Source organism: Saccopteryx leptura, chromosome X, assembly GCF_036850995.1.
Source record: "Saccopteryx leptura isolate mSacLep1 chromosome X, mSacLep1_pri_phased_curated, whole genome shotgun sequence".
NCBI lineage: Eukaryota > Metazoa > Chordata > Mammalia > Chiroptera > Emballonuridae > Saccopteryx > Saccopteryx leptura.
The window spans coordinates 46,953,890-47,098,068 of NC_089516.1; the positions used below are offsets into that span (position 1 = coordinate 46,953,890).

Genomic DNA, 144,179 nt, shown 5'->3' on the forward strand with positions numbered 1-144,179 from the left:
GAGTACTTTTGCACTCCATCGTCCTTTGCTACTGTTAATCTCCATCTTCTCCCCCTCTTTCTTCTTGTTGTTGTCACAGTTTAAATTTGGTTTTACTGTGTTCTTCTTGGAGCTTTTATTTGTGGCTCTGTTTTTTTTTTTTTGTTCTTTGTATCTGATTGGAGAACCACCTTTAGTAATTCCTGGAGTGGGGGTTTTCTGATGATAAATTCCCTCATCTTCTCTGTATCTGTGAATGTTTTTATTTCTCCTTCATATTTGAAGGATAGCTTTGATGGGTATAGTATTCGTGGCTGAAAGTTCCTCTCTTTCAGGACTTTAAATATTGGGGTCCACTCTCTTCTAGCTTGTAGAGTTTCTGTTGAGAAATCTGATGATAATCTAATGGGCCTTCCTTTATATGTTGTATTCTTCTTTTCCCTGGCTGCCTTGAGAATTTTTTCTTTGCTGTTGGTTTGTGTCAATTTCATTATGATATGCCTTGGAGTAGGTTTGTTGGGGTTAAGAAAACTCGGAGTTCTGTTTGCTTCTTGAACTTGAAGCTTTAGTTCTTTCCACAGGCTTGGGAAGTTCTCATCTATTATTTGTTTGAGTATGTTCTCCATTCCATTTTCTCTCTCTTCTCCCTCTGATATATCTATTATTCTTATGTTATTCTTTTTGATGGAGTCAGATAATTCTTGTAGGGCTATCTCATTTTTTTTAATTTTTGAGTCTCTTTCTTCTTCTCTCTGTTGTTCCTGAAGGTGCTTGTCTTCTATTTCACTAATCCTCTCTTCTATCTGACCTGTTCTATTAGCTAAGCTTGTTACTTCGTTTTTCAGCTCGTGAATTGAGTTTTTCATCTCTGTTTGATTTGTTTTTAAAGTTTCAATTTCCTTGGACATATATTCTTTGTGTTCATTGAGTTGTTTTCTGAGCTCCCTAAATTGCTTTTCTGTGTTTCCTTGTATATCTCGGAGGATTTTTAGGATTTCTATCTTGAATTCTCTGTCATTTAGCTCCAAGGTTTCCAATATATTAAATTTTTTCTCCATAGATTTTTCCTCATCTAGCTGTGTTACCTCTCTTTCTTTTGTATCCATGATATTCGATTTTCTCTTCCTTAATGGCATCTGAGGGTGGTTTTGTTGATAGTATTAATGAGATTTAATAAAGAATAAAAAGTTAAAAAATAATAAAAAAATAATAAAAAAATAAAAAATCGAAAAGAGTTTTTTTAAAAAAAATTAATAATGAAATAAAGAAAAATAAAATAAAATAAAAATTTTAAAAAAAGGAAATTATTCCCCCCCTCCTTTTTTCCTCTCCTCTCCTCTCCCCTCTTTCTTGAGAAAATCTTGTGGTGAACTGTGAATTATAACAAACAATGCCTGTGATGGAGGGCCTGAATTGAGGAAAAGTAATAAAGGGGCAAAAAAAAGGAAAAAAAAAGGGCGGCATGGACCCACAAAAAGCAAATAAGGAAAAAATTTGGGTCAAGAATAAAATGATTTGCGTTTAGGTGTTGGTTGTCTAAGAGTTATGATGAGAGGAATAAGAGGAAAACAGAAAAATGGGGGGACAACTTAAAAAATTACTATTGTATTTAGTGGAACAAGAACTAGATAAAATGGAGAGCCAGGGATGGGAGCACTGCTAGTGAGTTAAAAAGGAGAAGAAAAAAAAACCCCGAAATGCCACAAACATAAGTTTGAGTCCCAGATAAGATAATTTGTTTGTAATTGAGGTTTGAATGAGAGGAGATGTAAAGGAGAAAGGAAGAAACTAATATAGAGGGAGAAAAGAAAGAGAGAGAGAGAGAAAAAAGAGGGAACCACTAAAAGAAGAAAAAAGAAAGGAGAGAGAGAGAGAGAGAGAGTTAAAGATTTTGGAGTGCAACCCTCATAGAGAGAAAGGAAGAGGAGAGAAAAGATAATGGGAGATGTAACACTTATGGGTAGTGTAGTTCAAGGAGAGGAGAGAGTAAGACCAGCAGAGAGTTAATCGGCCAAATTGGAGGAGGAAAAAAAGTATCAAGAATGAAGATAAGAGAAACAGACGAACAAATATAATAAAATGGGATAGGTTATAAAGTCTGCAGATTATTCTTGATTTTGAGAGGTTATCTTCTTGCTTTTTCTTTTCTCTCCTTCTTCCTGGTCAGTGACTCTGTACCCCGGGTTCTGCCCCTTTGGCACGCTCAGGTAGAGGTTTGCAGTTGATAAGTCTCTATGGCAATGTCATGTATTGTGCTTTAGTCTCGTCGGCAGTCGAGGCTCATTAGTATTTATAGGCTCCGACAGTGAGAGAGTCCGTGTTCCTGGAGCCTTTCTCCTAGTCTTTCCTTCCTCAATTAGTAGCCTGATAATCCAGCTATGGGTTGCTGCTGCCTCTGCCTGGATAGTAAGAGGCTCAAAGAGCTAGCAACTCCCCACTCTATTTCCACTCAGCACAGGGCTCTGGGTAAGGCTCAGTCAGTCAGAGCTGCTAGCATAATCAGGCGGGCTTTCCACCCACTCAAAGACCTCTGGCTCTGCCACTCTGTCCGGTAACTCAGGCGGGCGCCCACTTCCGGGGTGCTTGGAGGAAACTCTCATTCAGTATCTGTGTGCGCAAACCAGGATATCCAGCCAGCAGTCTCACGCTCTGAGTGAAACCCCCAACGGCATGGAAAAGTTGCAGCATTGGAATTGGCTTTCGCTCCGTCCCCATGCGCGGCTTTTGCAAGGTGCTGGGGCGGCCCGAGATTCCGCTTTGGCCCACACAAAGGCCCCTGACTCTGCCCCTCTGTGCAATAATACGGGCGCACACTGCCGCGGCACTCGGAGGAATCTCTCATTCACTATCTGCGTGCGCAAACCAGGATATGAGGCCGGCCGCATTTCACTCTGAGTGAAACCCCCACCAGCACGGAAAATTTCCACCGTTGGAATTAGTTCTCGCTCCCTCCCATGCATGGCTTTCCCAGGGCGCTGGGGCTTCCCAGAGATTCTGCTTTCGGCCCACAGAAAGGCCCCTGACTCTGCCTCTCTGTGGGGTAACACGGGCACCACTCCCGGGGCTTAGGAAGAAATCTCTCACCCAGTAGCTGCGAGCACCGACCAGGAGACCGGGTAAAATGGCTGCCCTGCTTGTCTTTCTTTGTTTGGGTTTGGTGCAAGTGTTAGCTTGTATTGCCCGGGTTGCCACAGGATCAGTTTTTCCTCGGCTTCGATCTCCGTGCCACAGCCTGGTTCGGCTGTTTGTGCCGCAGCCTGGATCTATTCACCCCCTTTGCCCTCCTCAGTTTCTATATTCACAGTTACCAGAGAAAGCTGCCCTGTTTAGGTTAGTGAGGAAGGCGGAGCATTTCTTACTCCCTAATTCCTTCGGGGTTTGGTTATATATTTAGCCAATTTTTCACTCGACCATACCTTCGGGTGTATTGCAAAGCATCTGGAGGCTCCAAGTATAGGTTTTTCTGTTTCTGGTTGAAGATCTTGTTGAGTTTTGGGGGAGATTTATCGGTATTGCTTCTTACCCCACTATTACTCTGATGTCATCTCCAGTGCTATGCAATTTAATAAACTCAAAAAACTAATTAATGAACAAAATGAGTACTTTACTAGGGAGATTGAAACTTTAATAAAGAACCAAACAGAGATAAAGAGTGTCATATATGAATTAAAAACTGAGGTAGCAAGCTTAGCCAATAGAAATGGCCAGATAGAGGAAAGAATCAGTGGCATCAAAGACAGGCAGCTAGAAATGCTACAGAGAGAAGAAGGGAGAGATTCCAAAATAAAAAAAGTGATAGAGCCCCATAAGAATTGTCTTGTGCAGGTAATAGCAAATGTTGGAGAGGCTGTGGAGAAAAAGAAAAAGGAACCCTCATACACTGTTGGTGGGAATGTAAAGCAGTACAAACATTATGGAAGAAAGTATGGTGGTTCCTCAAAAAACTGAAAATAGAACTACCTTATGACCCAGCAATCCCTCTACTGGGTATATACCCCCAAAACTCAGAAACATTGATACGTAAAGACACATGCAGCCCCATGTTCATTGCAGCATTGTTCACAGTAGCCAGGACATGGAAACAACCAAAAAGCCCATCAATAGATGACTGGATAAAGAAGATGTGGCACATATACACTATAGAATACTACTCAGCCATAAGAAATGATGACATCGGATCATTTACAGCAAAATGGTGGGATCTTGATAACATTATACGAAGTGAAATAAGTAAATCAGAAAAAACCAGGAACTGCATTATTCCATACGTAGGTGGGACATAAAAGTGAGACTAAGAGACATTGATAAGAGTGTGGTGGTTACGGGGGGAGGGGGGAGAGGGAGAGGCAAAGGGAGGGGGAGGGGCACAAAGAAAACTAGATAGAAGGTGACAGAGGACAATCTGACTTTGGGTGTTGGGTATGCAACATAATTGAATGACAAGATAACCTGGACATGTTATCTTTGAATATTTGTATCCTGATTTATTGATGTCGCACCATTAAAAAAATAAAAAATAAATAAATAAAAAGACTTGTCTTGTAGACAATAGACATATGAAAAAATGTTCAACATCACTAATCATTAGAGAAATGCAAATTAAAACCACAATGAGATATCACCTCACACCTGTCAGAATGACGCTTATCAACATAACAACACATAATAAGTGCTGGCAAGGATGTGGAGAAAAGGTAACCTTCCTGCACTGCTGGTGGGAATGCAGACTGGTGCAACCACTGTGGAAAACATTATGGAGATTCCTTAAAAAATTGAAAATGGAACTGCCCTTTGACTCAACTACCCCACTCTTGGAAATATATCTTATGAATACCAAATCACTGATTCAAAAGAAGAAATGCACCCCCATGTTTACTGCAGCATTGTTTACAATAACCAATATCTGGAAACAGCCCAAGTGTCTGTCAGAGGACGAGTGGATTAAAAAAGCTGTGGTACATATACACAATGGAATACTATGCAGCCATGAGGAATAAGGAAACCTTGGGGGGTGTCAGGAGGAACATCTGTGTGGCCGTGATTGGAGAAAGTTCGTGGATGAGGTCCTGTAAGGATTTAAAAAAAAGAGAGGAGTAATAGGGGAATTTTCAGGGTCCAGCCTTTTGGTGAGCTGGAGATGGATGGAGTCCAGTGGTTCCAACTGCTAGTGGTCCTATAAGGAGGCAAGCTTGAGGCAGAACTGCATGTCAGGAGTGGCGTAAAAAGGGGAAAGGAAGAGGGTCCCATCCATTCCCATAACCGAAACCTGTGAGGGAACTAGAGGTCCAGACTATAAAGGCAAAAACAGAGAAGGCAGCTCCCATGTCCACAAGAAATGAGATGGACTGACTTACCCACTTGTTGCAGAACCCTGGGTTCTCCAAGTCCAGGCTGTGTCCTAGGAGTTCGAGTGATGAACCCACCTGGCTGGATTGGCCTTCCATTTTGGCGGCTTGTCCTCCATGTAGAGGCACTGAGGAAAAAACCTGTTGCCCAAAGGGGCAATCACTCCGCCAGTGACCGGGCTGCTTGCAGTCAGGGCAGGGCTCAGTGGGCAGCCACCGGCAGGGGCCCTGCCAGGACCAGTGGTCCTGCTTGCCACACTTAAAGCAAGCTGCTGGTGGCTCTTCTGGTCTCAGGGTTGCCACAAGAGTCGGAGTTTGGAGCGTTACATTCTGCTGCATACGGGGCCGGGTGGAACAGCCTTGGCCTGTATTAGTTGGGATCATTAAAAACTTTAAATGCCATGTTCACAGGTTCTGGATAGGGGTTTGGGGGATTGGGAATAAGAGGAGGGGGGCTCGTGCAGAGCCTAGCACCCAGATCCCGCAGGAAAAATGCTGGAGCCAAAGGCAGGACAGGGCAGGAACTTCCTGTAAGAAAATTGGGGTTGGACGTCCTGAAAACTGGTGTAAGAGCCAATGCCAGGCTGAGAAAGGCCTGACGGAGGCGGGACTAGAGAACACAGTGAAGGGAGGGGCCCCTGGCCAGCAGGGGAGGAGAAAGAGATGGTAGTAGATGGCGAATAAGGAACAGGTTTTTGCAAAGGGAGGGGAGAGAGAGTTTGGAGTCCGTGGAGAAGGAAAGATTAGAAGTGGAGGTTTTAGGTGAGGTTTCTCTGGCCAGAAAAAGGCCTGTGTGGTGGAACAGGCAGCACAGAGATTAAGGACAGGTGCACGAATAATTAGGAGCCGTGTATGTAAGAGATCTCCAATCAGTTCCCAGCTTTTTTGGCGATAGTTAAATTGGTGAGGGTGTTAAAACCAAAAGTCCCTTTTGGAGGCTAATTGAGTGGGTTCTGTGGCCTGGCCACAGCGGAAAAGAAGAACAGTTTCTTCTTCCTTAGGGAGGGAAATTCCTGTGCCCTCACAGCCACGCTCAGTTCTCGGAGTGGTCAGACTTGAGTATTAGCGTCCTAAGAACTCAATGTCCAGCCACGGATGAAAGTGGATGTGCTTGGGGAGGTCTCCACAAGCACACGCTCACTCGGACGGAAAAGAGTTCCCTGATGTAGCTACGGTTTCGGACAGGGAGTCTCGGAGGAAAGAACTGAGAGGAAAGCTGGAGGCAGGGGACTTACCGCACCGTGCGCCGAAGTGGGTTGGAGATCGGAGATCCTGGTTCTTTCTCGGAGGGGAAAGGAAAGGAGCGGTCCTTGCAGACTTCTAACTCCTTCCAGGTTCTCAGCACCAAAATGTAAGGTATTTTTCCCCACCGAGAAGGAAGGAATGGGGCCAGAGCCGCAAAGTGTGGAATAATAAATGGCTTTATTGAGTACAGAGCGCATATCCCGCCCGGCAAGGTTCCCTGGCCCCGAGGAAAGAAAGATGGAGGAGATGGAGGCTAGGGAAATTGCACGGATTAAACCGCGTGGGAGATATTTAAAGGGTCCCTCTAGGGAAGTGGAGCTACTATGACGTGGTGAAATTTCACTGGCTGGCAGACGATCGCTTCTTTCCAAATGGTTCCTGGGAAGCTTCCTTTGGTGGGCTTGATTGTGGGCGGGCCTAGCCAAAGTGGGCGGGCCTAGCCAAAGTTCTTGGACCTGGGTTCCCACGTGACCATACCCCTATCCACCGACCTTACACTAAACAAAATCATATTCTACAACAGCATCAATTATACCATGTCTCACAGGGAAAGAAAAAAGCCCAAGCCTCAATTCCCCATCCAGAGCTTTCCCTATCACAAGATGAGTCAGGCAACCTAAGACATTCACAGGAAGACTAGTTAGAGGCCATATTAACATTTCCAAGGGGGGTGTGAGGAACACTAACATTTGAAGGTTTCTGCTAGAAAGTGTTCCTTCCTCTAAAAACTTTAGGAAATATTGTATACTGTTTCCTTCTCTTACAAGTTCACAAAACATTTTGACATTTCAAGAGGTCTAAAAAGCCTGGTAGTTAAACACAGCAGCAACAAAAACCACACTTATGCAATCATAGAAACTTTTATAGCATAATATAAAATCTATGTGCATTCTTGCAAATTTGTTTTTCCATAAAACTCACTTCAAGAAACACTGAAACACATTTGCATGTATCTTCCATCTCAGCAGCGCCGTACTCGATGCTGTGTCCATTCAGAGGACATTCTCAGAAGAACAAGATAACCCCAAGCCCCTTCATTTGAGCCTAGTGTTGACAGCAGCCCCAGTGCATAACAGTGACAGTCCATCTCGTGGGAGAAGCAGGATGGTTTCAGGCAGTGATCACTACACTGCGCCCAGAGACCTGGGTTCAAGTCTAGGTCAGAAACTTGAGAAGAAGCCCAAAGTGCTAAAAACATTATATGTCCACCTGTATAGACTATAATTCAAAATAAACCCAACTCAAATTGTAAAATAAATATAAGGAAGCTTAACAGAATTCTAAATGGTTCCATAATGACAACTAATGACAATTTCAATACTTAAAATATCAAATTCTTGCCAAAAAATGGACACTTCTCCTTTACCAGTGCCCTAAACATGTATTTAGTCTGTGTTAGGTTCCTAGTCCTGCCAGCACTCCCATCCCATGATCCGCCATTCATTGACTCCACGCTCATCAATTCACCTCTTTTGGCTTCAGTTAAAATGACATAGGAGGTGAAACTAGTCTAGATAATTGCTAAGGTTACTTCCAGCTCTATAGATCTGTGATTTCTTCTGCTGTATTAACTAGTCATGGTCTTAAGCCTGACACTGGAGGATGAAAAGCTTTCATCAGTTCCCTAGGTGCCTACTATAGTACACACTATTGGCTTTTCACCTTAGTAGACACTGGGATGCCAAGCCCACTTGCCTTTGGAACTTTTTTCATTCCTATACTTGCCTCCATATTGATGGCTTTCAACTTCAAACACTGCAATGTTTTTCTGAGGCCTCAGAACTGACCCAGCCTGTGTGAAGCAGGCTGGAATGACCACAGAGTTAATACAGTAGTGCACCCTTATCCACAGAGGATGGCTTCCATGACTCCTGGAGGATGCCTTAATCTGTGAGTAGTACTGAATCTTATACATACTATGTTATTTTTCCTATAAATACATATGATTTCACTTAAAGGAAGCATTTTACAGTTTCTCTTTGACATATTTGAATTGCTAGCATCACTACTCTTGTTCTTTAAGTAAAATAAGGGTTACTTGAACACAAGCACTGCAATACTGTGACAGTCAATCTGATGACCTAGTTGGCTACTAAGTGACTAATGGACAAGTAATGCATACAGTATGGACACATTGGGCAAAAGAATGATGCCTGTCTCTGGTGGGATGGAATGGGCAGTGCAGGCTTCCATCATAATACTCAAAGGGCACAAAATTTTAAACATGTTGTTTATTTCTGGAATTTTCTTTTTCTTTAAATTTTAATTTATTGTGTTAACATGATTTCAAGTTACCCTTAACCTCTGCACTGTGCCCCCCATGCACCATGCAGTCTCTTTCCATGTCCATTACACCTCCTTTGCCTCTTTATCTCCCTATTTCCATCCCCGCTTTCCTTCTGGGACTTGCTGCCCTGCTATCTGTACCTATGTGTTATGTATATATAATTTGGCTAATCCCTTCACCTTCTTTGATCCCATTCCCTCATCCCCCTTCCTCTGACAGCTGATGTATGGCCAGTAGCCACAACCATCATGGCCATGCACATGCAGGTTCCCATTGGATTCAGACAGATGGTAAAGAAACAGTAGAGCCGAAACATCGTGGGCCATTCCTTTATTAAAGTTGCACACTGGCTGATGAGCAAACACACAGGGCTCCCAAACCCACTGACACATTCTCTGGTTCCACAACCAGGAGAATCGTCTCCGGTTTCTCCTAGAATCAAAGGCTCCACCAGTCTTAGTGGAACTCGCAAAGTCCCTCACCTCTGGTTCCCCATCTGTACACCTTCTCCTCTCTGCACAAACTTGCTTCTTCTTCAGCACTCTGCATTCTCTCTGCTCTCCCTCTGCAAACATGGCTTCCTTTTCCCTTTTCTCCTCTCTCCTTTCAAAACTTTTCTGGTGCAAAAACTTCCCCTCCAGCACACATTAGCAGAACAATGGCCCTTCCCAAGCAGGAAGGTAATTTGCGATTTCACAGACCCATATATACCTGGCGCTGCCCAACTCCCAATGCAAACTACAAGTGAGCAAACATAAAAATCATATTTTACACTTATTTGACCAACAGCTGTCTTTCTGTTCTTTGTGAACCTGCCTCTGTTTCTATTTTGTTCCTCAGTTTATTGTGTTCATTATATTCCACATATAAGTGAAATCATACGATATTTGTCTTTCTTCGCCTGATTAATTTCACTTAGCATAATAATCTCCAGGTCCGTCCATGCCATCACAAAAGGTAAGATTTCCTTCTTTTCCACATTCATGTAGTATACCATTGTGTAAATGTACCACAACTTTTTAATCCATTAGTCCACTGATGGACACTTGGGCTGCTTCCAGAATTTGACCACTGTAACCAATGCTGCAATAAACATGGGGGTGCATATCTTTTTTGAATTAGTGTTTTGGGGTTCTTAGGATATATTCCTAAAAGTGGAACAGCTAGATTATAAGACAGTAACATTTTCAATTTTTTCAGGAAATGCCATACTGTTTTTCACAATGTCTGCACAATGCAGGAGGTTTCCCTTTTCTCCACACTCTCACCAGCACTTGTAGTTTGTTGATTTGTTAATGAAAGCCATTCAGACAGGTGTGAGGTGGTATCTCATTGTGGTTTTAATTTGCATTTCTCTAATGATGAGTGATGTTGAGCATTTTTTCATATACCTATTGGCCATCTGTATCTTCTCTTTGGAGAAGTGTTCATTCAAGCCTTTTGTCCATTTTTAGTAGGATTGTTTGCCTTCTTGGTGTTGAATTTTAGTTCTTTATAAATTTTGGTTATTAGCTCCTAATACCAGTGAATATGTTCTCCCATTGAGTGGATTGTCTTTTTATTTTGTTAATGGCGTCTTTTGCTGTGCAAAAGCTTTTTAGTTTGATATAGTCCCTTTACTTGTTTTCACTTGCTCACATAGATATATTAGCGAAAAATATTGCTCTGAGAAATATCGGAGAGTTTACTACCTATGCTTTCCTCCAATATTTTTATATTTTTATGATTTAGATTTAAGTCTTTTATCCATTGTAAGTTTATTATTGTGAATGGTGTAAGTTAGTAGTCTCGTTTCATATTTTTTGCATATACCATACCTGTCCAATGTTCCCAATACCATTTATTAAAGAGACTGTCTTTACTCCATTGTATACTCTTGCCACCTTTGGCAAATATTAATAGACCATAAAGGTGTGGGTTTATTTGTAGGTTCTCTGTTCTGTTCTACTGTTCTGTATGCCTGTCCTTACACCAGTACCAAGCTGTTTTATTTACAATAGCCTTGTAGTTTAACTTGATATTAGAAAGTGTGATATCTCCCACTTTGTTTTTTATTTTCAAGACTGTTGAGGCTATTCAAGTTCTTTTTTTTTTTTTTTTTTGGTTCCATATAAATTTTTGAAATATTTGTTCTAGATATGTAAAGTATGCCATTGGCATTTTAATTGAAATTGCATTGAATCTATAGATTGCTTTGCGTAGTATGGGCATTTTAATGATGTTAATTCTTCTATCCATAAACACAGTATCTGCTTCCACTTTCTGTATCTTCCTCAATTTCTTTTTTTAATGCCGTATAACTTTCTGAGTACAAGTCTTTTACTCCTTAGTTATTTTTTGTTGTTATTGAAATAGCAATTGAAATTGTTTTCTTAATTTCTCTTTATGATAATTTATTGTTGGTGTATAAAAATGCCACTGATTTCTGAATATTAATTTTATATCCTGCTACATTGCTGAATTCATTAATCAGGTCTAGTAGTTTTTTAATTGAGACTTTAGGGTTTTCTGTGCATAGTATCATGTCTTCAGCAAATAATAACAGTTTTACTTCTTCTTTTCCAGTTTGGATGCCTTTTATTTCCTCTTCTTCTCTGATTGCTCTGGGTAAAACTTCCAGAACTATGTTGAATAACAGTGGTGAAAGGGGGCACTCCTGCCTTGTTCCTGATCTTAAGAAGATTGCTTTTAATTTTTGTCCATTGAGTATGATGTTGGCTGTTGGTTTGTCATAGATGAACTTTATTATGTTAAAGTATGTTACCTATATTCCCACTTTGCTGAGAGTTTTGATCATAAATGGGTGCTGGATTTTATCAAATGCTTTTTCTGCATCTATTGATATAATCGTGTGATTTTTATCCTTCCTTTTGATTATGTGATTGATCACATTGATTGATTTGCAAATATTGTACCAGCCTTGCCTCCCAGAATGGATCCCAATTGATCGTGATGTAGAATCTTTTTGATGTATTGCTGGATCCAGTTTGCCAATATTTTGTTGAGAATTTTAGCATCTATATTCATCAAGGATCTTTCTTTGTGATGTTTTTATGTGGTTCTGGATTTAGAATAGTGCATGCCTCGTAAAATGAGCTTAGAAGTTTTCCCTCTTGTTAAATATTTGGAATAGCCTGAGAAAGATTGGTTTTAGTTCTTCTTTGATTGTTTGCTAAAATTCATCTTTGAATACATCTGCTCTAGGACTTTTTTTTTTGCTGGGAGTTTTATGAATACTGTTTCAATTTCATTTGTTGTAATCAGTCTGCTCAGGTTTTCTGATTCTTCCAGGTTCAGTTTTGGAATATTTTGTTTCCAAGAATTTATTCATTTCACCAAATTGTCCAATTTTTTGGCATATAAATCTTCATAGTATTTTCTTACAGTGCTTTGTATTTCTGTGATGTAAGTCTTTACTTCTCTTTCATTTCTAATTTTATTTATTTGGGTCCTCTCCCACTTTTTCTTGAAGAGTCTGGTTAAAGGTTTGTCAATCTTGTTTACTTTTTCAAGGAACCAGCTCTCTTGATTTCACTGATCTTTTCTATTATTTTTTATTTAGCCTGTATGTCATTTATTTCCACTCTGGTCTTTATTATTTTCTTTCTTCTACTTTCTCTGGGCTTGTTTGTTGTTCTTTTTCTAGTTCCTTTAGGTGTTAAATTGTTTATTTGAGCTTTTTCTTGCTTTTTAAGGTATGCCTGTAATGCTATAAATTTCCTGGTCAGGACTGCTTTTACTGTGTCCCATTAATTTTGGATTGTTGTATGTTCATTTTCATTTGTTTCAAGAGAATTTTTTATTTTTTCCTTGATCTCATTGTTAACCCATTAATTATTTAATAAAGTGCCATTTAGCTTCCAAGTCATTGAGTGTTTATTAGTTTTTCTACTGTAGTTGACGTCTAGCTTCATGCCATTGTGATCAGAGAAGATGCTTGATATTATTTCAGTCTTCTTAAACTATTGAGACTTGTTTTGTCTCCTAACATGTGGAATATCATAGAAAATGTACCACAAGCACTTGAAATGTTTTGAAGATATCAACGAAGTCCGGTTGATCATTTAAGGCTGCTGTTTCTTTGTTAATTTACTTTTGATAGAATCAATCTTTTGATGTTAGTGGGGTATTAAAAATCCTTTACCATTAAAGTATTGCGCCTGATCTGTGGTGGCACAGTAGATAAAGTGTCGACTTGGAACACTGCGTTCGCTGGTTCAAAACCCTGCACTTGTCTGGTCAAGGCATATATGGGAGTTGATGCTTCCTTATCCTCCCCCCTTTCTTTCTCTCTCTCTTTCTCTTTCCCTCTCTCTCCCTCTCATTCTCCTCTCTAAAATGAATAAATAAAAAAATTTTTAAGTATTGTTATTAAGCTCACCCTTTATTGCCATCAAAATTTGCTTTATATGTTTAGGTGCAATTATGTTGAATGCATAAACATTTATAATGGTTACATCCTCTTGTTAGATTGCTCCTTTTTTTGTTATGTGGTGACCTTGTTAGTCCTTTAATATAGTCTTTGTTTTAAAGGATATTTTTTCAGATATTAGTATTGCCACCCCAGCCTTTTTTTATTCCATTTGCATAAAATATTTTTCCATCCCTTCATTTTCAGTCTATGTATATCTTTTGTTCTCAGATGGGTCTCTTGTAGACAGCATGTATACAGGTCTTGTCTTCTTATTCATGCAGTTACCCTATGTGTTATTTTTTAATTTTTATTAATTTTAATCTATTGTGTTATCATGGGTTCAAGTGTCCTACTCAATATAACTCCCTCACCCCCACCCCTATATCGCCCATTATACCTCCTTTGCCTTCCTCTCCCTAACTCCTTCTCGCCTTCCCTCTGAGATTTGCTATCCTGTTATCTGTATTTATGTGTTATGTATATATAATTTCACTAATCCCTTCACCTTCTCTGATCCCATCCCTTCATCCCTCTTCCCTCTGACATCTGTCCCTCTGCTTCTTGTGAACTTGCCTCTGCCTCTATTCCATTCCTCGGTTCACTTTGTTCATTAGATTTCACATATAAGTGAGATCATACGATATTTGTCTTTCTCTGCCTGGCTTATTTCATTTATCATAATAACCTCCAAGTCCATCTATGCCATTGCAAAAGGTAAGATTTCTTTCTTTTTCATGGTTGTATAGTATTCCATTGTTTATACATAACACAGCTTTTTAATCGACTCATCCACTGATGGAAACTAGGGCTGTTTCCAGATCTTGGCTATTGTAAACAAACCTGCAATAAACATTGTGTTGTAATTGGAGTATTTAATCCATTTACATTTAAGGTTATTATTGATATGTACTTATTTATTGTGATTCTATTCTTTAAACCTATAATCTACTTTCTCTTTGTTTCTTTCTTTCTTTTTTTCTTCTTTTCTCTTCTTATATCAGGCTCTTGAACATTTCTTGTAGATTTGGTGATAATGAACTCTTTGGGTGTTGTTTTGTCTGGGAAGCCCTTTATTTATCCTTCAATTTTAAATGATAGCTTTGCTGGATAAAGTAGTCTTGGTTGTAGGTTCTTATTTTTTATCATTTTGAATATTTCTTGCCAATCCCTTCTGATCTCAAGTGTTTCTGTTCAGAAGTTAGATGTCAGCCTTATGGGGGCTACTTTGTAGATAATTAATTGCTTTTCTCTTGCAGCATTTAGTATTCTTTCTTTGTCTCTTAAAGTTGGCATTTCAATTATGATGTGTCTTGGTGTAAGCCTCCTTGGATACCTCTTTATTTATTTATTTATTTATTTACTTATTTTGCATTTTTCTGAAGCTGGAAACAGGGAGAGACAGACAGACCGCCCGACCAGGATCCACCCGGCATGCCCACCAGGGGGCGACGCTCTGCTCACCAGGGGGCGATGCTCTGCCCATCCTGGGTGTCACCATGTTGCGACCAGAGCCACTCTAGCGCCTGAGGCAGAGGCCACTGAGCCATCCCCAGCGCCCGGGCCATCTTTGCTCCAATGGAGCTTTGGCTGTGGGAGGGGAAGAGAGAGACAGAGAGGAAGGTGCGGCGGAGGGGTGGAGAAGCAAATATGCGCTTCTTCTGTGTTCCCTGGCCGGGAATCGAACCCGGGTCCTCCGCACGCTAAGCCGACGCTCTACCGCTGAGCCAACCGGCCAGGGCTTGGATACCTCTTTAATGGGACTCTCTGGGCTTCTTAAACTTCTATAACTTTTACATTTATCAAATTAAGAGAAATTTTGTCTATGATTTCATCAAACAACTTTTCTTTTTATATATATATTTTTAATTTTTTATTAATTTTAATGGAGTGACATTGATAAATCAGGATACATATGTTCAGAGAAAACATCTCCAGGTTATTTTGGCATTTGATTATGTTGCATACCCCTCACCCAAAGTCAAATTGTCTTCTGTCACCTTCTAGCTGGTTTTCTTTGTACTCCTCCCTTACCCCCCATAACCATCACACTCTTGTCCATGTCTCTGAGTCTCATTTTTATATCCCATCTATGTATAGAATCATATAGTTCTTAGTTTTTTCTGATTTACTTATTTCACTCAGTATAATGTTATTAAGGCCCATCCATTTTGTTATAAATAATCTAATGTCATCATTTCTTATTGCTGAGTAGTATTCCATAGTATATATGTATCAAAGCTTTTTAATCCACTCGCCCATTCACAAACACTTGGGCTGTTTCCAAATCTTCATTATTGTGAACAATACTGCCATAAACATGGGGGTGCATTTCTCCTTTTGGAACAGTGCTGTGGTGTTCTTAGGGTATATTTCTAAAAGAATATACCGGGGTCAAAAGGCAGTTTGATTTTTAATTTTTTGAGGAATCTCCATACTGTTTTCCACAGAGGCTACACCAGTCTGCATTCCCACCAGCAGTGCAGGAGGGTTCCCTTTTCTCCACATCCTTGCCAGCACTTATTCTGTGTTGTTTTGTTGATGAGTGCCATTCTGACTGGTGTGAGGTGATATCTCATTGTGGTTTTAACTTCCATTTCTCTAATGATTAGTGATGTTGAGCATTTTTTCATATGCCTATTGGCCATCTGTATGTCCTCTTTGGAGAAGTGTCTATTTATTTCTTTTGCCATTTTTTGATTTAATTCTTTGTCTTCCTGGTGTGGAGTTTTACAAGTTCTTTATAAATTTTGGTTATTAACACCATATCAGATGTATTGTCGAATATGTTCTCCCAGTGTGTAGTTTGTCTTTTTATTCTGTTTATTATTGTCCTTAGCTGTGCAAAAGCTTTTAGTTTGATATAGTCCCATTTGTTTATCCTGTCTTTTATTTCACTTGCCTGTGGAGATAAATCAGCAAATATATTGCTGTGAGAGATGTCGGAGAGCTTACTGCCTATGTTTTCTTCTAAGATGCTTATGGTTTCACGGCTTACATTTAAGTCTTTTATCCATTTTGAGTTTATTTTTGTGAATGGTGTAAGTTGGTGATCTAGTTTCATTTTTTTGTAGGTAGATGTCCAATTTTCCTAACACCATTTATTAGAGAGGCTGTCTTTGCTCTATTGTATGCTCTTACTTCCTTTTTCAAATATCAATTGTCCATAAAGCTGTGAGTTTCTTTCTGGGTTCTCTGTTCCGTTCCATTGATCTATATACCTGTTCTTATGCCAGTACCAAGCTGTTTTGAGTACCATGGTCTTGTAGTATAACTAGATATCAGGAAATGTGATACCTCCCACTTTATACTTCTTTTTCAAGATCACTGAGGCTATTCTTGTTCTTTTTTGGTTCCATATAAATTTTTGGAATATTTGTTCTATATCTTTGAAGTATGTCATTGGTATTTTAATTGGTATTGCATTGAATTTATAATTGGCTTTGGGTAATATAGACATTTTTTTTTCTGAAGCTGGAAACGGGGAGAGACAGTCAGACAGACTCCCGCATGCGCCCAACCGGGATCCACCCGGCACGCCCACCAGGGGCGACGCTCTGCCCACCAGGGGGCGATGCTCTGCCCCTCTGGGGCGTCGCTCTGTGGCGACCAGAGCCACTCTAGTGCCTGGGGCAGAGGCCAAGGAGCCATCCCCAGCGCCCGGGCCATCCTTGCTCCAATGGAGCCTTGGCTGGGGGAGGGGGAGAGAGAGACAGAGAGGAAGGAGGGGGTGGGGGTGGAGAAGCAAATGGGCGCTTCTCCTATGTGCCCTGGCCGGGAATCGAACCCGGGTCCCCCGCACGCCAGGCCGACGCTCTACCGCTGAGCCAACCGGCCAGGGCCATAATATAGACATTTTAATAATGTTTATTCTTCCTAACCATGAACACGATATATACTTCCACTTGTTTGTTGTTGATTTCTTTTATCAATGTTTTATAATTTTCCGAGTCCAAGTCTTTAACCTCCTTGGTTAAATTTATTTCTAGGTACTTTATTTTTTTGGTCGCAATAGTGAAGGGGATTGTTTCCTTAATTTCTCTTTCTGATATTTCATTGTTTGTGTATAAAATGCCTCTGATTTCTGTGTATTAATTTTATATCCTGCCACCTTGCTGAATGCATTTACCAGGTCTGGTAGTTTTTTGACTGAGACTTTAGGGTTTTTTATATACAGTACCATATCATCTGCAAATAATGATAGTTTTACATCTTCTTTTCCAGTTTGGATGCCTCTAATTTCTTCTTCTTCTGTGATTGCTGTAGCTAGGACTTCCAGTACTATGTTGAATAAGAGTGGTGAAAGGGAGCACCCCTGCCTTGTTCCTGATTTTAGGGGGATTGCTTTTCATTTTTGTCCATAAATTATGATGTTGACTTTGGGTATGTCATAGATGGTCTTTATCATGTTGAGGTATTTTCCTTCTATTCCCACTTTGCTAAGAGTTTTGATTATAAATGGGTGCTGGAATTTAACAAATGCTTTTTCTGCATCTATTGAAATTATCATGTGGTTTTTCTCCTTCCTCTTGTTTATGTGGTGAATCGCATTGATTGATTTAAGAATGTTGTACCATTCTTGCCTTCCCAGAATAAATCCCACTTGATCATGATGTATGTTTTTTTTTTCATGTATTGCTGGATCCGGTTTGCTAATATTTTATTGAGGATTTTAGTATCTAAATTCATCAGGGATATTGGCTTATTATTTTCTTTCTTTGTGTTGTCTTTGCCTGGTTTTGGAAATAGAGTTATGCTTGCCTCATGAAAGAACCTTGGTAGTGTTCCTCTTGAATTTTTTGAATTAGCTTGAGAAGGATACGAGTTAGTTCTTCTTTAAATATTTGGTAGAATTCACCAGTGAAGCCATCAGGCTCAGAGCTTTTAATTTTGGGGAGTTTTTTGATAACTGTTTTGATCTCACTTGTTGTAATTGGTCTGTTTAGGTTTACTGATTCTTCCAGATTGATTTTTGGAAGATATATATTTCAAGGAATTTGTTCATTTCACCTAGATTGTTTAATGTTTTGGCATACAGTTCTTCATAATATTTTTTACAATATTTTGTATTTCTGTTGTGTCAGGTTTTATTTCTCCACTCTCACTTCTAATTTTATTTATTTGACTCCTCTCTCTTCTTTTCTTGGTGAGTCTCGTTAAAGGTTCATCAATCTTGTTTACCCTTTCAAAGAACCAGCTCTTGGTTTCATTGATACTCTCTATTGTTTCTTTAGCCATTATGTCATTTATTTCCACTCTGATCTTTATTACTTCCTTCCTTCTACTACCTCTGGGTTTTACGTGCTGTTCTTTTTCTAGTTCTTTTAGATGCAGGGTTCAATTTTTATTTGAGCTCTTTCAAGCTTCTTAAGAAATGCCTGTAATGCTATGAACTTCCCTCCCTCTCAGGACTGCTTTTGCTGTGTCTCATAAATTTTGAGAAGTATGTTCATTATCATTTGTTTCTAGAAATTTTTTTTATTTCTATTTGATTTCATTGTGAACCTATTCATTATTTAATAACATGCTATTTATTTTTCCATGTTTTTCAGTATTTTTCAGTTTTTCTGTTGTGGTTGATTTCTAGTTTCTTGCCATTGTGACCAGAGAAAATGCTTGATATGATTTCAATCTTCTTAAATTTGTTGAGAACGTTTTTGTGTCCTAACATGTAGTCTATCCTAGAGAATGTACCATGAGCACTTGAAAAGAATGTATATTGTGCTGCTTTATGGTGAAAGGTTCTAAAGATATCTATTAAATTGAGTTGATCTAGTGTGTCCTTTAAGTCTGCTGTGTCTTTGTTAATTTTCTTTCTTGAGGATTTATCTATTGATGTTAGTGGGATATTGAAATCTCCTACTATTATAGTATTGCTGTTGATCTCACCCTTTATATCCATCAAAGTCTGCTTTATATATTTAGGTGCTCCTATTTTAGGTGTGTAAATATTTATGATGGTTATATCTTCCTGTTGGATTGCTCCCTTTATCATTATGTACTGACCTTCTTTATCTCTTACTATAGCCTTTGTTTTAAAGTCTTTTTTGTCTGATATAAGTATTGCTACCCCAGCTTTTTTTCATTTCCATTTGCATAATATAATTTTTCCATCCTTTTACCTTCAGTCTATGTGTGTCTTCTGTTTTGATGTGTGTCTCTTGTAGACAGCATATGTATGGGTCCTGTTTTCTTATCCATGCAGCTACTCTATGTCTTGATTGGGTCATTTAATCCACTTACACTTAAGGTTATTATTGATATGTAGTTGTTTATTGCCATTTTGTTCTTTAAAGCTATATTCCTCTTTTGCTGTATTATTCCCCCCCCCCTTTTCCTGTTTACAACAGGCCTCTTAACATTTCTTGGAGCCTTGGTTTGGTTGTAATAAATTCCTCGAGTTGTTTTTTTTATTTTTTTTATTGTGAAGCTTTTTATTTCTTCTTCGATTTTAAACAATAGCCTTGCTGGATAAAGTAGTTTTGGTTGTAGGTTCTTGTTCTGCATTACTTTGAATATTTCTTGCCATTCCCTTCAGGCCTCAAGTGTTTCTGTTGAGAAGTCCAATGTCATCGATATGGGGGCTCCTTTGTAGGTGATAGCTTTTTTTTTCTCTAGCAGCTTTTAATATTTTCTCATTATCACTTAGCTTTGCTATTTTAATTATGATGTGTCTTGGTGTAGATTTCTTAGTGTTTCTCTTTAATGGAGTTCTCTGAGCTTCTTGAACTTGTGTGACTTTTTCCTGTGTCAATTTAGGGAAGATTTTGGCTATGATTTTTTTTAGCAAGGTTTCTAACCCTTGTTCTTTCCCTTCTTCTTCAGGAACACCTATGATTCGGATGTTGTTTCTCTTTAGATTGTCACAGAGCTTTCTTAGAGTTTCCTCAGATTTTTTCATTCTCTTTTCTTTTTGCTGCTCTGCTTCTGTGTTTTTATTTATCTTGTCTTCTAAATCGCTAATTTGATCCTCTGCTTCATTCAGTTTTCTATTAATTGCTTCTTGTGTAGTCTTCATTTCAGATATTGTATTTGTCATTTCTGACTGGTTCTTCTTTATTATTTCAATGTCCTTTTTGATGCTTGTTATTTCTTTATTTATGTGCTCACTCTGACCATCCATTGTTGTTCTAAGATCTTTCAGCATTCTAGTAATCATTATTCTAAACTCTGTCTCTGGTAGTTTCCTTATATCCATCTCACTCACCTCTTTTTCTGATGGTTTCTCTTGTTGAGTCATTTGGATTGCACTTCTCTGTCTTCCCATTTTGTCTGTGTTGCCCTGGACTTCCCTCGTTGGGGCCTGAGGCAGGTCAAGGAGGGTTACTGCCTGTTACTGGTTCTTATCTACTTTTTGGGAGCTACCGGTTATCCAGATCTTGTGGCTGCCTCTACTGGGTCCAGGTGCCATTATAAATATCAACTGCACTCCTAGGCTTGCTTTTATCTACTCTTGGCCTGGGAGAAGTTACTTTAAAAGTTCAAGTTCCCCTAAAATCTGCTTTCTGTTGTCTTTTATTGCTAGCTACTTGTTGGGCTCAGTACTGAAATTCAGTGATTAGGTACGGTATTAGATGTGGCCTAATTCTTAGCCTCAGATATCTTTCTATCTAGACTTTTTAGCTCTCGTTGTGTGGTCTGTCTACCAGACCACTGCTGCTGTTGCTGCCTGGGGCTTTTGGGCTTGGGTGCTGCTGGCTCCAACCCACCTCTGCAAACACTGCCACCCTGGTTGGGCTCACACATGCTCACACACCTGTTTGGACTGCTTCTGGGATTGCCTCGATTGGCTCAGATCTCAGCGGCCACCTCGGGGGTCACACACAACCTCTCAGATCTCCGCCATGGTTGCCCATGTTGATGTTACTGCTGAGGGCGTGTCCGCACCTTGAGCAGGTTTGCACGCTGCTAGGGTTCCTGCAGTAGTTGGTGGGACTTTGCCATCGCTGGCGGACTTGCAAGCATGCTTTACTTCCCCACTCGGTAGCCACTGGAGCTCCACCTCCACTTAGATCACTGCTAAGAGTGCATCCAGCTTCGGGCCGGTGTGTGCCTGCCCAGCTCCCTGTGGCTGCCAGGTGGCTTTTGCCTTCACTGGTGGGCTTGCGCATGCCCATGCGTTACCCCTCTATTGATTCTCGGGCCTCCATGTCTGCCTAGGGTGGATCACTTGGGAAGCAAGGGTAGGTGTGAGCTCAGGCTCTCCCAGCAGCAACAGCAGTCCCAGGCTCCACGGGCTGGTTTGCGCATGCTCACTTGAACCTCTGCAGCCATGCCTTGCCACCTCTGGCCTGTCTTCTCTGGGCAAGCACTCAGCAGTGCTGAGGGTGGTGTAGCTTAGACCTCTGCATTCCTTATTTGTGTCCCTAACATGGCGCTACCTTTGTTATAGCTAGTGTAGGGGAGCCTCCGGTGGATGGGGCACTTTCCTTTGCTGATGATGCTGGTTCACTTTATTTTTTTTTATAATTTTATTTTTTTAATGGGGTGACATCAATAAATCTGGGTACATATATTCAAAGAAAACATGTCCAGGTTATCTTGTCATTCAATTATGTTGCATATCCATCACCCAAAGTCAGATTGTCCTCTGTCACCTTCTATCTAGTTTTCTTTGTGCCCCTCCCCCTCCCCCTTTCTCTCTCCCTCTCCCCCACCCCCTGTAACCACCACACTCTTATCAATGTCTCTTAGTCTCACTTTTATATCCCACCTACATATGGAATAATGCAGTTCCTGGTTTTTTCTGATTTACTTATTTCATTTCATATAATGTTATCAAGATCCCACCATTTTGCTGTAAATGATCTGATGTCATCATTTCTTATGGCTGAGTAGTATTCCATAGTGTATATGTGCCACATCTTCTTTATCCAGTCATCTATTGATGGGCTTTTTGGTTGTTTCCATGTCCTGGCCACTGTGAACAATGCTGCAATGAACATGGGGCTGCATGTGTCTTTACGTATCAATGTTTCTGAGTTTTGGGGGTATATACCCAGTAGAGGGATTGCTGGGTCATAAGGTAGTTCTATTTTCAGTTTTTTGAGGAACCTCCATACTTTCTTCCATAATGGTTGTACTACTTTACATTCCCACCAACAGTGAATGAGGGTTCCTTTTTCTCCACAGCCTCTCCAACATTTGTTATTAACTGTCTTGTTAATAATAGCTAATCTAACAGGTGTGAGGTGGTATCTCATTGCAGTTTTGATTTGCATTTCTCTAATAACTAAAGAAGATGAGCATCTTTTCATACATCTGTTGGCCATTTGTATTTCTTCCTGGGAGAAGTGTCTGTTCATGTCCTCTTCCCATTTTTTTATTGGATTGTTTTTTTGTTTTGAGTTTTATGAGCTTTTTGTATATTTTGGATAATAGGCCCTTATCTGAGCTGTTGTTTGAAAATATCATTTCCCATTTAGTTGGCTGTCTGTTTATTTTGTGATGCTGGTTCACTTTAAATCTGGGGAGTGACTCAGCCCAGGGGTTAAAGTGTCCTCCTGGAGCCCTGGGAAAGTGGCTGTGAGCGAGGTTCTCTGTGCAGTTCCTTTAATACAGAGCCTGGGTCTGAGAGTCTTGCCTCATTCTCTCAAACCATGTCTAGGCTTTTTTCTCAGACAAATATAGTTCGACAGCCCCTTCCTGGCTCTAGGGCTCTAGGTTGGGATTCCAGTTTGGGAGATAAGGACCTGCAACTTGCTGGACAACCCTCCCCTTGGTGAAAATTCCTCCCAGGCACCACTCCCTGGTCCCTGCTCCCCAGTACCAGGAGCGGGGTAGCCTTCTCCACATCTCCACCTCTCGTACTGAAATCAGTGTGGGTTCTTTGGTGGTCCTTGGTTGTAGAATCTTCCTAGTTCAGTCCAAAATTTGTCTTTCACGATGAGTGTTCTCAGATTTAAGTTGTAATCTACCTTGGTCCTAGGAAGTGGCAGTTGGTGCATCTGCCTACTTTGTGGCCATCTTAGCTCCCTCTGATACCTCGTGTCTCTCTCCTTTTCTCTCTCTAACATCTCTGGTTGCCTGTCTTTGATGTCACTGATACTTTCTTCTCTCTGGCTTGTTATTAGCTAAACTTGCTACCTCAGTCTTCAATTTATATATTGAGTTCTTCATCTCTGTTTTTAATGTTTCACTCTCCTTGTTGAACTAATTATGTTGCCTATTGGCGTTTTCTTGAATTTTATTGTGCATTTTCAGAACTTCAATTTTGAATTCTGTATCATTTAACTCCAAGATTTCCATGTGAAAACTATAAAAGAAACTAAAAAAATACAAAATTAAAATTAAAATATACAAAAAAATGTGTAAAATTTTTTAAATACTGACAAATAAATTAGTAAAACCACAGAAAACAATAATCAAAACCAAAGAAAAATCAATAACAAAACACCCACAAGAAAATAAGAACAAAAAGTATAAAATTTAAAGATAATAAAATTCAGAAGAGATAATGGGAAAAAAGAAAAGGAAAATTGAAAATAAAAGTAAAAGTAGACTTTGATTTTGAGAGGTTACTGTTTTCTTCCAGTAGGTATCACTGTATTACAAGTTTTAGCTCTGTGTACTTCCTGGGCTTTTGTCCACTAAGATGTTGCTTTCACAATAAAGTAGGAGAGGCTGCCATCAGGTTGGTGAATGAGGCATATTGTGAGGGCTATATTGCTTTGGCTTTCAAGTTGATGGCTCTAACAATAACAGTTTCAAGGTTCCAGGTGCTTCTCCCCACATCTCAACAGACCAGAGTATCAGACACAGAGTACCTCAGCCTCTCAGGGGAGAAAGTGGCTCCAGAGAGTCAGCTGTGAAGAGTCTGTTACTGCCACCTTTTGTGTTTCACATGGAAGGATGTGAGATCTGAGAGGCTGGGGGGTCATACTTTGGTCTTCTCCAACACTGTGCAGAGTGTGGGCCATGGGTAGAGCATGGGCTGTACACTGTGGGTTGAGCACAATTGAGCACTGAGGCCAAGTGCTGGTGGGCTGAGCACACTCAAGAACTACATAGGCCAAACTCCATGGGCTAAGCATGTACTGATTGAGCAAGCATTGCAGGCTGTGTGCATACCAGGTGCCAGCTTATTGCAAGCCAAACAACTCGGGCAGACCATAGGAACCCAAGTCATGACCCTGCAATCTGTTGCACCCTCCTTAGTGCAGCTTCTTTCTCGCTGTCCCTCAATCTCTACACCTCGCCTGGTTCAAAACAAAACCCAAGCTGAATGAGCCTCCCTCCCTCAGTCCAGCTAAGAAAAAAGATAAAACCTAAGCCTCTGGCTTCTTTCCTTTCCAAAGTCCACCTCAGAAGTACTTTATCTTCTGCTTCCCTTTACAAAATTTTCCACCTTCAGTCCCTTCAGTGCGTGGATCTTTCAGGTGTGGATGCAAGCCTAGCTTGGGTTTCTTTGCTGTGTTATAGTTGCTCAAAAGGAGAGATCAGGAGTATCTCTCACACTGCCATTTCTTTGATGTCATTTTTCTGGTTGAATTTTAAAATAAGCTTTTTAACTTCTAGTGACATATAATTCACTAGAGAAAAAATGAAACTATGGTTCTAACCAAATAGAGCATGTAGACAAACACTGATATGCTTTTTGTGGCAGGAAAATAAAAAAACACTTGAAGACAGTACCTTGTGCTTTGTTACCCTTTGTATTTTCCTTTCTTCTCCCCCCCCCCCACCAATTCAAAGTATTGGTCTATTTTTCATTTCCTCAGGGGAAGAGTTTGGAAAGTTAGAAAATACATATAGCCTAAGAAATAGGGTTTGTAGACCTCACTTCTTTACTATTCTAGAAACACAGGAAGAAGGAATCAGCAAAACATCACAAAGGAAATTGCTCTCAGGGTACATATAACATCATGGAGGATACTTTTGCAAGCTGAAGCAGGTGTCCAAAGTGAACCTTATAAGAGTTTGAGAAGCAACAGAAACTGGACATGACAGGTCACATGGAAGGAGAACAGAAGCACCAAACATCCTCCTTCAGTGGCCAGATGTTGAGTAAATTCTTCAAATCCACAATGTAATCCCAGGATAGAACTCAAGAAAGAGCCATGTTAGTATATCCCACAAATCCAAGATAAAAGTCTCAAAATAGAAATAAAGTAATAAAATGTAAAGTTGTATGTCTTACACATCTGAAATTATAAACTGAAAGTCTTTTCTGCTATATTTGCCATGTTATAAAAATAAAGGTGCATCATGAACATTATGAAAAGCAGCAAGTTACCTGAAATGCTTGAAGAGAAAAGAAATTCAGGAAAATATTAAGACTCTGAGTATAAAAAATTTGAAAATCTGGTCATATTCCAAAGAGGAAAATAGTCTATATTTTAAAGTATAGGGATAAATTTATGCCCTATTACTTTTTAAAATTAAATTTATTACAGTGACAGTAGTTAACATAATCATACAGGTTTCAGGTTCCCAATTTCACAAATCTCTGTACACTTTTTAATGGATACTTCATGTAGTGTTTCTGATATTTTTCCTTTAAAAAGGCTGCTATTTAGAATCATACACTTAAAACCTATATAATTTTATTAACTTATGTCACCCCAATGAATTTAATAAAAATTGAAAATAAAAAAGCTACTGCTTAAAGTGATGGTGTTCTTGGGAACAATAATCTTAAAAAACCAACTTTGAACTAAACTAAGAATAATCTATAGCCAAACATCACCAAAGAAGTCACATTGAGACAGGTAGAAAGGGCTGAGATGCAGATATGGCTCCCAGGAGAGAGAGGTGGCCTGGAGGGTCTCTCGTGGCAGGGAGGGTTGCCCAGAGCATTGTGGGTCCTCAGCCCTAGGGCAGGAACCACAGCCTGGAGCCCCAGAGACAAGAGGAGGTGTATGGATAGTATTTAGCTAAAAAAGGAGCCGGATTACTGTTTGTGAGAGGGAGACAGAACTCTCAGACCCAGGCTCCCTCTTAAAGGGACCACACAGAAAACTTTGTTCACAGCCACTTACCTGGGACTCTGGGATCAAAGACCACAGAGAAGACTGGAGTAGTGAGAGGAGAGTGTAGTCTCGGGGTCACAGGGAGAGACTGTGAGGGTCAGCCACCCTAACCCATGTACTAGGTCACACCCTAAACCTAAAGTAACCATTTTTCCAAGGAGAACTAAGCCAGCGAAGGGAAGCAACTACCCTGCCCACCAGAGGCTCTCCTGCTCCAGTCAGTGAAAAAAGATGCTTAGAAGCAGGGACCACATCGGGGACACAGGTTTTGAGTGCTGAGGCCTGGGCTACACTGCCCCCCCACACTGCTGAGTACCCATCAAAGGGCAGGAGGGCCCAGCGGTGGCTGTGGCTCTTGGCCCGTGTGGTAGCAGGGAAGTGGAGCCCAGCAAGGCAGCCCGTGTGATGGTGGGGGGCGGAGTCTGACAGACTATGCAGCAGTATCAAGGGGTGGAACCTGGAGAGACCACCCTCACTCCCACTGGGGGCAGAGCCCAGAGAGACAAAAAGTCTCCCACACCCACAGCGAAGATTGAGCTGTTGCCTGCAAGCCCACATGCCTCGCTGAGCCAGTGCCTGAGTGCCTGATGAGGCAGCAGCAGTGGGGGTCGGGGAAAGACCACACCTTGGTAATAGAGAGGCCACACAAAATGGCCAAAAGTAGATAAAAGTCAGCCTAGAGTGCAGCTGATATTTACAAGGGCATCAGGACCCAGCAAAGTCATCCAGAAATTCTGCATCACCTGTAGCTCCAAGAAGGTTGCTTAGGGTCAGTCATAAGCAGTGACCCCAATGATCTGCACCAGGATACAGCCAGGGAGTTCCAAGGTTGGTACACCCAGTGGCCAGTAATGGAGAATATCAGCTCAGGACCTAACAACCCTAGTTAGAATGGTATCATAAGGAAAGTCTCCTCACACCTGACCCAGCTAAGGCATAGAAAATGCTGACACAAATAGCAAAAAGAGCAGTAGCATTAGACAAGTAGCCCACAGTGGTTTACAAACAAAAGCTGAAGCCAACCCAAAAAGATCTAAAAACAACATAACTGAAAGCTAGAGGCAAACAACACCAACCCTATACTCAGCTAGCTACACAAACAACACATCCAAAAAAGCAGTCTATACAGAGACAAAAATGGAGAGACAGAGAAATGCAATTCAAGTGAATCAACAAGAGAAATCCCCAGAAAAAACTGAATGAGATGGAAATAACCAAGAAACTGGATGCAGAATTTAGAATAATGAATTTTAAGATGCTCAAGGATCTTAGAGCAACAATAGATGGACATAATGAGCACCTAAACAAAGAGATAACAAGCATCAAAAAGGACATTGAAATCATAAAATGAATCAGACAGAAATGACAAACACAATATCATAAATAAAGACTACACTAGAAGGAATTAAAAGCAGGCTGGATGAAGGAGAGGATCAAATCAGTGATTTAGAGGACAAGATAAGTGAAAGCACAGAAGCAGAACATCAAAAAGAAGAGAGGGTCAAAAAGTTCAAGGAAACTCTAAGAGAGTTCTGTGACAACATGAAGAGAAACAATATTCACATAATAAGGGTTCCTGAAGGTGAAGGGAAAGAACAAGGGATAGAGAACCAGACTGAAGTAATCATAGCTAAAAATTTCCCTAAATTGATGAAGGAAAAAGTCACTCAAGTTCAAGAAACACAGAGAATCTCATTAAAAAGGAAACCAAAGAGACCAACACCAACACACATCATAATTAAAATACCAAAGTTAAAAGATAATGAAAGAATATTAAAAGCAGTCAATCACCTACAAATGAGCCTCCATAAGGATGACATTTGACTTTTCAACAGAAACGCTTGAGGACAGAAGGAAATGGCAAGAAATATTCAAAGTAATGCAAAACAAGAGCCTACAACCAACACTTCTTTATCCAGCAATGCTATCATTTAAAATTGAAGGAGAAATAAAAAGTTTCCCAGACAAAAACAAAAACAAAAACTCAAGAAATTAATTACAACCAAACCAATGCTGCAAGAAATGTTAAGGGGCCTGTTGTAAACAGAACAAAGAAAAAAAAACTAGTAAAAGAGGAATATAGATTTAAAGAATATAATGGCAATAACCAGCTACATATCAATAATAATCTTAAATGTAAATGGATTAAATGCTTCAATCAAAAGACACAGGGTAGCTGTGTAGATAAGAAAACAGGATTCATACATAGGCTGTCTACAAGAGACTCACCTCCAAACAAAATTTACACACAGACTGAAAGAAAAGAGTGAAAAAAATATTTCATGCAAATAGAAATGAAAAAAAAAATCTGGGGTAGCAATAATTTTATCTGACAAAATAGACTTTAAAACAAAGGCTATTGTAAAGAATAAAAAAGGTCACTACATAATGGTAAAGGGAGTAATCCAACAGGAATAGATTACCATTATAAATATCTATGCACCTAATGTAGGAGCACCTAAATATATAAAGCCAATTTTGATGGACATGAAGTGCGAGATCAACAGTAATCCCATAATAGTAAGGGATTTCAATACCCCACTAACATCACTGGATAGATCCTCAAAAAGGAAAATTAACAGCCTTACCAAGTGGTGGGGCAGTGTATAGAGTGTCAGACTGGGATGCAGAGCACCCAGGTTCAAGATTACAAGATCGCCAGCTTGAGCACGAGCTCAACTGGTTTGAGCAAAGCTCATCAGCTAGGACCCAAGGTCGCTGGCTTGAGCAAAGGTTACTCAGTCTGCTGTAGCCCCACGGTCAAGGCACCTATGAGAAAGCAATCAATGAACAGCTAAGTGCCACAACATAAAACTGATGATTGATGCTTCTCATCTCTGTGCATTCCTGTCTATGTCCCTATCTATCCCTCTCTCTGACTCTTGCTCTGTCTCTGGAAAGAAAGAAGAAAGAAAGAAAGAAAGAAAGAAAGAAAGAAAGAAAGAAAGAAAGAAAGAAAGAAAGAAAGAAAGAAAGAAGGAAGGAAGGAAGGAAGGAAGGAAGGAAGGAAGGAAGGAAGGAAGGAAGGAAAGAAAGAAAGAAAGAAAGAAAGAAAGAAAGAAAGAAAGAAAGAAAGAAAGAAAGAAAGAAAGAAAGAAAATTAACAAAGAAACAGTAGCCTTAAAGAACACACTAGATCAACTAAATTTAATGTATATCTTCAGAACCTTTCACCCCAAAGCAGCAGAATATACATTCTTTTCAAGTGCTCATGGTACATTCTCTCGATAGACCACATGTTAGGACACAAAATGAGTATCAATAACTTAAGAAGATTGAAATCATCAAGCATCTTCTCTGATTAAAATGGCATAAAACTAGAAATCAACTACAATAGAAAAACTGAAAAACATTCAAACATTTGGAAACAAAATAGCATGTTATTAAATACTGAATCAGTTAAAAATGATATCAAGGAAGAAATAAAAAAAATTCCTTCAAACAAATGAAAATGAACGTACAACTCAAAATTTATGAAACATAGCAAAAGCAGTCCTGAGCAGGAATTTCATAGCATTACAGGCATACCTTAAGAAGCAAGAAAAAGCTCAAATAAACAACTTAACCCTGCATCTAAATTTTTTTAAAATAATTTTATTTTTAAAAGAACTAGAAAAAGAACAGCAAGTAAAGTCCAGAGGAAGTAGGAAGAAAAAAATAATAAAGATCAAAGCGGAAATAAATGACATAGAGGCTAAAAAAACAATACAGAGAGGATCAATGAAACCAAGAGCTGGTTCCTTGAAAGGGTAAACAAGATTGATGAACCTTTAACCAGACTCACCAAGAAAAAAAGAGAGAAAACTCAAATCAATAAAATTAGAAATGAGAGTGAAGTAATTACTGACACTGAAGAAATACAAAGAATTTTAAGAAAATATTATGAAGAACTTTATGCCCAAAAATTAGACAACCTAGGTGAAATGGACAAATTTCTTGAAACACACAATCTTTCAAAAACCAATCTGGAAGAATCATAAAACCTAAACAGACCAATTACAACAAATGAGATGGAAACAGTTATAAAAAAAACTCCCAACAAACAAAAGCCCTGGGCCAGATGGCTTCACAGGCAAATTCTACCAAATATTCAAAGAAGAACTAACTCTTATTCTTTTCAAGCTAATAAAAAATTCAAGAGGAGGGAAGACTTCCAAGCTCATTTTATGAGGCGAGCATAATTCTCATTCCAAAACCAGGCAAAAACACTATAAAGAAAATCAATTATAGGCCAATATCCCTGATGAACTTAGATGCTAAAATTCTCAAGAAAATATTTGCATACCGGATCCAGCAATACATGAAAAAAATACATCTTGATCAAGTGAGATTTATTCTGAGGAGGCAAAACTGGTACAATATTCGTGAATCTATCAATATGATTCATCATATAAACAAAAGGAAGGAGAAAAATCACATAATAATATCAATAGATGCAGAAAAAGCATGTGATAAAATCCAGCACCGATTCATGATCAAAACTCTCAGCAAAGTGGGAATACAGGGAACATACCTCAACATGATAAAGGCCATCTATGACAAACCCACAGCCAACAACATACTTAATGGGCAAAAATTAAAAGCAATCCCCTTAAGATCAGGAACAAGGCAGTGGTGTCCCCTTTCACCAGTCTTATTCAACATGGTTCTGGAAATCTTAGCCACAGCAATTAAACAAAAAGAAGAAATAAAAGGCATCCAAATTGGAAAAGAACAAGTAAAACTGTCATTATTTGCTGATGATATGATACTGTACATAGAAAACTCTAAAGTCTCAGTCAAAAAACTACTGGACCTAATAAATGAATTCAGTAAGGTGGCAGGATATAAAATTCATATTCAGAAATCAGAAGAATTTTATACACCAACAATGAACTCTGTAAAAGAAAAATTAAGAAAACAATCCCATTTACTATTGCAAGAACAACAACAACAAAAATAAAGTAACTAAGAGTAAATTTAACCAAGGAAGTTAAAGACTTGTATTTGGAAAATTATTAAATATTTATAAAAGAAATCAAGGAAGATACAAACAAGTGGAAGCATATACTGTGTTTAAGGGTAGGAAGAATAAACATCATTAAAATATCTATATTACCCAAAGCAATTTAAAAATTCAATGCAATTCCTATTAAAATACCAATAACATACTTTAAAGATATAGAACAAATATTCCAAAAATTTATATGGAACCAAAAAAGAACACGAATAGCCTCAGCAATCTTGAAAAAGAAGAATAAAGTGGGTGGTATCACACTTCCTGATATCAAGTTATACTACAAGACCATTGTACTCAAAACAGCTTGGTACTGGCATAAGAACAGGCATATAGATTAATGGAACAAAACAGAGAACCCAGAAATAAGTCCACATCTTTATGGACATTTGATATTTGACAAAGGAGGTAAGAGCATACAATGGAGTAAAGACAGACTCTTTAACAAATGGTGTTGGGAAAATTGAACAGCTACCAGCAAAAAAAAATGAAACTAGACCACCAACTTATACTATTAACAAAAATAAACTCAAAATGGATAAAATACTTAAATGTAAGTCATAAAATCATAATCATCTTAGAGGAAGACAGGCAGTAAGCTCACCTACCTCTCGCAGCAATATATTTGCTGATTTATCTCCACAGGCAAGTGAAATAAAAGACAGGATGAACAAATGGGATGACATCAAACTGAAAAGCTTTTGCACAGCTAAAGGCAATATGAACAAAATAAAAAGACAAACCACACAATGGGAGAACATATTTGCCAATACATCTGATAAGGGGTTAAAAACCAAAATTTATAAAGAACTTGTAAAACTCAACACCAAAAAGATAAACAATTTAATCAAAAAATGGGCACAAGAAATGAATAGACACTTCTCCATAGAGGACATACAGATGGCCAAAAGGCAGATGAAAAAATGTTGAACATCACTAATCATTAGAGAAATGAAAATGAAAACAACAATGAGATATCACTGCACACCTGTCAGAATGGCGCTTATCAACAAAACAACACAGAATAAGTGCTGGCAAGGGTGTGGAGAAAAGGGAACACTCCTGCACTGCTGGTGGGAATGCAGACTGGTGCAGCCACTGTGGAAAACAGTATGGAGATTCCTCAAAAAATTAAAAATTGAACTGCCTTTTGACCCAGCTATCCAATTTTTAGGAATATATTCTAAGAGTACCAAATCACTGATTCAAAGGAAGAAATGCACCCCCATGTTTATTGCAGCATTGTTTACAATAGCCAAGATATGGAAACATCCCAAGTGTTCGTCAGTGGACAAGTGGATTAAAAAGCTGTGGTACATATAAACAATGGAATACTATGCAGTCATGATAAAGAAGGAAATCTTACCTTTTGCAACAACATGGATGGACCTGGACACTATTATACTAAGTCAAATAAGCCAGGAAGAGAAAGAAAAATATCATATGACCTCAATCATTTGAGGAATCCAATGAACAATGTGAACTAAGGAACAGAATAGAGGCAGAGGTGGGATCAAAGGGACCAGAGAGAAAGCAGACAGAAGGAAAGGGAATGTGAGTATGGGTTGTGAGAAGGGAAAGAGATTGGTAAAATTATATATACATAACACAGCTTTATAGAGAGCAGAATAGCAAATCCTGGAGGGAAGGTGAGAGGGTGTTGGGTGAGGGTGGCAAGGCAGATGTTGAAGGGACCATGGGGGTGGGAGAGATGTATTTGGTGGTACACTTACATAATTTATCTATGTAAACATAATAAATTAAAATCAATAAAAAAGTAGAAAACGAAAAATAAATAAATAAAGTGATGGTGTTCTTAAAATTCATGGAATTCTGGAAGTGAGAAAGAATGTTTTTCATGGCCTGACCTGTGGTGGTGCAGTGGATAAAGCATCGACCTGGAAATGCTGAGGTCGCCGGTTCGAAACCCTGGGCTTGCCTGGTCAAGGCACATATGGGAGTTGATGCTTCCAGTTCCTCCCCCCTGTCTCTCTCTCCTCTCTGTCTCTCTCTGTCTCCTCTCTAAAATGAATAAATTAAAAAAATAAAAGAATGTTTTTCACTATTTTCAGGTTTTATATCTGTCAAAATTCTACTCATCAGCAACCAAAATGCCAACAGCAGATATGTTACATAAACCATGCTACCTCTATATAATAATGTAATGCATTACTTACAAATGGACTCATAGAAGTATATTAAAGCCTGACCTCTGGTGGCGCAGTGGGTAAAAGCATCAACCTGGAACACTGAGGTCGCCGGTTCAAAACCCCGGGCTTTCTTGGTCAAGGCACATATGGGAGTTGATGCTTTCTACTCCTCCCTCCCTTCTCTCTCTCTCTCTCTCTCTCTCTCTCTCTCCTCTCTCTAAAATGAATAAATAAAATCTAAAAATAAATAAATAAAAATAATTTTAAAAAAGAAGTATATTAAATGATATAAGAAAATATTAAAGTTAACTAAGTTAAAAAAAATAAAATCTCTGAACGTGTGCGTGTGCGCGTGCGCATATATGATATGTATGGGTCTGCCTCCAAGGTGTTTCCAAACCCTCTAACCTCAAAAGTTGTCCTTTAATCTAATAGCCAAATAAATAGAATGCCCAAGATTTTATCTTAAACACTTCATATGAAATGTCTAACTAAGTGATCAACTGATTTTTTTTTAAGATTAAGGGGTTGCCTTTGATTCAGGAAATTCAGGACTAAACCAGAATCTGTCCCAGAGCTCTGTACTTGGATCTGTATCTTGTTCAGTGTTTCTGTACTTTTTATCAATGCATGAGATAAATATATGTTTATAAAAGTTGCATATGACAGAAGTTATAATTAATACTCTCAAATTTTAAATATCTCACAGGATGAAACTAAAGCCAAACCCAAGATGCAATGAGTGCTGTCAATATCATGACTGAATAAGGCATCCCTCATTAATGTTGTCCTTCTCAAAAACTATTTGGCATCCACCTACAAACAAAAGTGCCTTTGTTTGACCTGTGGGAGCCAGCATCCTACACCAAGGCAGAAGTCTTACCCACCCACGTATCCAATAATGGGTATACAAACCTTAGTCCTAGCTGTGGACCCTTCAGTGGCCCATGAACTCTCGGCCACATTCCAGGATTCCCTGGAAAACAATCTTAGGGCAAGTACCTGCAGACCAGAGAGCCTTTGTGGAAATCCAGGTTACTAGCAGAGAAATTCCAGCACCCCACTGGAGCAAAATAATAATAATAATAATAATAATAATAATAATAATAATAGAAATCTGGACACATTGAAGAAGGTAAGTAGAGAAGTTCGACTTGACTCACATCATCCCTCTCCCAAAGTGGCACAGCTTAGGGCCAAGAGAGTTCTCGACTTACGATTTTTCCCACAGAAGAAAGTATGTGAGTGAGCATCTGGAGTCCCTACCTGTACCAAGAGACTCAGCCAAAGAGGCTCTTTTCTCTCTTGTGCAATTCAGAGTACTGAATCACTGCAGAACTGGGGGATTGGAAGAAGCAGGGAAAGCAGCACATAGAGCTTTTAAAAGACACTAAAGTGATGTGGATCCTACTAACTGCATTACAGAATGCACCAAGAAGCCTTTCCATGAGCCACCGGAGATGCCTCACCTGCAAATCTCTCCCAAAGACACCCCAACACTCCTTGGGCTTCACCACACATAATATGGCTGGCTCCCTGTGCACCCTCCCAATGATGGCAGCAACAGCGAGATTTGGCATGTGAGCAGAAAGTTGGTCAAAATATGTGGGCAAGAGAGAGACCACAAAACTTAAGTTTTAGTGAAGTCTTGGAAAAACGGAGGGAACGCTAGGTTGTCAGCACTTGGCTTGGTATGTTTCAATATTCGAGAGAAGATATACAAGCTTAAAATCTCTGCCACAAGAGGAAACAAGAAGCATGGAGCAAGTGTAACCATAGAAGGTCTGAGAAACCTTCAGAATCTCTTGCAGGAATAATGGAAGGTATTTCCCACCTGAAGGCAGTTAGTAAAGACTGAAGGAGGAATTGCTACTTTAAATGTAATGACAATAACACAAACTTCAAAGAAAAAAATCAAGAATGTGTGACACCACTAAAGTATCATGATAATAATCCAGTTACCATCCAAAGATATGGGGATCTGCAATTTACCCAATAAATAACTCAGAATACTTCTTTTAGGGAATCTCAATGAGCTACAAGACAACACAGAATGACAATTTAGAGAAAGCAGAAAACAATACATGAACAAAACAAAAATTTTAACAGAGACAGAAATCTTAAAAAAGAATCAAGCAGAAAGTCTCAGAGCATAGAATACAATGAGCATAGAATACTCTCTGCAAGAGAGAGCAGAAAACGGCAAAATGGATCAAACAGAAGAAATAGTCTGAATTAGAATACAAGAACATCCCCCTGCACAAAAATTAATTCAAAATGGATCAAACACTTAAATGTAAGATCTGAAACAATAAATTACATAGAAGAAAACATAGGTACTAAACTCATGGACCTTCGCCATAGAGAACAATTTATGAATTTGACCCCAAAGGCAAGGGAAGTTAAGGCAAAACTGAATGAATGGGACTATGTCAAACTAAAAAGCTTCTGCACATCAAAAGAAACTGACAGCAAAACAAATAGCCAACTAAATGGGAGATGATATTTGCAAACAACTGTTCTGACAAATGGTTAATATACAAAACATACAAAGAACTCACAAAGCTCAGCAACAAACAAGCAAACAATCCAAATAAAAAATAGGGAGAGTACTTGAACAGATAATTCTACAAAGAGACACAAATGGCCTACTGATATATGAAAATATACTTATCTTCACTAGCTATTCTAGAAATAAAAATCAAAACTACAATGAGATACCACTTCACACCTGTTAGATTAGCTATTATCAACAAGACAGGCAATGACAAATGTTGCAGAGGCTGTGGAGAAAAAGGAATCTTTATTCACTCCTGGTCGAAATGTAAACTGGCCATTATGGAAGAAAGTATGATGGTATATCAACAAATTAAGAACTACCATAATACCCAGACATCCTTCTACTGGGTATCTACACCAAAAAAATTGAAAACATTATTACATAAAGACACATGCACCCCTATGTTCATTGCAGCATTATTCACAATGGCCAAGACATAGAAACAACCAAAGTATCCCTCAATAGAGAACCAGATAAAGAAGTTATGGTACATATATACAATGGAATACTACTCAAGCATAAGAAATGATGACGTGGTGACATTTCCAACAACATGGATTGACCTTGACAACATTATACTGAGTGAAATAAGTAAATCAGAAAAAGATAAGAACTATATGATTTCATACATAGGTGGAATATAAAACTGAGACTCATGGACATAGATAAAAGTGAAGTGGTTACCAGGGGGAGAGGGATTTAGGAGTGGGGATGGGGAGAAGGGTTTAAAGAGGGACAAATATATGATGACAGAAAATGATTTGTCTTTGGGTGATGGGTATACAACGAAATCAACAGTTCGAATGCTATAGATGTGTTTACCTGAAACCTATGCACTCATTAATCAATGTCACCCTGTTAAATTTAATTTTCTAAATAAAATCGAAAAAAAAAGGAGACAAGAACCCTGGAATTGCCCAGCTAGAGAAGAAAAGAGAGAGAGAGAAAAGAAAGATTAAATGGGATACCAACCAAAAAAAAATGAATTTGCAAATTATTGATGTCCAGAGGAAAAAAGAGACAGAATGCTTATTTAAAGAAATAATGACTGAAAACTTCCCAAATCTGGGTAGAGATTTGAATATCCACGTTCACAAAGCTCAGAGACAACCAAAGAATCTCAAAAAGATCTTCTCCAAAACACAATATAGTAAAATTGTCAAAAAGAAAAGAAAAGAAATCTTAAAACCATCAAGAGAATGTAAGCTTGTAACTTAAAAAGAAAATCCCATAAGGCTATTAGTGGATTTCTCAGCTATGAAAATGTACAATATACTGATAAAAGTAAGTATACAGTCAAATACAGAAAACTTCAATATTGTAAAATGGTGATTTGTTATCCACTTCAGTTTAGTATAAAGGTTAAAGGACAAGTGTATGAAAACATAACTATAGCTATCATAATTGTTAATGAATACACAACATAAAACTGATGAACTGTGACTTGAAAAGCATTAAAAGCGAGAACAAAAGAGTAGTTTTTGGTGCAATTGAAGTTCAGTACTATCACCAAAAACTAGACTGTTAAATCTATGAGATGTTTTATATAGACCTCATGGTTAACACAAAGCAGAAAGCCTATACAGATTACAAATGATAAAAGAAAGAGAATCAAAGCATATCACAATGCAAAATCATCAGTTCAGAAAAGAAGTGCAAGAGAAGGAAGAAAGGAACAAGGGAACTATAGACATCCAGAAAACAATTAATAAGATAGCATTGGTAAGTCCATACCTATTAATAATTACTCAAAATGTAGATGGATTTAATTCTTCAATCAAAAGACATAGAGTAGCTGGATGAAAAAAAAATGAAGCAAATATATGTTGCCTATAACAGGCTGACTTCAGCTTTAAAGACACACATAAGCTCAAAGTGAAGAGATAGAAAAAAAATTCCATGCATGTAAAAACCAAATAGCAAGGGTAGCTGTACTTATATTGGACAAAACAGACTTTAAGCCAAAAATGGTGACAGGAGACAAAAAAAAAAAGTCATTATGTAATGTTAAAGAGGTCAACACATTAAGAAGATATTATAAATATACATGTACCCATTATCATAACACATAACTATGTTAATAATAACAGATCTGAAGGGAATAATAAACAATAATACAGTAATACCATAAAATTACATACCTCACTTTCAACAACAGACAGATAATTTAGACAGAAAATCAACAAGGAAACATTGGACTTGAACCATACACTAAACCAAATGGACCTAACAAACATTTACAGAATATTTTATTGAACAGCACCAGAATATACACTCGTTTCAAACACATGCAGAAAATTGTCCAAGATAGATCATATAATAGGACACAAAACAAATATCAGCAAATTTAAAAAGATTGGCATCATGTCAAGTACCTTCTTTGGCCACAATGATAGGAAACTAGAAATCAATAACAAGAAAACTTGAAAAATCACAAATGTATGGGAATGAAATAACAACTCCTGAATAACCAATAGGTCAAAGAAAAAAATAAAAGAGGAAATTGAAAAATATTTTGAAACAAATAAAAATGGAAGCACAACATATCAATAATTATGAGATACAGCAAAAACAATTCTGAAAGAAAAGTTTATAGCAATAAATGCCTACATTAACAAAAAAGAAACCTGGCCAGTTGGCTCAGCGGTAGAGCGTCGGCCTGGCGTGCGGGGGACCCGGGTTCGATTCCCGGCCAGGGCACATAGGAGAAGTGCCCATTTGCTTCTCCACCCCCCACCCCCCTCCTTCCTCTCTGTCTCTCTCTTCTCCTCCTGCAGCCAAGGCTCCATTGGAGCAAAGATGGCCCGGGCGCTGGGGATGGCTCCTTGGCCTCTGCCCCAGGCGCTAGAGTGGCTCTGGTCGGGGCAGAGCATCGCCCCCTGGTGGGCAGAGCGTCGCCCCTGGTGGGCAGAGCGTCACCCCTGGTGGGCGTGCCGGGTGGATCCCGGTCCGGGAGTCTGTCTGACTGTCTCTCCCTGTTTCCAGCTTCAGAAAGGAAAAAAAAAAAAAGAAAAAAGAAAGTTTTCAAATAAATGACCTAACTTTATAACTAAAAGAAGTTCAAAAGGAAGAACAAACTAAGCCCAAAATAAGCAGAAGGAAAGGAAATAAAGACTAGAAATAAAGACTAGAGTAGAAATAAATGAAGTAGAGACCAGAAAAACCATAGGAAAGATCAACAAAACTCAGAGCTGGCTTTTGAAAAGATAAATAAAACTGACAAATTTTTAGCTAGGCTAAGAAAAAAGAAGACCCAAATAAATAAAATCAGAAATGAAAGAGACATTAAACACAAAGGATCATAAGAGACTACTTTGAACAATTATATACCAACAAATTGACAACCTGGAAGAAATAGATAAATTCTTAGACACGTACAACCTACCAATTCTGAATCATGAAGAAATAGAAAAGCTAAGCAGATCAATAATGAGTAAAGAGATTAAATCAGTAGTCAAACCTTCACAAAAAAAAGCCCAGGACCAGATGTTTCCCTGATGAATTCTACTAAACATTTAAAGAACTAATGCCAATCCTATTTAAAGTTTTTCCAAAAATTGAAAAGGAGGCAACACTTTCAAATTTATTTCATGAAGCTACCAAAATCAGTAAGAATACTTTGAGAAAAGTATACTACAGGCCAATATCCTTGATAAATATATTATAGATGCAAAAATTCTCAGTAAAATATTAGCAAATTGAATTCGACAATACATTAACATGATCATATGCCATCATCAAGTAATATTTATCCCTGTGATACAAGAATGACTCAACATAAGGAAATCAATAAATGTGGAAGATAAAAATGCAGAAAAGCATTTGATAAAGTACAGCAAACTTTCATGATAAAAAAAAAGTCTCAACAAATTGGAATGGAAGAAATAACTCTCAATTCAATACAGACTATATATAACAACGCTATAGCTAACATTATACTCAACAGTACAAGTTGAAAAGCTTTTTCTCTAAGGTTAGGACCAAGACAAGGATGCCCACTCTCACTGCTCCTATTCAACATAGGACTACTGGAAGTCCTAACCAGAGCAGTCAGGCAAGAAAAAGAAATAAAAGGCATTATAATCAGAAAAGAAGTAAAATTGTCTTTATTTGCAGACTGTATGAGTTCATGTATAGAAAATCCTAAAGACTCCGCCAAAAAACTGTTATAACTAATTGACAAATTTATTAGAGTTTCAGGATACAAAATCAACACACAAAAATCAGTTGCATTTCTATACATTAACAACAAAATACCCAGGAAAAAAGAATCCCACTCACAAAATCATCAAAAACAATAACATACTTAAGAATAAATTTAACCAAATTGATATACAAACTTAATTCCATTCTTATGAAAATTGAGCAAGATTTTTATATAAAAACAGCAAGTGTATTCTAAAATTTTTATGGAGAGCCAAATGAACTAGAATCACTAAAATAATTTTGAAAAAGAAGAAAGTAGGAGAAATCAATCTATCCAGTTTCAAGACATTCCACAGCTATAATAATCAAGACTGTGTGTTATTGACAGGGATATGCACATAAATCAATGAAACAGAATAGAGAACCATATAATCACATGCAAATACAGAAAACTGTTGTTGACAAAGGTGTAAAACCAATTCAATAGAAGGATAGTCTTTTCAACAAATAGTGCTAAAACAATTGGACTTCAATCAGCAAAAATATGAACCTTGACTTAACAACATTTCATACAAAAATTCAAAATGGATCATGGACTCAAATGTAAAATATAAAACTATAAAATGTTTACAGCATAAGAAACCATAAGAGAAAGCCTTTGAGACTTATAGAGTCAGGCAAGGAGTTCTTACACTTGATACTAAAAACATGAACCATAAAAGGAAAAACTGACAAATTGGAGTTTGTCAAAATAACTTTTTTTTTTTTCATTTTTCCAAAGCTGGAAACGGGGAGGCAGTCAGACAGACATGCGCCCAACCGGGATCCACCCGGCATGCCCACCAGGGGGCCATGCTCTGCCCCTCTGGGGCGTTGCTCTGTTGCATCCAGAGCCATTCTAGCGCCTGAGGCAGAGGCCACAGAGCCATCCCCAGCGCCCGGGCCATCTTTGCTCCAATGGAGCCTCGGCTGTGGGAGGGGAAAAGAGAGACAGAGAGGAAGGAGAGGGGGAGGGGTGGAGAAGCAGATGGGCGATTCTCCTGTGTGCCCTGGCCGGGAATCGAACCCAGGACTCCTGCACGCCAGGCCGATGCTCTACTGCTGAGCCAACCGGCCAGGGCAAAATAAAAAACTTTTACTCTGAAAAAAACAATGGTAAGAAGATGAAAGACAAGTTACTGCTTAGGAGAAAATATTTGTAAGCCAAATATCCAACAAAAGACTAGTATCTAAAATGTACAGAGAATTTTCACAATTCAGCAATAAAAAACAAATGCCACCAGACATTTGAATGAGGAAGATATATATACCACTGGCTAATAAGCATATGCTTAACCATCATTGAACTTCCATTATCCTGCTTTTTCCACTAATCTTTAGCAAAACTCCCCAATTCTCCTGAGACCATGCCTGGCCCTTTCTTATCTCCATTTTCTCCTTCTCTAGGTCTAAATCTGCCTTCCCAGATTTGGTCCTCATAGGCTTTCTCTATTTCTCAATTAACACTCCTGTCTACTCCATGCTGTGGACCTTATCTAAGTGTTAGGAGGAAAGCAATCCTGGACCAAATCCGGCCAGCCATTAGGGAGTGAGGCAAGGTGGTAAAGGGAAGAGGGACTTTCAGACATGGGGGTGAGGGGCAAGGGTTGAACACAGCTGGGTTCAAGAGGAGGGATCTTTTTAGTGTTCCTCTCATCAAACCAGAGGTCATCAAGTTCTTTTCCCTCTTCTTTTCAGATCAATAAGAGGAACTGAAGCATGAACTAACTTGAGGTTTTCTATTCCCTAAATAGCAAAGCCTTCTGGTTATTTCACATCCAAAATATGGTCAAATTGAAAGAGGAATGTCTGATTAAGGAGCAAGTCTAATTATTCACTGCGGAGCAGGGGGATATTGGTGTGTGTGTGTGAGAAAGAGGGGTGGGGGAGAGAGAGATCCATTAGGAAAGAGACTCAGAGTTAAAACAGTGGAGGGTGGAGGCCCTCAGGATCCTTTGAAACTCCCAGGTGGAACCCAGGTCGGACGTACATCCTACATGGACTTTTCCTGCCAAGCCAGGATATCCTGTGTTTGTCAAAAGGACTGCACAGGGAAGCCCTGACCATTGTCCTTCCCCAAATCTGTCAGTTAGCCCCTCCCAGCCTGTGGCAACCACCACAGGCAGAGGAAGAGTAACTCTGGAAACGGTGTTATCAGCATCCTCCATGGACTTCCGTACCTCCTTCCCAGCCTCATTAGCCCAAGCTCCTTAGCATCCTCAAACAGAAATCTGGGAGGTTGGAATGGGGTCAACACCCTTAAGCCAACCCCCTTTCTTTTGCCAAGGCCTGCCTCTGCACAGCCCTGAGTGGACAGCTGAAGGCTGCAGCTGAAGTCCTGGGTCCCGATGGAACCTCGACTGGGGATTGAAGTTGCTGCCCTCCTCCCAGGCTGGCTGTCCCTGCTGCTTTGGTTCTCAGCCCTGAGTTGTTCTGTCTCCTCACCAGCTTCTCTTTCTCCTTCTCTAGTTCCCCAAGTCAGAACCAGCAACAATTTTGGAAGGGCTTTCCTCAGCCTTGATAAATGCAATGCCTGCATTGGAACATCTATTTGCAAGAAGTTTTTTAAAGAAGAAATAAGGTAAAATTCTGTTCCTTTAATGTAGAATGTCCAGGAATTTGTTGAAAATGAGACAGGATGTAATTTATGAGTGGTAGCTGAAACAAAGCCATTTAATCATAGCAGTGATTGGTTGAAATTGGGGTGGAGAGAGGGTAAAGTGTGAAGCCAAATTCCAGCCCTAAATGCTAAATCCAAAGGATCCTTTTGAAGTCAGAGTTTAAAGTTTTCTTTTCTATGAATGGAGTAGCCCGGGATTATGACATTAATCAACTCCATTTCTCATAGAAGAAGGAAAATAAAATTTATAGAAAACCTACTATGTGACAGACATTTTCCCGCTATTTTTATTTACTCTTCACAACCAGACTGGGAGTTAGTATTTTTCACTCATTCAGATAGTGAACTGAGACATATCAAGATTAAGTGACTTGACAAGGTGAACATCCAATAGGTCAAGTCTGGGATTCAGGTTTGCTCCAAAGTTTCTGAATCAGTTTTCTGTTTGTGAGATGTTGCCTTGACCAGAGCAAAACCCAAGTTTAGTAAATTGTGATGCAAATGGCTCTCACCAAAGAATGGGATCACACTTTGGAATTCAAACCTGTCAACACACAGTCAATGAGCTTTTACTATAGCCAAGGCCCAGCAGATGCTGTCATAACATTGCTATAACTTTGATCATTGCCCTCTTGGAGTTTAGGAGGAGGGAGCTATGTTACAAGTAGCATAAGACTTGGTGTGATGCAGGCCAGAAGTGAAGTGTAAAGGACCTCTGGGAGTTCGAGGAAGGGGATATTAATTCCACTTGGGATCTGGGGAAAGGCTTCTCCAGGGGAAAGCATTCTGAGCAAGGCCTTAAAGGATGAGCTGAAATTTACTGGGAAGGGAAAGGCTTAGGTAAAAGGATCAGCTTAAACAAAGACCCAGAAGTGTGGGAAGAGGTGAAAAGCATTTAGTGACTGGAGCATGAGGTGTATGTGAAGATGTGGCAGAAGGAGAAGGTTTAAAAGAGTCAGATGGTGCAAGGAGCCTTGATTGTTGTGCCCACAAATTGGGACTTTAACTTGTGGACCAGTGGTTCCCATACTTCAATACCAAAGATCCTTTGTAATAGGCCACTTCTCCTCTGCCCAACTATGAGAACCTATCTCAATGTGTAAGATTTGGTGGCTAAACAAAAGATATTCGTTTAATTTTATTTCCAATCTGTATTAACCAAAGCATATTTGATTATTCAACTAGCTACTAAATAGAAAGAACAAGTAAAAAAAATCAATAAAAAGTGTTGAATTTCTTTTGCAAGATGGTAGATGTTGTATAGAGTGCATGTGGACTTTTCTTATTAGGTTTTTTTTAAAGACATTTAAAAAGTTTAACTCAACCCCCCTCACACACACACACACACACACACACACACACACACACACAAAACACAATTGGGGAAGCTTTATTGCAGGCAATGGTGAGGGAGTTAAGTGTGGTAGAAACAAGATGACACCTTCGTTTCAAAAAGACCTTTTGGAAAGAAGTATACAGGGTAGACTAGTGATGCTCGCAGGGGCTGTCAGACCAGTTCCCTTAGTGCAGAAGAAAGGTTATTGATAGCAAAGCAAGACAGGAAAAGATGTTAGTAGGTTCAGCTAGAGAGTCATTTTATTGACCAACTCTATCAATGTGAGGGGAAGTAAAGGTGGAGATGTCAAAAGTGCTCAAGATTTTCCACCTAAGAAATCATATGGAGAAGATCAAGAGCACAAGTAAAGTGGGGCTGATTCTTTGGAGAAAAGAAGCAGTGAGAATATGGACCAATTTTAATATGGGAGGGAAGGAAATTGAGGAATTCAGGTAAGGAAGAGCTTCAGGTTCACACCCTCCTCCTGATAAGTAAACAAAGGGTATATGAATCCTACAGTTGACTCTTCACAAAATGGTAATAAATGAAGTTTTTCTCATCAGTCAGGTATTAGACGAATTCAAGGAAACATTTCCTAAAATAGATTTGTGTGCCATTCAAGTTCAGGATATTACTTAAGCTCCCTCAGAACTTATTTTCCATGTGTGCCTGAAAGTGGAGTGTGCAAATGCAAGCAGGAAACCACCAGTGAGGCAGGTTGAGGTTTAGAGCTTTCTGTGTTGAAAATGCACATTCCTCATCACAGAAAAAGCAGAGAGACACAGTGAGTGGGTTTGAGGATGTGAACTTTTTTATAGTCCTTTTATCTACATTGCAAATAATTTTTCCTTATTTTCAAAGTAATATCTGTTTATTTTAGAAGTTTTATGTCCTGGATGGCTGTGGAAGTCCCAGGTTTGATTCCCGGTCAAAGCACAAAGGAGAAGCACCCATCTGCTTCTTCACCCCTTCTCTTTCTCTATCTCTCTCTCTTCCCCAACTCCATCCGTGGCTTGAATGGTTCGAACAAGTTGGCCCTAGATACTGAGGATGGCTCCATGGCCTCAATTCAAGTGCTAAAATAGCTCAGTTGCCGAGCAATGTAGCAGCAGCCCCAGATGGGCACAGCATCACCAGGTAGGGTGAATCGCAGTTAGAGTGCATGCAGGAGTCTGTCTCTCTGCCCCCCACCTCTCACTTAATAATAATAAAAAAATAGAATTATCAGGAAATACTGATTAAAGAAAACACAAAATAAAAATCGCATTTAATTCCTCTACCAAGAGATCACCCATTTTTTAAGATTTTGGTGTATATCCTTGCCACCTTTTCTTAAGTATAGGTTAAAATTTTTTTTTTTCTGTATTTTTCTGAAGCCGGAAACAGGGAGAGACAGTCAGACAGACTCCCGCATGCTCCCGACCGGGATCCACCCGGCACGCCCACCAGGAGGCGATGCTCTGCCCCTCCGGGGGTCGCTCTGTTGCAACCAGAGCCACTCTAGCGCCTGGGGCAGAGGCCGAGGAGCCATCCTCAGTGCCTGGGCCATCTTTGCTCCAGTGGAGCCTCGGCTGCGGCTGCGGGAGGGGAAGAGAGAAACAGAGAGGAAGGAGAGGGGGAGGGGTGGAGGGGTGGAGAAGCAGATGGGCGCTTCTCCTGTGTGCCCTGGCCGGGAATCGAACCCGAAACTTCTGCACGCCAGGCCGATGCTCTACCACTGAGCAAACCGGCCAGGGCTAGGTTAAATTTTTTTCAACAAAAGTGATTATATTATGTATACTCTTTTGTGAAACTTTATTAAACAATATATTAAGAACATTTTTGCACATTATTAATTATTCTTCACAATTTAATTTTTAGTGGTTTCATAAAATTCAATTGCATCAATCAAAATTTATTAAACTAATCCACTATTCTAAGACCAGTTTTTTTCTCACTTTTATAAGCAGTGCTATGTTGACCATCCTTGTGGCTAGACTTCTGTACATATCAATAATTAATTCCTATTGCAAACTCCTAAAAGTGGAATTTCAGTGTCAAAAATATAGGATTTTTTGGATTTCTATGTATAGACTGATTATATATAGAAATCTAAAATAAACTGTATTTTTGACCCAGATGATAGATAAATATCCAAATGTAAACCTCTACCTACAGAGCTTACTTTTTGCACAATCACAAATATTTAATATTACTCCTGTTTCAATATGTATTTCTTCAAGGTTGAGAACTCTTTTTCCCCAGGTTTATTGGCCATTTGTATTTCTTCTTTGCTAAATTGTCTACAAGTTCTAATCCTTTGCTTCTAATGGTTCATCTTGTTCTTATTTATCTCCAAACTTTTATCCACTTTGAAAAATGACTATGATGACACCTTGGGAGAAAGCCCATCAAAAACTCTCAGGCATTTGGCTGAAATGTTATAGTCAGGTAAGCATGAATGCCTCATGCTTAGTATTCACTAAGGATTACTTGTGGTTCAGCAACAAATGAATAATGAACTTTCCAGGCTAGCTGGATAGGCTGAAAACACATAATTGGCAAATGAATGTCACCTTTTCTTCTTTCCCTTATCTTTTCCTTGTTGAGAATGTTAATAATGAATCTGATGTTTCCTATTCTCACCCATTGAACTTTGAACATTTGAATGTTTTCAGTATCAATTTTCCCATGCATTCCATATTGACTTTCAAATCTTGAACAAAAAGTTAAGGAAAACTAGAAAAATGAATAAAATTGATTGACATATTTTTCCCACTGAAAGTATACCTATATGTGAAATCTTAAGTGATCACATCAACTGGCAAGATCTATCAGAATCTGATTGATCAGTATTTATATACATGCAGGTAAAAGATGGAAGCAGGAGGGGAAGAGAACCTAGTGGCAGTATTTCTGGTCAGAATCACTCCTAGGAATTCCTGGGCTCTTACTAGGAGGAATACCTTGCTTTACCTTCACTATTGTACCCACGTGGTCTTATATCTCCAACCCCACTGTGAAATTCCTAAAAAAAAAAAAAGTCTAAATACTTCTGAGTAGTAGAAGGCTCAAATTAAAATAGTAAATCATTAGGCTTAATTTTGCCTTCCTTTCTCCTTTGCCCTTGCCTATCTCCTTTATCTCAGAAGATGATAGTAGTTATTTTTCTAATTCACTTTCTCAAATCAATTCAAGGTATTGGGAGCTACAAAGCCCAGAGCTTATGGCAAAATAATCCATCCATCCATGCACCCATCCAGCCACTCACCCAGACATCTTTCCATGCATTCTTTCCCTAACCATAACTCTGTGCATCCTATCCATTTAGCCCTCCATGTATTCCTCTACTCACTTATCTATGTATACATTTAAATACCCATCCATCCATCCACCCAACTAAAATGTATTTGGCACTAACTTAGTGTCAAGCACTCTACAAGGCACTGAGGAGTTTAATTTCTATTGGAAAGACAGAGACATAAACCAGTGGTAATGTGTGAAAATTATAGAAATGGAATATTATTCAGCCATAAAAAGAAAGGAAATTTTACTTTTTTGAGACAGCATGGATGGACTTGAAGAGAATTATGCTAAGTGAAATAAGCCAGTCAGAAAAAGACAGGTACCATATTATTTCACTTATACATAAAATCTAATAAACAAAATAAACCAAAAAAATAGACTCATAGATACGAAAAACAGACTGACAGTTGTCAGCAAGGATGTTGGTTGATAGACTAGGTGAAAAAGGTGAAGAGATTAAGCAGGAAAAAAGTTTCATAAACGCAGACAACAGTGTGGGGGTTGCAAGAGGGAAAGAGGGTGGGTGAGGTAGAAAAGGGCTAAGGTGGATAAATGATGATGGAAGGAGACTTGACTTGTGGTGAACACATGATGCAATTCACAGATAATGTATTATAGAATTTCACACCTGAAACTTATATAATTTTATTAACCAATGTCACTTATAATAAATTTAATTGATTTTTTTAATAGAAAAAAATACACAGGATGTCATGAGAGCATATAAGAGGAAACTTTTATCTCATCTCAGAAATGAGGGAATGAATCAGAAGAGATGATACCTGTCTGGTCTTTAAAGGGTTAGTTACAAATTATCCAGGCAAGAAAGAGGAAGAAAGCGTCTTAGACAAAAGGATCAGAACATAATAAGGTCAGTGGACACTCAGAGGCCCAAACTGATGTAGCTTAGCTAAGATGGTCAGTGGCTTGGTGAGACCAAAGCAAGCCTGTTGGGGAATAGCGAAAGATGGGCCTAGAAAGAGCATTATGAACTGCTCTAAGAAGTATGAACTGTGTCCTGAGAGCTTTGGGAAGATGCTGATGTTTTAAGGGTTCTGTGCAGAGCTGAAAAATGAAGAAGAGAAAAAAGAAGCAAGAAATATTTAGGAACGCTGTCTACAGACTTAGTGTTTGACTGGATGCAAGCATAAGAAGTATACAAGAGAAAAGGGCATTTTATTCTCATTCAGGGCTGTCACTCTCCCACACACACTCACCCTGTCCTCCATCTTGAGAGGTTTAGGTGAGGAGGGTAGTGACTGGACCATACACCCTTTATGCTTCCTTTCAGCTCTGTGAAACTATGATCCTGCTTGTCCGGATTTCAACCCAATGAGGACTTGGCCCGTCTCACTTAAAATATGTCCATGATCTCAGTTCAAAGGAAAGATTAGGATGCTGCCTCTGTTTTGTGATTTTCCAAATTGCAGGATATTAACATATCTTGGAATGAAATAAAAATAGATAAAAGTACATAAATTAATAAAATAATAAAAGTGAATATAGTTCAGTTAATAAAAAGCAGGGTCCATTTTCTCACTGACATTCTTCTAATCATTAAAGTAGGTAAGCAAAGTTTTATTTTTCCATTCAATGCCATAAACTTATTACCATTTTGAATGAGGGAGAAATGTGGCTTGTAAACCTATCTGTCTTCAATTGGTCCTTATGGGACACCTTGAGCCATGGCTAAACATGCACCAGGCATCCATTACACGTCACCTACTAAGGCAGGGCTGTTCTCTCATCAAAGCCTCCTCAGAAGGTAGAAACAGAAGAAAGGACAAGGAGCCCTGAGATCAGCCTCCCTCTGCCACTAATGTCAGTGATTCCTCAGACAAGTAGACTTAAGTTTTCTTATCCTCAAAATGATAGAAAAGGGGGCAAGATCAAAATAATCTTTAAGGACCTGCTGGTTGTAATCCCCAATAGTGTCACCAATCTGTTCCCAAGAGCTAATTCATAAAATGGATGATAGAAGACTAAGTAATAGCAAAATGGTTACAATTGCAAGCTCTGGAGGCTTGAATGTTGCTTCTTTCAATTCTTGGTTGTGTGACTTCAGGCAAATTACTTAATATCTCTATGCCTCAGTTTCTTTATCTGTATAGTTAATAACAGTATCGATTTCACAGGTTCCTTAAAAGGTTTAATTGAATTAATATATTTAAAATATTTAGTAAAATGACTGGCACATGTGTTTTATAAATATGTATTGCTATAAACATGATCTAAGACAACCACCTAGTTGTAAATCCTTAGCCATAGGTCCTTTGTGTGGGGACACATGGAGTGGGGAAAGCTGAACCTCCATGAGAGGAAGTGCTGCAGGAAACAGGGAGTCAGGCCTGCCTCAGAGACCTAGGCCCTTTCTTATCCTCCCAGAAGAAAAAATCATTTACCGTGGTAGTCCTGGAAATTCCAGTAAAATTGACTTATTGCAAGTTCACAGTGTTTTGTCCTTTAAAATAGATTTTCAGCAATGTTCTTGAACGGAATTCCTTGTGCCTAACTCCATGGCCATTTTAATGGTTCTGAATTGTAGAAGGTGCTTAACAACTGTTTCTGCTAGATCCTTTTCTTTGAAAAGCTTGCAGTCTCTCAGGATAAAGTTGTGTCATATAAGTGAGGAAACAAAACAATCAAGGGTTTAGGGCTAATCAAAATGTTAATTCTTCTAAAACTTAAGATGACAATGTTGCCCAATAATACTAAAAAATAAGAATTCAAAGATGCTTATTTAAATTAAATATTTAATGTATCTTATAAGCATAATTTTAGTTTTTAATATAACCCTCAATTATTAATAATAGTGAAGGTAAATATTACCTTAGTAATTTTTCATGCATAAATCATGAAAAAGATTTACTATGGAAAAAGACATTTCCATCAGGAAAGATTTAACACTCTTTCCTGATGGAAATGTCTACATATAGTTGGAGAAATGACTGAAGAAAAGGGTCAAGGTGGAATTTAGGATGGTAATAGTCCAGTGCCTCTCCCTTAGGAAGTGCTAAAGACTGACCAGGCCATTGTGTGGAATTACATACCTCCTAGATTCCAGATACTGTTGAATTTGGTGACCGTTTCAAATTCCCTGTAACTTGGTTGGTACTAATGACTTAAATCTTTGGACTTAAAGCAAAATTTATGTGGCTGCTTGGGTTTGGATATGGAGAGTCAGTAGTCTCCCCAGTTCAGGCCTCTTTAAGAACTGTACTTCCAAGACCTAGCTATGCTCAGAAAGTGGAACCAGTTGTTTCTGCAACCAGTATAGGGAAAGAGAAAGATCATGGACTTTTTTGACAGAGCACACTAGGTTTGCACTCCTGTTTAGCAACATATTGTCTGACTTTAGGCAAGGAACTTGAATTCTATAAGCTTCAGTTCCTGCATCTGTAAAGTGGAGATGGTGTGTTAGAAGAATAAAAGGTACCAGCATGTGTAAAGCTGCCGTCTTTACATGGAGAAATTCAGAGCCATGGCTAGTACCTCTGTGCTAGTAATATCAAGAAGATAAAGTTTTGTCTGGCATGCACCTCCTTCACCTATTCCAACATCATATATACTGGTCACAAAAATTAGGGGATATTTCAAAATGAATATGAAGTGATAAAAAAAGAAACATCTTATTTTTTAATTAAACAAGAACATCAGAAAAGCAAACGACAAGTCAAAGAAAGTTGTTTGATTATTCAAATGAGATGCAAAATCAACTTTTATTTCATTGGTGAAAAGGCATTATGCAAAAGGCTGTAAGTACTGGAGTATCTGCATGTTCCCTGATCCCCTAATTTTTTTTTTGTATTTTTCCGAAGTTGGAAACGGGGAGGCAGTCAGACAGACTCCTGCATGCGTCCGACCGGGATCCACCCGGCATGCCCACCAAGGGGCGATGCTCTGCCCATCTGGGGCATCGCTCTGCTGCAATCAGAGCCATTTTAGTGCCTGAGGCAGAGGCCACAGAGCCATCCTCAGTGCCCGGGCCAACTTTGCTCCAATGGAGCCTTGGCTGCGGGAGTGGAAGAGAGAGACAGAGAGGAAGGAGAGGGAGAGGGGTGAAGAAGCAGATGGGCGCTTCTCCTGTGTGCCCTGGCTGGGAATCGAACCCGGGACTCCCACACACCAGGCCAATGTTCTACCACTGAGCCAACCGGCCAGGGCCCTGATCCCCAAATTTTTGTGAGCAGTGTATATACTTCTCTAAGTTTGAGGAAACAAAAATAGTCCTCTCACAAAGAGTTTAGAGTACCTCAGTCTAAAAATGAGAAATGGGTCAGAGGAGATGTTGTCCCCTGTCTTGCTGCCCCCCAAAGCTCTGCTGGCTTCTGGATCTGGCTGTGTTTTGACTAGTCCCTGCTTGGCCTCTTCTTCATCCCTCCATCTCCCAGGTGGATTCTAAAAGGGTTCTTCTTCCAGGTTTGACAACTGGCTGGCCTCTCATCCTGAACTTCCTCTGGACTACTTGCCTTCTTACCCTGCAAATTACTCAGATGATTCCAAAACCTGGCGCCCAGTGGAGATCTCAAGGCTGGTCAGCAAACACCAGAATGAAATCTCGGACAGGAGAATCTGTGCCTCTGCAGCACTCCCAAAGACCTGCAGCATTGAGCGTGTCCTGAGGAAAACAGTAAGGTTCCAAAAATGGTTGCAGGCCAAACGCCTCACACCAGACCTGGTGCAGGTAAGTGTGCTGGTCATGTGGCTGCAGACAAAAAGGAAATATGGGGGAAGTATCTATTCCCATCTCACATCTCATTCTGGAGGAAAGGAGTTGTGATCTATCTAAAGTAAGACAAAACAATGTCATAAAACAGAGTGACTTGTGATAAGAAAGGAACTAAACAAAATTTAGTCATAAGGACCCTACCCATTGTCATCCTCCATTCTCTCTGATGAGACCTGCAGCAAATATTTGGGGAGAAGTACTTAGCTTCCACTTCTAGCCTGAGGATCTGACAGGATGAACTTCACCATTCTTCTCCCCTGACAGGGCTTAACTCACCTATAACCTTCTTGGGGGGGGGGGCTTTTGTTACCCTTCATATACACCCTGTTTCACCATCCAGAGAGTCCACTTTGAAAATCAGATCCCTCATTGATCTCCCACTGTAAAGAAAAACAAAGCCTCAGTTATTACAGAAGTGGAGTCTGGTAATACAGCTCCCTCTTTCCACCTGCCAACCCGTTCCCATGAAAGGGTCACCCATAGAAGTTCAACACATTGGCAGTGTTGTCATATATTGCATTGGTCCTCTCCTGCACTACTGTTTGTAATGTCACCCTTCTTCACCCAGACCAGCACAGCCTTGTACCTTCCCACACATCCCACTGCATCATCTAAGGCAGTAGATGTACCCCTGAAGACTGAGGAGAATTATCTTCAAAAAAGATGGGAAGGAAGAGCTCACCCAACTACCCTGCCATGATGAGGCTAAAGGAATTGAACTTGCCCCCTTAAGAGGGGATGCTAAGGCTGCTTCTCACACTTCCCAGGCCATTTACCCCTTCACGTTGGCACCTAAGGCTGCCTGGGTGACTTCCGTGCATTCAGAACTTCCTTTGGCCCCTTTGAGAGCAAAGAAGAACCACTAATGCCTGGATATCTCATTCAGGTGACAAGACCATCTGGCTTTGCTCTTAGATTCTGTGGAAACTGCTTTGAAATCAGGACTAAAGTTGCTGCTTACATGGTCATCATCCAACTTTGAGCTTTCCAGTGTAGTTCTTTTGGTCTCCGTACTCTGTGAATCTTAGTGGCATGGCGTAGCAAGAGAATGAGCCAGGGAAAGCCTAGTTATCCCAGGGTATAAAGGTGGCAGGATCCAACATAGGGATCTAGAAGATGTTCTAGGACACAGGAAATGAAATATCAGGTAAGAAGGACCCCATGAGGGGCTGCTCAACATTAGACAGAAACAAAGGACAGACACCAGAGTTTAAACCATGGTTCACACTGTAGGTATAAGTCCATGTTCCTTTCTTTTTGTGCCTGTAGACAAGGTCTCCAGTGCTGGCCTGATTACCTTCCATCTGCCATTCTCAGGCTGGCCTCACTGTTATAGGGGCATAAGAAGAACCAATATGAGACCTCTTCTGCTTTGCCTCAAATATGTCTTCAAGAACAAATGGAAGGCCCCAAGAAATGCAAAACAAGATACATAGAGAAGTGTTTCAGAACCCCTTGAAAATTCCATCACATCTTTCCACTCCCATTGTTGTCAGGTCCCAGTGCTGAGGAGAACAGTTTTCCCCAAGCACTGGTTCCGGAACACCTCCTCCTGAGATATGGAACATAACAAAGGACAGAACTTCCCGGTGTGCAAGATACACTTGAAATTCCACATAAAGTAGATCAGCTAGCCTTAGGCTTTGAACTAAAGAAAACTCTCTCATTCCCTCATTTCTAGACACATCAATACAGTAGGGATTATTCCAAGGTCCTGGCAAATCCAAAGCAACCTTTCACAGGCATCTAGTGTCACCTGCCTTAATGACTATAGACATTGTGACACAGGCAAAAGATCCCTGGGGCTTAGAAACTGTAGTTGAGTCCTGCCTCTGCTATCAAAAACTGTATCAGAACGAGAAGAAGCAGAGACCCAGGAAGTGTAGAGAGCTTCCAGATCCTGCTCATCTGTTTGACAAGTTTCCACAAGTGTGCTACATCTTACAAAATTAATCAAACACAAGCTTCTCCGTTAGAAGCATGGGCCAGTAGTGAAGACAGAAAAAAACACAAACCAATAGAAACTAATGTAGTGGATATTATGATGACTCTTTGTATGGGAAAAAAGGATAGACTGTTGACTTGGGTCCTTTATCTACTGACTGACCAATTGACCTTGCATTTAAGCCCAAGCTTCCCTACTCTGCTCAGACATCCCTACTGTAAGAATAGATTGTGAGGAAAGCTTCTGGATGCTTTCCCAGCTCTGATGTTCTTTTACTTGATATGACTCTGCTTCACTTATTTAACAAATATTGATTGAATGCCTACTATGACCAGACACTGCATTGGGTACTTGGATTTCCTGTTTCTCAAAAGGCAGTGAATAATGCCTGTTCTACCTGATTCATTCATCCTAATGAGCTTTTAGAGATGATGATGCTTTAGAAAAAGTCCATAGCCATAGAAATGCAGGGCACAGTGTTATTGTAATAAGAGGGACTCATTCTTCAGTTTGTTGTGCTAAAACTTTCTCTTACCAACTTTGTTATCTTGTATTAACAGCAACTAAACAAGCTTTCCTTATTTCTGTCAAAAATGCATCAATCAACAACACCTTGTTAAAACACAGGCAAAGCCATAACCATTTTCACTTTTTTTGCCCTTTCTTAATCCATCTTTTCATCCCCACGAGAGATTTTTCATTTTATTATAAAAAATAGAAAAATATCAACAATCACTTTATAAATTCTGGATAAACCCCATTAGTCTTCCATTCACCAAGCTCAAGGTCATTGCTATCCCATTTTGACACCATCTCCTTTTTCTCCTGTCCTCCTTTCTAGAGACTCTTGGCCCTTAAGATTCCACAGCATGACCAAGGTGCTCTGTACCCTTTCCTTCCTAGGCTTCACCCAAACTCCTTCCCTTTCCTTCTTAACAAAAGTGACCTAGCCCTGGCCGGTTGGCTCAGCGGTAGAGCGTCGGCCTGGTGTGTGGGGGACCCGGGTTCGATTCCCGGCCAGGGCACATAGGAGAAGCGCCCATTTGCTTCTCCACCCCCCCTCCTTCCTCTCTGTCTCTCTCTTCCCCTCCCGCAGCCAAGGCTCCATTGGAGCAAAGATGGCCCAGGCGCTGGGGATAGCTCCTTGGCCTCTGCCCCAGGCGCTAGAGTGGCTCTGGTCGCAGCAGTGCGACGCCCCGGAGGGGCAGAGCATCGCCCCCTGGTGGGCAGAGCCTCGCCCCTGGTGGGCGTGCCGGGTGGATCCTGGTCGGACGCATGCGGGAGTCTGTCTGACTGTCTCTCCCCGTTTCCAGCTTCAGAAAAATACAAAAAAAAAAGAAAAAAAGAAAAAAAAGTGACCTATCAGATTATTTCAAATAGATCCACCATCAACAAAGGTGGGAGAAAAAAAACTCACTTATCTACCCAAGAGTGTTGAAAACAGGTGTTCAAACAAACACTTACATGTGAATATTTATAAAGGCACTATTCATAATAATCAAAAGCTGGAAACAACCCAAATGTCTACCAAATAATGAATGGATAAACAAAATATGTTATATCCATACAATGGAATACTATCCAGTCATAAAAAGGAATGAAGTAGTAATTTAAGCTACAACATGGATTAACTTTGAAAAAAATATATAAATAAAAGAAGCCAAACACAAAAGGACAAATATTATATAATTCCATTTTTTAAGAAATATCCAATATTGGCAAATCCATAGAGACAAAAATCAGATTAGTAGTTGCTAGGGGCTGAGGGAAATAAAGAATTAGGAGTGACTGCTTAATAGGTACAGGGTTTCTTTTGGGGATGATGAAAAAATTCTGGAGTTAGTGGTGATAGTTGCACTGCCCTATGAGTATCCTAAAAGCCACTGAACTGTCCACTTTAAAATAGTTAAGATGGTGAATTTTATATTATGTGAATTGTACCTCAATTTAAAAAATAAAGAACAAGCCATTTTAAAATTATTTCTTATTCTATTCCCTTAGAGCCCTGAGAGGTGATGGACAACTAATCTAATAATTTAATTCATGTCAGGATTTTTACATCCAGCACCATATCACTGTTAGCACTCTGAGAAACTATTTGCCTATAAAACCAATATTGTAATGCTCTCACTAGTCCATCTCCATCTCATGACTATCTCAGACAATCTTAATACATCCTTGCATTCTTCCCCCACAAATCCAGATGTGGCTGTTTCTTAATAATGTTTTAAGCAAGCAGCCTTTGTCATGATCTCAGATGGAATATGAGTTGAAATTTATTTCTAAGTTACCATTCATTTCAGATTTGGCTGAACATGAATTCTATTTTCTGGTTTGAAAATTATGATAATCTATTTATATGGGAGTTTCAGGAACCAACTGGAGAGCTATTATAGAATGAGCAGTAGAGAGACTTGTCTCATCTCTCAACTCATACCAAATGACCCTGTGCTTATCTTTTGGGCCAGCTCCAGGGACTCTCTTAGCACATGACTTAAGTAGGTTTTCCCTGATTTTCTCAAAGGCCACTTTCCAACAGGGATCTAGGCTAGAGCCCTCAAGTGTGCGTATCTGCATGTGTGTTGGTGTGTGTTTGCGTGAAGAAACCACAAGTTTTGCTCAAAGAAGAAGAAAGGAAGAGAAGAGAGGGGAAACAAAAAATAAATAAAGAAAAGAAAATTGAAGGCAGGAGGGATCTGACAGGAGCAGAAGCCTCAGGACCTTGACTGTCAGTTCTGCTTATGAATAAATAAAGTCGACTTAGATAAAAAGCCCCAGCTGTCACCATTAGAGGCTGAACCAGGAAGTCTGTGGTTCCCCTCCTGCAGGGCCAAAGCTTTGTATTAAGGACAATTTCTTGAGCCTCAGGCAGTACACTGAAGCAAGGGGCTACCAAGGAATCAGGGTCAGCAATTAGCAAGAGGGTGAAACAACACAATGTATGTGTATGCATCCTCTTGCCCTTCTATGTGTGTGTCAGTGTGTGTGTGCATGCATGCAGCACTTGTGCTAATAAAACCGTAACTTTTATCATATAGAAGCTGCATAAAAGCTGCACTGTTCAGATGGTAATATTTTAGAGCTCAAATTACTAGTCTACAAACAGAACCACAGCCAAGAACACCACCCAGTTTATCATGATGTGCTTGTTCTAAAAACCACAAAGAAGGTTTCCTCTGCTATTTTGCCAAGTGTAAAGAGGCAACTACCCTCAGTAACATGTGGCTAATTAGAGGGAAACACATATCCTCCATGTGTCTCTCTCCCATCTCAACTACCAGACACTTCTGACATTGTTCTAAACATAAACCCTGTTTCTTCCTCAAGTGAGAATGAATTTGATAGGCATGGAATCTTTGCTCCCATTAGATGGTGGTATAGATTGTTCAGACAGCTGTAAACAAATAAGAATGGCTCATAATTTTACTTCCTCAGTCTCAATTTTGTGTTTAAATAGAATAAGGGAAATAAGCTAATTAATCAAAATGCACATAAACAATTTAATCAGAATATAGGTTTAGAGATAAATACTAAACAAATACAATTCACTTTTGTTTAAATTTAATTCAAAAATATTTAAGGGGTATTTGCAGGACCTATATTAAGCTCCAGAAGAGTATAAAGGTACCAAGACAAGGTCCTTGCTCTCTGGGAGATGACATCCTAGTGGGAAAGAAGGTCATATTCAACCTATTCTGATACAAGACAGGTTATGATAAAGTGTTCAAATGACAAAGAAAATCTTCTATTGGAATCACAGCTGATTTTCAGACAATATTTTCATCTCTCACAGACTACCAAGTCAAGGACTTAAAGTTGCATTTGTTCTTTTACCAAGCAGATTGTGAAAGAACTCGCAAATTGTAGAAAGGCTAAAATAGGGTTGGGGGAAAGGGAAGTAAAGAGGGACAAATATATGGTGACGGAAAATGATGTGACTTTGGGTGACGGGCACACAGTGCAATCAACAGTTCAAACGGTATACAGATGTTCACCTGAAACCTGTGTACTTTTATTGATCAATGTCACCCCATTAAATTTAATTTCAAAATAAAAAAAATAAAATAAGAATATATCCTATGAGCGAGGATCAGTCCACTGATCACTAATTTGTGAAATTTACCCTCTTGTTCTTTCAAATATAGAAATGGATTTTCATGCCTTCTCTGTTTTCTCCATTCACTGCCCATTGTTCAGCGATATTACTTGCAAGGAAAGTCTCTGAATGTCCCAGGTGGGAAAACTCATTCATAACAATGAAGTCCTCCTTTACACATTCTGGATTTGTATTATTTTTCATTTCTTATTGCTCTACCCTCTTCAAATCAAAGGTCCATTACCTGACAAAGAAGACAAATAAATTGGTCTTTATTTCATTATCTACCAAACTTACCCCATGGCCCTCTCAAAAGGTCTTTAGTTTCTCTTGTAAAATATAGCTATCTTTAAAATTTTTTCAATCAAAGTTTAAATTGTATACTTAGATGCATAAATTTAAGTATAAATTTATACTTAACTTATAGATAAAATTTTAAACATGTTTATTCATATACCCATCATCCACATCAAGATACTGAACATTTCCTGCCCCTCAAAAAGCTCAGTCCTGGGCAAACTACAAGAGTTTATCTTTCTACCCCCTCCCAATAGTAACCATTATTCAACCTAAATCACCATGAATTTGTTTTGCCTACTTTTTGAACTTCATTTAAATAGTCACATAGTATGTATTCAACGTGTTGTCATGCTGTTTATCTATGTTGTTGCATAAACCAGTAGACTTTTTCTCTCATTGCAGTGTAATATTTTACTGTAAAATGTCACAATTTATTCATTCTTTTGATGAACATTCGGGTTGTACTTAGTTTGGGCTATTGTCAATTATAGTTGCTGAAAACATTCTTATGTGTCAGTTGGTGAACATAAGCATAGAAGTGAAAATGCTGGGTTCTAGCATACACATATGGATAGAGTTAGTAAAAACTGCCAAATGATTTTCCAAAATGGTTCCACTGATTTCCTCTTATAAGCAATAGAAAGGGACGTTCCACTGTTTCATATCTTGACACTGTTAACGTTTTATTTTAGTCATCTTGGTGGATGGCTAGCAGTATCTTATTGTGTGGTCTGAATTCATATTTTTCTCATAACTAATAAGACAGAGACCTTTTCATATATTTATTGATTGCTTTGATTTCATCTTTCATAACGTGCTTACTTATATAAGATGTTTGTCCATTTTTATTAGGTTGTCTGTCTTCTTTATTGATTTGTAAAAGTTATATTTATATAATAGATACAAGATTTTGTTAGAAATAATACCTACAAATATCGTCTCTTAGTCCCTGGCTTGTCTTTTCATACTCTTAATAGGTTTTTTAATTAATTGAGATTAAGTTCAACTTATTAATTGTTTTATTTTAAAGTTAATTTTTTTAGCATCCTGATTATCTTATGGTCATAAAGGTAGTCTCCTGTTTACTTCTAGAAGCTTTAATGTTTCCTCTTTCTTATATAGCTCACTAATCTTATGTTCTATTGTTCCCAGTTTGTTACTACATCTTATTTTTAGACATTGCATTTTGAATTTCTAGAATGTCCATTTGATTTCCTAACATACTCCAAATCTCTGTTGAAATTTTCCCCTTTTCATTAATTTTGTCTGTCTTTCCCTCTATTTTCTTAAAACTGAAGTCATAGTTTCTTTGAATTCCTTGTTTGTTAACTCTAATATCTAGATTATCTCTGGTTCTACTTCTGTTAGTTGTTTTATTTTTTCTTGATTATCAATTAGTTTTTCTTACTTCTTCACATTTTTAGTAAATTTTAATTGTGTGCTGAATGTTAAGGATAATACATGGGAGAGGTTCTGAATTACGTTATCTTCCTCTAAAGATTGTTGAGTTTTGTTCTAGCAGCCAATTAAATTGCCCACAGATCACCTAAACTAGGGTTTCTCAATCTTAGAACTATTGACATTTTGGACCAGTTCATTCTTTGTTAGGGGGATGGAAGTGGAGTCTATCTTGTGCACTGTAAGATGTCTCTAGTAAAACAACCCAAACTATCTCCAGATTTATTAAATGTCCCCTAGGGAGCAAAATTGCCCCCAAGTGAGAACTGTTACCTTAATCCTGCTGTGGCTGGATTTTAAACTTTGTGAGTGCAGGTCTCTTCCAATTTTGCCCTTAGTCCTACAGCATGGACCCTGTTGGTAGGACAGGATCCTAATTACTGGAACATAGACTTTCTGAAGTTCATTTGAAATCCCAGGGTGCTCACCAAGATGTCTATCACAAACTCTAACCTTCCTCTTGCCAGCATTATGCTGTCTCTAAACTATTTGCTCAGCAGTATAGCCTACCAATACACTTTTCTTTAGGCTTCTAGACTCCTCGCCCAATTCCAATACAGCCTAAAAGATGGCCAAAGACCTTAGGGAAATTTTTACATATGTATCTCAAGCTCTTTCTCTCTCTCTCTCTCTCTCTCTCTCTCTCTCTCTCTCTCTCTCTCTCTCTCTCTCTGTGTGTGTGTGTGTGTGTGTGTGTGTGTGTGTGTGTGTGTGTGTGTGTGGTTTTCTCCTTTATAGGACTATACCCCTCAAATCCCTACTACTCTGGCAGCCCCAAATCCTGATAGCTGTTTCCTCAACCCAGCATCCTGCACTGCAACTTGAAAAAGCCCTGAGGGAAAAAGATATTGCAGATTTGGTACTCACTTCACATGCATCCTTTCTCACAAAAATCATTTTCCTGTTTGTTGTGATCCAATGCCTACAAACAGTTGTTTTATAAATTCTGTTCAGGTTTTATAGCTACTGACAGCAGAAGGGTAAATCTGATGCCAGTTACTTTGGAATAGCCAGAACTAGAAATCATAGAATGATTTTACTCTCCAGAAAAGAAGAGATGAGTGCTAATGTATGCATATATCCAAATCCTGAATATAGCTATTAAAGCCATATTTCTTGCTTTTGAAAATGTATGAAGTATATATTTTTAAAACCTATAAGAAAGTAGGAAACAAACAAAACAAAATAGAAATAGACTAAAAAATACAGAGAACAAACTGGTCATTGCCAGAGGGGAGGGGATAGAAAGACAGAGAAAATAGGGGAATTAGAGGTATAAACTTCCAGTTATAAATAAATAAGCTACAGGGATTTTGTGTACAGCACAAGGAATATAGTAAAAAATATTGTAATAACTTCGCACAATGACAGATGATTACTAGACATATTGTGGTGATCATAACGTAAGGTATTATAAATGTTGAATGACTATGTTGTACACCTGAAATAATATAATATTGTTAGCCAACTATACTTCAATTTTAAAAAATGTTAAACCTTTAAGAAATTAGGGGGGAAAGTCACTTATAACCCACCACTCAGAGGCAACCACTGTGCAATTATTGGGTCAATGGGTTAACACATTAATGTTTTTCCACCTACTTTTTCTTCTAGCCATATTTAACTTGATTAAAATAAGTTGTATATTTAATGTTGTATATTCTTCTATGGCTTAATATTATAACACATACTATCCCCCATATTATTAAAAACTCTTTATAAACACCATTTCGTCACACTGGCATATCAAAATTTGATTTACTATCTTTGAGTGTTTACATCATATAATTCTTTGTTACTATATAAATAATACTTTGATGCACATCTTTTCACAAAGTCTTTGTCTGAACTTTATATTATGTCTTTGAGACAAATTTCCTTTTTAAAACTACCACATACTGACTGCTTTATATGGGCCAGGTATGCTTCATGCACATTTGTCACAGTTCATCTTCACAAGCTGATGAGATATTCTTGTTCCAGTCATTTTACAGGTAGGGAATCTGAGGCTTAGAGAGATTTATATACCTTGCTCAAGATTACTGAGCTAGAAAATTTTAGAACTTGGATTTGAACACAGGTTTATCTCTTGATTCCTGAAGGCACACCCTTAAATATTATGCTTTGCTGCTTCCTTATTTCCTTGTAGTAGAATTACACGATCAAAAGGTATACATGTTTTCAAATCTTTAGATGCATACTGCCAAACTGAATTTAACTCCCACAAACAGTTTTTGCTAGTGTCCATGACATTCTCTTAAGCAAATATCTTTGCATCTAAGATTATGTACCTTATCTGTAGAATAGAACTTAAATTCCTAAATATAGTATTCAAGAGCCGCCACAGTGTAATTCCAATATACTTTTCCAGCCTTCTTTCCCAATGAATCCATTTCTGTATTCCATAGACCAGCCATGGTCTTTAATTATGTTCTGCTTTTGCTCAATTCTGATCCTTCAGCTTGAAGTGCTGAAGATTTATTTCTAAATCTTCAGCACATTAGATTTCTACCTGCCAAAATTATACTCATTCTTCAAGGCCATGTTCATACCATCTCATCTGTGAAGCTTTTCTCTTCTCTCTTATGTAGTTTCATAGTGCTTTGTTTACACCTTTTACAGCATTTTCCACATTCTTCCCTGTATTGAACTTTGCATCATAGATGTCGCTCTGTCCCAGCAAAGTACAAGTTCTTTGGAGGTAAGGGCCTTCTCTTATTTATCTTTGTGACTCCAGTGTTTAGCAGAATGTCTTATATAAAGTAGAGCTTTGATAAATATTTGTTCAATAAATGACTATATCAACCTCAGGGGGTAGCTTTTACAAATTTCTTAATTCACATGCATTGTTATGGCAGTATATTTGGGTTGGATAGAGTCTCCATGCTTCTGTTCTCTCTGCAATGCAGTCACAAAGGCTTAGAGAGAAAGGACCACTGGGCTTAGTGACAGAGCTGGGATTGGACAACCAGTAGCTCTTTCTCAAGGAAAACACTAAGCTCCACCATTTCCAGGCTTTGTGGCCTCTCTTTCCAGAGCCTCTTGTACTACTTTCCCATACCCACTCTAGGTAGTGTTGGAAACAACGATTATTGCTCATAAAGATGCCATGTACACTATCTGCTTTTCCCTGCTTCCTGACCTTTCCTCCTATCCAAGAAAGGACCTGGTAGATGGTACTTTGTGAATGTAACTGGAATGCAAGGGAGTGGGAGAACTAAAGAGAGGGTAATAAGGGTTGGGATGGGAGACAGAAAGGAAGCTCAGCCACCTAGGAACTCTTCTCACATACCCAGAGAATGCATCACTGGCTTCCTTCTGAGCTCCATTTGATGGAAGGCTCCTCACCCACAAACCTGGCCCAGATCCTCCTAGCGAAACCTACTCCTTTATCCAGGCTTTTCTTTTTTTTTTTTTTTTTTTTTTTTCTGAAGCTGGAAACAGGGAGAGACAGTCAGACAGACTCCCGCATGCGCCCGACCGGGATCCACCCGGCACGCCCACCAGGGGCGACGCTCTGCCCACCAGGGGGCGATGCTCTGCCCATCCTGGGCGTCGCCATATTGCGACCAGAGCCACTCTAGTGCCTGAGGCAGAGGCCACAGAGCCATCCCCAGCGCCCGGGCCATCTTTGCTCCAATGGAGCCTTGGCTGCGGGAGGGGAAGAGAGAGACAGAGAGGAAAGTGCGGCGGAGGGGTGGAGAAGCAAATGGGCGCTTCTCCTGTGTGCCCTGGCCGGGAATCGAACCCGGGTCCTCCGCACGCTAGGCCGACGCTCTACCGCTGAGCCAACCGGCCAGGGCCAGGCTTTTCTTGAAACAGTGACCTTCCACACCCCAAATACATATTCAAGGTGGTTGGGTCCCACTGAGATACTTCATTCAGGTCAAAGAAGAGAAAAGACATCATGAGAAATGCAAAGGAAGCCAAAGGTGGTGGCTTTCCAATGTCTCAACTTGGACAGGCTGAACTACATTTCCCAGAATTCCCTTCCCTGTATGTTTACTGTTAGAGTGGGCCATGGAGAGATTCTATTGGGAGTTTAGGAGAGTGAAAGGGAAACAGTAGCCATTTTGTAACTTACATGCAGTGTCTCCTAGCTGCTAGCTCCCCTTGCTGGGGTGAAGCAGCAGGCAGGCTTGCAGCTGCTCTGCCTTCCTCCTTCAGCTCCTCTTACTCCTAGGCAAGGTTTATCTATCTCCATACAGAAGGACCCTGACATCTGCTGGTCACCACCCCATCCACCTCACTGGCAATAAAAACTGACACAGCTTTCAGTTCCTCCTTGTGAGCTCCAGTTTGTGCTTGTAGGTTCTATCTTGTCCTTGGCCTTCTCCCACTTTGCATCCATCTTCCCTTTCCTACTGTCTGCCCATGGACTCCAGGCTGTAGCATCAGATGGGACAACAGCAGCCTTACAGAGATTTAACCTGCTCCTACAATTGTGTAAGGTCAAATCCTCTTTTTAAAATCTAGTTATTTTGCTTCTCTGATTGAACCCTGACTGATGCAAGTGGTACAACCTCAACAGAGAGACTGGGAAGATAAAGAAGCCTGGCATATGCTCACCTCAGAAAAATGCAAGACTGGTTGGAAGGTTTTGCTGAAAATCAGAATTCTGTTTAAACTTCCTGGACCACTGGGACCTTTGCACAACATAAGCTACTGAGCTCCTACAGCAGTTTCTGCAAACTTATATGCACATACAAGTTGTCAGAAGCACTTGGTTTCCTGTATGTTGAGAAAGAAAAGAAAGAAAGAAAGAGAGAGAGAAGGAAGAAAAGAAAAGAAAAAAGAAAAGAGAGAGACCAGAAGCCCATAAAATGAAAAGGCTCAGTGAAGAATTATGACCAGCCTTGGCATAACTCAATCAAAATGACAGACCATGAAATAATGTGTTTTACTCTGCATCAACTGTCCTGTCAGTCCCAACTATCTACTTAATTGTTTGCCACAATGATTATTTCACTGCCACAGTGAAAATCTTTGAACAGCCCACAAATACTTCAGTGGTAAAACCTCAGGAGCCCTGGAATAGATGGAAATAGAGGGACAAGATAGGGAGAAAGAAAGGCAGAGACTCTAACAGGAGGGGAAAACTAGTCATCACTTTCACCAACAGGGCCATTCAAAATGTTGACAACTGTATGAAAGAGGAGGAAATAATTGCCACTAAATGAGCCTCTGTCTGCCACAGGTAGACCAGAGAAGTTAGCCCTGACCAGGACTTGTGCTACATAAATGCCACAAGAACACTACTGGGAAATTCATCAAAGATGCTCACTTACCTAACCACAATGGTGCATGTCTCCAAAAGGCAGGAATTGATTGTATCTTAATCAAGGTTCAGTAGTTTCAAGGATTAGAAACCTCCTCAAAACAATGGAAATAAAAGGGAGCTTTACTGTGTCGGAAGTGCATCTATCCAAGCCTCACAGAAACTTTAATGTGATAACACACCCACTCAGCCCATCTCTGCCTCCAGGAAGCATTACCCCTCATTTCTGCTCCTCTGAATGTCCATTCCATTACCCTATCAGCATACAAGATTGCTCTGTTTGGTCATGCTTCTCCCCAATATGACATGACATAACAGTTCCTGGATGGACCACCAGCTGCCTAATTCAGCCTCTCAGAAATCATGGGGCACACAATAGATATATAAAAATATGCTCATCTTCACTAGCATTAGAGAAATGTGAATCAAAACTACAATGAGATACCACCTCACATCTGTTAGATTAGCTATTATCAATAAGACAGGTAACAAACAGCAAGTGTTAGAGAGGCTGTGGAGAAAAAGGAACCCTCATTCACTGTTGGTGGGAATATAAAGTAGTAAAACCATTAGAGAAGAAAGTACGGTGTTTCCTCAAAAAATTAAGAATAGAACTACCATATGACCCAGCAATCCCTTTACTGGGTATATATCCCCAAAACTCAAAATCATTGGTACGTAAAGACACATGCAGCCCCATGTTCATTGCAGCATTGTTCATGGTGGCCAAGACAGGGAAACCTCCAAAAAGCCCTTCAATAGAAGACTAGATAAAGAAAATATGGTACATATATACTATGGAACACTACTCAGCCATAAGAAATGATGACATAGGATCATTTATGACAACATGGATGGACCTTGATAACATTATAATGAGTGAAATAAGTAAATCAGAAAAATCTAAGAACTGTATGATTCCATAGATAGGTGGGACACAAAATTGAGATTTATGGACATAGATAAGAGTGCAATGGTTACCAGGGAGAGAGGAAAGGAAAAGAAAGAGGTGGTGGAGGGAGAGGAGGGAAGGGGCATAAAGAAAACCAAATGAAGGGTGACAGAGGGTGATTTTACTTTGGGTGATGGGTATACAACATAATCGAATGTCAAATGATCTGGAGATGTTTTCTCTAAATCTTTGTGCTCTAGTTGATCAATGTCACCCCGTTAAAATTAATTGTCTAAATAAAACTATTTAAAGAAAAAGAAATCATGGGGCAGAGCAAACATCCTAAGTAAGTGTGTTGTGGTATATCAATCTATCTGGGACCAAGTATTTTCTTCTTAAGGGCCTCCTAGTTTCCCACTCCCAATTAGGAGCTGAGAAGGTTACAAAAGTATGATAACTCAACATTCCTGTCCACAGGCAAAAGCAGCTAAGGAGATATGACACACAGAGCACAAGGCATGTGTAACAAACTCCAGGAGAGGGAAGAAAATGACAGCTTGGAGGTAGAGGGTTGGGAAAGCTGCTTAGAGGAAGTATGAACTGAAATGAGAGAGGAAGGATGGGCTAGGGAAAATGTCACTCTCGTGGAAAATGGCAGGTCTTCCAGAGAATAAAAAAGAGCACACAAAGGAAAAATGTGAAAGTAAAAATAAGGTATGATTGTAGGAGTAGGAAGTATTGTGATCCATGATTATAGTATGTGTTGAGAGCAGTGGGTAGTAACCATTGCAATGGCAGGATTAAGATGAGGAGAGGAGCAAAATTTCATTCTATAAGACAGTATTCTCAAACTTAAGGAGACATCAGAATCCTTTGAAGTACTTGTTAACACATGCATCACTGGGTCCCAGTCTCAAAAGTTCTGACAAGTCAGGTCTGGGTCAGGGTCTGACAATTTGCATTTCTCAAGAAAAGTGACTTGAAGACAGCAGACCTTTCTACAAATTGGCTTAAAAGTGGTAGGGAAGGTGTATGAGCAAGGAAGTGGAGTCAGGGAAGCTGTGTGGCAAAAGTAGGATGAGGCCACATACACACAGCAGCTAGTGAAGAAAGCAGGGAAGGAAGGACACAGCCAAGAGGTGTGGCATCTGCCCTAGGCCTCCAATACTCAGTTTCCGGAGAAATGAAAACACATGAGATCCAGGTCCTGTCCTTGAGGCATGGACCTGCTGGCAGTACCAGACACAGGAAACCCATCAAGGAGGCTGCAGGTTCAAGGAAAGAAGGCAGTATGTCTTAGCCTGGATTTGAATCCTGACTCCACCACCTAGTAAGAAACCCTAAACATTCTAGCACTCAAAATCGTCATTGTGGGCTGTCACAGTACTAACCCCCATGAGAGTGCACCTGAAAAATAGCAAGCATTCGATAATGTTAGCTATAGTTTTTATTGTCATCACTGTCAAAGGTCATAATACATAGAAATGCATTGGTGGTCACCAGAAAGAACACCATTTCTGCTGTCTCCCAAAGGGCCTCACAGGCAGGCTGGCATTTACCATGGTAAATTCACCACTATCCAGTGTTGCGTTTTCAATAATTTTTCCACTGCTTTGTTTAACAACAATGTATTGTGAACTTTCTACCAAGTACTAGGGACATAGTGGTTAACAAAATTAAGTCTCTGCTCTCTTGAAGCTCCCATTTGGTGGTCTTGCCAACACACCCACAGAAGAGCCAACTCACAGCGGCCAAGTAAATCACAGAGCAAGCAAATTAAATGGCTACTAAAGAATATAACTGTCATCTAAAGTGGAATACACCTCTCTATGCATAAGGGCAAGTGCCGTGGAAGACAACCCATAGTTAGAAGGCTGGTGGGTGAGAATTTTCTAACAGAAGAGTCAGCTGGGTGATCCTCATTGGCCTGGCCACCTGTCCATGGGCTGTGGTATTTGAGACCATGGGCTGGGCACTGTCTTCCCCAGACTCAAAGGCCAACTTCTGATGCTTGAGTTTTGCTGTCTGAGTGCTCAATCTGACCAATCCCTTATGTCCACCTAACCTACTCAAATAGGGGATAAGACAATAACTCTCACTCACTGATCTTTCTCCCAGAAATTACTTCCAAACTTCCTGAGCAGGGTTTTCTGAAGTTCCCAAATGCTGTTCCCATTTGAGAAGACAGTCCTGGATGAATCAGTCACACTATGGAGGTCATTTGTTTGACCCTCTCCAAAGGGAACCTTGTTTCCTACCGAGAGATCCAATTTATTGTGAAATTTGGGGAGGTGGCATATTACCAATGACCCCACTGACCCTTTACACTGACAACACTCATTTTGTTTACAAAGTACTACTCCACAGTTTGTAAAGCACAGCCACGTATTTATCATGCATTCTGGAAAGCCATTTTAGGTGACTACAATATCCAGAGACCCAGCTAGAGCCAGGCAGTGGAGTGATGCACTTGCTGTAAGCCAAGCATCTACCATCACACCCACATAAAAGAAGAAACAGGCTAAGAAAGAGAAAGGGACTTGTTTACAGGTGCACCCCTGGGCAAGCTAAGCCCAGAGTGAGCCAAGCTGGGGAAGGAGTGACTAAGGATACAAATGGACAATACAATGCATTTTATAGATCATAATGATGGCAAAAATTGATCTGGGAATTTAGAGATTGGAGAGAGCAGCCACTAAGATAAGAAAGTCAAAAATAGCTTCAGTTATTATAATCTGGAATATTGGGAGAATGGTGGGACCACAAAAAGAAATGAAAAAATTTAGAATGGTGCTATCATTGAGAAAAATAATAGCAAATATGTATTTATAGAGACATTTCCATGTACCAGACATTTCCCCACAGATTTGACCCTCCCAATACCCTGATGAGATGGGTATTGTAATTATGAAGGTAACTATATATTCAAGTTTGCCTAGGACAGTTCCAAAATATGTTTATTGTCCTGATTTAATTAATATTTTATTTTTTATTAATTTTAATTTATTGTGTTTACATGGATTCAAGTGTCCCACCACAAGTATCTCCCTCACCCCCACCCCCGTGTACCCCATATATCCACCTTGCTCCCCCTCAACACCTTCCCCCCTCCCTCTGGGATTTGTTATCCTGCTATCTATATCTCTGTGTTGTGTATATATAATTTCCCGAATCCCTTTACCTTCTCTGATCCCAACCTCTCATCCAACTTCCCTCTGAATGCTGTTCCTCTGGTCCCTATAATCCCGCCTCTGCCTCTATTCCATTCCTTAGTTCACTTTATTCATTAGATTCCACATATAAGTGAGATGATCCCTGACTTATTTAACTTAGCATAATAGTCTACAGGTCCATCCATGCTGTTGCAAAAGGTAAGATTTCCTTTTTCATGGCCTTCTAGTATTCCATTGTGTATATGCACCACTGCTTTTTAATCCATTCATCCACTGATGTACACTTGGGCTGTTTCCAGATCTTGGCTATTGTAAACAATGCTGCAATAAACATGAGGGTGCATATCTTTTTTTGAATCAGTGATTTGGAGTTCTTATTTTAGGATATATTCCGAAAAGTGGGAAAGCTGGGTCAAAAGGCAGTTCCATTTTAAATTTTTTGAGGAAACCCCATACAGTTCTCCACAATGGCTGCACCAGTCTGCATTCCCACCAGCAGTGCAGGAGGGTTCCCTTTTCTCCACACCCTCGCCAGCATCTATTTATTTATTTATTTTACATTTTAAAAAAATTTTAATGGGGTGACATTGATAAATCAGGATACATATGTTCAGAGAAAACATCTCCAGATTACTTTGACATTTGATTATGTTGCATACCCCTCACCCAAAGTCAAATTGTCTTCTGTCACCTTCTATCTAGTTTTCGTTGTGCCCCTCCCCTCCCTCCACAACCTCCCTCTCCGTCCTCTCCCCTGTCACCCCCTCCCAATTACCATCACACTCTTGTACATGTCTCTGAGTCTCATTTTTATGTCCCATCTATGTATAGAATAATATAGTTCTTAGTTTTTTCTGATTTACTTATTTCACTCAGTATAATGTTATCAAGGTCCATCCATGTTATTGTAAATGATCTGATGTCATCACTTCTTATGGCTGAGTAGTATTCCATAGTATATATGTACCAAAGCTTTTTAATTCACTCATTTACTGACGGACACTTGGGCTGCTTCTAGATCTTCGCTATTGTGAACAATGCTGCCATAAACATGAAGGTGCATTTCTCCTTTTGGAACAGTACTATGGTGTTCTTAGGGTTTATTCCTAAAAGTGGGATAGCTGGGTCAAAAGGTAGTTCTGTTTTTAATTCTTTGAGAAATCTCCATACTGTTTTCCACAGTGGCTGCACCAGTCTGCATTCCCACAAGCAGTACAGGAGGGTTCCCTTTTCTCCACATCCTCGCCAGCACTTATTCTGTGTTGTTTTGTTGATGAGCGCCATTCTGACTGATGTGAGGTGCTATCTCATTGTGGTTTTAATTTGTATTTCTCTAATGATCAGTGATGTTGAGCATTTTTTCATATGTCTATTGGCCATCTGTATGTCCTCTTTGGAGAAGTGTCTATTCATTTCTTTTGCCCATTTTTTGATTGGATTCTTTATCTTCCTGGTGTTAAGTTTTACAAGTTCTTTATAAATTTTGGTTATTAACCCCTTATCAGATGTATTGTTGAATATGTTCTCCCATTGTGTAGTTTGTCTTTTTATTCTGTTCTTATTGTCTTTAGCTGTGCAAAAGCTTTTTAGTTTGATATAGTCCCATTTGTTTATCCTGTCTTTTATTTCACTAGCCCATGGAGATAATTCAGTAAATATATTGCTGCGAGATATGTGGGAGAGCTTACTGCCTATGTGTTCTTCTAAGATGCTTATGGTTTCATGACTTACATTTAAGTCTTTTATCCATTTTGAGTTTATTTTTGTGAATGCTATAAGTTGGTGGTCTAGATTCATTTCTTTGCAGGTAGATGTCTAATTTTCCCAACACCATTTATTAAAGAGGCTATCTTTACTCCATTGTATGCTTTTACCTCCTTTGTCGAATATCAGGTGTCAATAAAGTTGTGGGTTTATTTCTGGGTTCTCTGTTCTGCTCTATTCATCTATATGCCTGTTCTTATGCCAGTACCAGGCTGTTTTGAGTACAATGGCCTTGTAGTATACCTTGATATTGGGAAGTGTGATATCTCCCACTTTATTCTTCCTTTTCAAGATTGCTCAGGCTATTTGTGCTCTTTTTTGGTTCCGTATAAATTTTTGGAATATGTGTTCTATATCTTTGAAGTATGTCATTGGTATTTTAATTGGTATTGCATTGAATATAAAAAATTGCTTTGCATAATATAGACATTTTAATGATATTTATTCTTCCTAACTGTGAGCATGGTATATACTTCCACTTGTTTGTATCTTCCTTGAGTTCTTTTATCAATGTTTTATAATTTTCTGAGTACAATTCTTTAATCTCCTTGGTTAAATTTACTCCTAGGTACTTTATTTTTTTGGTTGCAACAGTGAAGGGGATTGTTCCTTAATTTCTCTTTCTGACAGCTCATTGTTGGTATATAAAAATGCTTCTGATTTCTGAGTATTAATTTTATACCCTGCCACCTTTCTGAATTCATTTATCAGGTCTAGTAGTTTTTTGACTGAGACTTTAGGGTTTTCTATATACAATATCATATCATCTGCAAATAATGATAGTTTTGCCTGACTAGGCAGTGGCACAGTGGATAGAGTGTCGGACTGGGATGCAGAAGACCCAGGTTCGAGACCCCAAGGTTGCCAGCTTGAGCATGGGCTCATCTGGTTTGAGCAAAAGCTCACTAGCTTGGACCCAAGGTTGCTCGCTCGAGCAAGGGGTTAATTGGTCTGCTGAAGGCCCATGGTCAAGGCACATATGAGAAAGCAATCAATGAACAACTAAGGTCTCACAACGAAAAACTGATGATTGATGTTTCTCATCTCTCTCCATTCCTGTCTGTCTGTCCCTGTCTATCCCTCTCTCTGACTCTCCCTCTGTCCCTGTAAAAAGAAAAAAAATGATAGTTTTACATCTTCTTTTCCAATTTGGATGCCTTTTATTTCTTTATTTTGTCTGATTGCTGTAGCTAGGACTTCCAGAACTATGTTAAATAAGAGTGGTGAAAGGGGACACCCTTGCTTTGTTCCTGATCTTAAGGGGATTGCTTTTAATTTTCGCCCATTGAGTATGATGTTCGTTGTGGGTTTGTCATAGAAGGCCTTTATCATGTTGTGGTATTTTCCCTTTATTTCTACTGAGAGTTTTGATCATGAATGGGTGCTGGATTTTATCAAACGCTTTTTCTGCATCTATTGAAATTATCATGTGGTTTTTCTCCTTCCTTTTGTTTATGTGATGAATCACATTGATTGACTTGTGAATATTGTACTAGCCTTGCCTCCCCAGAATAAATCCCACTTGATCATGGTGTATGATTTTTTTTATATATTGCTGGATCTGGTTTGCTAATATTTTGTTGAGGATTTTAGCATCTATATTCTTCAGGGATACTGGCCTATAATTTTCATTCTTTGTGTTGTCCTTGTCTGGTTTTGGAATCAGAATGATGGTCGTCTCATAAAAGGAGCTTGGAAGTCTTCCTTCCTCTTGAATTTTTTGAAATAGCTTGAGAAGGATAGGAGTTAGTTCTTCTTTGAATATTTGGTAGAATTCACTTGTGAAGCCATCAGGCCCAGGACTTTTCTTTGTTGGGAATTTTTTGATAACTGTTTTGATCTTATTTGTTGTAATCAATCTGTTTAGGTTTTCTGATTTTTCAGATTGATTTTTGGAAGATTTTATGTTTCAAGGAATTTGTCCATTTCATCTAGGTTGTCTAGTTTTTTGGCATACAGTTCTTCATAGTATTTTCCTACAATCCTTTGTATTTCTGTTGTGTCAGTTGTTATTTCTCCACTCTCATTTCTAGTTTTATTTACTTGAGTCCTCTCTCTTTTTTTCTTGGTGAGTCTAGTTAAAGGTTCATCTATCTTCTTTACCTTTTCAAAGAACCAGCTCTTGGTTTCATTGATCCTCTGTATTGTTTCTTTAGCCTCTATGTCACTTATTTCTGCTCTGATCTTTATTATTTCCTTCCTTCTACTAAATTTGAGCTTTACTTGCTGTCCTTTTTCTAGTTCTTTTAGATGCAAGGTTGTTTATTTGACCTTTTTCTAGCTTCTTAAAGTATGCTTGTAGTGCTATGTACTTCCCTTTCAGTACTGCTTTTGCTGTGTCCCATAAATTTTGAGTTGTTGTATGTTCATTGTCATTCATTTCTAAGAATTTTTTATTTATTCTTTGATCATATTGTTAATCCATTTGTTATTTAACAACCTGCTATTTAGTTTCCATGTATTTGAGAATCTTTCAGTTTTTCTGTTGTGATTAATTTCTAGTTTCATGCCATTGTGATTAGAGAAAATGCTTGATATGATTTCAATCTTCTTAAGTTTGTTGAGACCACTTTTGTGCCATAACATGTGGTCTATCCTAGAGAATGTACCATGAGCACTGGAAAAGAATGTATATTCTGCTGCTTTAGGGTGAAAGGTTCTGAAGATATCTATTAAATCTAGTTGATCTAGTGTGTCCTTTAAATCTGCTGTTTCTTTGTTAATTTTCTTTCTTGAGGATCTATCTAGTGATGTTAGAGGGATACTGAAATCTCCTACTATTATAGTATTGCTGTTGATCTCGCCCTTTATATCCATCAAAGTCTGGTTTATATATTTAGGTGCTCCTATATTCGATGCATAGATATTTATAATGGTTATTTCTTCCTGTTGCATTGCTCCTTTTATCATTATGTAGTGGCCTTCTTTATCTCTTACTATAGCTTTTGTTTTAAAGTTCATTTTGTCTGATATAAGTATTGCTACCCCAGCTTTTTTTTTCCATTTTCATTTGCATGAAATATTTTTTCCATCCTTTTACCTTTAGAGTATGTGCATCTTTTGTTTTAAGGTGTGTCTCTTGTAGACAGCATATGTATGGATCCTGTTTTTTTATCCACACAGCTACCCTATGTCTTCTGATTTAATCCATTTACATTTAAGGTTATTATTGATATGTAGTTGTTTATTGCCATTTTATTGTTTAAATCTACATTGTTTTTTTGTAGATTTTTTCCCCTTTGCTCTATTTACCACAAGCCCCTTAACGTTTCTTGCAGTATTGGTTTGGTTGTCATGAATTTCTTAATTTTTTTTGTCCTGGACGCTTTTTATTTTTCCTTCAATTTTAAATGATAGCCTTGCTGGATGAAGAAGTCTTGTTTGTAGGTTCTTGTTTTGCATCTCTCTGAATATTTCCTGCCAATCCCTTCTGGCCTCAAGTGTTTCTGTTGAGAAGTTGAATGTCTTCCTTCTGGGGGCTCCTCTGTAGGTAACTAACTACTTTTCTCTTGCACCTCTTAGTGTTCTTTCTTTATCTCTCAAATTTGATATTTTAATTATAATGTGTCTTGATGCAGGCCTCCTTGGGTTCCTTTTTCATGGGACTCTGTGCTTCCTGAACTTGTGTGACTTTTTCTTTCATCAATATATGGAAGTTTTTAGCTATGATTTCTTCAAATAGGTTCTCTATCCCTTGTTCTTTTTCTTCTCCTTCAGGAACCCCTATAATGTGGTTGTTGTTTCTCTTCATGTTGTCACAGAGCTCTCTTAGTTTCCTTTGACTTTTTGAGTGTCTTTTTTTTCTTTCTTTTTTTTTTTTTTTTTTTTTTTTTTTTTTGCTGCTTTGCTTTTGTGCTTTTGTTTATCTTGTCCTCTAAGTCGCTGATTCAGTCCTGTGCTTCATTCAGCCTGCTGTTAATTTTTTCTAGTGTCATCTTCACTTCTGATATTGTATTTATCATTTTTGACTGATTCTCTTTTATAATCTCAATGTCCTTTTTGATGCTTACCAACTCTTTATTTAGTTGCTCATCATGTTCATCAATTGTTCCTTTAAGATCTTTGAGCATCCTGAAAATCATTGTTTTAGATTCTGCATCTGGTAGTTTGGTCACTTCCATCTCATTCAGTTTTTTTTCTGGGGATTTCTCTTGTTGATTCATTTGTATTGCCTTTCTCTGTCTTCCTGTTTTGCCTGTGTATACACTCCTCCTTTGAATGTGCTGTTTGTGTAGCTAGCTGAGGCTAGTATTCGTGTTTTCTGCCTCCAGCTTCCAGTTGTGTTGTTTCTAGATCTTCTTGGATAGCATCAGCTGTTGTTTGTAATCTGTTATGGGCTACTTTTCTGCAGCTACTGTTCTTTTTTCTGTTTGTGTCAGCATTTTCTGTGCCTTAACTGGGTCAGGTGTGAGGAGTCCTTCCTTAAGATACCACTCTAATAAGGGTTGTTATGTCCTGAACTGATGCTCTCTGCATCTGGTGCTGGATGTTGCAGCCCTGGACCTTCCTGGCAGGAAGCTAGCACAGACCAGTGGGGGTCACTGCCTATGACTGGCCCTTAGCAACTTCTTGGAGCCACAAGCAATTTAGAGTTTGTGGCTGCCTCTGTTGGACCCAGGTGCCATTGTAAATCTCAGCTGCTCTCCTAGGCTGGCTTTTATCTACGCTTGGCCTGGGGAAAGTCTGCTTAATATTTCAAGTTCCCTTGAGTCCTGCTTTCTGCCATCTCTTACTGCTTGCTGCTTTTTGGGCTCAGCATGGTAATTCAGGGATTTGAAAAGATGTTGGGTGTGGCTTGCCCTTGGCTTTAGGTGTCATTCTATCCAGACATTTTTTCTCCAGCCCTCAGTAGGGTATGGCCACAGGAGTCCAATGGGTGTGGCCTCTGTAATACTGAGGTGTGGTCTGCTTGGCTGCTTGCCAGTGGCCCTCCACCACCAAGTACTCAGCAGTGGGGGGGGGCGGTTTAGCTCAGGCCTCAGCATCCAAAACCTGCATCCCTGAAGCACACCCTGCTTCTGAGCTATCACCAGCCCTGACTGGAGCAGGAGAGACTTCAGTGGGCAAGGTAATTCCTTCCTTTTGCTGGTTCCATGGAAAGGTATTGCTTCTTCCAGGAAAAATGGCCACTCCAGGCTTGAGGGTTGACTCAGCACAGGGGTTAGTGTGGTCGTCCCCCACAGTGTCTCTCCCTGCACCTCTCACAACTCTGGTCCTCTCAGCAGTCTCTGCCACCGGAGCCCTGGGTAAGTGGCTGTGAATGAGGTTTTCTGCATGGGCCCTTTAAGATGAAAACTGGGTCTGAGAGTTCTGACTCTTTTTCAAAAACAGTAACTTAGCTCTTTTTACAGCTATATCCTGTCCAGGCATCTTTTCTAGGCTCTGAGGCTCTAGGCTTGGGCTCCAGGCCTGGGGCTGAGGACCCACACCTCTAAGGGCAAGACACTCTGCCGTGAAAATCCCTCTAGGCCGCCGCTCACTCCTGGGAGCAGGGCAGCCCTTTCAACATTTCTACCCTTCCTAACAGTCTCAGTGTGCCTTCTTCTGTGATTCTTGCTTATAGATCGCTCTTAGTTTAGTACAAAGTTGGTTTTCCAAGATGGTTGTTCTTAAATTATGTTGCAATCCAATTTGGTCCTGGGAGGTGGCAGTTGGAGAATCCACGTACTATGTTGCCATCTTTCCATTCCTCTAATTAATATTTTAATGTTTTATTTAAAAAATTAAATTTAAAGAGATAAGATTGATCAATAAGAATACATAGCTTTCAAGGAAAAATTTCTATAGCATTTGAACTGTTGACTATGTTGTGCACCCATCACCCAAAGTCAAATCTTTTTTGATCACAGTATATGTGTCCTTCTTTACTATCTACCACCCACCCCCTCCTCCACATACCCCTCTCCTGGTAACCACTTTACTTTTATTTATGTCCATGAGTCTCAGTTTTATATTCCACCTGTGTGTGAAATCATATAGTTGTAAGTTTTTTTCTGATTTATTTATTTCATGCAGTATAATGTTCTCAAGGTCCATCGATGTGGTCATAAAAGGCAATATGTCATCATTTCTATGGTTGAGTAATATTTCATCATACATATGTACCACATCTTCTTTATCTAATACTCTCTTGCAAGACACCTTGGTTGTTTCCATGTCCTGGTCACTGTAAAAAATGCTGTGACAAATACGGTGGTGCATGTGTCTTTACATACCAACGTTTCTGAGCTTTGGGGCATTGTTGGATCACATGGAATTCTATTCTTAATTGTTTGAAAACCACGATACTTTCTCCCATAATAGTTGCATTACTTTACATTTTCACCAGAAGTGAATGAGGGTTCCTTTTTCTCCATAGCCTCTCCAATACTTGTTATTACCTATCTTGTTGATAATAGCCAATCTAACAGGTGTGAGGTGGTATCTCATTGTAATTTTGATTTGCATTTCTCTAATAACTAGTAAAGATGAGCATTTTTTTTCATGTATTTGTTGGCATTTTGTATGTCTTCTAGGTAGAAGTGTCTGTTCAGGTCCTCCCCATTTTTTATTTGGATTGTTTTATTCAATGTTGCTGAGCTTTGTGGGTTCTTTATATATTTTGGATATTAAGCTTTTATCAGAACTGTTGTTTGCAAATATCATCTCCCATTTGGTTGGTTGCTTATTTGTTTTGTTGTCAGCTTCTTTTGATGTGCAGAAGCTTTTTAGTTTGATATAGTCCCATTTACTTTTTTTTTTTTTTTTTTTTTTTTTTTTTTTTTTTTTTTTTTTGCTTCTCTTGCCTTTGGAGTGAAACTCATAAATTGTTCTCTATGGCCAAGGTCCATAAGTTTAGTACTTATGGTTTCTTCTATGTAATTTACTATTTCAGATCTTATATTTAGGTCTTTGGTCAATTTTGAATTCATTTTTGTTCCACGGGTCAAACTGTAGTCATTTCATTCTATTGAATGTGGCTTTCCAATTTTCCCAGCACCTATTATTAAAGAGGCTTTCTTTTCTCCATTGTGTTTTTGGCTTCTTTGCCAAAGATGATTTATCCATATACATGTGGTTTTATTTCTGGGCTCTTTATTCTATTCTATTGGTCTGTATGTCTGTTTTTCTGCCAATACCATACTGTTTTGATTATTGTGGCTCTATAATACAATTTGAAGTCAGGTAGTGTGAAACCTCTGGCTTTATTCCTTTTTCTCAGGATTGCTTTGGTTATTTGGGGTCTTTTATGGTTCCATACAAACCTGGTAAATTTTTGTTCTATTTCTTTAAAAAATGACATTAGAATTTTGATGGGGATTGCATTAAATTTGTATATTGCTATGGGTAATGTGGCCATTTTAAATATGTTGATTCTTCCAATCTATAAACATGAAATATTTTTCCATTTCATTGTGTCTTTTTCAATTTTTTCAATAACACTTTGTAATTTTCAGTATATATGTCCTTCACATTTTTTGTTAAGTTTATTCTTAGGCAATTTATTTTATTTTTCTTGTTTCAATTGTAAAAAGAATTTTTTAGTTCATTTTCCTAAGCTTCATCATTGGCATATAGGAAAGAAATAAACTTTTGTATTTGATTTTGTATCTTGTGACTTTACAGTACTGGTTTATTGTTTCTAATAGTTTATTTGGTAGAGCCTTTGGGTTTTTTTTTTGTACAGGATCATGATATCTGCAAAGAGTGATACTTTTACTTCTTCTTTCCCAATATGGATGCCTTTTATTTATTTCTTTAGCTTGATTATTCTGGCTAAAATTTCCAGAACTATGTTGAATATGAGTACAGAGAATGGGCATTTTTGTCTTGTTCCTGATTTTTGAAGAAAAGCCTTCATTTTTTCAAAATTTAGTCTTTATTATGCTGAGGTACTTTCCTTCTAAATATATTTTGTTGAGTGTTTTAAACATAAAGGGATGTTGTATCTTATCAAATGTTTTTTCTGCATCTATTTATAGGATCATATAATTTTTGTTCTTTGTTTTGTTGATGTGGTGTATTATGTTGGTTGATTTACGTGTGTTGAACAATCCTTATGCTCCTTTAATGAATCCCACTTGATCATGAAGTATTATTTTTTTAATATGCTGTTGTATTCAATTTCCTAGCATTTTATTTAAGATTTTTTCAGATTTATTCATTAAAGATATTGTTCTGTGGTTTTCTTTTTTTGTGTTGTACTTGCCAGATTTTGGTATTGGAATTATGTTAGCCTCATAAAATGTATTAAAAGTATTGCTTCTTCTTCTATTTTTTGGAAGACTTTGAGAAGACTAGATGCAAAATATTCTTTGAATATTTGTTTGAGTTCACTAGTGGACCCATCTGTCCTGGACTTTTATTTTTGGTGAAGTTTTTGATAGTGATTTTTATTTCCTCCTTGGTTATGGGTCTATTTAAGTTTTCCACTTCTTTGTGTCTCAGTCTAGGCAGATTGTATAATTTTAAAAACTTAACCATTTCTTCTAGATTGTTGAATTTGGTGGCATATAACCTTTCATACTATTCTACTATGATCATTTGTATATCTATAATGTCTGTGGTAATTTCTCTTCTTTTATTTTGGATTTTGTTTCTATGAGTCTTTTCTCTTTTTTCTTTAGTGAGTCTATCCAGGGGTTTGTCAATTTCATTGCTGTTTTTAAAGAATCAGGTCTCTGTTGTACTATTTATTTCTGCAGAATTTTTGTTCTCTATTTTATTTAGTTCTGCTCTAATTTTTACTATTTCCTTTCTTCTTCTGACATTGAGTTGCCTTCATTCTTCTTTTTCTAGTTCTTTAAGATGTGCTGTTAGGTTGTTTACTTGGGGTCTTTCTTGTTAATTGATATAATGATATAAACTTCCATCTAATTACTACTTTTCCTGCATCCCAACAATTTTAATATGTCGTATTGTCATTCTTGTTTGTCTGTATAGAAACTTTGATCTCTGCTTTTATTTCTTCTTTGACCCAGACATTTTTTTGAAGTATTTTGCTTAATTTCTACATTTTTGTCTGTTTCTTTACTTCTTTTTTGCAGTGGAATTCTAATTTCAAAGTCTTATGTTAGAAAATATAATTATTATAATTTCAATTTTCTTGAATTTGTTGATGTTAGTTTGGTGGCCCAACACATGGTCTATTCTTGAGAATGTTCCATGCACACTGGAAAAGAATGCATTATCTGATGTTCTGGGATGAAATGTTTTGTAAATGTCTATTATATCCATTTTGGCCTAGTGTGTCAGTGAAGGTCTAGATTTCTTTATTGATTTTTTTGCTTGGATGAACTATCTAATGCCATCAGTGGAGTGTCTCCAAGTATGATTGTGTTTTTGTCTGCTTCTATTTTTAGGTCAGTTATTAGATGTCATATATTTTGTTGCGCCCTGATTTGGTGCATATATATTAAGAAGTGTTATGTCTTCTTAATACAATGTCCCCTTTATTATTACAAAATATCCATCTTTGTCTCTTGTTACATTTGTTGTCTTGAAGTCAGCATTGTCAGACATGAGTATGGCTACACCTGCTCTTTTATGGCTATTATTTGCTTGGAGAATCATTTTCCAACCTTCACTTTGAGTCTACTTTTGTCTTTGAAGCTTAACCATGTCTCTTGAAGGAAGCATATGGTTAGGTTTTGTTATTTGATCCAATCTGCTACTCTGTGCCTCTTTATTGGTAAATTCAGTCCATTTACTTTTAGGATAACTATTGATACTTGAGGATTTCTTTTAGCCATTTTATGTTTTGTTTTCTGGTAGTTTTGTGTCTCGTTTGATTCTTTTTTGTTTTTCTTTCAGTTGCTTTTGTTTACTTGTGTTCCATAATTATTTCTCCTGTTTCTTTTTTTTTTAATTGAATGTTTCAGTAGTGGCTTTTTGTGGGTGGTTACCAATAGATTATTAAGAGAAAAAGTTTCATATGTATGAGTCTTTTGTCTTATGAGTACTTCTACACTCCATCCTTCTGTGCTACTGTAGATCTTTAGCCTCTCCCCTTTTATGTTGTCACAGACTATCCTTCTTTTCATTGTGACCTTGTTGGAGTTTATACTAGTAGCTTTGATTTGTTTTTTTCTTTGTATCTGATCGAGTAACCCCTTGAAGATTTCCTGCAGTGGGTGTTTTATGGCAATAAATTTTTTCAGCTTCTTTATGGCCAAAAATGTTATTACCCCTTCATGTTTGAGGGATAACTTTGATGGATATAGTATTCTCAGCTGGTAGTTCATCTCTTTCGGTAATTTGAATGGGTCCACTCTCCACTGGCTTGTAGAGTTTCTACTGAGAAGTCCATCAATAACCTAATGAATCTTTCTTCATATATTATGTTCTTCTTTTCCCTAGCTTCCTTGAGGATTCTTTCTTTATTGTTGATTTTTGACAATTTTATTACAATGTACCTTGAAGAAGCACTCTTTTGCTTCAGGTAACTTGGTGTTCTGTTTGCTTCTTGGAATTGAGGCTATAACTCTTTCCATAGGCTTGGAAAGTTCTCTTCAATTATTTGTTTGAATAGGCTTTTTATTCCCTCTCCCTCTCTTCTTCTGATATACTCATTCTACTTATATTGTTCTTTCTGATGAAGTCAATCAATTCTCATAAATCTCTCTCACTTTTTAAAATTCATGCATCTCTCTCTTCTCCCTGTAGCATCTCTAGTTACTCTCTTTGATGTCACTGATTCTTTTCTCTGTCTGGCTTATTCTATTAGCTAAACTTGCTACTTTGGTTTTCAATTCATGTATTGAGTTCATCTCTGTTTTTAAAGTTTTAATCTCCTGGTGAGGTATTCATTTTTTTCTGAGCTCATTAAGTTGCCTATTGGTGTTTTCTTGCATCTCATTGAATATTTTCAGAACTTCAGTTTTGAATTCTTTATTGTTTAACTCCAAAGTTTCTGTGTGATGGAGATTTTTTCTGGATATTTTTTGTTTTCTTTCTGAACTATGGCTTTGTCTTGTGTAGCTGTGGTATTTGATTTCTTCTTCCTTGATGGCATTTGAGAGTGGTATTTTTAAGAACTCTAACAAAAAACACACAACTTTATTCCATTCAGTGAGCAGATATTTCAGGCAGTCCTGTAATCCCAGCTGTGGTTGCTTCACTGCATTATAGCTGTTCAATTTGTTAAAACTTCAAAGGAAGAGCTGAGAGGTATCTCTCACTTCATCATTACTCTGATGTCATCTCCTGATTTAATTATTATCCTTTTCACTCTAAAAACATATCCAAGTTTAAAAGATAAGTCATATAGCCTGATGGTAGTTCAGTGGATAAAGCATCAACCTGAGGTCACTAGTTCCAAACCCCAATGTTGCTGAGATCACTAGTTCCAAACCCCAATGTTGCTGGCTCTGAATGTGGGCTTATTAGTGCAGGGATAGTCTTGAAGTAGGGATTGGCCACATGATCTCAAAGCTCACCAGCTTGAACCCAAAAGACCTTGGCTGAAAAGCCCAAGGTTGCTGGCTTGAGCAAGGGTACACTGGTTCACTCTGTTCAAGACATGTATGAGAAGTAATCAATGCACAGCTAAAATGAAAGCAACTACGAATTGATGCTTCTCACTCTCTCTCACTTCCTTTCTCTCTTACTCTCTCTCAAAAAGTAAATAAAATTAAATAAAATAACTACTTTAATAAAATAAGTTATATAGTCCCTTTAATTATTATCCCTCAGTTATACATGAGGAAACTGAGGTAGAGATAAATTGAAAACTTGCTCCAGGTCATGCAATTGTTAAGTTGCAGAGCTGGAGTTTAAACCCAGGAAACTTTCTTCTAAAAGACATGCTTGTAACTACTCCATCATACTACCTCTCAAAACTGGTGTTGAATCTAGTTTTTCACCTTGCAGTTTGGGGTAAAGGTTGTCCACCCATCCAGGTAGAGACTTCATCTCCAGGCTGATGGCATCTAAAATAAAATAAAAGGAAGGAGGCAGTAGCCTGGAGATGTTGGACATGGAGAATATCTGCCAGAAAGCACTGGTACAGTTAGAAAAAAGGATGAAACCATGACCTCCACCCAACTAGGGTGGCTATTCATTAATTCTCTCTTGGGAAGCCTCCCCATCAATTTAAACAGAACTTTTTGAACAATATACCAGGGCTCAAACCAGAAACTTTGTGGAGTACCAAGAATCTAAACAGAAGCCATGCCCAAGGAAAAGATGTCAAAAAGAGTTTAAAGCCTTGTTTTACATGAAAACTGGAACTCTTCAAGAGATGGGTGTTCTAATGCAGGGGAAACATATATCTCTCACCTCAGCCCACCAAGTTTGTTTAGCTTTTAATTTAATATTGTTTTTACATTTATTCAACACTCCTGGATATGTTATTCACTCTGAGATGATTCATGGCAAATCCCAAATTCTGGAACCACTCCTGGCTGCCTTACTGTCTCTGTTTCTACCCTTTGAGCTTGATTATTTTATCAGTGACTGAGTTGTAGGAAACTGAATTGATCAGCCTAGGTAAATGGTTCAAAGAGAAACTTTCTAATGGGGGAGAGGCCTATCATATACTTACCACATCTTAGGGATTTCAAAGCAAAATTGTAACAATTTTGGAACCATCTACTGTACAAAATTCCCTCTCTTCTCTAGTACAGTGACTGAGAGAACAATCTGTGTCATAAATTAACATGATTGAAAGAAATGAGGACATTTTTGAAGATCTAAACTTTTAAAATCATCCAAGAAGCCTCACATTGTGTCTGGGTTTCAGAAGAAAATCAATCAGAAGGAACTTAAATAAAAGGGAAAAAATTAATTACTGGAACAAGAAGAGAACTGTGAGCTGTTTCTTTTATGTAACATAAACCAAATGGGGTTTTCATGGTTTTGAATACAATTTAGCTTAAAAAAAATGTTTCATAAGTTTTGACTTAATTATCCAAAAGAACTGATACAGGTATTGATTCATCATTGTTTTCATTGTGACACATTGATTAACTATATATGTAACTAACTTAAACCTTGATTCACAAGTATATTTAACAATTGAATTATATAAAGATATCTAAGTGTATAACCAGAAAGTCAACTCACAGGTTTATTAGCACTAGAACTTTCTTTTCTTCTCCTTGGGTGCTAGGAGAGCTTTATAACAGTAAATTTACTAAAAGTAAAAACTCATTGGTTTGAGATTCCCCTCAGCATATCAAATTGAGCTATCCAAGGCAACCTTCATACTGGAAAAACTAAATTTTGAGATTTTTTTTTCTGGTATCACTACATGTGTGTAGCCTCACATATAACAATGGCAACCTCTGGAGAAAGCAACAAGAGTGCATTTGTTTATTTAATTTTTCATTTTTGCACTGTACAATTTCATATGGTTTCAATGTCTCACAATGAACATACACAGGATGGCAAACTTTAAAGACATGTTTCCTCCCAGTGCATGTGAAAAAATGCACTGGCTTACCATTCTATATAGACAGCATAGGCACAGTCTGTGGTCTGATCCATTGATGGAGAAGATGGTGGTGGCCTTTGGAAAGGGTAAGGAAGGAAGTAAAAATGACTGGAGTTAGCAAATCTGCTATCTTTAGCATGTGTGCCATAATTTGCAAATATAAAATAATTTTTATTTGCTTTAATTTTTATGTTTTAAAGCCTTAGAACAAAAGAATAGATTCTGTCTGAGAAACAAAAACTAATTTTCATTTCAATGTGAAGCTTCCAGTCGATCAGTTGACCATGTCCTTGGAAAGAAAGGTCGGAGTCTTGTGTTAGACTTTGCCTTCAGCTAGTATTGTGACCTCAAACTGCTAACTTCTGATCTTAAATGGAAAGCCACACTTCTTGTCTTAGATCTTCTTTCTAATACCAATTAGTGTTCTTTCTTCTACATTTTGTTTCCACTGAAGCAAGTATTTAAATATGTTCAGTGATAGTAAATCTTTCTCATTTGAGTAACATTTGTTTTGAGGAAGCAGCCAAAAGTCATCTAGAACTAAGTGATATGATTAGTATAGGAAATGTACTTGAGGATAATATGGCTAAAAAAGAGGGGCCAGGACACTGAATACTCTAAAGAGATTCACACACATTGTCTTCCTGACTCTGCCTTCCATTTCATCATCAACTCTTGCAGAGGCAAAAGGTGTCACAATTGGGCCAAGATTTTAATCCTAACCCACTGTTTTTCCCTCGGGCCTCAATAAATCCACCTTTCTCTGTGTAGGTGGATTGCTTGGCTCTCTTAGGGACAAAGAGCAAAGACTCAGTGACTCATTCTTTGGAAAAAGTATTTGGTAGCTCTGAGGTTCAGCAACCATGCATCTCGTGCTTCCCATGGGCCTGCAGGCAATCTGGTTCATGGCATTTGTGCTTCTTTCCATAGCTGTGCCCTGTCCCCATTTTTTTTTTTTTTTTTTTTTTTTTTTTCATTTTTCTGAAGCTGGAAACAGGGAGAGACAGTCAGACAGACTCCCGCATGCGCCCGACCGGGATCCACCCGGCACGCCCACCATGGGGCGACGCTCTGCCCACCAGGGGGCGATGCTCTGCCCATCCTGGGCGTCGCCATATTGCGACCAGAGCCACTCTAGCGCCTGAGGCAGAGGCCACAGAGCCATCCCCAGCGCCCGGGCCATCTTTGCTCCAATGGAGCCTTGGCTGCGGGAGGGGAAGAGAGAGACAGAGAGGAAAGCGCGGCGGAGGGGTGGAGAAGCAAATGGGCACTTCTCCTATGTGCCCTGGCCGGGAATCGAACCCAGGTCCTCCGCACGCTAGGCCGACGCTCTACCGCTGAGCCAACCGGCCAGGGCCTGTCCCCATTTTCTTAGAGGTATCCTAGGTCTACATCTCAAAAGAGAGACAGAATAATTGGTTTAATATTTACCAAAGCCCCATTGTAAAGTCTTTCATACCAGGTACCCGTATCTCATCTTAGATGGTCTTGTCCTCTTCTAGCTTCAACTAGAAGGGGACAAAGGGCATGGAGAGTACCACAGTAGAAGGTGTGTTTATAATGTAGTAGTGATAATGCTGATGCTGATGTTGATGCTGATGACAATGACAGTGATAACAATGTATACCATTTACTAAGTGCAAAGCAAAGCTTCTCATCATGTCAAGCCTTTAGCATGCATTTTCTATGAGGTTTGTAAACTGGTTCTATGCTCAATCCCCAAAGAGCTAGCAGAAGAGGCTATTGTATAGAATTTGAAGAACTTTTCTATTTATTCCACCATTGGAAAGTGGACTATTTAGCATTGTGAATTCTGGCACCTTTTCTTGGCCAAAATGAACAAAGGGACAATTTTAGTACCTTCACACCTCCCTGATCCAATATAGGAAGTATAAAACTGAAGGCATCTAAGAGTTCTGCTCTCCTTTTGTTCATGTTACCCTGAGATTTAGAGTAAGGTTAATGGCTAATCTGAGACAATATATGACCCTTGAACAACCAATGCCTTTCCAGCTGCAAACTTGGCCCTCCAGAAACCTTCAGCTTGAGCTCTCCTGGCTCTCTGGAAAAGAGGTTCAAACCTTCCAAGAAGGCAGAACAGGCTCTGTAATGGGATTGGAAGAGTAAGAAACCCATCTCTTCTCCAGCCATCTGTGGTTCCCTCTTGAGAGATTCATTTACTCAATTGGATTTTAAAAGTTGACTGGGGCCCTGGCTGGTTGGCTCAGCGGTAGAGTGTCCACCTGGCATGTGGATGTCCTGGGTTTGCTTCCCAGTTAGGGCACACAGAAGAAGCACCCATCTGCTTCTCCATTCCTCCCCTTCTTGCTTTTCTCTCTCTCTCTCTCTCTCTCTCTCTTTCTCTATCTCTCCCTCTCTCTCCTAGCCCCCTGTACTGCAGCTATGGCTTGATTAGCATGAGTTAGCCCAGGGTGCAGAGGATGGCTCCATGGCTTCCAACTCAGGCTAAGAACTCAGTTGTTGACCAACTGAGCAAGGTACCAGATGGGCAAAGCATCATCACCTAGTGGGCTTGCCAGGTGGATCCCAGTGGGGACACATGCTGGAGTCTGCCTCTGCCTCCCCTCCTCTCACTGAATTGGAAGGGAGGAAGGAAGGAAGGAAGGAAGGAAGGAAGGAAGGAAGGAAGGAAGGAAGGAAGGAAGGAAGGAAGGGAGGGAGGGAGGGAGGGAGGGAGGGAGGGGGGAGGGAGGGAGGGAGGGAGGGAGGGAGGAAGTTGTCCGGGCTTCAAGAGCATCCTTAGTGCAGTAGACATAGCCCCTTAGTAACCAAAACTTGTGGGAAAATGCCAGCTAACTGAGAAATTATGGGAAAGTGCTACTTCACCAGATGTCCACACTCTGCTATCAAGAATGCATAATCATTTGTATTTGTGTACAAAATAAAGGAAGAAGTTTTCCCAGGACTTCTTACAAAGCTCCTATATAAGAACACTGAATCACATCTCACCCTTTCTCTTCAATGCTCCCCATCAGCATTTCCCAGACTTGCTTAAAAAAAGAGTGATGCAAAAAAAAAAAAAAAAAAAGTGATGCAAGACATCTGTCAAAAACACAGAATCCTAGGCCCTCACTAGACATACCTATTCAGAATTTCTAAATGAGGTCTAGGGATCTGTACTTTTATAACACATTATGATTGTCAGTCAAATATGGGACACTGCTCTGAAATCATCAATTTCTTTTTCCCCCTCTCTTTCCCCATTAAATCACATTTAATGCTTTATGGAGACTTGGGTTTTGAAGAAGGCTTGGGCAACAATAAGCAGCATAGTCTTTAATAAGCTATTTTCCTTCTTTGGTCCTCACCTTAGTATTCTCAACTGGAAAATGGAACCATTTAACTGGAACATCTGACAATGCAGTCTACCATTTGCATTTGTCAAAATGGGCTGTGAAAATTAATATCACTGTGTTTTTCACAAATTTTGAAAGTTTTCCTTAATGAATCACATTTATTTTCCAGGAGAGTCACCAGAGCAATAGAGAACTAAAGGCTCAAATTCTGTGCATGGGAAGATACTGTCTGTAAAAAGATTTGCCATAGGGCCTGACACTTAGAACCTCCAGAAAGTGTGAGCCTTCTTGCCCCAATATCTTGCCTACCATGTTTTCAAATAATAATCACTACAGAGGCTTCTGAATCAGCCTTCTACACACTGCTGCTGTGATAACCCTCCTTAAATTCACCAACAAACAGGACCACTGGGGACAATGTGTGCACAATATTATTTGATGACAGGTGGCCAGTTCCAAAGCCTAGACCATTTTCAGCACATTGTGTGACCCTCTACAAAGCCATCACTCAGTGAACTCCAACCAATATGTGGTCCCCCTGCTGCCATCTTCCATTTCTGATGAGACCCTCAGTCTGGGAAGGTTTCAACCATTGGATGAAACTTGAGAAGAAGCTAGGGAAATTCTGATAAGATTACTGAGAATCCACCTAACTTTTAGGTTGGTGTCTGCTGAGAGGGAAACACCTGTTTTACTTGACCAATGGATAGGTTTCTTAACTCTAGCTTCTAGAGAAGAACAATAGGCATAGCTCTTTTACTTGCTAAGTATCAGATTCACAAAATTATTTGTTTAGGCAATTTAACTTTTATGCCTCCTTCCTGGGAAGAACCCTTTAAATAAAGACACTACTTATTGCTGGTGGTATGTTTTGAGTAAACACACGCATAATGTGAATTAAAGCTAAACTTAACTCATCGAGGAAATGAAGTCTTCAGATTTCACTAGAAGCTTCAAAAATGAAAGCAAATCTAGATTTCAGTCTCAGTTACTGTTGTTTCCACAATGAGCAAATACTTTACCCTTAGCTAGTGTATAAACTCTGTCTGTATTGTATATAAAGATACTATATGTAACATATATCTATAATACATTATATAAAGTATTAATTATTAATTTATATGATTACTTTTATATAAGTTAACATAATTAATATAAAATTTATATATAAAACAATTATATATAATATAATTTATAATTTTATGTATATATAAAACAGTTTTATTTCAAGAAATTGACTTATGTGATTGTGGAGGTTGGCAAGTTCAAAATCCAGTGGACTGGAGACCCTTGGGCAGGAACTGATACTGTAGTCTATAGGTAAAATTACTTCCTCTTCAGGAAAACCTTAGTTTTGCTCTTAAGGCCTTTCACCTAATTGGGACAGGCTCATTCACATTATCAAGAAGCACCTTCTTTACTTAAAATCAACTAACTGGAGATGGTAACCATATCTACAAAATATCTTCACAGCAACACCTATATTAGTGTTTGATTGAGTAACTGGGCACCATAGTCTAACCAAGTTGACACATAAAACTGACCACACAGAGACATACCTACTAAATTGTATTGACTGTTTTATAAACTGTTAGGGATTGTGATAAAGTGTGACAATCACTCTTAGTATCACCCTGCAGAGAAGGCCCCTGTTAAGTACCTAGGTTGTATAGATCTGCAAGCATCCACACTGACCTCTGTCAGTCTGTTCTGGTTCTCATCTGGGGGCAAGAGCGTATGTTACCCAAGGCCATAGTCCACCTGAGACCCTTTGATAGTGTGACAAACCATCTCAGTTTCTCAATTTTAACACTGAAAGCTTTGTGTCCCAGAAAACCTCCAATCCCAAGCAAAAGGTATGGTTGGACAACATAACCTGTTGGTCTATCCAGTCCTCCAAACTCCAAACTCCAACTTCAAGGACCCCAGAGGTCTTTCCACCCTTCTGGGTTCCCATGCAGTAGATCAAGGACTTTAGGTTGCTGTCCTTCCCCAATGTTGAGGTGTCTCAGGCTCTGTGGATGGCCTTTAGTTGTCTACCACAATGGCTCACTCAGCCAGAACTTCCCTTAGGCAAGCCACCTGCAAACACTTATTACAGACATGCTGTGTACACATGTTCTGCCCTGGGACTTTCAGGCTTGATTTGCAATCTTCAAAGCCAGGCTCTTAGAATTTGAAAATCTTATTCTCACTCAGAAAGTCTGAGTTTTGCTGTTTTTGTTATAATTGGTTATCACCACTATTCTCTGGGCGAGGAGTTTAAACTTTTTAATGTAATAAGAGTAGATAGCATTTATTGAGTATTTACTGCTCAACAGATATTGTTCCAGTATTTTACATGTATTAATTTATTTGGTTCTCATGACCTCTTAGGGTGTTACTACTGGCACCCTCACTTTATAATAGAACCAGAAGTACAGAGAGATTAAATAACTTGTCCAACTTCACACAGCTAGCTAGTACATATGGAGCCAGAGTTAAATTCTGGCAGATTAGACCACAGAGCCTTGTTCTTAAATATATTTTTTCTTTTATTATTAGGTTCATTGTCTTTGTTCACCTTTAGGAGAAAGGGGTAGGAGAGGGTTAGAAGGTCATGGAAAATAAGCCTAGGTCTCTTCTCCCAATTTATCATAAGAAAAAAGTTTCACACATAAGATGGTAGTGTGTAGCATCACAACTGTGGTGACATCCTAGTGAAATGGTGGAGGGGATTAAAAAGACCAATAGCAGAAGGCTGATCTTATTAATTCAGTCTGAGATCAATTCTGCATGGAAGGGCAGGGTGGAGAGCCACAATAGGTAAGGATGTAGACAGGAGCTCCACTAATCAGACTGCCTGCTAATTGCCTGCTGGGGTGCCCTGCCTACTCAGTGCCCTCTTCCCCTGCCTCAGAACAGCTCTGGCCCATTCCCTCCACTCTCTGGGCCTCCCTGTTCTCCTTTTCCTGCCATGTAGCCTACTCTGTCCCTTCTCACCTTACCTGTAAGGGACACATGCCCTCCCCCCACCTTGGGAATCTTCTTCCTCCTCTTGTCACACACCCCACTTCCTTCCCTTTTTTTGATATCTCTCCCCTTTCAGGGCCCACTTGGCCGCCAATCCCTGTATGTCCCCTAGAAGAAGAAACTACCAATGCCCTGACCTGGGGGGCTCTCATGAAGTTTCAGCACCCTTAACAGTCTCTCTCACTTACCTCTCTTCAGGGCCTGTCCAGCCCACTCTTGCGCTGCCCATCACAGCGACTCCTAGACCGTGTGGTTCGGCGCTATGCGGAGGTGGCTGATGCTGGCAGCATCTTCATGGACCACTTCACAGACCGTGACAAGCTACGCTTGCTCTATACATTGTCTGTCAACACACATCCTATCCTCCTACAGGTATGCATTGACCTCTGAAAGCCACTCCAGGAAGGGGGTTCACATCAGACTCCAAGGAGGACAACCCTGGGTTGAGCTCTCTTCTTCTTTACTGAATTCCTTGGGGCAACCAGGCCATGTTACTACTTATGTGGCATTTTGTAAATACCCTTTGGCTTCTGTAGGGTAGAGTGCTATGGTTGCTGTAAAGGAAAGAGGTGAAGAAGGTGGGGTGGGTGGGGAGAAAACAGCTACCTTCACTGCCTGAGGTAGCACTGAAGGGTTCTGTGAAAAAGGGAAACTCTGACCAGTGTCTCAAAGATGAGTAAAATTTGAGCAAGCCCAGGAAATGAGAGAAAATCCAAAGAATAATCCCCAGGATAAAGGTCCTCAAGCTACCAATAGAAAGGCAAAAAAGAGATGATGTCAGGGTAATGACAATGTGAGAGATACCCTTGATCACTCCCTTTGAAATTTCAACAAATTGAACATTTATAACTCAGTGAAGGAATCCCATCTGGGTTTGCACGCTTGCCTGAAAGATCCACCCACAAAATGGATTAAAAGTGGGAAGAGTTGAGAAGGGGGGAAGAAGATAAGACACACTCACAGTCAGGCTCTGAGGAGGAGAAAAACCTGGACTGTTTGAGCTTTTGTCTGCCAGGACTCTGGAGAGGGGATATACCCAGAGCAACTAGGTTTTCTTCTGCCAGGAGAAGTGGTGAGATTGGGAGGAAATTCAAGACATACTGAACCAAAGTGGCAGAGTGTGGGGTCACTGCCAGTATTTCACAGTCTGCCAGCAGCCTGCACTAGGACAGAAACACAAAAATACAAAGTACAACCTCCCAGCCTCCCAGATCCCATCTTCTTCCCTTTGTGGGTACAGAGCATGGCAAAGACATATCTCACAGCTAGTTCTACAAAACCACTCCCATATGTGCTCTGTATCTGGTCCCTGGTCTGTTAAGATGCAGGGAGGAGCATTCAGAGGCCTGAAATCACCATTGCTAAAGCATTAAACCTCACAACACTTCCCACCCATTATTGCAACTACAGCCCTGCCTCCATCATCATGACAGAAACATCTCAGCAGCACAGGAATTTCACAGAGACAAAACTTTTAATTCAGCAATATAAGAATAATGGATATTTCAGAAGAAGAAGAAAAGGAGAAGGGAATAGAGAGCCAATTCAAAACAAAAGAAAAGAAAAAACTCTTAAAATTCTTCTGTTTACTTGGATGTTTTAGGGCGGTGGTCCCCAACCCCCAGGCTGTGGACCAGTACCGGTCCGTGGGCCCTTTGGTACCGGTCCACAGAGAAAGAATAAATGACTTACATTATTTCCGTTTTATTTGTATTTAAGTCTGAACAATGTTTTATTTTTAAAAAATGACCAGATTCCCTCTGTTACATCTAAGACTCACTCTTTTTTTTTTATTTTTTTTTTTTTAATGGGGTGACATCAGTAAATCAAGATACATATATTCAAAGACAACATGTCCAGGTTATCTTAAAGTTCAATTATGTTGCATACCCATCACCCAAAGTCAGATTAACCTGTCACCCTCTATCTAGTTCTCTCTGTGCCCCTCCCCCTCCCCCTTCCCTCTCCCTCTCCTCCCTCCCCCCCGTAACCACCACACTCTTATCAATGTCTCTTGGTTTCACTTTTATGTCCCATCTATGTATGGAAAAATACAGTTCCTGGTTTTTTCTGATTTACTTATTTCACTCCGTATAATGTTGTCAAGGTCCCACCATTTTGCTATAAATGATCCGATGTCATCATTTCTTATGGCTGAGTAGTATTCCATGGTGTATATGTGCCACATCTTCTTTATCCAGTCATCTATTGATGGGCTTTTTGGTTGTTTCCATGTCCTGGCCACTGTGAACAATGCTGCAATGAACATGGGGCTGCATGTGTCTTTACAAGTCAATGTTTCTGAGTTTTTGGGGTATATACCCAGTATAGGGATTGCTGGGTCATAAGGTAGTTCTATTTTCAGTTTTTTGAGGAACCACCATACTTTCTTCCATAATGGTTGTACTACTTTACATTCCCACCAACAGTGGATGAGGGTTCCTTTTTCTCCACAACCTCTCCAACATTTGCTATTACCTGTCTTGTTAATAATAGCTAATCTAACAGGTGTGAGGTGGTATCTCATTGCAGTTTTGATTTGCATTTCTCTAATAACTAAAGAAGATGAGCATCTTTTCATATATCTGTTGGCCATCTGTATTTCTTCCTGGGAGAAGTGTCTGTTCATATCCTCTTCCCATTTTTTTATTGGATTGTTTGTTTGTTTGTCGTTGAGTTTTATGAGTTCTTTGTATATTTTGGATATTAGGCCCTTATCTGAGCAGGTGCTTAAAAATATCATTTCCCAATTAGTTGGCTGTCTGTTTATCTTGTTATCAATTTCTCTTGCTGAACAAAAACTTCTTAGTCTGATGTAGTCCCATTCATTAATTTTTGCTTTCACTTCTCTTGCCTGTGGAGTCAAATTCATAAAATGCTCTTTAAAGCCCAGGTAAGACTCACTCTTGATGCTTGTCTTGTAAGTTTGACAATTATATTTTTAAATACCACAGTTTTTACACCAGTCACATAATTTTATTTTGTGCATTTATCCTTCCCACCCTAAAGGTCGGTCCGTGAAAATATTTTCTGACATTAAACCAGTCTGTGGCCCAAAAAAAAAGGTTGGGGACCACTGTTTTAGGGGACTACTTTTCTTTTAATTTTTTGTTTTTATTTAGTTTTTTTATTGTTCTTTTGTTTGTTTTTGACTAGTTTTTTTTCTTTCTGATTTTTCTTTGTGGATTTTATATTTTACTTTTAATTTTTATTATATTTCAATTTTTATTTTTAATTTATAGTTATATTTATTTTTTGTTGGTGCTTTTTGCTTGATTTTTTAACAATACTACTCTCAAATGCCTTCAAGGAAGAAAAAGACAAATACTATGGCTACTCAAGAAAGAGACACAGTTCAGAAAGAAAATAAAAAATCTCTAGAAATCAATTTCAATCACATGGAAACCTTGGAGTTAAACAATAGAGATTTCAAAATTGAAGTTCTGAAAATATTCATTAGGATGTGAGAAACACTGGTAGGTAAATTGATGAGCTCAGAAAACAAAATGAGTACCTCACCAAGCAGATTGAAACTTTAAAAACAGAGATGAAGAACTCAATATATGAATTGAAAAGTGAGCTAGCAAGCTTAGCTAATAGAACAGACCAGATAGAGAAGTCACTGACATCAGAGGACAGAAGAGAGACCTAAGAATTAAAAAGAGAGAGAGAGAGAGAGAGAGAGAGCTCTATTAGTATTGTCTGATTGACTCCATCAGAAAGAGCAATATAAGAATAATGGATATTTCAGAAGAAGAAAAGGAGAAGGGAATGGAGAGCCTATTTAAAACAAATAATTGATGAGAAATACCCAAGCCTGTGGAAAGAGTTAGATTCTCAAATCTATGAAGCAAACAGAACACCTAGTTACCTCAACCCAAACAGACCTTTCCCAAGGCACATTGTAATACAACTATCTAATATTGATCACAAAGAAAGAATCCTCAAAGTAGCTAGGGCAAAGAAAAACATCACATATAAAGAAAAGTCCTTGGCCCTGGCCGGTTGGCTCAGTGGTAGAGCGTCAGCCTGGCGTGCAGAAGTCCCGGGTTCGATTCCCAGCCAGGGCACACAGGAGAAGTGCCCATCTGCTTCTCCACCCCTCCCCCTCTCCTTCCTCTCTGTCTCTCTCTTCCCCTCCCACAGCGAGGCTCCATTGGAGCAAAGATGGCCCGGGTGCTGGGGATGGCTCCTTGGCCTCTGCCCCAGGCGCTAGAGTGGCTCTGGTCACAACAGAGTGACGCCCCGGAGGGGCAGAGCATTGCTCCCTGGTGGGCAGAGCATTGCCCCCTGGTGGGCGTGCCGGGTGGATCCCGGTCAGGCGCATGCGAGAGTCTGTCTGACTGTCTCTCCCTGTTTCCAGCTTCAGAAAAATACAAAAAAAAAAAAAGAAAAGTCCATCAGGTTATCATTGGACTTCTCAGCAGAAACTCTACAAGCCAGAAGAGAATGGACCCAAACATTCAAAGTCTGAAAGAGTAATTACCAGCCAAGAATACTATATCCATCAAAATAAGCCTTCAAACATGAAAGGGTAATAAAAACTTTTTCATATAAATAGAAGCTGAGAGAATTTGTCACTAGAAAACCCTCACAGCAAGAAATACTCAAGGAGGCTATTTTACCCGATACAAAGAACAAAACAACACAAAACTACAAGTAAAACTCCAATAAGGTTGCAATATAAATAAGAATAACCTGTAACAACAACAAAAAACAAAAAAGTGGTGAGGGTAAAGGTCTGAAGTAGTAAAGGAGAATGGAGTGCAGAAGCACTCATAAGACAAAGGACTCTTGTATATTTGAAACTTTTTTCTCAATAACACAGTAGTAACCACCTACGAATAAAACAAAACTGAAAGACATAGCCTAAAAAAGAAAGAAATAGAGGAAAGAAGCAGGGAATACTACTAAACAAAAACACAAAAGAAAAGAACCAAAGAAGACACAGAGCTATGAAAAAACAAAACTATAATGCTTATAGGAAATACTCATGTGTTAATAATTACACTAAATGTAATATGTACACTAAATAATTACTAAGTGTAAATGGGCTGAACTCACCAAAAAAGAGGCATTGGATCAAAAAGCAAAACCCAACCACAGGCTGCCTTCAGGAGACACATCTAAACTGCAGAAAAAAATGTAGACTCAAAGTGTGAGGTTGAGAAACAATTCTCCAAACAAATAATAACCAAAGAAGAGAAGATGTAGCCATACTTAAATCTGACAACACTAACTTCAAGACAACAAAGGTAATGAGAGACAATGATGGACATCTCATAATGGTAAAGAAGACACTACAATGTGTTCGTAAAGTCATGGTGCACTTTTGACCAGTCACAGGAAAGCAACAAAAGACGATAGAAATGTGAATTCTGCACCAAATAAGAGGAAAACCCTCCCAGTTTCTGTAGGATGATGTGGCAGCATGTGCACATGCTCAGATGATGACATAACACCATATATACAGTGGAGCAGCCCATGGCCATGCCAGTCAGGATGTGGACGGTACAGAGGAAAGTTCAGTGTGTTCTGTGGCTAAGGGGACCCTTCAGGATTTTGGGCTTATTGCAGAATCTGGTAACTGAACTTTTTTTTTTTCTCTAAATCATCCTTAAGTTAGCCCTTTCCCCTCACCCATAGTTTCTTCCTAAACAGTGATATCTGTGAAATCTCAAATGTTAGCCATATATTTTGAACTATAAAACTCTTAAATATATTTCTCTGAATCTTAATATCATCTAAAATCCTAGTAACTGCCTTACCATTCTCATACCTCACTTGGGGACACTGCTAAAATACAATCCACCACATGGAAATAAGATCCTTTTTTCCCAAATCTATTCTTCTAAAACAAGTACAAAAAAGGATGAAGAGTTGGAGTAGGGATGTTGCCTTGTCCCAAGAGATGGAGAGGAAGAGAGAGAAAGAGAAATAGAGAGATTGAAAAAGAGAGAGAGAATGATATCTTTGTGAATATTTTTCTTTCCAATCCTCTAATACCTCCTCTTCCTCCTGGCTTGGCAGATCTTCCCTGGAGCTGAAGGATGGCCACTGCCCAAGTACCTGGGCTCCTGTGGCAGGTTCTTGGTCAGCACCAGCACCAGCCCGCTGCATGAATTCTATGGTGCACCTCCAGATCAGGCAGCCGACCTGGCCTACCAGCTCCTCAGGGTCCTGGAGTCTCTAAGAAGCAATGATTTGAATTACTTCCTCTACTTCACTCGTGTGGATGCCACCATGTTTGGCATCCTTAACAATGGGCATCTGTTCATCCGGGATGCTAGTGCCCTGGGTGTCATCGACAAGCAGGAAGGTACTCAGCATGGGCTTGGCTGAGCAGCTGCCAAAGGGGAAGTCAGAGTGATAGGAGCTTGGTGGGGTGCCTGGGGGTAGTACCATTGGGCCTTTCCAGTCTCCTTATGCCATAGTGAGAGCAGCCCAATTTCATGTTGAATGTCCCTCTCCCCTTTTAGAATCCCTGCTCCAATGCCATTTACAAAGGGGAACTGGTCTTGACCTTGCCTATGGGAGATTTTGCATGATGGCATGGCCGCAAAGGCAATGCTGTTGTCCAACTTGGTCTGTGTGGCCCAGGGCTCTGCCCTGCCCTTCCTCACACACACACACACACACACCACTCCTGGATCCATTTTCTTCTGAGTGCCTTTCACATCAGATGCTTTCAGCCTTTATCTGAAACTTGATCATCTGGCTGATTCATTTGTATATTTTGCAATCCATATGGCACTTTTATTTTTAATAAAGTTTTCAATTAAAAAGCATGGAACCACATGAAGTATATGAGTGAATCCTGTTTTACACCATGTGCACAGACTCATCAGGGCTTCTGTAGCCCTTTGAGCATTTCAATCTCTAACGGTGGCCAAATGTTGTGAGCCCAATGATAGGACAGAAAAAATTTTATATGAGAAGGCCTACAAAGATAAATCAAGTCAACATGCTTACTCACTTTCTGCTTTACCTTTATTAGAAGAAATGAGGCTGATTCCAGAATATTTGGGATATGTGAACCACTAAATGTCAGTCTCTCTACAACCCACTGAATGCATATATTCTGGATTACCTGTTTTTTTCTCCTGACTTTGTATTTAAAAGTGGCAAATAAAACTGGTTCTAGTAATTTTCTAAATTCCTTAATTTGGTAGTAAGAATAGGAGAATCATGATATAGGGGTGAGCTCTACAGTTATAAGCCCAAATTCTGGTAGGGATAAGTGTGTTTTTCATTCCTGGGACCTCAACCTGTTGTAGCTGAGAGAGTTTCTTCCATGTTGTTTACAGCAGGGGCCATTGTGTTGCTGAGCCTTAAATCTCCTGATGACAGGAGATGCTAGGAGACTAAACTACCTCATTAAGCAATCTGAATTAGTGGCATCTCCCCCAAGGAGAAAGGTTGTAGGATGTGTAACATTTGTTGTTTCTCTTCTAGGCAGCCAAGCAGCCACCAGGGCAAGAGAGAATAAAGACATCTTTAGCTGCCTGGTTACTGGCTGCCAGGCCGAGCTGTCATCCTGTGACACCATTCCTGAGAAGCAGAGCCTGGTGCTGGTGTGTCAGCAGGTGCTGCCTCAACTTCTCCAGGGGAAGTTCTCCTCTCCAGTGCAGGAGCAGATAGATGTCCTCCTGGCTAAGTGTGGGGAGGGCGTCCAACCAGACCCTGAAGTCCTCAGGGCTGCCAGCCAGCTGAAAGACATCTTGAGACCCCTGAGAACCTGTGACCCCAGATTTGCCTACCGCTACCCAGACTGCAAGTATAATGATAAGTTCTGACGGGCAGGAGTCTGGCTGGCTTCCAGCAACAACATTATTGGCTCTCCATTTCCTGGTTGGGTTTTTGCAAGGTTGAAAGAAGCAGCTGTTTTAGACATTAAGAGAAATGCACATTCATTTCCCAGGGACTAAGGAATATTCCAACAACCAGAGGGCAGTTGTGCAACATGATGTTATTGCCTCTGCTGGCTGGAACATCACAAAAGAGCCAGAGGTGGACATCATAAGATTCAGGTATGGACAATCACTCAAACTCTGAGCCTCTATTTCCTCTGTTTTTCACAACACTTGAGATAGTGAAAGAAGACAGAGATGTGAAGGGCCGGGAAATATGCTTCCTACCCTCCACCAACGTGGTTATAAAGTGTTTTTATAAGTGTACACAGTCAGGATGAATGAGACAGAAGAGTGGAAGTCAAGAAACTGGCATGAAGAGTGAGGTCCCTGGCCAATAGCATGTTAAGTTAGATGCAGAGAAAGAGGCCCTTTCCTGCTCCCTGTGTCCCTGAGCTAGCCCTCCTGTCACTCCCCACACCACCCCAGGGTAAGAAGATTGCAGACCAAAAGCACACATGGATAAGATCATGCCTGGGTGAAGCACTTCCTGGTATGGGAAAGAGCCACAGGTAAGAAGGGAGGATGGGAAGAAAACCAATATGTTCATCCAGATCTTCTGAGAAGCAGGTGTCAAGAAAGGATGAAACAGTCAAGGATTGTATTAAGAAACATACCTGTGTAGAATGAAAGAAGGAATGAGCCAGAGATGGCTGGGATAGCCAGCAGGTCAAGCTGAAAGTCTGAGCCCAAAGGTTGGGTGGGAGTATCCTAGACTATCTTGTACTCAATGGAAGTTTCGGCAAAGTTGTCAAGGTATCCTTGAGATACAGCTAGCCATCAGATGAGCCCCAAATCTCAAACAATGGGAAGTCCTTATAGCCTTGCAGCAGAGAATAGCCTATGGGAGGCATGGCTTCAGCCTAACCAGAAAGATAGATTTCAAGGTGCAGCACAGGGGACTAGCCAGTTCCACCCCCAGGAGTGAGAGGTCTGTGAATAGAACAGTCTCACTGTAGCCATAGCTGGACCCAGGCCAGCTTTCACCACAATATGGCCTCCAGTGTAAGACTCTAAGGAATCCGAGAATGGTCATTCAAACTTGACCTTACAGGTCATTATAAATTTTTTCAAGGTCAGTCAACAAAACATACTTTAGCAAATTTTTTTTGTGTGTGTGACAGAGAGAGAGAGAGAGAGACAGAGAGGCACAGATAGGGATAGACAGACGGGAAGGAAGAGAGGTGAGAAGCATCCATTTTTTGCTGCGGCATCTTAGTTGTTCACTGATTGCTTTCTCATATGCCTTGACTGGGGGGCTACAGCAGACTGAGTGACCCCTTGCTCAAGCCAGTGAACTTGGGCTCAAGCTGGCGAGCCTTGCTCAAACGAGATGAGCCCACGCTCAAGCTGGCGACCTCAGAGTTTCGAACCTGGGTCCTCCGCATCCCAGTCCGACACGCTATCCACTGCGCCACCACCTGATCAGGCTCAAATGTTTGTCAATTTGATTTATACCTTTTAAATATTTAGCTACATGGTATGTAAGCCTCCATGTATATTCTTGCCCTGGCCCCTCAAACATTATTGGGGAGCAAAAGTACATTTACAGTTCTATTACTATATTTATATAGTACCATGGCAGTAAGGATGACAGGTTAAACTTCTGGAAGAGCAGGCTTGGGCTACCTGAGAATCTGACATGGTTGCTTTCTGGCTTGGTCTGCAAGAAGCAGATTGACCACCCTTCCCAACCCCTTGCTTTCAGCCCAGTGAAACTGATGTTAGACTTCTGGCCTTCAGAACTGTAAGAGAATAAATGCCTATTGCTTTAGGCCACTCATTTTGTAGTAATTTGTTAGAGCAGCCTCAGGAAATGAACACACATCCTGAACTCCATCTTGGTGTCTGCTTCTAGAGAACTCAACCTGCAGTACCCCCTAACTCTAGTCTATTGTGATGGATTCAAAAGCCAGACCTGACATGTGGAAGTATATTAGTGTCTGTACCCAGGGCTGAGGCTTAGATGATTCCATTCTTCCTCTGCATCATTTAAGACTCTGTCTGAGATATTACCTTGACCAGAAGCTTTTCCTGACAGTGCAAGCTCCTGTGAGCCCTTCCTTAATCCCATTTTTTTTACCTCTAAACCACAAATCTGTACACCATATGAGGTTAATCCCAAGGGGTATTCCAGAGAGATCTGTGTCCTACCTTCCCATTATGCTGAGAGATCCCTGAAGGCGGTAGTGGTTTAAGTGGATGGGAGGATGGGTGGGGGGGCTCTTTGTTCCCATAGCAACCAGCACAGGGCTGTTCACAATGCAATTGCTAGGAAACTTCATTCTGAGAACAATGTCTGCGTTCTTCAGATATTTTTGCTTGATGTTTTTTACACACCATGTGCTATAGAATGAATGTTTATGTCTTCCCAAAATTCACATATTGAAGTCTTAACCTTTAAGGTGAAGGTATTAGGAGGTGGAGCATTTGGGAGAAGATTAGATCCTGAGGGTAAAACCCTCACGAATGAGATTCATGACCTTATAAAAGAAACCCCAAAGATCTCCCTGGCCCTTTCTTTCCTGTAAATACACATTGAGAAGGTACAGGCTATGAACAAGGAAGTGGGTCCTCACAAGGTTCTGAATCTACCAGTGCCTTGATCTTGGACTTCCAGCCTCCAGAACTGTGAGAAATAAATGTGTATTGCTTATAAGCCACCCAGTCTATGGTATTTTGTTATAGCAGCCCAAATGGACTAAGACACCATGCTGACCATATATACAAGGTAAAACAAAAGTAGGTTTACAGTTGTGAGTACATGAAATATGAAGTTTATTCTTGTATTGTTATTTATTAATTATTGTACTGTTTTCCATATAAACAACTGTAAACTTTTGTCTGACCCTAAATTGGACACAACCACTTTCTTGAGAACTGCTCTTTCCTCTCAACAATCAAGAGACAGGTGAGTCAACAATCAAGAGACTTCAGCCAGAACACATTTACCGTGGTGTATTCTTAATTTCCTAGAACCTTATTGGATGCATCAGAGTATTTTTCTGAGTTTTGCTAGCCACTGCCTTTTTGCCTTTGAGGTTGGTTACATAATTTGTAGGGTTCAATGCAATATGAAAATGTGGGACCTTCTGTTACTAAGAATTGCAAGATGACAAAAGCAGAGTATCAAGCTAAACACAAGTCTGTGGGACTGCATATGTTGCATGACCACGAAGCAGGCCCTGGGTGCCTGAGAATACTAATTCTCAAACTTAGCACAGAGTGTTCTTGGGGTTTACCAAGGTCTCACTTGACCTCTACAACCAAGGGAAATAGGTGTGGAACCAAAGGTGATATATAAAATATTTAACAACTGCCATGGCAAAGGACTGACTTATGAGAACAGACTCCATCAGCTGCAACTAACAGGTGGGCATAACCACAACTCTGTGGGTAAGTTCTACTATTCAAATGAGGAAACTGGTTCAAGTAAGTTGCTCAAAGCAATAATTTTAGGTCTCTTGCTCTCTCAGTCCTTCCTTATAGCATCTGACTTCTGCTTCTAACTGATTCCATGAGCCTGAACATTTTCACTAGGTTTAAGATACTTTGTTGAATTTTGGGGGTGGGGGAGGTTGGGAAAGATCTAGAGCCCGGGAAGCAAATAGACTTTGTTCCAAATCATGATTCTGCTGATTACTGTGTAACTATAGGCAAGTTGCTTAAATTCTCTGAGCCTCACTTTCTTTATTCTTAAAATGGGAAGAAAAAGTTTCATCCTCTTGGGGTTATTGTCCTGTTTAAATAACACAATGTCTTTCAAGAGTTTGGCACACATGGGCATTCTGTATTTGAAGGCAATTAAGGAAAGAGCAAAGGGTCTCCCAGCCGAAAGAGCTCTTCACACAGCCAAGGCAAGTGCTGCAGCCTCTTGGGAAGGACCCTCATGCTTGCCCCCAAGCCACTACTACCCTAGCCCAGAAGAGTCCCCAAGATGCCACAGGAAGCTAGATAGTCTGACTAGGAACATTTTTCTTCCCTCCTGCTATCTAGACTCTAGGTTAATTATGAATGGCAGCTGGGTATTCCTAGCTCAGCCCTCCACCAGGCTCAGAATGGAATTCTCCTCAAGCAGGTAGTGTTGGAGGCCTTGGGAAGTCCATCTGCACTCAGTATTGGATAGAAATGAGAAAGCTACAATGATTCATTGAAAGCGCACTGCCTGTTGGTGGTGATGTAACTTTTCTGTTCACTTTGGGCCTGTTGTTCACATATACTGGTACATCTGAGCTCACATGCACACAAGTATACTCCGGTCTGTTCATAGCTCTTTATGGCATTGTTTAAAATGTTTGAAGTTTTGGATGTGTGGGAAGGTCAATTCCCAGGAAGACAGCCCTGAATTTGCAAATATAATGACCCTCCAAAAAGGCAACTTAGAGGAATTAGTTGGCAACAGACAACTGGGTAACCAGTTCAGATGGCCTGCCCATTGGAGCTCTTTGTAAAAGTAGACAATGAGAAGGACTCCATCCCACTTGGGTGACCAGGGCATAGACTCAGACCTGCACTGTGACTGTAGAGGAAGTGTGGCAGTGCAGAGGGAGCAGCAGCTTTGGAAGCAGATACATCTGCCTTCAGATCCTGTGCTAGCTCCTCTCTCAAAAGTCAGTGCATCAAAGCTAGTTAATCATAGCATTCTTTGCAATTGCAAATACTGGAAATAACTTAAATACCCATACATAGGAGAGTGGCTGAATAAACTGTGGTACATTCACACAATGGAGTGCTATGCAACTCTTAAAAAGAATAAGACTTCTACGAATTAACATGAAACAATTTGTGAGATGTACTACTAAGTGAGAAAAAAAGAGCAAAGCATGCAAAGGTATTATAGGGTGCTACTTTTCATGTAAGAACAAGGGCAATATGAGAAAACATTTATGTACTGCTAACTTGTATATATATATACATATATATATGTATATACATATATATATGTTTATATGTATGTGTGTGTGTGTATATGTGAGAGAGAATAAACCAGAAGCTAGTGAAATTGGTTACCTATTGCAGGTGGATAAGAATAGGTAGAAAGAAGGGAGGAACTGGAATGAGGTAGTAGAGATGAGGAGTAACACTTGCTTGAGTATACTTTTTAGCAGAAATCTGACTCTTAGAACCATGCGAATGTCTCACATATCTACAAATAAATAATTGAGATCAACCAGGATGTGGGCCAAACTAAAATGAAATACAAATAGTAACAAATTAGTCTAACTGAAATACAGATGAATAAGATAACTACATTGAAGAACTAAGTGAAGTATCTTGGAAAGGAAATATTTTGACTACATAATATAAGACTAAAGACAAAAATAATGTATACACACTTTAAAATTGATAATTTTGTTATATGAATTTTACCTCAATTATAAAAGAATCATAGATTAAAAGTTGTGCTCTAGAATGAAGACAAAATTGAACCCTGTGTTGTTAGACTAGAATTGAAGATATCACTCTGCATTCGGTATTTTAGATGGAAGATAGATAGATAGATGATAGATAGATAGATAGATAGATAGATAGATAGATAGATAGATAGATAGATAGATAGATAGATAATAGATACATAGACAGACAGATATAAATGAATAGAAATATAATTCCTAGTTCGGGCTCTGAGGACTTGCAAGCAGTGACACCTCGGTACCTAGTGCCTACATCTTGGTTTCTCTGATAAAAGAAACCAGAACTCTTTGGAAAAATAGCTGATTCTAACACTAGGACAGAGAGAGCACAAGATGAGCTTGGAATAATCTTGTGTTGCAAGAAAAGAAGGAAGTGCTCAAAAACCTTTGAAAGCATGTCAAAAGGATATGGGAACCAACTTGAAGGGACTCCCAAAAGCCAAATGTGGGACAATTAGAGCGACAAAATAAATGATAGTAATGGATTATAACCCATAAAATAAAATATATTCTTATTAGATCACACTGACATAAATAACTGAATAAGTAAATAAGTGGAGAAGGCAGGAGCTCTTTCTTACAGAATTCCAATTAATAAATGTAGATGGAATTATGAAAGTGGAAAATCGTCACTTGACACATACCACTGTAATAATTATTGAAGGCAAGAACCATCAATGGGGATAAAACTAGTAGATGAAAGTATGAGAAACAGGATGTTTACATAGTCTTAAAGTTATCTTGCCACAACATACTTATTAATTACAAAAGGAAAAATAGTAACTTTATGGTAAATAAGCCTGGCAGACATGACCTTATCCAAGTGATCAAGGTCAACATCATCAGTGATAAGTCATATAGACATTGTGTACCCCCTGATATGGTGCACTGAGAAGCACACAGCATCTTCTCTGTTATTCTTCTTGAAAATGCAGAACCTCAACTGAATCATGAGATAACATCAGATAAATTGAGGGACTGGCCATGAAAGACAAACAAAGATTAAGAAATTATCACAGATTAGAGAAGACTAAGAAGACAAAAGAACTAAATGCAATGTGAGGTCCTCAATTGGATCTTTGACCAGAAAAGGGATATTAGTGGTATCAGTATTCACCAGCAGGAACACACCTATAGTTAAACAAGTTGAGTTTATTGCTCATTGCAAAAAGGGAGAAAGCACACCATGGAGTAACATGAGGGGTCTCAGTAAGAGGGAGTTAGAAGGAACTTCTTAAAAGATTGGGGCTTATTAGATGATTTAGAGGAGAGTTCAAGGAAGCAGGCTTTGATCTCAATTGTACACTGGCAGGAATTGGTGGTAAATCTGTGATTGCACACCTCAATAAGTCTTACCTGTAGGGCAGGAGTGATGAATCAGGCTAACACTGTAGTTAGTAAATCAGCAGTCACTCATATTAGCCAGCATAAGGAGATGTTTGGTTATTTTTGTTTAAACCATGTTCATGTTGTTGCTTGTAGTCAGACATGAGTATGGAATGGCCCTGTTTTGTCTTGATTCATCATGGTCATGTATGGCCTTGTTTGACATTAGTGATTTGAGAAATTGTTTTTTGTTCAAGGAGAACACAAAGGCCCAACTGTGAGGGCCAGGCCAGCTCTGAGCAACACCAATGGCAGGCCAGTTCCCAGCTACCACGGCTGCCTTTTTCTTTCTCAGTAAGACAACTGTTGAAACTCCAATAAGTTTTATTATATTAGTATATATTATTTTATCAATGCTAATTTCTTAATTTCAATAATTGTGCTATGTTTATGGAAGATGCTAACATTAGGGGAAGTTGGATGAAAAACTCCATATATTATTTTGAAACTTTTTTGTAAGTCAGAAATTATTACAAAATAAAAAGTTACAAAAACAACTCAGTATATGAAGCAGAAATTGGTTCGGTGCCAGGTGAAGAAGCTTGGTTGCATATTGGGAATGTGCAATATATATATATAAAAAGACACATCCCAAAACATGAGAGCATTGCCTGTGTGATAAGATGGTTCTCACTATGAGAAACACATGGAAGCTAAGATGGATTAAAAGGAAAGTTTACATCTCTTATTTGGAGCTAACTCTAGGGTGATTCTCGTTGAGTAGAAGCATCACTGTATCATTTTTGATGATTACTGCTTTTTCTCCTTCTCTATTATTCAATTTGTTCAAGAGAATGTACCCATACTACAACCAGTGCAGCTCCTACTATACTGAAAAGCAGTAGATACCTGGGGCTCACACACTCATTTCTGATTCCTTCCTTTCTATGCAGAGACCATAGTGCCTTTTGTAGACAGGGTGTCTAGCATAAGTTGAAAATCCCTTGACACTCAGAATGCCAGCTGAATCCATCTTTCTGCCTCATGCTTTTACCTGGAGTTTCTCTCTGAAATATCATTCTGTATGAGGGGTTGTGCCAAAAGTGAGTTAATATTTCCTTTGTCAAAATAACACATATCCTAGTATTTTGTTTTTTAATGATCCTACCCAAGGCAGGCAAAAATTCAGGAAAAGAAGCAAGTCATGGAAACTTGGTGAGAATATAATCCTATTTTTAAAAACTGGCAACATTCATCAAGAGCCTCAAAAAGGATTGTACATTCTACCCAATAATTTTACTTCTGGGATGCTATCCAAAGGAAGTAATCAAGAATGCAGAGAGATTTATTCACAGACTGAGTGTTAAAACCACGGATTGAACACTTTTAACCTCTACTGAAAAGAGAGTCAGTGAAATTTTTAATAAGCATAAATTACCACACAGTGGAAAATGAGAGAGAATAAAAATAGAAACAAAATTTTAAAAGCTGGAAAGCAAATAACACCAGGACCAAATGAACTGAATCCTAAACTGGCAGCAATGGATGCTGGGAACCATCCCAATTTACACATCAAAATCTCTCAAAAGTTTGAGGAATTTGTGGCACTAGGCCCTTCAGGAAGTGAGAAAAAACAGGTGGCTGAAATAAAGATAGGTCCTTTTATTTTTTTTTTCTTTCTTTTATTTTATTTTATTTTATGGTCAAAAATACAACTGTATTTAACCACCGTCAAAGACCTACAAGCAGAAACAAGGACAGCAGCAACACACAATCCAGAAGTCAGGAAAGTCTTCATGGCATATGTAGGGAAAAGCACTCTCATGTGTACAGTTTGTCAACTTCTGCTTGCCACTTAATGGGCCTGGAACACTTCCTTACCAAGCAATAAAGAGCCCACACAGCCCATGCAAGGCTTATTGTCTTGTGTGGGAATATGTTTCCATGTGCCAGGCTCAATGAGTATCCTTTGTTCTGTTTATGTGTATGTGTCAATAGCCCTCAGACACACCTCCAGATTTTAGCATTTCAGACTCCATGAGGAAGGGATCAGTCTTTCCGCTGTGGCATTACAGGAATGCATGCAGGCCAATTGTATTCACGGCCCATGGGGGACAGACGTCTACTATTGGAGCTGAACTTGCTCTGTTTCTTTTCTATGTGAATAAAAGTGTTGTTCTATCTAGTGCTGACTGTTGTGTTTTCCTTGGTGACTCTGATACTAAGATACAGTGGGCAGAAGTTTTTGGATTTCTATTCCTGATGATTGGCATTGTTATGGTCTTTGCTATGCTCCATGTATTTGGAGTCCTTCTTGGCACTGGTGACCAGTACATAGAGTTCTGCTCAACAGAATGATTCGTTCAAGCATTACAAGGGGCAAAGTGGATATTCCAGAGCAGAAATATGAACTGAGGGGAAACAGAACTTAAGGTTGAGTGGGATGAAGAATACAGATTGGTTTCTGGCAGGTCCCTGGGATGAGGGCACCTTAGATAGATTGAGGGGCCTCTTGACAGGTGAGTCAATTATCTCAGGTGGCTTTGGGATGGTAACTTGTCTCCTCCTGTATGACTGAAGTCCACTCTAAACCACCCTTTCTCTGCCAGAACACAGGGTGAGTGGCCATGAAAAAGATTTTGTAGCCTAACCTGTGGTGGTGCAGTGGATAAAGTGTCGACCTGGAAATGCTGAGGTCGCCGGTTTGAAACCCTGGGCTTGCCTGGTCAAGGTACATATGGGAGTTGATGCTTCCAGCTCCTCCCCCCTTCTGTCTCTCTCTCTCTCTCTCTCTGTGTCTCTCTCTCACCTCTCTAAAAATGAATAAATAAAAATAAATAAATAAATAAATAAAAATATTTTGTGTGCTGGCCCTCTAAGAGGGCACCTGGGTTTCTAGCAGTCTCCTGTCTCACCTTGGCAGACATAATCCCCACTGATTTTCACAAGTAGATTTTATGTGGGTTCCTCTTTTGGCTCTGGTGCTCTAGGCTGGGAATGTTAGCATGGAGTTGAGACCCCACAATCTTCAAGGAGAACCTTTGCAGCTGAGCCACCACTAGCAGGAATAAAGGCAGCCCTTTTCATATCTTTGCCCTTCCTAACAAGCTCAAGGTGGCTTCTTATGTTAATCTTGATTATAAAATTTCTGCTGAAGTAGTCTTCAGTTGTTTGTTTGGTTTGATGTTCTATAATTAGTTCTAATTCTTATTTGGACATGAGAGCTTCCACCTACACTGTGTCCATCTTGCATCTCTTCTGTTCCCTGTGCTTTTGATGTCATATCTAAGAATCCACTGCCAAATCTAAAGTCATGAAGATTTATCACTAAGTCTTCTTCTAAGACTTTTAGATCTTTCATTTGTATTTTTTTCCATTTTGAGTTAATTTTTGTATAGGGTAGGAGGCAAAGGTACAAAATCATTTTTTTACATGTTAGTATCCAGTTTTCTTAGCACAATTTGTTGAAAAGACTGTTCTTTTCACATTGAAAGAACTTGGCACCCTGTCAAAAACAATTGACCATAGATGTATGGGTTTATATCTATTTCAATTATGTTGCAATGATCTATATATACATTAAGATAAAACCATCTTCCCCAAAACTAAAAACGTTATTTCAGAAAATTTTAGCCTACAGTTATGTATTTCATTTTTTAGAAGATTATTACAGACATTTATAAATTTATAGTTTACTAGTAGTGTTTTTTTTTAATAACAAAAATCCTTAGTTTCACTCTATCAACCAGAGTGGCTGTTATTAGTCATACAACACCTCTTTTTTTAAGTGTCTATATGATGTACATTCCTAAATAATGAGTTTTAAAATGTCCTTTTAGAAGCAGTTGGATCCCAGATGCCCCCTTCCCCCTTTACAGTCAAGTAATGCCCAGGACATGGCCCTCCAAAACCTAACAAAAAATTGGAGGTTCCAGACAGAGTCAGAGGGTCTTCAAAAACAGTGCAGCCTGACCAGGTGGTGGCACAGTAGATAGAGCATCAGGCTGGGACATGGAGGACCTAGGTTCAAGACCCCAAGGTCGCCGGCTTGAGCGCGGACATATCCAGCTAGAGTACAGGCTCACAGGTCCCTGGCTTGAGCATGGGTTATAGACATGATCCCATGGTCGCTGGCTTGAGCCCAAAGGTCGCTGGCTTAAGCAAGGGGTCACTAGCTCAGCTGAAGCCCCCTGCTCAAGGCCCATATGAGAAAGCAATCAATGAATAACTAAAGTGCCACAACAACAAGTTGATGCTTTTCATTTCTCTCCTTTCCTGCCTGTTTATTCCTATCTGTCCTCCTCTTTGACTCTCTCTGTCTCTGTCAAAAAAACAAACAAACCAGAAACAGTACAAAGATTAGGACAGCAGGGGGCATGCCAAGATGGTGACAGAGTAGGAAGACATTGCATTTGCCACCACTAAGGACCAAACTGTAGTTATAACTAAATTTAAAAACAATCATCCTCAAAAACCAACTTAGGACTAAATGAAACAGAGTCTATAACCAAAGAGTCACAGAAAAAGCCATATCAAGACTTGTAGGAAGGGCAGAGACGCAAAAATGACTGCCCTTGCTCCCAAGAGAGAGCGGCAGATGAGAGCCCAAAGGGACTCTCGGCTGTGAGAAGGTTTTCCCTGAGAGGTTTTTCCTCAGAAGTATGGATCCTAAGCCCCAGGCCAGGCACCCCAACCTAGAGCACCAGGGACTAGAAGAGGTATTCACATAGCATTTGGCAGTGAAAAGAGGTGAGGTGTCTCTCTTCGAGAAAGAGACAGGAGATCTCAGAGACACAGCCACCCTCTTAAAGAGCCAATGCAGAAAATCTTGTTCACATCCACTTACCTTGGGCTTCAGAGAACAGAAGGTTGAGAGGTCTAGAGTTACATGAGAAGATTGTGAAATTAGAGGCTCAGGGGAGAGATGAGGTGGGGGACAGCTACTGGAACCCCAGTGCTGAATCATTCTCCAATACTGCAGTCAATATCTTTCTTGGGTGGAGCAGTCCCTTCGTTGAGGCATCAGCCTGGGGGAAAGCAACTTCCCCACCCTCAGGAATCTCTGTTGCTCCACCTTATGGAGATTGGGTCCTGCTGAGAAGTAAGCAGCCTTGGCCAGGAAGCAGGGGACATGACAGTGACTCATTTGTATGGCATTGAGGCCATAATATTCCTCCATACACACACTTTTCTGAGAATATGACTGGTGCTTCCACCTTACCAGAGATTCAGTAGAAACTGTCCAGATTGTAGGAAGACCAAATCTCTGGGTTTTAGAGGCCATACCCACTGAACTCCTAGTAGCCACACCCTACTGAGGTCTGTGAAAAAAAATTCAGTACAGACTAACACCTGGGGCCCTGAGATGAGAGCCACACCCACCACCTTTCCTAATCTCTGAAATACCCCAAGTTTTAGATATTTCAAGAGTTTTTTTCAGGAACCAAGTCTAACAAGCATCCAACAGACAGAGGCAGCAGATCTACCTCAGGGAACCTTGAGCTATTTGCTGACTTGTTCCCAGGCCCAGTGTTGGTAAAAGCCAGTCTAGGTGTGCAGCCTGGTACTCTCATGTGCACCTAAGCCCACCAGAGACAACCACAAACTCCAATTTGCTTATAGCTCCAAAAAGGTTGCTAAGGGACAGTCACAGGCAGTGTCTTACACTGGTCTGCACCAATTTCCTCCTAAGAGGCCCAAAACTAACATATACAGTGACCAGCTAAAGACTATATCAGAGCAAGACCAACTAGTCTTTTTAGCTGTGTATACAAAAGGAGAGCATGTCAGGTAGCAAACCAAGCTGAGGCAAATTCCACTTACTGTGGTCAATACCTGCACAGCAGTTCAAATGCATTGGATGAAGTAGAGCTTTACAGTCAGCCAACTCAAGTCCTGGAATCCAGCCTTGCTGGCCTAAGTTCCACAAGGGGAAGGGATAGAAGTTTAGAGCCCAAACATTTAATGTATGAGTGCCTTAGAGTCCACTGTTGGGACCAGTCAAGGGGCTTAGAAACTTTCTGGAGTATATAATCAGCCCCAGTAGAAAACTTTCTCAATCTTCTTCCCAGAGACCAGAGACTTCTCAGCTGAAAGAACTTCTACAGAGGGGACTGTCAGCCCCACCCAACATGAACTTGATGCTCACTTCACTGGGGAGAAATAGAAGTACAGAATCTAGCAGTGGCTGGGGGACTAAGCTCTGGAGTAGGGACTAACTTCCTTGTACTGTACTGCTGACCAAGATATCCCCAATGTAGGGGGCCCCACTAATGTTGTCATCCTGACCTCAGTTGCCTTAACCAACTAAGATGGCAAACTGTGTAGGGTTAGTGGGGTAGGGCCATCTGAACCCACTCTACAGTCTTACTACAGAAGACTCTCTGAGAATACCAGGCAGCTATAAGAGAAGATGGAGCAGCTGAAAAGTGGAGGCAAACCTTAAGGAACTTGGGCCAGTTTATGGAACTGCTACCAGCTCTAACCAGGAGGAAGCTGATCCTTCTACACATGTTGGACCTTTCTACACACCAAGACACAGAAAACACAGACACAAACAGTGAGCAGAGCAGTATTTTCAGACAGGTAGCCCACAGTGGGTCACAAACAAAGTCTGACATCAACCCTTAACTGTACCCTGTCCAATAAGGTCAAGAAACAACACAACCAGTAGTGGATGGCAGATCACACCAATACTAGACTCAACTAGCTACACAAGTAGCATGCCCAAAGGAGGAGTCTAGCAGTCACCAGACCCTGCCAAGGATAACTACACCCTATAGGACAGACACTGCACAGCATCTAATACACCTGATCAAGTTTGACCCTTAGAGCTAGCCAGCCTGAAGGGTTAACTCCATCCCCAAAAGGGCCAACTCACATATAATCGGATGGTAAATATAACCTTCAAGAAGTATTTCTAGAGCAAGGAGCTCAGGTGGCCTAGGGTTAGTACCACTGAGACCACCTTTGTCATAAAAGCATCACAACAAATTTGTGACTCAGAGAAGAGCTACCAAATACACAAACAAAAAGGCAAGACAAAGAAATATGACCCAAATGAATCAAGAGAAATCCTCAGAAAAATAATTAATTGAAATCAAAGTAACCAAACTACCAGATGCAGAGTTTAAAACAATGATTATAAGGATGCTCAAGGGTCTTAGAGTAAGAATGGGCGATCACAATGAGAACTTAACCAAAGAGATAGTATGCATTAAAAAATAAACTAAAACCATAAAAAAGAACCAGTCAGAAATGGCAAATACAATATCAGTAATAAAGACTGCACTAGAAGGAATCAACAGCAGGCTGGATGAAGCAGAGTACTGAATCGGCAATTTAGAGGACAAGATAAACCTAAGCACAGAAGCAGAGCAGCAAAAAGAAAAGAGGCTTAAATAAACTGAGGAAACTGTAAGAGACCTCTTGACAACATAGAGAAACAACATCCACATTATAGGGGTTCCTGAAGGAGAAGAGAACAAACAAGGGATAAAGAACTCATTTGAAGCAATCACAGCTGAAAACTTCCCTAAACTGATGAAAGAAAAAGTCACACAATTTCAAGAAGCACAGAGAATCTCACTAAAGATGAACCTAAAGAGGCTCACACCCAGATACATCATAATTAAAATGCCAAAAATAAGAGAATAAGAAAGAATCCTAAAAATTTCAAGAGAAAAGCAATTAATCACCTACAGAGAAGCCCCTATAAAGCTGTAATCTGATTTCTCAACAGGAGCAATTCAGTCCAGAAAGGATGGGCAAGAAATATTCAAAGTGATGAAAAAGAAGAACTGACAGCATTACCAGATGGTAAAGCAGTAGACAGAGCATTGACCTGGGAAGCAGAGGACCTGGGTTCAGAAACTCAAGGTCACTATGTTGAGCACATGAGCTCATAAACATGATTCCATGGTTGATGATTCAGGCCCAAAGGTCACTGGTTTGAAATTCAAGATTGCTGGCTTGAGCCCAAGGTCTCTGGCTTCAGAAAAAGGTCACTTGCTTGGCCAGAACTACCTTGGTCAAGCACGTATGAGAAGCATTCAGTGAACAACTAAACTGATATCATTACGAGTTGACATTACTCATCTCTGTCTTTCTCTTTCTCTCTCTCTCTCTCTCTCTCTCTCTCTCTCTCTCTCTCGCAAAAATAAATAAATAAATAAACAGATTAAATAAATAAATAAGAAAAAAGAATGAAATAAAGAAAGAAAGGGAAAAAAAGAACTTACAACCAAGACTATCCAGAAGTGTTATCGCTATCATTTAAAATTGAAGGAGAAATAAAGAGCCTCCCCCACACACAAAAACATTCAAGGAGTTCATTCCCACCAAATCAGCTCTTTAACAAAAATGTTAAAGAGCCTGCTATAAGAAGAGGAAAGAAAAAAGAAATCAAGAGAAAGAGGCTTATATGTTATGAGTAAAATGGCAATAAATAAGTACATATCCATAATAACATTAAATGTAAATGGAATAAATGCTCCACTGAAAAGACATAGAGTAGATGCATAAATAAGAAAACAAAACCTGTATATATGCTGTCTACAAGAGACCCACCCACCTTAAAACAAATGATACACATAGACTGAAAATGAAGAGATGGAAAAACATACTCCACACAAATGGAAATGAAAATAAAAAACTGGGGTAGTATCTTATATCTAAAAAAATAGTCTTGCCTGACCTGTGGTGGTGCAGTGGATAAAGCATCGACCTGGAAATGCTGAGATCGCCGGTTCAAAACCCTGGGCTTGCCTGGTCAAGGCACATATGGGAGTTGATGCTTCCAGCTCCTCCCCCCTGTCTCTCTCTCCTCTCTCTCTCTCTCTGTCTTTCTGTTTCTCTGTCTCTCTCTCTCTCCTCTCTAAAATGAATAAATAAAATAAAAAATAAAAAAATAGTCTTTAAAACAAAGGCTTTATTAAGGGACAAAGAAAGTCACTACATAATGATAAAGGAAGCAATCAAACAGGAGGGTATAACCACTGCAAATATTTATGCACACAATCTAGGAGTACCTATATATATAAAGCAGTTTCTCTCAAAAAGAAAAAATTCCCCTTGAAAAAAATTAAAATGAATATACAACAAGCTAAAATCAATGGGACACAGCAAAAATAGTCCTGAGAAGGAAATTCATTCATAACATTGCAGAAATAACTTAAGAAGCAAGAAAAATCTCAAATGAACAATCTAACTTTGTACCTAAAATAACTAGAAAAAAACAACAAACAAAGCATAGAAGAAGTAGAAGGAAGAAAGTAATAAAGATCAGAGCAGACAGAGGCTTAAAAAAATACAAAATATCAATTAAACCAAGAGCTAGTTCTTTGAAAAGGTAAACAAGATTAATGAACTTTAAACAAGACTCATCAAGAAAAAAAGAGAGGAGAACCAAATAAATAAAATGAGAAGTGAAAGAGAAGTAACAAGTGACATCACAGAAATACACAGGATTGTAAAAAATATATATTATAAAAGCCTATATTTCAAAAAAATTGGACAACCATGGTGAAATGAATGAATTTCTAGAAACATACAATCTCCCAAAACCCAATTTGGAGGAATCAGAAAACCTGAGCAGACCAATTGCAACCAATGAAATTGAAATAGTTATCAAGAAACTCCCAGCAAACAAAAGTTTTGAACTGGACTGCGTCACAGGCAAATTTTACCAAAAATTCAAAGAACTAACACCTATTTTCTCAAGCTATTCCCAAAAATTTAAGAGAAAAGAAGACTTCCAAAACCAGATAAAGACTACAAAGAAAGAAAACCATAAGCTAATATCCCTGACGAACATACATGCTAAAATTCTCAGAAAATATTAGCAAACTAGACCCATCAATACATTAAAAAGATCATACACCATGATCAAATGGGATTTCTCCTGGGGAGGCAAGACTGGTACAATACTCACAATTCAATAAATGCAATTCATCACATAAACAAAATGAAGAGTAAAAGCCACATGATCAAATCAAGAGATGCAGTAAAGGCATTTGATATAATTCAGCACCAACTTATGATCAAAACACTCGTGAAGTGCAAATAGAGGAAACATAACTCAACATAATAAAAGCAACATATGACAAATGACAGTCAACATACTATTCAATGGGCAAAAATTAAAAACAATCCTCTTAAGATCAGGAACAAGGCAGGGGTGTCCCCTTTCACCATTCTTATTCAACACAGTACTGGAAGTCTTAGCCACGGCAAACAGACAAGAAGAAGAAATAAAACGCATCCAAACTGGAAAATAAGAAGTAAAACTGTCATTATTTGCTGACAACATGACACTGCACATAGAAAACCCTAAGGAGTCAGCCAAAAAAATATTAGAACTGATAAATGAATTTGGCAAAGTGGCAGGATATAAAAATTAATATTCAGAAATCAGTGGCATTTTTATACACCAATAATAAACTATCAAAAATAGATATTAAAGAAACAATCCCATCCACTATTGCAACAACAGCAACAAAAATAAAGTACTGAGGAATAAATTTAACCAAGAAGGTAAAAGACTAGTACTCAAAAAACTGTAAGACATTAAAAAAGTAACTGAGGAAGATACAAACAAGTGGAAACATATACTGTACTCATGGATAGGAAGAATTACCATCATTAAAATGTCCATGCTACCTAAAGCAATCTATATATTCAATGCAATTCTTATTAAAATACCAATGGCATACTTCACAGATCCTGAACAAATATTATAAAAATGTATATATATGGAACCAAAAGAAAAAACAACCCAAATAACCTTAGCAATATTGAAAATAAAAAACAAAGTGTGAGGTATCAAAATTCTTAATATCAAGTTATAGTACAAGGCCATTGTAATCAAAACAGCATGATATTGGGATAAGAACAGGCATACAGATCAATGGAACAGAACAGAGAACCCAAAAATAAATCCACACCTTTATGGTCAATTAATATTTGACAAAGGAGGCAAGAGTATATAATAAAGACAGCCTCTTTAATAAATGGTGTTAGGAAAATTGGACAGGGACATGCAAAAAAATTAAACTAGACCACCAACTTACACCATTTACAAAAATAAACTCAAAATGAACAAAAGATTTAAATGTAAGTCGCAAAACCATAAAAAAACTAAAAAAAAATAACCCCATAGGCAGTAGACTCTCAGACATCTTTCAAAGCAGTATCTCCCCAGGCAAGTGGAATAAAAGACAAAATAAACAAATGGGACTATATCAAACTAAAAGGCTTTGTTACAGCCAAAGATACCATTAACAAAACAAAAATCAATCCACTCAATGGGAGAACATATTCACTGATATGTGTGATAAGGAGTTAATAACCAAAATTTATAAAGAATTTATAAAACTCAATACCAAACCCCCCAAATAATCCAATTAAAATTGAGCAAAGGACCCAAATAGACACTTCTCCAAAGAACACATACAGATGGCCAATACGCATATGAAAAAATGCTCAATGTGACTCATCATTAGAGAAATGCAAATTAAAACCACAATGAGATATCACCTCACACCTGCCAGAATAGCTTTATCTAACAAATCAACAAAAGCAAGTGCTGGTGAGGCTGTGGAGAAAAGGAACCCTCTTGCAGTGCTGGTGGGAATGCAGACTCCTGCAGCTATTGTGGAAAACCATATGGCGTTTCTTCAAAAAATTGAAAATGTTACTGTCTTATGACTCAGCTATCCCACTTCTAGGAATATATCTTTTTTTTTATTAGTTTTACTAGGGTGACATCAATAAATCAGGGTACATATGTTCAAAGAAAACATGTCCAGGTTATCTTGTCGATCAATTATGTTGCATACCCATCACCCAAAGTCAGATTGTCCTCTGTCACTTTCTATCTAGTTTTCTTTGTGCCCCTCCCCCCTCCCTTCCCCTCTCCCTCATTCCTTCCCCCTCATAACCACCACACTCTTGTCCATGTCTCTTAGTCTCATTTTTATGTCCCACCTACGTATGAAATAATGTAGTTCTTGTTTTTTTCTGATTTGCTTATTTCACTCCGAAAGCATTGTTAAGGGAAATTGAAAAAGATACAATGAGATGGAAGAATATTCCTTGTTCTTGGATAGAAAGAATAAATATAATCAAGATGGCTATATTACCCAAAGTAATATACAAATTTAATGCAATTCCCATTAAAATTCCAATTACATTTTTTAAAGAAATGGAACAAAAAAATCATCAGATTTATATAGAACTATAAAAAACCCTGAATAGCCAAAGCAATCCTAAAGAAAAAGAATGAAGCTGGGAGCATTACAATACCTGACTTCAAACTATATTATAGAGCCACGACAATCAAAACAGCATGGTATTGGCAGAAAAATAGACATTCAGACCAATGGAACAGAATAGAAAGTCCAGAAATAAAACCACATATATATGGTCAAATAATTTTTGATAAAGGGGCCAACAACACACAATGGAGAAAAGAAAGCCTCTTCAACAAATGGTGCTGGGAAAACTGGAAAGCTACATGCAAAAGAATGAAACTCGACTACAGTTTGTCCCCTTGTACTAAAATTAACTCAAAGTGGATCAAAGACCTAAATATAAGACCTGAACACAATAAAGTACATAGAAGAAGACATAAGTTCTAAACTCATGGACCTTGGTTTTAAAGAGCATTTTATGAATAGGAATATATCTTAAGTATCTCAAAACACTAATTCAAAGGAAGATATGCACCACCATGTTCATTGCGGCATTGTTTACAATAGTCAAGATTTTGAAACATCCAAGTGTCCATCAGTGGATGAGTGTATAAAAATGCTGTGGTACATTTATTGATACATAATGGAATACTACACAGCCATGAAAAAGAAGAAAATCTTACCTTTTGTGACAGCATAAATGGACCTGGAGATTATTATGCTAAGTGAAATAAGTCAGGCAGAGAAAGACAAATACCATATGATCTTACTTATATGTGGAATCTAATGAACAGAAAAACCTGAGGAACAAAATAGAAACAGAGGCAAAGTCAGAGAGAACAGATGGACAGCTGTCAGAGGGAAGGGGAAAGAAGGGCCAGGATCAAAGAAGGTGAGGGATTAGCCAAATTATATATATATATATATATATTATATATATATTATATATATTCTTATTATATAATAATGTATAGTAATAATATATACAATATAATAAAGAATAATATATAATATGATATAATATATTATTATATCATACATTATTATATTTATATTACCATATTCCCCCATGTATAAAACGCAACTTTTTTCGAAAAATTTGGGGTCTAAACACTGGATGCATCTTATATGGTGGTTGTAGATTTTTTTACTTGTATTTCCTGCTTTTTCACACTTGTTTTTGTGCTCATTGTTGAAGACAGTGATTCATCATCAGACACAGATGAGAACAAGCTAATGGATGGGAGTTTTGACAGCGATGAGGAGTTGTAAGAATTTTATAATGAATAAAACTTGAGTTCAATAACTTTATGTAATACATTTTTTTTTCAAATTTCGGGCCCCAAAATTAAGGTGCGTCTTATACATGGGTAAATGCAGTATATACTATATACACTGTTATATGTATTATATATTATATTAATAATATATTATAGATATGTATTGTATATGTATAACAGATAGATATAGACAACAGAGTAGCAATTCCCAGAGGGAAAGGAGGGCTGGAGATAGGAGGAAGGGGGGCATAAAAGGTGAAACGGGATAGAAAGAGTCTTTTTGCATGAGATAAGGAGGGGGGCATGATGCAATGTATAGAGTGTTATATTGAGTAGGACACTTGAAACCATATCAACACAATAAATTATATATAAATATTAAAAAAATAAAAGATTGGGACAGCAGATCACACCACAACTGGGGACTCAGGAGCATATATGTACAGTGGCTGTTATACCCTACCCAACCCTGCTTGGTACCCTGGTCCTCTGACCCCAGTAGAAATGACCAATGAGCTTCCAGGAAAGAGACCAAAAGATTCTGGTATCAGAAGCCCCTCAACCTTCTCATCCAGTCAGGTCTCTACAAGAAGGTCACAGCTGGCAAACCCCTGGCTGTCCAGAGTATCCAGTCATATTTTTAGTTCCCCACTCTTTTTTTTCTAATATTATTTTTGAAACAATTTCATACTTTCACAAAAGTTGAAAGAAACATACAAATAATTCCCATATACCCTGAATCCTATTTATATTTTACTTTTTCTCCCTGTTTTCTTTATATTCTCTCTTTTCTGTCTCTCTTTTCCCCATCTCTTCTCCTTTGTCTCTTTCTCCCTCATCCCTTCCCATTTTTTTCTGAAACATTTTAGAGTAAGTTGCAGATGTGCCCCCAAATACTTGAATTCATATCTAAAAACCAAATAAAGTTTTACATAACCACAATACAATTCTCAAAATTAAGAGGTTAACAAATAATACTACTATCTAACCACAGCAATTACTCAAATATTGTCAATTTCTGCAATAAGTTTCTAAATAGAAAAAAATTTCTGGCCCAGGATCCAATTCAGGATCATATATTACATTTAGTTGGCATGTCTCTCTAGTCTCCTTTACTCTGAAACAGTTTGTCAGTTTGTGTGTGTGTGTATGTTTATTACCTTGGCATCTTTGAAGAGAAAGGCTAGTTATTTTATAGAATTTTTCTCAATTTGAGTTTTGTTATTCCCTTATGATTCAGATAGGTTTTTCATTTTCGGTAGGAATGCCTCCAAAGTGATGCTGTGCTCCCTTCATTGTGTCCTACCAGAGGACAAATGAGTTCAGTCTGCCCCATTATTGGTGATATCCATTTGGTTAATGTGAGTCCTATGAGGTTTTTTCACTGTAAACTTAATATGTAATTGGAGAGGAAATACTTTAAGGCTATGTAAATATTTTCTATTTATCAAACTTCCATGCACTTGCCTAAATCAATTATTACCATGAATGTTGCCAAATGGTGATCTTTTAAATTCTATTATCCCATTAACATTTACAGGTTGGCATTCTATTGTAAAAAAGAAACTTTTGTTTCCCCTTATTTACTTATTAATATATTTATATAAATATGGACACATGGATTCTTATTTTACTCAGTGGGTTAGAATTTATTATTATCACTTATTTTGATGCTCTAAATTGTCTCAAGTTTGGCCAGTGGAAAAATTTCCAGGAGGGTAGAACAAAAATTCAGATTAAAAATGAGAGAAAAATTCTTTAATTCTTTTTTATTGATTTGAGAAAGAGAGAGAGAGAGGAACATCTATCTGTTCCTCTATGTGCCCTGACCAGGGATTGACCTAACAAACTCTGAGCTTTGGGATGAAGTTCTAACCAACCAAGTTATCCAGCCAGGAAGAAAAAAAAATAATTACAGAATCAATCCAGAAATTTCAATATCCAATAATAGGAGTTCCAAAACGAACACACACAGAGATAGATAAACAGACTCAGATGCATACATAGGCACATAGAGACAGACAGATACATTTAGCTAAACACAGATATAAACACAGACATGGGGACACATGCACACAGTCACATACAGATTCAGAAACACATACAAACAGAAAAACATACAGGAATAAACCGTCAACAAAAAAAATAAATTTCTCAGAATGAAAGGCCATCAACGTCTATGTTGAAAAGACTTTTGCAATGCCCATTACAATGCATAAATGTTCAAAGCCATAGAAATAAAAGGAAAATCCTACAATGTTCTAGAGTCTGGATGATGCAGCAGATGGTCACATACAAAGAGTCAGGAGTTAGAATAGCTTTGTATTTCTCAACAACACTAGAAGCCATAAAATAATGTCTTCAAAATTTGGAAAGAAAATTATTTCCCACCTTCAATTCTCTATTCAAACAAACCATCAATTAATCCAATATTTATTCAAGCTATGCCAATTTTAGACATCCAAGTTTTCAATATTTTTTTTATTTTTTTATTTTTATTTTTTAGTTCTCAATATTTTTTACTTCTAAGAAGCCTGTCTTATAATGGAAAGGATTCCAAGATGGCGACAAAGTAGGTGGACGTTCCAACTGCCACCTCCCAGAACCAAATTGGATTACAACTTAATTTAAGGACAATTATCTTCAAAAACCAACTTTGGACTAAACAAAGAGGAGTCTATAACCAAAGATCACCGAAGAAGCACCGAGACTGGTAGGAAGAGTGGAGATGTGGAAAGGGCTGCCTCACTCCCAGGAGCAAGCGGCAAGTGGAGGGTCTGGAGGGACTCTCACTGTGGGAAGGTTCGCCCTGAGAGGTATGGGTACTCGGCCCTAGAGCCTAGAAGAGGTGCCCAGACAGCATTTATCTGTGAAAAGAGCTGGGTTTCTGTCTGCAAGAAAGAGACAGAGCTCTCAGATGCAGACTCTGTCTTAAAGGGCCTGAGCAGAAAATCTCGTTCACAGCCACTTACATGGGGCTCTGGTGCAGTGAGAGGTGAGAGGACTAGAGTTGTATGAGAAGAGTGAAAAGTTGGAGGCTCAGGGAGAGACACTGGGGGACGGCCACCAGAACCCCTGTGCTGAGTCATTCTCCAGTACTGCAGTTGCTGTCTTTCCTGGGTGGAGCAATCCCCTCTGAGTGGCATCAGCCTGGGGAAAAGCAGCTGCTCCACCCTCAGGAGTCTCTTCTACCCCAGTCATGATGACGGATCAGATCGTTCTGAGAGGAAGCAAGGGGCGCATCAGTGACTCAGTCTTCTGGTATTGAGACTAGAGCTCCCCCCCTCAGATTCTTTCCAGTCTAGGACTGGTGCTTCCACCTCACAGGAGACTCAGCTGAAAGTGTCTGGAGAGAGGGCAGACTACAACTCTTGGTCTCAGAGGCCACACCCACTGGATTCCTGGGGCCACACCCTATTCCTGGGCCAGATTGCTTCCTGGGTGGAAGCACACACCTGGCCCAACTGAGGTGAGTACCACTCTCTGTGATCAGTACCTGCATAGCTGCTCAGGTGCATTGTATATGGTGGAACTTCACAGTATGCTGGGCTGGGCACTTCATAGTCTGTCCTGCTAGGCTAGATTCCACAGGGAGAAGGGAGAGAGGCTTGGAGCATGGACATTTAAAGTGTGGGTACCTGTAGGTCTACTGTTGGATCTGGTTGAGGGGCATAGCCACCTTCAGGGGTGGCACAGTCAGCCCCAGGAGATGACCTTCTCAGACTTCCTCCCTGAGACCAGGGTCTCACCAGCTGAAAAAACTTCTGCAAATGGGACTGTCTGCCACATTCAATCTGTACCTGCTGCTCACCTTGTTTGGGAGAAATAAAATTTGAGTATCCAGCAGTGGGTGAGGGATCAAGCTCTAGAGGAGGGGCCACATACTCTGTACTGAGTCCTGACCAAGAGATTTCTGAAGTAGGGGGTCCCCCAAATGTTCTATTTACAACATTAGCTACCATAACCCACCAAGCATGCAACCTGTAGAGGGGTTGGTTGAGTGAGGCCAATCTGAGCCCACACTACAACCTTACTACAGAAGTCTCTGTTGGAAGACCAGGCAGTTGCGAGAGGAGGAAGAGCAGCTGAAAAGTGGAGACAAATTTTACAGAGCTTGGGGCTTTTCTGGAGCTGCTGTCATCTCTAAGCAGGAGGAAGCTGATTCTTATACAAAGGTTGGACCCTCCAACACTACCCAGACACAGAAAACGCAGACACAAACAGCAAAAAGTGCAGTAGCTGAAGATAGGTAGCCCACAGCGGTTTACAAATAACAGCTGACATCAACCCAAGAAGAACTCAATACTACTGGTAGTGGGTGGCAGACAGCACCAACTATAGACTCAAGTACCTACACAAGCAGCACACCCAAAGGTGGAGTTTAGCAGGCACAAGGCATTGTGAAGAATAAATATGCCCAACAGGACAGACATTGCACAGTGTCTAATACACATGATCAAGGTTGACCCTCAGAGCCAGTAGCCTGAAGGGATAACCATACCCACAAAAGGACCAACTGCATCTAATAATCACATACAACAAGAGGGAAAACAGTACTCTCAAGAAGTAGAGGTTCTAACAGTACCCTCTTAGAACAACAAAAACAGGTGGTCTGAAGGACAGTACCACTGAGCCCATCTTCTTCATAAAGACCCCACAAAAATTTCAAAGTAAGACAGAGTTATCTAATACACAGACAAAATGGCAGACAGAGAAATGTGACCCAAATGAATCAACAAGAAAAATCCCCAGAAAAAGAACTGAAGGAGATAGAAATACCAACCTACCAGATGCAGAGTTTAAAACAATGATTTTTAGGACACTCAAGAATCTTAGAGCAACAGTAGATGGACAAAATGAGCACCTAAATAAAGAGATAGCAAACATCAAAAGGACATTAAAATCATAAAAAAGAACAAGTCAGAAATGCCAAATACAATATCAGAAATGAAGACTGCACTAGAAATTAAAAGCAGGCTGGATGAAGAAAGGACCAAATCAGTGCTTTAGAAGACAAGATAAACAAAAGCACAGAATCACAGCAGCATAAAGAGAAGATGCTCAAAATGTATGAGGAAATTCTAAGAGAGCTCTGTGACAACATGAAGAGAAACAACATGGAATAGAGGCAGAGGCACCCAGGATCACAGGGACCAGAGGGACAGTAGTCAGAGGGAAGGGGGATGAGTGGATGGGATCAGAGTAGGTAAAGGAATTAGTGAAACTATATATACATAACAGTACAGCAAGTTGTAGAGCAGGGGTCCCCAAACTACGGCCCGCGGGCCGCATGTGGCCCCCTGAGGCCATTTATCTGGCCCCCGCCGCACTTCTGGAAGGGGCACCTCTTTCATTGGTGATCAGTGAGAGGAGCATAGTTCCCATTGAAATACTGGTCAGTTTGTTGATTTAAATTTACTTGTTCTAAGACAGGTAATAGCAAATGTTGGAGAGGCTGTGGAGAAAAAGGAACCCTCATACACTGTTGGTGGGAATGTAAAGTAGTACAACCATTATGGAAGAAAGTATGGTGGTTCCTCAAAAAACTGAAAATAGAACTACCTATGACCCAGCAATCCCTCTACTGGGTATATACCCCCAAAACTCAGACACATTGATACGTAAAGACACATGCAGCCCCATGTTCATTGCAGCATTGTTCACAGTGGCCAGGACATGGAAACAACCAAAAATCCCGTCAATAGATGACTGGATAAAGAAGATGTGGCACATATACACTATGGAATACTACTCAGGCATAAGAAATGATGACATCGGATCATTTACAGCAAAATGGTGGGATCTTGATAACATTACACGAAGTGAAATAAGTAAATCAGAAAAAAACAGGAACTACATTATTCCATACGTAGGTGGGACATAAAAGTGAGACTAAGAGACATTGATAAGAGTGTGGTGGTTATGCGGGGAAGGAGGAGAGGGAGAGGGAAACGAGGAGGGGGAGGGACACAAAGAAAACTAGATAGAAGGTGACAGAGGACAATCTGACTTTGGGTGATGGGTATGCAACATAATTGAATGACAAGAAAACCTGGACATGTTATCTTTGAATATATGTATCCTGATTTATTGATGTCACCCCATTAAAAAAATAAAATTATTAAAAAAGTTGAAAAAAAATAATAAATTTACTTGTTCTTTATTTTAAATATTGTATTTGTTCCCGTTTTGTTTTTTTACTTTAAAATAAGATATGTGCAGTGTGCGTACGGATTTGTTCATAGTTTTTTTTATAGTCCGGCCCTCCAATGATCTGAGGGACAGTGAACTGGCCCCTTGTGTAAAAAGTTTGGGGACCCCTGTTGTAGAGGAAAGAGTGGTGGGAGTTAGGAAGAACAGGGCAAAGGGGGTATAAAAAGGGACACAGGGGTGGGGTGAGGGAGTTATATTCTGTGGGATGCTTGAATCCATGTAAAAACAATAAATTTAAAAATAATAAAAATTTTAAAAAAATTAAATGAAAATATCTCATACAGGCCCTGGCCGGTTGGCTCAGTGGTAGAGCATCAGCCTGGCGTGCAGGAGTCCTGGGTTCGATTCCCGGCCAGAGCACACAGGAGAAGCACCCATCTGCTTCTCCACCCCTCCCCCTCTCCTTCCTCTCTGTCTCTCTCTTCCCCTCACGCAGCCAAGGCTCCACTGGAGCAAAGTTTGCCCGGGTGCTGAGGATGGCAGAAAGCCTAAACAGACCTATTAGTAGAGAAGAAATAGAAAAAACCATTAAAAACCTCCCCAAAAATAAAAGTCCAGGCCCTGACGGCTATACCAGCGAATTTTATCAAACATTCAAAGAAGACTTGGTTCCTATTCTACAGAAAGTCTTCCAAAAAATTGAAGAAGAAGCAATACTTCCAAACACATTTTATGAGGCCAACATAACCCTCATACCAAAACCAGGCAAGGATGGCACAAAAAAAGAAAACTACAGACCAATATCTCTAATGAATACAGATGCTAAAATACTAAACAAAATACTAGCAAATCGAATACAACAACATATTAAGAAAATAATACATCATGATCAAGTGGAATTCATCCCAGAATCTCAAGGATGGTTCAACATACGTAAAATGGTTAACGTAATACACCATATCAACAAAACAAAGAACAAAAACCACATGATCTTATAAATAGATGCATAAAAAGCTTTCGATAAAATACAACACAACTTTATGTTTAAGACACTCAACAAAATGGGTATAGAAGGAAAATATCTGAACATGATAAAGGCCATATATGATAAACCATCAGCCAACATCATAATAAATGGCATAAAACTGAGGACTTTCCCCCTTAAATCAGGAACTAGACATTGTTGTCCACTCTCTCCACTCTTATTTAATGTGGTGCTAGAAGTTCTGGCCAGAGCAATCAGAAAAGACAAAGAAATAAAAGGCATCCATATCGGAAAAGAAGAAGTAAAGGTATCACTTTTTGCAGACGATATGATCCTATACATCAAAAACCCCAAAGACTCCACAAAAAGATTACTAGAAACAATAAATCAATACAGTAAGGTAGCAGGATACAAAATTAATATCCAAAAGTCCATAGCCTTTCTATATGCCAACAATGAAATATTAGAAAACAAACTGAAAAACAACAATTCCCTTCACGATTGCAACAAAAATAATAAAATACCTAGGAATAAACATAACAAAGAATGTAGAAGACCTATATAACGAAAACTACAAAGCATTGTTAAGGGAAATCGAAAAAGATACAATGAGATGGAAAAATATTCCTTGTTCTTGGATAGTAATAAATATAATCAAAATGGCCATATTACCCAAAGCAATTTATATATTTAATGCAATTCCCGTCAAAATTCCTATGACATTTTTTAAAGAAATGGAACAAAAAATCATCAAATTTAGGAGCTCCAAGATGGCAGCGGCGTAGGCAGACGCACAGACGCCCAGCTCTCAACACCAAACTGGAATACAAATCAATTTAGGAAAAATCAGCATGAAAAACCAACACTGAACTGCAAGAACAGCTCTCAAAAACCAAGGAGCATGTGTATAATTTTTTCCTACTGTTATATTAAGAGTAGCTGTCCAGGCCCTGGCCGGTTGGCTCAGCAGTAGAGCGTCGACCTGGCGTGCAGGAGTCCCAGGTTCGATTCCCGGACAGGGCACACAGGAGAAGTGCCCATCTGCTTCTCCACCCCTCCCCCTCTCCTTCCTCTCTGTCTCTCTCTTCCCCTCCTGCAGCCAAGACTCCATTGGAACAAAGATGGCCTGGGCACTGGGGATGGCTCTGTGGCCTCTGCCTCAGGCGCTAGAATGGCTTTAGATCGGTGTTTCCCAACGTGGGGCCCACACTCCACAGGGGGGCAATTCAATAGTTAAGGGGGGCAATTTGAAAATGGACTCGACACGACTTTAACTCTTTCGCCCCGGGCCATTTAAATGCAATGCTAGATATCGGTGCCAAATTTAACAAAAAATGCAATTCTTAAATAATTGCGGTAAATAATTATTAAGTATAATTTCGTTTGACGAGACCAAAATATCAACTGGGTGATTGGCGTCGTCAAGTAAACTTCGTCCTGGGTTCACCATGGAGCGTGCCGTCTGCCGCGGGGAACCCTGGACATTTTAAAAACTCGCTAAACAACGCAGTTATTCTCACCTAATTGGCCCATCGCAACTTCTGTAGTGTTTCACATCATTCAGTTGGTGTTAATTTGAAATAAGTGTCAGTCAAAACTGTTGTAAAAGCTCATTGATTTAATAAATATACATATATATATTGTATAGATATAATTGGTAAGTATTTGATTTTATTTTTATCAATATTAAACTCTTTATTAAGTACTTCTTGCATTGGGGCTAGAAAGCACTAATATTTTATAAATATTATTGGGGCTATAATAGTGCATGCATGACAATTTTAATTTTAGAAGCATAACTTTCCAGAAAACTTTGTTAAGTGGAAAAAATATAGATACCTTTTGATTTGCGGTGGTAGTGTAGTAAATGTGTTATATACATTTAAATAAATATGAATTTTTAGTATACATTTACTCTATGTCACATTGAATATATTTAACACGTATTTTAATATTAGTTTTTAATTGATCTTATTTTTATTTCTTATAGCCCATAGTAAAATGAGTGGTGCAAGCAAGAAAAAAACTCGTCAGGCCCTGGCCGGTTGGCTCAGCGGTAGAGCGTCGGCCTGGCTGGCGTGCGGGGGACCCGGGTTCGATTCCCGGCCAGAGCACATAGGAGAAGCGCCCATTTGCTTCTCCATCCCCTCCTTCTTCCTCTCTGTCTCTCTCTTCCCCTCCCGCAGCCAAGGCTCCATTGGAGCAAAGATGGCCCGGGCTCTGGGGATGGCTCCTTGGCCTCTGCCCCAGGCGCTAGAGTGGCTCTGGTCGTGGCAGAGCGATGCCCCGGAGGGGCAGAGCATCACCCCCTGGTGGGCAGAGCATCGCCCCTGGTGGGCGTGCCGGGTGGATCCTGGTTGGGCGCATGTGGGAGTCTGTCTGACTGTCTCTCCCCGTTTCCAGCTTCAGAAAAATACAAAAAAAAAAAAAAGTAAAAAACTCGTCAATATTCAGAGGAATATTTAAAATTTGGGTTCATACCCGCTGTTCACAATGAGCGGATTCCTTTTTGTCTTTTATGCCAGCAATGCTTGACCAACGAATCAATGAAACGAGGTAGTCTTGAGGCTCATTTGAAGGCGAAACATAGTGCTCATATTAATTCAGATTTGAGTTACTTTAAAGAAAAATTTTGAAAAAAGAACAACATTAAAGTCTCTATTTACTGCTCATACTTCAACTAATAATCGTGTTCTTGAGGCTAGTTATCAAATTTCTTTATTCATTGCTAAAACTGGAGAAAATCACACTATAGGAGAGAATTTAATAAAACCGTCAATATCAGCATTTCTTAAAACGGTTCTTGAAAAAGATGACAAAGATGTAAAAGCTATGCCACTCAGTGACAATACTATTAGCAGAAGAATAGATTAAATGGGTGAGAATATTGAAAAACAACTTATTGAAAAGTTGAAAACAAGAAAATTCTCCTTGCAAATGGATGAATCAACTTTGAGAGACAGTGAGGCAGTATTGATAACTTACATAAGATATATTGATAAAGGACATTTTGCTGAAGAAATGTTGTTCTGTAAAAATTAGAAAGCACCACTACCTCCAAAGATATATATAATAAGCTAAAAAACTACTTAGATGTCAATGATATACCAATGAAAAATAGAACATCTTGTGCTGCAGATGGTGCTCCCAATATGATGGGCAAGAAAAATGGCTGCTTAAAATTGATGAAAGATGCGAATCCAGAAATGATTCTTGTGCATTGTGTTATTCATAGGGAAAACTTGGTAGCTAAAAACATCTTGCCTATTCTGAATGAAATATTACATACAGTAATAAAGTGTGTTAATGCTATTAAAGCTAGTGCCAAATGCGAGCATCTTTTCAAGCTATTTTGTGAAGAACAAAATGAAGACCATGTGAGACTTTTACTTCATACTGAAGTAAGATGGCTATCTAAAGGAAACTGTTTGAAAAGATTTATGGAACTGTTTGATACTCTTAGTGATTTTTTAAGTGACAAACCTGAAATGAAGTATCTGTTAATAGATGGTAAAGCATTTGTGAGTTATTTAGCCGATATCTTTGAAAAACTAAATATATTAAATAAGCAACTTCAAGGAACAAATAAAACTCTTGTCGATGCAAAAGCAAAGATATTTGGTTTCATTACCAATACTGAGTTATGTCAGAAACATATTAACAACAAAAACTTTAAACAGTTTCATTGGCTCGAAAAATGTGAAGTAACTGATACCGCTTTACTTGTTATTGTCAATCATTTGAATATTCTATCGGCTGATTTAAAAGAAAGATTTTCTGATTTAAAACAAATTGATTTCCCAACATGGATGATGCAGCCAATGTTTGTGGATTTGTCTGATATATCAAATATGCAGTATCAAGAAGAACTCGCAGAATTTCAAAATGATGAGTCAGTTAAAGCTTTATTTAATATCAAAGGAGCAATGGCATGGCTTTGTGAGGAAACAGAAATCAAATACCCAAATTCAACCAAATGTGCAAGAAAACTATTGCTACCGTTTCCATCTTCATTTTTAGCTGAATGTGGATTTAGTGCTGTAAATGATTTACTGGAAAAAAAAAGAAATTGGCTGGATATAACACAACGTGGAGACTTGAGACTAAAGCTAACCAAATTGGAACCTAATATAAAATCTCTGTGCAGCAAGCATCAAGCGCAAGGATCACACTAAATTAAAATAATAAATTAATATAGAAAAATCTGTATTAAAATTATTTGGAATTTAAATTTCTGTTTTTCATTATATGTTTTGAAATTTTACTTACTGTGTTTTGTTAACAATTTCATAGTGATTTCTTCCTAGAACCTATCATTTATGTTTATTAAGTGAACAAATCAATTTTTTAATGTTAAAAATTATGTATGTTACATGGGGGGGACATAAAAATTTTAGAAAGGTTAAGGTGGGGCATGGCACAAAAAAAGTTGGGAAACACTACTCTAGATGCAACAGAGCGAGGCCCCAGAGGGTCAGAACATCGCCCCCTGGTGGGCATGCCGGGTGAATCCCGGTCAGGCGCATGCGGGAGTCTGTCTGACTGCCTCCCCGTTTCCAGCTTCGGAAAAATGAAAAAAAAAAAAAAAGTAGCTGTCCACTCAAGTGTCCATAATAGAGCTTTTCATAGATAAGTGCATAAAAATTATATGTTGAATTCACAAAATAAGAGAGGAAGAGGGAAAGATGGAGGAAGAAAGAGAGATACAACTTACTATCACAGTTAGGACCTACAGGAGGAAAGAAATGAAAGCAGGGGCAACTCTGCACTGAGTAAAAGAGGACAGCCAACCTCTGCTCATTGAGAATGTAGGTCAGTCAGCGTAGATGCAACAATCATGTAGCACAACAATGTTGGTGGGAACTAGGAATGTGGAGGGATGGAGGAGGTGGGGGTGAGGGGGAGAAGACTGAGAGCTGTGTTCACAATCATTTCTTCCTCCTCTAGAGTGTAGAAATTCAGAAAAGCCAGTCCTATGAGAAAAAAAAAACTGTGTCCAGCACAAAACTCGGCTGTGCCTTTGGTAGACACTTTGGCCCTTCAGTCAAGTGTCTTGGCCACCAGCTACTATTCTTTTACCTTTTAAAGAGGAGCTATTTTTCTTCCTGTTTGGCAGCAAATCTTTGACTTAATGTACACTCTGTCACACTCTGGAAAATGTCTCAACTGGCTCTGTGATCCTTCTAAAGCAGCTGCCTAAAGGTTAAAGCTGAATGGATTTGGAAAAAGTTTCTGTAATTTTTACAAAATCACGTCTTCTGAGAATGAGCCATAACTGTTTCTAGAAGTTGAGGGTCCCCTGGTCCATAGAGTTGATCCTTGCTCTAAGATCAAGTTAACTTTCCCCCTTGGGCCAACTCTGAAGAGGTACCCCTGGGAGGCAGCCCAGAGCACTGGCTCTATTCAAGGCCACAACTGTCACAACTGACTACCTTCCCTCTGCAGAGGAGATGCCTACATGGGACTGCCTGCTAGTCTCCTTTTGTGCTTTGCTTGGGTTTATCGATGACTTCATTTCTTGATTTCCACCCCTGTTCTTTCTTTTCTTCTTTTAAATGAGGTATAACTTAGACATCCAAAATGTACACATCTTTAGTGCACAGTTTGATCAGTTTTTAGATATATACACTCATGTGTATGTATCTATAAAGATAAAGAAGGTTTTATTCCTGAAGAAACGTTCTCTGTGCAATTTCTCATTCACTACTCTGCCCCTCCCACAGACAACAATGGTAACCATAATTGTGGATTATTTCACCACAGATTCATTTTGCCTGTTCTTGAACTTCACATAAATGGAATCTTATAGTATGAACCCTTTTGTATTTGTCTTCTTTCACTCAACATGCTTTTGAGGTTTATCCATGTTGTGTGTATCTGTACTTCCTTCCTCTCCACTGATGATTAAAATTCCATCATGTGGAGATAGCATGTTTTTACCCATTCATCCACTGAGGACATTGGGTTGTTGCCAGTTTGGAGCTATTATAAATAAACTTTCTATGAATGTTCTTCTATATATCTTTGTATAACATATGTACACTCATTTTTTCCTGAAGTATCCATCTCTCTTGGGAAGACCGAGGCAGTCAAGTCTGAGTCTAAAGCCTTCATCTAGAGCAACAGGACATAGAGAGAAAGAGCCTCATCTCCAGAGACCCAGTTTTAGAGCCTCAAGGGAGTTGCCCTTATTTTGCCCAATCAAGGAGACCATCCAATGTTCTAATAGTCCAAAAGCAGCTGTGTCTGATAGTAATAAAATGTAATAGCAATGGGAGCCATGACAGGGCTCAAGTTTTATTTTTAAATAAAATCTTATGTCTGGCTTAAGAAATATAATGTAAATGACTTGGACACCATCTCTGGAGTTTGAACCAACCTCTTCATGGAGGACCCAATCTTATTCATTTATCCCTTAGCTGTTTTATGGTACTCAGTGATGGTGGTGGGATAAATGCTACTGATTCCACCCCATACCATGGAGACCATGGAAACAGATCTGGTTTACTTTGCAGAATCTATGATATTAAGAGAATTCTCTGCAGTCACAGTGATGGCTGGGTGTTTGCTTGCCTTCATTTCTAGTCCCTAAGAGTAACTCCACTTCGCCTCTTATAGAAGATTTGTTACTGTGTGCCAAGAACCACTCTGACTTGTGTTTTGTTTGCTTGCATTTACTTCTCACATAGTTCTCTGGTATCTCTTTTTATAAAGGCACTAATTCTATCATAATATCTCTACCCTCATGATCTCATTTAATCCAGTCATCTCCTAATGTTCTCATCTTGGGATGACATCAGAGTAATGATGGCATGAGAGATACTCCTGATCTCTCCCTTTGAAATTTCAGCAAACTGAACTATAACACAGTGAAAGAACCCCAGCTGGGCTCACAGGCATGCCTGAAAGATCAGCACAATGAATAGACTAAAGGTTGCATGGGTTGAAAAGGGGGACAGAAGATAAAACACATTTGTGGTTGGCTCTGGAGAGGAGACTAAACCCAGAGTAATTGGGTTTTGTTTTGTTTTTCTCTACTGGACTACAGGGAGGAGGGAAGTTTGGGCTCTCTGGGTTTTATCTGAGGGGTATAAAGAGGGAAATCAAGGGTGACCTGGTCTCCTTCTGTCAGAAGGAGCAGTAAGATAGGAGGGCAAAGGGAGAGAAAATAAACTAAAGTGACAGCAGAGTACAGGGTCACAGCAAATGTCCCCACAGTCTGCCTGCAGCCTGCACTCAGCAGAGACAGAGAAAACTAAAGTATAGGCCACCAGCCTCCCAGATTCCACCCTCCTCACCTCATAGGTACAGAGGGTGGCAAAGACAAACCCCACAGCGAGCTCTCCAATGCCACTCTCTCCCTTAAAGAACAGAAGTGCTCCTTGTCTGGTCCCCTGGTCTGTTGAGAAATGAGGAAGACTGCCTGGAAGCCTGAGATCAACACTGCAAGAGCCATAAAGCCTAAAAGCCAAACAGTAAAGTCCTCACAACATGCCCCACCAACCAACCCAATGGCAGCCCTGCTTATATAATTGCAACACCAACATCTCAGCAGAGGACAGCTCAGAAATTTCATAGAGCTAAAACTTGTAATGCAGTGATACCTATTGGAAGAAATCAGTAACCTCTCAAAACTGAAATTTATTTTTCTTTTCTTTCATTTTTTTCTTTTTTCTTTTTATACTTTTTTCTTTTTATCTTTTAAAATTTCATTTTCTTTAATTTTATCATTGTTATTCTTATTTTTCTTGGGTGTTTTGTTAGTTTGTTTGTTTTTGGTTTTCAATCTTTGTTTTCCATGGTTTTATTTATTCACTTGTCATTTTTTCAATTTTTATCTTTTATTGTTTTTTATTTTAATCTTTCATTTTGCTTTTGTTGTTGTTGTTGTTAAAGTTCTTAACAATACCAGTCTAAAATGCCATCAAGGAAGAAGAAATCAAATACCATGGCTACACTAGACAGAGATGTAGTTCAGAAAAAAATAAATAATATCCAGAAAAAAATCTCTATCACATGGAAATCTTGGAGTTAAATGATACAGAATTCAAAACTGAAGTTCTGAAAACACTCTACAAGATGAGAGAAAACACCCATGAGCTCAACAAAGAGATTGAAAATTTAAAAACAGAGATTAAGAACTCAATACATGACGACAAGATAACCTGGACTTGTTATCTTTGAATATATGTATCCTGATTTATTGATGTCACCCCATTAAAAAAATTAAATTATTATAAAAAATAGCAATAAAAAAAATAAAAGAAAAAAAAAGAACTCAATACATGAATTAAAAACTGAGGTAGCAAGTTTAACTAATAACAAGCCAGAGAGAGGAGAGAATCAGTGACAGCGAAGACAGGCAACCAGAGATGATACAGAGAAAAGAGGAGAAAGACTTATAAATTTAAAAAAAATGAGAGAGATCTACAAGAATTGTCTGACTGCATCAGAAAGAGCAATATAAGAAAAATGGGTATATCAGAAGAAGAAGAGAGGAAGAAAGGAATGGAGGGCCTAATTAAACAAATAATTTATGAGAAATTTTCAAGCCTATAGAAAGAGTTAGAGCATCAAATCCAAGAAGCAAACAGAACACTGAGTTATCTCAACCCAAACATATGTACTCCAAGGCACATTGTAATAAAATTGTCAAAAATCAATGACAAAAAAGAAATCCTCAAGGCAGTGAGGGAAAAGAATAACATAATATATAAAGAAAAGCCCATTAAGTTATCATCAAACTTCTCAGCAGAAACTCTACAAGCCAGAAGAGAGTAGACCCAAACATTCAAAGAACTGAAAGAGAAAAATTACCAGCCAAGAATACTATATCCATCAAATTTATCCTTCAAATATGAAGGAGAAATAAAAAATTCTTTAGACATACAGAAGGTGAGCAAATTTATCACCAGAAAACACCCACTGCAAGAAATACTCAAGGGGATTATTCAACCAGACACAAAGAAAAAAACAAATCAAAACTACAAGTAAAAGCTCCAACAGGGTCACAATAAAAACAAGGATAATCTATAAAAACAGTAACATAACAGAAGAGAGAATAAAGATCTGCAGTAGCAAAGGAGGATGGAGTGCAGAAGCACTCACAAGGTAAAGGACTCTTATACATATAACAATTTTTCTCTCAATAACCTAATGGTAACCACTGATGAAGAAGCCATTATGAAAACACACAGCTTAAAAAAGGAAGAAACAGGAAAAACAAATTTGGAATACCAACAACAAAAACAACCAAAAGAAAGAAAAAAGAGAAGAACTAAATAAGACACAGAGCTACCAGAAAACAAAACATAAAATTGCTATAGAAAATCTTCAAGTGTCAATAATTACCTTACATGTAAATGGATTGAACTCACCAATAAAGAGACACAGAGCAGCAGATTGGATCAAAAAGCAAAACCCAACTATATGCTGCCTTCAAGAGATGCATCTAAGCTACAAGGACAAAACTAGACTCAAGTTAAAGGTTTGAAAATGGTTCTCCAAGCAAATAATATCCAAAGAAAAGCAGGTATAGCCATACTCATATCTGACAATGCTGACTTCAAGACAACAAAGGTAATCAGAGACAAAGATTGACATTTCATGACAAGGGGGATATTGTATAAAGAAGACATAACACTGCTTAATGTATATGCACCAAACCAAGGAGCACCAAAATATATCAGACATGACAACTACTAACTGATCTAAAAATAGAAGATGACAAAAACACAATCATACTTCGAAATTTCACACAGCATTGATGGCTTTAAATAGGTCATCCAAACAGAAAATCAATAAAGAAATATTGGCCTTAAACGACAGACTAGACCAAATGGACATAATAGATATTTACAGGACATTTAATCCCAAAACATCAAATTATACATTTCTTCTCTGCTGCGCATGGAACATTCTCAAGGATAGAGCAAATATTGAAACACGAAACTAACATCAACAAATTCAGAAAGACTATAGTTATACCAAGCATATTCTCTTACCATAAGGCTTTGAAATTAGAATTCAACTACAAAGTAGAAGTAAAAAAAAAACAGATAAAAATGTGGAAATTAAACAACATACTTCTAAAAAATGACTGAATCAAAGAAGAAGTAAAAGCAGAGATCAAAGATATATACAAACAAACAAGAATGACAACATAAGTTCTGGCCAGTTGACTCAGTGGCAGAGCGTCTCACCCAGCATGTAGATGTCCCAGGTTTGATTCCTGGCCAGGGCACACAGGAGAAGCATGTATCTGCTTCTCCACCCATACCCCTCTCCTTTCTCTCTGTCTCTCTCTTCCCCTCCTGCAGTCAAGGCTCCATTGGAGCAAAGTTGGCCCAGGTGCTGAAGATGGCTCCATGGCCTCTGCTTCAGGCACTAGAATGGCTCCAGTTGCAATGGAGCAACAACCCAGATGGGCAGAGCACCGCCCCCTAGTGCACATGCCATGTGGATCCTGGTTAGGAGCATGTGGAAGTCTGTCCTCTGTCTCCCAGCTTCTCACTTTAGAAAAATACAAAAAAAACAAAAACAAAATAACAACAACAAAAAAGAATGACAACATGACCCAAAAACTTCTGTGATGTAGCAAAAGCAGTAATAAGGCTGAAGTCTATGTCATTACAGGCTTATATCAAGAGTGATCTCAAGTAAACAACCTAACATCACATTGTAAGGAACTAGGAAAAGAATAACAAAGGCAACTCAAAGAAGAAAGGAAATAATAAAAATTAGAGCAGAACTAAATGAAATAGAGAACAAAAACACTACAGAAAAAATTAATACAACAAAGAGCTGGTTCTTTGAAAAGATCAATAAAATTGACAAACCACCCACTACACTACTTAAGGGAAAAAAAGGAAAGACTCACATAAACAAAATCGAAAATGAAAGAGGAGAAATTACCACAGACATCATAGATCAGGGGTCGGGAACCTTTTTGGCTGAGAGAGCCATGAACACCACATATTTTAAAATGTAATTCCATGAGAGCCATACAATGACCTGTGTACGTTACACATTATCCAATAAAAATTTGGTGTTGTCCTGGAGGACAGCTGCGATTGGCTCCAGCCATCCACGACCATGAACCTGAGCGGTAGGAAATGAATGGATTGTAATACATGAGAATGTTTTATATTTTTAACATTATTATTTTTATTAAAGTTCTGTCTGTGAGCCAGATGCAGCCATCAAAAGAGCCACATCTGGCTCGCGAGCCATAGGTTCCTGACCCCTGTCATAGATATACAAAAGACCACAGTAGAATATTATGAAAGATTAAATGCCACCAAATTCAATATCCTAGAGGAAATGCATAAATTCCTAGAACTAGAATAATCTTCCTAGACTGAGTCATAAAGAAGTGGAAAACCTAAACAGACCTGTAAGAAGGGGGGAGATAGAAAGAACTACCAAAACCTCTCCAAAAACAAGACCAGATACCTACACTGGTGAATTTTACCAAATATTCAAATATTTGGTACCTATCCTTTTCAAAGAAGAAGCAATACTCCCCAACACATTTTATGAGGCTGATATTACCCTGATACAAAAACCTGACAAGGACAACACACAAAAAAGAGAACTATAGACCGGTATCTCTAATGATTACAGATGCAAAAATCCTACACAAAATACTAGCATTGAATATGACACATTAAAAAAAATAATACATCACAATCAAGAGGGATTGATTCTAGGAGCACAAGGGTGGTTCAACATATGGAAATTGATCAACATAATATACCACATCAACAAAACAAAGAACAAAAATCAGATGATCCTATCAATACATGCAGAAAATGCATTCAATAAGATACAACATCCTTCTATGTTTAAAACACTCAACAAAATTGGAATAGAAGGAAAGTACATGAATATAATAAAGGCCATATATGAAAAATCATCAGCTAATATCATACTATATGGTGAAAAAATGAAGGCTTTTACTCTAAAATCAAGAAGAAGACAAGGTTGTCTACTCTCTATACTCTCATTCAACATAGTTCTGGAAGTTTTAGCCAGAGCAATCAGGCAAGAGAAAGAAATAGAAGTCATCCATATAGGGAAAGAAGAATAAAGGTATTAATTTTTGCAGATGACATGATCCTTTATATAGAAAACCCCAAAGACTCCACCAAAAAACTATTAGAAAGAATAAACTGATATGGTAAACTCGCAGGATACAAAATCAATATACAGAAGTCTGTTCCTTTCCTATATGCCAATGATAAAATTTCAAAAAATGAACTAAAAAAAAAATTTCTTTAACCATTACAATAACAACAAAAATAACTAGGAATAAACTTAACAAAGAATGTGAAGAACCTATATACTAAAAAGTACAAAGCATTATTGAAAAAGACACAATGGAATGGAAAATACTCAATGTTCATGGATTGATAAATCAACATAGTTAAAATGGCCATATATTACACAAAGCAATATACAAATTTAATGCAATTCCCATCAAAATCTTAATGTTATTATTTAAATAAAAAGAACAAAAAATTATTATATTTGTATGGAACCATAAAAAAACCTGAATAAGCAAAGCAATACTGAGGTAAAAGAATGAAGCCAGAAGTATCACACTACCTGGCTTCAAATTACACCATAGAGCCATGATAATCAAAACAGTATGGTATTGGCAGAAAAAAAGTCACAGATCAATGGAACAGAATCAAAAGCCCAGAAATAAAACTACATGTATATGAACAAATCATCTTTGACAAAGGAGACAAAAACACACAATGGAGAAAAGAAAGCCTCTTCAATAAATGGTGCTGGAAAACTGGAAAGCCACATGCAAAAGAATAAAACTTGACTACAGTTTGTCCCCTACACAAATTATTAATTCAAAATGGATCAAAGACCTAATATAAAATCTGAAAGAAAAATTTACATAAAAAAACAGGTACTAAACTCATGGACCTTGGCCATAGAGAACAATTTATGAATTTGACCTCAAAGGCAAGATGAAGTAAAGGCAAAAATAAATGAATGGGACTATGTCAAACTAAAATGCTTCTGCACAGCAAAAGAAACTGACAACAAAACAAATAGGCAGCCAACCAAATGGGAAATGATATTTGCAAAAAACATGTAAGGGGTTAATATCCAAAATATATAAAGAACCCACAAAGCTCAGCAACAAACAAGCAAACAATCCAATTAAAAAATGAGGAGAGGACCTGAACAGACCCTTCTCCCAAGAGGACATAGAAATGGCCAAGAGATATATGAAATGATGCTCATCTTCACTAGCTATTAGAGAAATGCAAATCAAATGAGATACCACCTCATACCTGTTAGACTGGCTATTATCAACAAGACAGGTAATAACAAGTGTTGGAGAGGCTGTGGAGAAAAAGGAACCCTCATTCACTGCTGATGGGAAAGGAAATTACTACAACCATTATGGAAGAAAGGATGGTGGTTCTTCAAAAAATTAAGAACAGAACAGCCATATGACCCAGCAATCCCTCTACTTGGTATCTACCCTCAAAACTTGAACACATTGGTACATAAAAACACCTGCACCCCCATGTTCACCGCAGCATTATTCACAGTGGCCAAGACATGTAAAAAAACAAAGTGTCCCTTGGTAGAGGATTGGATAAAGAAAATGTGGTACATATACTAGTGTACTACACTAGTGGAATACTAGTCAGCCATGGAATACTAGTCAGCCATAAGAAATGATATATTGTCACTTATGACAACATGGATGGACCTTGAGAACATTAAAATAAGTAAATCAGAAAAAGCTAAGAACTGTATGATTTCACACATAGATGGGATATAAAACTGAGACTCATGGACACAGATAAAAGTGAAGTGGTTACCAGGGGGAAGAGGATGTAGAAGAGGGGGATGGAGAGGGGGAGGAGAAAAGGTATAAAGAGGGACAGACATAAGGTGACAGAAATGACTTGACTTTGGGTTATGGGCACACAACATAGTCAACAGTTCAAATGCTATAGAAATGTTTACCTGAAACCTATGTACTCTTATTGATCAATGTCACTCTGTTAGATTTAATTTTCTAAATAAATTTTTTAAATAAAAATAAATAAATATATGTTAAGGACCAGGAATTCAAGGTAAATGTGACAAAAGTAAAATCAAAAGCATTCAATAGAATAGAAAGATCAGAGTTTGTGAAGGCCAGAGGGGAAGATAAGGCAATAAATGTAAAAGGAGCATAGTTTGCCAAGACTTTTGATGACTCACTTGTGAGCTATCATTTTATCTTTAATGCCATAAGAAACATAAGTATGGTAAGAATATGAGGAAATATATATAATAAATTTATAATTGTAGGAAGAAGTGAGTGGTGGTATATGAGAGGTGTTAGAGTGAGGCCAGGAAATCTCCCTTCCAAAGATTTGAACTATGTTAATTTTAATGAGAATGCCAGGGAGGGGGAAAATGTCAAAGAGTGCTCAGTTCAGATTCTTGATTAGAACAAGGGGGAGACAATAAAAGATCATAATATGAGGAAGTTTGGAAACTTGAAAGAGACTAGCAACATTGATTTCTACCTCATTCCTTAGATAAACGCTGGTGGATTATAAAACTAAATGTGGACAAAACTTTGAAGCATTTAGCATATAATATAGGATTATATCTTCATGACATAAAGAAAAGTTTTCTTAAATAAGATCCAAAAACCAGTAACCGTAAAGCAAAAAATTGACACATTTGACTACATTAAAATCAACAATTTTTGCCTGACCAAGTGGTGGTGCAGTGGATAGAGCATTGGACTGGGACGCAGAGGACCCAGGTTCAAAACCCCGAGGTCACCAACTTGACTATGGGCTCATCTGGTTTGAGCAAGGCTCATCAGCTTAAGTTCAAGGTCAGTCACTGGCTTGAGCAAGGGGTCACTAGGTCTGCTGTAAACCTTCTCCCCCCACCCCCGTCAAGGCACATATGAGAAAGCAATCAATGAACAACTAAGGAGCTGCAACAAAGAATTGGTGCTTTTTATCTCTCTCCTTTCCTGACTGTGTGTCCCTATCTGTCCATCCCTCTGTCTTTCTCTGTCTCTGTCACACACACAAAAATAATAAATTAACAATTTTTATTCATCAGAAGACTCCATTAAGAGACAAGCCACAGAGTGGAAGAACATATTTGCAACACATTCATTGAAAAAAGATTCATGTTCAGAATATCTAAAAAATATCTATACATAAATGAGAGGGAAGACAACTCAATATAAAAATTAGTGAAACCTTGAAATAGTTATTTGAAAAAAGAGAAAATCTAAATAGCCAATAAACATATGAAGAGCTATTTAACCTCATTGTTAAAGAGGGAATATAAATTACTATCATAATGATATACCACTATACACATATCATATTGACAAACATTTATAAGTCTGATAACACCAATACCAATTCCATCATAACTGTTGGAAAGGATATGCAGCAAAGGTAACTCATAACTGCTGATGGGTATGCAAACTGGTGATTTAGCATGCTTTGATAAAAGTGAAGATACATATACCCTATGACCTGGTAGTTTTACTCTTGGGTATATATATACGATATTAATGAAACTCATGCATTATTCACCTCAAGTCGTGACAAGTTCCTTATGGTTCACATCTTTGTATTTTTTCTCTATGTATTTAAGTATTTCTTCCACTTTAGTGTGCAGGCCACCATGTTTTGTCCCAACAATGACTACCAATTTCTTCTAATCAACTATTGAATTGAGCAGTTGGGCAGTCCTGTGACTCTTCCTGTATTCATAATTTTAACTCAAGTGGTTATCTTTAACAAGTTTTGTTAGACATGTGTTATCCTTGTTCTGATTCATCTTCTTTCTCTAGCCTCTGGGACCCCTTAGATGAGTTAGGTCTACTTGTGGCTAAGGTCCGGTTATTAAAGTACAAGGACAATAGGCCCCAAAGTGGTGGAAGACAAAATGGTCTCACCCCTCATGAGCTAGCTCCCCACGACAAAAGGCAGGCTAGTAGTACCCCATGGAGTCCTCAAGAAAAAAAGTCTTCTTGCTCTCAGGTATCCTCCTGCCTCTCTAGATTCAGACCTAGAGAGGACACAGTCTACCCTTTTAGCTCTGTTTGGTCTCTTGGAAACCCAGACTATCAAACCTACCTGAGGGGATCCCACATCAGTTCCTCTCCCCCACACCTTGAGATCCATGCCTTGGTGGCTTGAGCTTTTTCTAGGAGCCACCTCATTCTACTCCTCTCCCTGGGGCTCTCCCACTCTGGTTACAAAGCATGACCAGTCTACCCAGGAAAAAGCTCCACCCATGTTCTCCCTGTGAGGACTTCCATAAGGCTTATAGCCCCACTTGGCTCAAATATTAGCTCCAGAAGCAGGCTAGATTTGGATTGATAATATATTCAGTTTGTCATTTTTACAGAATTCTAACTTGAATGTATTTCCAAAATGAGCAAAATCCTTATATCGAAAGCTGCCCAAAGATAGCAAAAGAAAAAAAAAAAAAGAGAGTAAACTATAAACCAACCTCACTAACAACTACAGATGCAAAAATACTAAATGAAATATTTTTTTGAACAGTTAAAAGTTCCCCTTTTTTTATTACTTGTACTACTACCACAATCTATAGGGCAACATACCTAATGTAATAAAAATAAAAATGCAGCTATAACAGATGAAAGACCTCAGGAATGCACATGTAATTGACACTACATTTCATTAATCAATAGCTGCATTCTGCAAAACTGTGGCTATGCAATCCTGAACGAGAAGGATTTTCTGTTTAAGCTGCAGTAACTTTCCTGACTATGGATCATCATTCATCTGTGGCATTTTACAGATCTTCTAATGCATTTGGGACAACTGTCTCAAAATAACCTGCAGTTTTCCTGACAATGCCTCACTCTCCTGCTAAGAACTGTAGCCGTTTTCAGTTGAGTTTTTAGAATCTTCTGTTACCATATCCACCACTTCCACCACCAGATCCATAACCACAACTATAAAGACTGCCCGAGCTTCTGCCACCAAAACTGCCCCTCTTCATGGGTCCATAATTTGATTGCTGTTGTCCTCTGTAATTTCCAAAATCATTATAGTTCTCACCACCACCATAGTTACTGCCAACCCTCCTCCCCTTCATTATAACCATCATATCCTCCTCCACTACCACCATATCCACCACCTTGGTTTCCATATCCTGGTCCACAGCCACTACCATAGCCTCTTCTACTACTATAACCAGGACCACTGCCATAGTTGCCACCATCACCTCCTTTATAACTGCTTCTGTTGTCACCTCCACTACCATAGCATCCTCTTCCACCAAAGTTTTCACCACAGCCAAAGTTACCTCTGTCACCCCCAAAATTTTCTCCATGACCCATAAAGTTGCCAGATCCATTTCCACGGCTTCTTTGTGATCAGGCAGACTGCATTTCTTGTCAAGAAAGAGGCTTTTTCATTTCACAATTATGCCCAGTACTAATGTAGTATTTCTGAACAACAATTTTATCTACTGTGTCATGATCATCAAATGTTACAAAAGCAAATTATTTTTTCCCTACTCTGCCTGTCTTCCATAACTTCTATGGTTTAAATCCTGCCATATTTTTTAAGTAATCTCTCAAATTATATTCTTCTGTATCTTAATACCAACAATAAAAATTCTCTTCACTGTTAGATGGGCACCAGGCTTTATAGAATCCCCTCTAGAAACAGCTCTCTTTGGTTCCACTACATCAATTTTGTATGGTGAGCATATATTGCTGCATCCACCTCTTCAACACAAGAGTAAGTCACAAACCAAAGCCCTAGGAACGTTTTATTGGGGGGGGGGGTCTCTCATCACCATATAATCAATGGGTGTGCCCCATTTCTCAAAATGCTCTCTTAAACTATCATCTGTAGTTTTAAAGCTCAGACCACCAATAAACAGTTTTCTCAACTGCCCTTGTTTCTTTGTATCATGCCCCTCCTCCCCTCAAAGGCAGTGATAAAGTCCAGAGTTAGGCTGGGGGTGACCAGGGGTTTTACCTCCATTTTGAAACTGGACTCACCTTGTTCAACACGGGACCGAAAGAAAGAGGCCCTAAACAAAATATTATCAATTGAATTCACTGGCATTTAAGAAAAATACTATAGCTATTTTATTGCCAATTGCAAGGTCTCTTCAA

The 144,179-nt window shown here is 39.0% G+C and overlaps 1 protein-coding gene and 1 pseudogene across 2 annotated transcripts; one reads left to right on the forward strand and one right to left on the reverse strand.

Annotated features, from left to right (window-relative positions):
• Positions 1-42,435: 42,435 nt before the first annotated feature.
• On the forward strand, positions 42,436-101,345 carry DIPK2B (divergent protein kinase domain 2B). Of its 2 annotated transcripts, XM_066357209.1 has the most exons (5): positions 42,436-42,710; positions 51,790-52,054; positions 90,947-91,120; positions 96,779-97,067; positions 98,204-101,345. In XM_066357209.1, exons 1-5 carry the CDS (start codon positions 42,478-42,480, stop codon positions 98,542-98,544), a joined length of 1,302 nt encoding a protein of 433 aa, XP_066213306.1. In that variant the 5' UTR covers positions 42,436-42,477; the 3' UTR covers positions 98,545-101,345. The 2 variants fall into 2 exon arrangements, with proteins under 2 accessions (XP_066213306.1, XP_066213307.1); XM_066357210.1 differs by lacking the exon at positions 90,947-91,120.
• Positions 101,346-142,948: 41,603 nt separating this feature from the next.
• LOC136386334 (heterogeneous nuclear ribonucleoprotein A3-like) overlaps positions 142,949-144,179 on the reverse strand; it is a 2,653-nt pseudogene continuing 1,422 nt past the window's right edge.

Bases quoted from the DNA above. Each gene is read 5' to 3' on its own strand.
- DIPK2B (XM_066357209.1), top strand. From the start codon at position 42,478: ATGGAACCTCGACTGGGGATTGAAGTTGCTGCCCTCCTCCCAGGCTGG. The intron at 52,055-90,946 runs GTAAGTGTGCTG...ACCTCTCTTCAG, and splicing joins TCACACCAGACCTGGTGCAG to GGCCTGTCCAGCCCACTCTT. The intron at 97,068-98,203 runs GTACTCAGCATG...TTTCTCTTCTAG, and splicing joins TGTCATCGACAAGCAGGAAG to GCAGCCAAGCAGCCACCAGG.